The 135,588-nt window shown below is 43.0% G+C and overlaps 2 protein-coding genes across 6 annotated transcripts; one reads left to right on the top strand and one right to left on the bottom strand.

Annotated features, from left to right (window-relative positions):
* Positions 1–14,420: 14,420 nt before the first annotated feature.
* On the bottom strand, positions 14,421–44,822 carry PROSER1 (proline and serine rich 1). The gene is made up of 13 exons (XM_045014999.1): positions 43,598–44,822; positions 37,067–37,132; positions 36,006–36,074; positions 35,451–35,545; positions 31,416–31,509; positions 30,737–30,847; positions 29,926–30,009; positions 28,860–28,938; positions 25,640–25,735; positions 25,477–25,524; positions 19,690–21,445; positions 18,895–19,042; positions 14,421–16,111 (listed from the first exon to the last, which is right to left on the bottom strand). Exons 1-13 carry the CDS (start codon positions 43,640–43,642, stop codon positions 15,989–15,991), a joined length of 2,814 nt encoding a protein of 937 aa, XP_044870934.1. The 5' UTR covers positions 43,643–44,822; the 3' UTR covers positions 14,421–15,988.
* Positions 44,338–77,773, top strand: NHLRC3 (NHL repeat containing 3). 5 transcript variants are annotated; one of them, XM_045015020.1, is made up of 7 exons: positions 44,338–44,451; positions 58,380–58,532; positions 63,939–64,086; positions 65,829–66,029; positions 68,394–68,485; positions 73,068–73,180; positions 73,923–77,773. In XM_045015020.1, the coding sequence occupies exons 1-7, from the start codon at positions 44,365–44,367 to the stop codon at positions 74,149–74,151; spliced, it is 1,023 nt and encodes a 340-aa protein (XP_044870955.1). In that variant the 5' UTR covers positions 44,338–44,364; the 3' UTR covers positions 74,152–77,773. The 5 variants fall into 5 exon arrangements, with proteins under 5 accessions (XP_044870955.1, XP_044870947.1, XP_044870975.1 ...); XM_045015012.1 differs by lacking the exon at positions 44,338–44,451 and adding an exon at positions 44,863–45,012; XM_045015040.1 differs by lacking the exon at positions 44,338–44,451 and adding an exon at positions 56,569–56,690.
* Positions 77,774–135,588: the final 57,815 nt, after the last annotated feature.

Raw genomic sequence — 135,588 nt, 5'->3', positions numbered from 1 at the left:
CCTGGTGGCCTTTCAAATGGGAAGTCATCCAGTCACATGCACAGCTGCATCAAATCTGCCTCCCACCCCAGCCCGCAGAAGCCATGCAGCACCTGCTTGGGGTGGAAGGGGGGTGGTGGTGGAAAAGTAGGTTCATGCTTCCTGCGTTGCATGTTCCTGGAGCAGACACCGCACAAGTAACAGTGTCCCAGAAAATGTTATTTTTTTCTGATTTTACCGAAAATAATGCTGTTAATTAGAAACAATATCTGCACAGTCTTTTACATGGTTGATAGTTATGTAAACCTATTAAAACATAACAGTAATAATAATTGCTCCCTGCTGCCTATTGAGAAACCCTGATGGGGATCATAAATCTGTCCCTTGGAAGATGACTAAGCAGCTGGTATTTTTCTTTTCCCTGAAAGAGTGTTGCTGTATTTCCCTTTGGGCAGTCAGAGATTGAGTTTGTTTTACCGTTTCCTGCCCAGTTTCTTTGGGAGAAAGCATCTGAAATCATTACATATTTTTAAAGGTGCTAATAGTGGGAACCCCCAAAAAGCGTGAAATACATAAACTATGAACATCATTTTGCTTGGGTGGGTATTGGAGTGGAGCAGCAGTTATGAGCGTCACTTGCTGTTTAAGAGATGATTATTCTAAATGTGCTAAAACCCACATTGGCTCACATAGTCTTAACCTTTACTATGCCTCATGGGTAGAGCTAGTGGTCAAATTAGGGGTAATCAGGATGGAGGTGTTTATTAGTGGGGGAGCTAGGAAGTGCTGAGAGAGCAGAGCTATGATAGGGGAAATTGGGCACCTTCCCCACCAGTGAGGTACTTTGTGGAGGAAAGGATATGGAGCCATCTATGCCCTCCTCCACAAACTCTTCAACAGTTTTTCATCTTGGCTACACCTTACGAGGCCCCGGGAGGTGGCTCAGAGGCTTCCCTCCCGTCCACTGCTCCCTGATTAGGGGAAGGGACCCAGAACTCTCCTCCTGCCCCATGTTGCCTCCTGCAGTGGGGAAGAGTCCCTTTCCCCCAATGCTGCTCCATCTAGGGCAGTGATCCCCAACGCGGTGCCCGCGGGCACCATGGTGCCCACCGGGGCATTTATGTGCGCCCGCCTAGTGCCCAGCAGGAGAGAGAAGCCGCGCGCCTGACAGGGACAGAGAACTGCGGGGGCCGGTGTTCTTGGTCCTGGCAGGCGCGGGACTGCGGCTTAAGCCGGAGAGAAGCTGCAGACCTGCGCCTGCTGGGGACAGAGAACGCCGGGGCTGCGGGCGCCAGCATTCTCTGTCCCTGGCAGGCGTGGGGCCTGCCTAGTGCCCAGCAGGGGAGAGAAGCCGGGACCCCACGCCTGCTGGGGACAGAGTACTCCGGGGCTGCGGGCTTCTCTCCGGCTTCTCCGGGCGCTGGTGTTCTTTGTCCCCGGCAGGTGAGGGGTCCGCCTAGTGTCCAGCAGGGGAGAGAAGCCGGGGCTCCGCGCCTACTGGGGACAGAACTCCAGGGTTGCAGGCTACGGGCACTGGCATTCTCTGTCCCTGACAGGCACGGGGCTGCGGCTTCTCTCTGGCTTCTCTGGGGTTGCAGGCACCGGTGTTCTCGGTCCCCGGCAGGCGCAGGGCTGCAGCTTAAGTCGAAGAGGAACCGCGGCCCCGCGCCTGCCGGGGACAGAACTCCGGGGCTTCAGGCTTCATTCTATGTTAAAGAAAGAATAATAAATATATTTGAACCAGCAGTTCAACAATGTTTTACTTTTTAAAAATACATAAGATGAAAACTGTTTATGATATTTATTTTGTCAAAACTCCTTAATTTTTATTACAGGTAGATAAAAAAGAGCAAATTCACATGCTAAGGTGAAAGAGTAATTGCTGAATAAAAGACGGTTACTCACCGTAGTAACTGTTGTTCTTCGAGATGTGTTGCTCCTATCCATTCCAGTCAGGTGTGCGCGCCGCGCGTGCACAGCATCTCGGAACTTTTTTACCCTAGCAACTCCGGCGGGCCGGCTGGGCGCCCCCTGGAGTGGCGCCACTATGGCGCTGAATATATACCCCAGCCGGCCCGTCCGCTCCTCAGTTCCTTCTTGCCGGCTACTCCGACAGTGGGGAAGGAGGGCGGGTCTGGAATGGATAGGAGCAACACATCTCGAAGAACAACAGTTACTACGGTGAGTAACCGTCTTTTCTTCTTCGAGTGATTGCTCCTATGCATTCCAGTCAGGTGATTCCCAAGCCTTACCTAGGCGGTGGGGTCGGAGTGAGACGTGGCGGAGTGTAATACCGCGGAGCCGAAGGCTGCGTCGTCTCGAGACTGTTGCACCAACGCGTAGTGGGAGGTGAAGGTATGGACCGAAGACCAGGTGGCCGCTCGACAGATGTCCTGGATCGGAACGTGGGCCAGGAAGGCCGCCGACGAGGCGTGCGCCCTCGTCGAGTGTGCGGTGAGGCGGCATGGCGGCAGGCGAGCAAGCTCGTAGCAGGTCCGGATACACGCGGTGACCCAAGAGGAAATCCGCTGGGAGGATATCGGCTCACCCTTCATGCAGTCAGCAACCGCTACGAACAGCTGGGGCGAACGTTGGAAGGGTTTAGTCCGCTCGATGTAGAAAGCGAGCGCCCTGCGGACGTCGAGGGTGTGCAGCTGTTGCTCCCGACGCGAGGCATGCGGCTTCGGGAAGAACACCGGGAGGAAGATCTCCTGGTTGAGGTGGAAGGCTGACACTACCTTTGGGAGGAAGGCCGGATGTGGTCGAAGCTGCACCTTGTCCCCGTGGAAGACGGTGTATGGCGGACCAACCATCAGAGCGCGGAGCTCAGAAACTCGTCTCGCTGATGTAATGGCGACAAGGAAGGCCGTCTTCCAGGATAGGTAGAGCAGGGAGCACGTGGCCAAGGGCTCGAAGGGGGGACCCATCAGCCTGGCCAGCACGAGGTTCAAATCCCAGGTCGGAGCAGGACGCCGGACCGGCGGGTATAAGTGGTCCAGGCCTTTAAGGAAGCGGGAAACCATCTGGTTGGAGAAGATGGACCGACCTTCCACAGATGGACGAAAGGCGGACACTGCTGCCAGGTGAACTCTCAAGGAGGAGACCGCAAGACCTTGCTCCTTAAGGTACCAGAGGTAGTCCAGGATAGTAGGGACCGGGACTACGAAGGGATTGAGGCCTCGTTGGTCACACCAGAGTGCGAACCGCTTCCATTTCGCCAGATAGGTGGAGCGAGTGGAAGGCTTTCTGCTCTCTAGCAGGACTTGCTGTACTGCCGCCGAGCAGTCCCTCTCTGCGTAGGTCAACCACTCAGGTACCAAGCTGTAAGATGAAGGGACTGCAGGCTCAGATGGCGGAGCCTGCCGAAGTCCTGGATGATGAGGTCCGGCCACAACGGAAGGGGGATGGGATCCCGAACGGAGAGCTCGAGCAGCAGGGAGTACCAATGCTGCCTCGGCCAGGCCGGAGCTACGAGAATGACGGTGGCTCTGTCCCTCCGCAGCTTCTGAAGCACTCGGTGAACGAGCGGGAACGGAGGGAAGGCGTAGAGCAGGCAATCCTTCCAGGAATACAGGAAGGCGTCCGACAGGGAGCCCGGCGAGTGACCCCGGAACGAGCAAAACAGGTGACACTTCCTGTTCTCCTTGGACGCGAATAGGTCCATTTGGGGAAACCTCCACCTCTGGAAGATCGTGTGTACGACGTCGGGGCGGAGAGACCACTCGTGGGAGAGGAACGACCTGCTGAGATGGTCGGCCAGCATGTTCTGCACTCCCGGAAGAAAGGACGCTTCCAGGTGAATGGAGTGGGTCACGCAGAAGTCCCACAGGAGCATCGCTTCCTTGCAGAGGAGGGAGGAGCGGGCTCCGCCCTGCTTGTTCACGTAGAACATTGCTGTTGTATTGTCCGTGAACACTGTCACACAGCGGCCTTGCAGGTGGGTACAGAAGGTGCGACAGGCCAGACGGATCGCTCGCAGCTCGCGTACATTGATGTGGAGAGCGAGCTCCTGCGGCGACCACAGACCCTGGGTGTGAAGGTCGCCCAGGTGAGCCCCCCAACCGAGCGCTGAGGCATCCGTGGTCAGTGTGGCGGACGGGCGAGGCGGATGGAACGGGACTCCCGCACAGACGACCTGCGGGTCTAGCCACCAGTTGAGGGAGTCGAGGGTCTGCCTGGAGACTGTGACCACCATATCGATGGGATCGCGATTCGGTCGGTACACCGACACGAGCCAAGACTGGAACGGGCGGAGGTGGAGCCGCGCGTACGCGGTGACATACGTGCATGATGCCATGTGGCCTAGGAGGCGGAGGCAGGAGCGCACTGTCGTGGTCGGGAAGTAGACGAGGTCCCGGATGATGGAGACCATGGTCTGATGTCGAGATTGCGGCAGGCAGGCTCGGGCTATCACGGAGTCGAGGACCGCTCCAATGAACTCCACCCGCTGTGACGGAACCAAAGTGGACTTCTCGGCGTTGATGAGAAGCCTGAGCCGTCGGAAGAGGGACAGAATGTCTGTCAACTGGCCCATCACCAGCTGTTGAGACTGACCGTGAACCAGCCAGTCGTCGAGATACGGGTAGACATGTATCCGACGACGGCGGAGGGCTGCGGCAACCACCGCCATGCATTTGGTGAACACCTTCGGTGCGGTGGAGAGCCCGAACGGCAACACGGCGAACTGGTAGTGGGCGTTGTTGACCACAAACCGGAGGTAACGTCGGTGAGGAGGATAAATCGCGACATGGAAGTAGGCGTCCTTCATGTCGAGGGCAGCAAACCAGTCTCCCGGATCCAGAGATCCAGAGTCCCCAAGGTAACCATGCGAAACTTGGGCTTGAGCAGGAACTTGTTCAGCTCGCGAAGGTCCAGGATAGGACGTAGCCCCCCTTTCGCTTTGGGGATGAGAAAATAACAGGAATAGAATCCCCTGCCCCGCCTGTCTTGAGGCACTGCTTCTATGGCACCCACGCTCAACAGAGTCTGAACCTCTTGTAAGAGGACTTGCTCGTGAGAGGGGTCCCTGAAGAGGGACAGGGAGGGTGGGTGGGAAGGCGGGGGCGAAACAAATTGAAGGCGGTATCCCGACTGGACTGTTTGAAGCACCCAGCTGTCTGTTGTTAATTGGGACCACGCCGAAAAGAAATGGGAAAGGCGGTTGTAAAATAAAGGGGAAGGATCCGGTAGGGAGAGTGATGGGCCGTCCTCGAGCGTCCCATCAAAAGGCCTGCTTGGCCCCCTGAGGGGCCTTGGACGAGGCCTGGCCCTGGCTACGCCGATTGCCGGAAGGACGACGGCGATTTTGAGCCGGTCGCCGGCTATTGTACGGCCGATAGCGTTGCTGGTAGAAGGGCCGGGAGGGTTGCTGCCGGAAGGACCTGCGTTGTGTCGCCGGCGTGTGCATCCCTAGGGTGCGGATGGCAACACGACCGTCCTTTAGGGTCTGGATCCGGGAATCCGTCTTTTCGGAAAAAAGACCCTGCGTGTCGAAGGGCAGGTCCTGCAGTGTATATTGCACCTCCGGTGGCAGGGTGGAGGACTGCAGCCAGGCGATGCGCCGCATCGACACGCCGGAGGCTAAGGTCTGAGCTCCGGAGTCCGCAGCGTCGAGGGCGGCCATGATGGAGGACCTAGATGATCTCTTTCCCTCCTCTAACATCGCCGTGAACTCCTGGCGGGAGGCTGACGGCAGGAGCTCCGTGAACTTCGCCAGGGACGTTAGGATATCAAAGACGTATCTGGCTAGGAGGACCATCTGGTTAGCAATACGCATCTGTAGGCCACCCGCCGAGTAGACCTTGCGGCCTAGCAGGTCCATGCGCCGGGCGTCCTTGGAGTCCGGGGTCGGGTGGGTATAAAGGTACTCATAGCCCGTAGGGGGAACTTAGTATTTACGCTCAACCCCGCGGACCGTGGGAGGGATGGAAGCGGGTGTTTGCCAAAGCGTGGTGGCGTTCTTTTGGATTGTTTTCACAAAGGGCAACGCCACCCGCACGGGAGCGTCCGCACCAACCACGTTGGTAATGAGGTCCTCATCCTCCTGGACCTCCGCTACAGGGAGATCCATGGCCGTCGCCACCCGGCGAAGCAGGTCCTGGTGGGCCTTCAGGTCAATGGGCGGCGGCTCCATGGACGAAGCACCGGCCACCGCCTCATCCGGGGAGGACGATGAGGACAAGCCCTGCACGACGGCCTCCTCCGCAGGGGCTTCCGACTGCGCCTCGGCTGGGTCGTGCTGCATGGAGGACCGGCGGTCCGGCGGGACGGAGGGCTCACGTTGAGGTGAAGGGGCCGCCTGGCTAACCGTTGCCTCGGGGACCCTGCGCTCGGAGGCCGAGTCTCTCGGGGGAAACGGTACCCCCTGCGCTTCATACTGGGCCCAGGGAACCCAGAAGCCCCACTTTTGAGCCCCTTGAGGATCACCGTGAGGGGTCGGTGGTAAGTGCGCGTTGCTGTCAGCGCCGGAGGCCACCGATGCTGGGCGGGATGGCCAAGGAGGTGCTGAGGCGCTGACGGATTGTACCGCCAAAGGCGGTAGTCTGTCCGCAGACGGTGCCGAGAAACGGTGTCCGTCCATTCGGTACCGGGACGGTGACCGAGACCGTCGGCCACTGCGGTGCCAGGAGCTCGACCGGTGCCGGGAGCTCGACCGGGAGCGGCTGCGGGAGTCGCGGTGCCGGGAACGGTGCCGAGACTGAGACCTCCGACGGTGCCGACGCGACGACGATCGGGACCTGGATTGGTGCCGAGAGTGCGACCGGTACCGGGATGACGAACGGTACCGGGACTCCGATCGGCGTCGGGATGGCGACCGGTACCGGGACGGCGAGCAGTGCCGAGATCGAGATCGGCGGGATGGCGACCTTCTTCAGGACCGGGAGCGTGACCGGGACCGGGAGCGTCGTCTGTGCCAGCGGTCCGTGGAGGGCGGCTGGATCATCATTGCCGGTTTTCCGGCAGACGCGACAGCCCGCACCGGCGGTGCCGGGGGCCGGAGGCTCGGTGCCTCTACGAGCTGTATCAGCTCACGCGCCGCGGAGAATGTCTCCGGCGTCGACGGCAGTCGTGGCTCAACCGCGGACGGTGCCGGGGAGCGTGGCGGTGCCGGACTCGACGGCCCTTGCGGCGCCGGAGTCAAGGGCCCGGTGCCTGCCTGGTGCACGGCCACCGCAGGAGTGGAAGGTGGTGCAACAGTCTTGGCTGAGTCCTCAGCGCGGGACTTAGCGATCGCCTTCGCCAGCCTGTGCTTCCTAGCAGGCGAAAGGGAGCGGTGCCGGGTCTTCGCGGTCGCCGGCTGAGGCTGCGGCGCCGCGGTGCCGGAACGGCTCGGAGCAGCCAGTGCGCTCTGCACAGATGAGGCTCTCGGTGCCGGCGCGGTCGGTGCCGGGGGCTGTAACGACGCCTCCATGAGGAGCTGCTTAAGTCTATAGTCCCGCTCCTTACGTGTTCTCGGCTTGAAGGCAGAACAGATCTGACACTTGTCTGTCCGATGACCCTCGCCGAGGCAACGAAGACAGGCATCGTGCGGGTCTCCGATGGGCATAGGCCTCTGGCAGATTGCGCAGGGCTTAAAGCCCGGTGCCTTGGGCATGAGCCCGCACCGGGAGAGGAAAGGGAGGGGAAAACCCCCCTAACCTTAACACTAAACCTAACTAACTAACTATAACAACTATCTATACGAACTATGAACTAACTATATACAAAAAACCTTTAGCGAGAGCTAGGGTAGTGGAGGACAGAGAGCACTCCACAGTTCCAACTGGCCGTCACGGGCGGTAAGAAGGAACTGAGGAGCGGACGGGCCGGCTGGGGTATATATTCAGCGCCATAGCGGCGCCACTCCAGGGGGCGCCCAGCCGGCCCGCCGGAGTTGCTAGGGTAAAAAAGTTCCGAGATGCCGTGCACGCGCGGCGCGCACACCTGACTGGAATGCATAGGAGCAATCACTCGAAGAATTTAATTAATACCTTTTACATGTAAAATTACCCTTTTTATCTTATGGATTCATATATTATGTAATATTAAATATGATGTTTTTCATATTATTTAATGTACAAATACAAAATAAGCCTTGAAAAATTGCTGGCGCCCGCCACACTCTTCTGAAAACATGAATGTGCTACTGGCCACAAAAAGGTTGGGGACCACTGATCTAGGGAAAAAGGGAGGTCAGCCCAGTGCAGAAAAGTATGGGGAGGGAAGGAGGCAGTCAGAGCTGAGCGGTTGTGGATGTAGATGGGAGACATAGCAATGACACAGGGACACTGAAGAGCCTAACATGCTTCCAGTGCCTTCTATGGCTGGTTTAATCCTTGTCAAGGAGAGAGAGGTAGTGAAGGGGGGAGATCAGGAGTGTGGAACATGCAGGTGTTGAGAAATTATTTTTAAAAGAACCAGGAAATTAATTGCCCAAAACCTTTGTTAATGCAACTATAAGATTGCTTAATGGGGCTTTGTGCCTTTCCAGAATATCAGCTTTAGTTACGTGTAAGCATCTGAAAACCAGGAAATACAAAGGTAAAGGTACACACCGCTCCTGCAAGGCAATCTTAACTATGCCCTCTCTGAGTGATGCCCCAACATGCCAACAACATACATGCTAGTATTCTTCCCTTATAAGTATTACAGAACATCGAGAACAAAGCATAGAGGCACTGTAGGACAAAGTCTACAGGGATCGGCAACCTTTGGCACATGGGCCACCAGGGAAAGCCCCTGGCAGGCCAGGCCAGTTTGTTTACCTACTGAGTCCGCAGATTCGGACGATCGCAGCTCCCACTGGCTGTGGTTCGCCATCCCAGGCCAGTGGGGGCTGCGGGAAGGGCGGTCAGCACATCCCTTGGCCTGCACCGCTACCCCAGTGGCATCAGGGCTCCGGAAGCGATTTAAAGGGCCTGGGGCTCCCCGCTGTGGCAGGAACACTGGGCCCTTTAAATCCACGCACGAGCCCTGCCACTCCGGGGTAGCGGCAGCAGGGCTCCCACGGTGATTTAAAGGGCCCGGAGCTCCGCAGCAGCCAGAGCCCCAGGCTCTTTAATTCACCCCGAGCCACAGCCGGAGCCCCAGGGCCTTTAAATCTTGAAAGGCCCTGCTGCTTCTGGTTGAGGCCACACCCCCACTTACCGGTAAATCCTTTAAGTTACTTTCACCCCTGGGCAGGGAAAGGCTCCGGCAGCTGGCAGAGCCCTTTCCCCGCTGCAGTGACAGACTCCTACAGTCGGGAAAGGCTCAGCAGTGGGGAGCCTTTCCCTGCTGCCTCCCCACTGCTAGAGCCTTTCCCTGGCACGTGTAGCTACACACCAGAGTGTAGTGTGGAAGTAGAGAAAAAACTGACAGGGATTTGTAGGGTATCTTAATGCATGACAGTCTCTGTTAGCAAGAGTTAGGCTAACTGTAACCCTAATAACGCAAAATTTGTAAAAGCAAAAATTGTGTAAGGCAAGTAAAAAAGAACTGTATAAAAAGTTGTTTCGACCTTGTGTAAATAATGTGTAAATAATATGAAATGTAGATTTAAGTCTCTTAAATAAAAAAAAATCAAAATCGCCTATGTATAAACAAAATGCAGCTGTTGCTTATTATTGTCTGTAACAAAAATATAAATGCTTGCTATAATTATTTACCTGTTAAAAAACCTGTCTAAAAAACCCACAAACCCTATGTCCTAGTGCACTCTCTCCCTGCTGTAGCTGCTAAACAAAATAAAATATCTAACTTTGCTGTACCCAACCAAAAAGTAAAAACGCTGTTATTCTCCAACAGTGGGCAGAGTCTCCGTGGTTCACTGAGGCGGCTGCCCAAGAACATGTTGTTCCTTGATGCCAACATGTTCTTGTGAAACACAGTGCAGGAGCGTTAAGCAAATTGAAATATTGAATATTGAAACTTTAAGTTGAAATATATTTAGTGTTCTGCCTTTTCAGTTTTTACTGATTTTCACTGATAAATTACCAGATTTTTAACAAAAGTTCAGTTTTTACTGATTTACACCCATTTATCAATCCAGTCAGTATTTTGGGGGAGGGGGTACTTTTTGTTAAACACGAATGCTTTACGTGACTGTTGTGTCCTGCAGCTCTGAGACTGCAGCAGTTCTATAGAGTAAAGCACAGAACACATACAGGGGAGGCTGGGGAAAAAAAAAATCAAACAACGTTAATATTGCGCAGTGATTGGCTCGCAAGGAGATGCTGCCCACCTATTTCTGTGTGTCCATTTAGTGTAGTGCTGAATTTAAACAATGAAGCCTCCACAGATAATGATATGTAATGCCCCCTATCCACTCGGATACCTCCTTTAGTGTCAATCTCCTTACGGGTTTGGCTGGACTGGGCTGGGTTCTTCTGGATCCCCACACACCCAGTCCTGCCCTTTCTGTGGCTGGCTCCAGACTACCCCCAAAATGGCTACTCCCCCTTCCAGGGATCCCAGGGGAAGGCATCTCACTCTCAATTGGTCAGGCTAGCTCTTCTTCCTGGGCTTTCCCTTGCCAATCATTTCACTCTGCCCCATCCTCTGAGCAGGACCACCGGCAATCCTTCTCCAAACCAACAGGCACCCCTGTTCTATATAGTGCCTCTATTCTCTCTATCTTGGCTATCTAGCAGAGTCTGAGTTTGACCTTGGCTCTTCCTTCCTATCAGGAACAGTGTGTCTCTCAATGAATTACAGGTGAGTCTCATCTTACGCACATTTAACATGCGCAAATTCAGCTTTGCGTGCTCAGCAAAAACAAAAAAACAAAAAACAAAAAAAAAGAGAAAAATAATTTCAATATAGTACCTATAGTGCGGGCGATTCCACCCGCCATTAAACTCAATGTAATTTTGACTATACGCGATTTTCACTTTACGCACTGACAGTGGAACGTAACCCCAGCGTAAGATGAGACACGCCTGTACCAGCACACAGAGCCCCAGGAACCTAGGTAAACTTCTTGGTGGTTACAGATAGATAAGCTAAAAAGGTAAATATGGGGTGAAAATGTAAATCTATGCCAGAATACCAACAAGAAAATCAGTGCTTAGAAATTTTCAAGAGAAGTAAAGATGAGCATGAAGAAGACTCATTGTGCTGCAAGTACTGCAGCACTGAGGTCAGTGCTGGTGCTGGCCTAATAAAGGAGCATGTCAAAAGCAAGCGACACAAGCGGCTTAAAAAAGAGAAGTATCAGAGGGGTAGCCGTGTTAGTCTGGTTCTGTAGAAGCAGCAAAGAATCCTGTGGCACCTTATAGACTAACAGACGTTTTGCAGCATGAGCTTTCGTGGGTGAATACCCACTTCTTCGGATGCAAGCAGTGGTTTCCACTGCTTGCATCCGACGAAGTGGGTATTCACCCACGAAAGCTCATGCTGCAAAACGTCTGTTAGTCTATAAGGTGCCACAGGATTCTTTGCTGCTTAAAAAAGAGAGCGAGTGTCAGGATAAACAGTCAATATCAGGATCTTACACCAAGGCTTTCATGAAGAACACAGCACAATTCTGTCAATGAATTTGTGTGCGCTCTTTGTTTTGCCAGACAACCGCTGTTAATTGCAGCTTATTGGCGACTTTGTACTACAATACTGTCCAGCAGCAAAATCCCTTCCTAATGCAGGCAATCTCACTTGTAAGTATCTAAAAGAAAATGACGCTTTAGTATCTAAATCGATGGAACGAATTGATGGAAATGTGGTGTCTAGTCTGATTTTTTACAGGTCTCCTAATGCTTTGGACTGTCTGATTCTTGGCCTTGTTTTCATTTTTTTATTTCAAAGCAAATAAACCCACATTGTTTTGTGCTGATGTGACATTCATCCCCTCTGCTGACAGCCATTTTGTCAATGCAGCAATCACGGATATGTTTGAGATGTACCAACTAACTTGGGAAAATGTGGCCACAACTAACAGATTTTGCTTCCTACACAGCTACATTTGCACAGGAGATTAAAGTCAATCAGAAACCAGAGCTGCTACGAATTACCTGTCCTGCTCATCTGATTAACGTTGTGCTGTCAGCAGCTACTGTTACAGAAGAAATGAAGGAAATGACATTTTGCAATAACTGGATTTGGGGACGTTTTCAAGCATGCGAATAACTTGAAGGCTTTGTTTTACACAATGCGAGACAAGTGCAGAGCTACCTACTCTTCTTGTGCCACATCAGTGGATGAGCTTGTATTTCACTGCCTATCATGTAAATAAATCATGGGCTGTGCTATTGTGTCTCCTAGATCATCCTGAGTTTGTTGGTTCTAAAGCAGAAACTCTGAAGAGACTGGCAAATAAAGCAAAATGACCGCCAGATTCAGCACACAAAGGTAATGTTCATTTTTGAAACACTAGAGTTTTCTCTGACTACTGCCAACATGTTTGCCATTACCGACATTTACCAGATCCTGACAAGCAAAATCTCAGCTGAATTGAGCACAAAAGTTGCAAGAGAAACACTGCAAGAAAAAACAGCTGTTTTTGGAAATCCTTCCAACCCCGGAACATGAGTAAGCCAAAAAAGCATTCAAAACCTTCAACACAACGCTCAGCGAGAAATGGGAGGGGACCATGGTCCCTACGTTTGGTGACAAAGACTGTTTTTGGAATGTTGCACCCCCTCCTCAGGATGAATTTTGCAGCAGAGCGTTTCAACCATTTGCCTCTAAAGATGAAATTTCAAATCTGAAAAGGGAATTTACTACTTACATGCCTAACCCTGACAATGTGAAATTGGATGTGCTAGTTTTTTTGGAACAGTCATTAAGACAGTTCCCACTTCAGCAATGTGGCACAGCAAGCTTTGAGTGCATCCTCTGGATCTATTGACACAGAGTGCATATTTTCAAAGTTGGACTACCTCCAAGACAGTGAGAGACTCAACATGAGTGAGGCCACTTTGAAAAAAATTATGTGAGCATACGCAAACCACAATTTAGAGAAAAACTACTATCTCTGAGAGAGACAAAAAATACTTTTGTACAAAAAAAAGAAGTTCCAATTATTCTGTAGTAAAATGTGTAAATTATGAACGTTTTTGGGGGTTTCTTTTTCCCCAATGTTTCTAATTTTTTTTAAACTCGATTTCATCCCAGTTTTAATGTTTGGAAAATAAACACAGAAATATTCCCAGAATTTTTTTTTTTTAAACAAATAAAAACTGAAAACATGGAACTAAATATACTGTACTGGTGATCATTGTTGCTTGCATTAACAAAATCAAGGTTACTTAAGTTCTTTATCTAATACTGATTACAGTACTCTATGGTAAAATATTCACAAATCAGTAATTGATGTGGGAAAGAGTATGGGAAGCAAATTGACATTGACTCTTCTGGATAATTTTTAAATAGGCTTTTCCTTGTATTAACTCCCAAAGGAAAGCCTGTACATCTAGTGTGAACTGCTACTTTGCCTAAAAGACAATATTTGACCTTCACTTGGATGCCTGAACCAAGACATTCTAGTGCTTTATAGAATTCATCTCCAGAGAGTTTAATTATCTGCTGTATCTTTGGAAAACAGAACTAACTGAGGTGGTTCAACATTTGAATACAGCTGGGTCAGAAAGAGTCTCCCTACATGGGGAGTGAAGTGGGTAGCCAGAATCACATATTTTGTAGCCAAACCACAGCCAAATTTTCAAATTTTCTTTGTATGCAAGTATCAGATCTGATGCCGAATATTTGTTGTAAAGCACTACAAGATTAGAGATTTTACAGGCAAACTCAATGACATAATATACCATGGCCAAATTTGGATTTGATGGAAACAGGTACAGCAACTGCACTGTCTTCAATGGAGTCGCACCCACTTACACTAGATCCACATTTGGCCAATTGCATTAATGTTTCTGGACATGTACTACATATCCTAAGCCCCAAAATGGTGCAGGCTCTATGTTTGACAGTATCTATCCTCACGAGCACACAATGCTTACCTTCTAAGATATGAATTAAAACAAAACAAGAAACCTTATCTTCCTCCTCCTGAAAACTAACCAAGTGCTAGACAGTAATAGTTGTGCAATGAATTACAGTTTTGGAAAAAGACAGCTGAACCCACAAGATGACCTCAAAGAAAAATGACGCTGCTCAGGACACTCTAGAATTGGGCCCAAGCTGAAGAAAACATTGGAGACATCTCCTCTCCCAGCTTCAGTATCAAAGTGTGTATGCAGCAACTGTTCTGTCTTGCTTTGAAAGATTTTCATAAACTGATACGTTATATTTCAGACATTTGAAAACAGCTGTGTCACTCTTATTGCTGTTGACAGTGACATGCAGTTTAAAGTATTATAGAATCAAATAATGTATTTAAATACTGGTCTGATTCAGACATATTCAGCAGGATATTTGTTGTATTATCGCACTGTTTGTTTTTAAGTAACTAAATTATGTTCAGCACAAAATTCTACATTATACCATAGGATCTCTCATTTCGATTAATCTAAGATAAAACTTCAGGATTTTTTTTTGTAAAAAATTGTTTATTCAAGTGTTTTATAAACTACTAGGCAAATAGTCACTAAAGCCTTAGTGCCATGAGTGTAAACTTATTTTAAAAAATTGTGTTAAAAACTAATACAGGAATTCCCATTAATGTTTTAAAAAAGTTCGTTCACACATTGAAAGAAAATACATTACCAATGTCTTCCAGCAGAATCCATCTTTAAAAAAGTAAAACTCTAGGTGCAGAACTGTTCTACAGTATATCTTCTACAGTTTATTTTAAAATCACATGATTGCATATCATCATCTCTATTGTCTTTTAGAACTTGATCAAGAGTTTTTCTTAAACAGATGATATTCAATGATGTGTTACACACTGCCACAGGTACTACAATTATTATGAGTGCACATACTGCATTTTACTTACAAAGCAAGACCTTTCCATATGCCGTGTCATGCCATTCCTAGCCAATGCAGTTAATTACCTTTAAAATCATGTACGTTTTCCAAGGAAAAATGCTAAAAATCCATAGCCCAAATTCTGCACTCACTTATACACTTGCTACTCCATGGAATATAACCAAGTTTTGGTTACATAAGTGTGAGAGCAGAATTTGGTCCATGACTGTAAACATTCACAAAAGCCTGCAGCAAACAGTGATGGATAGGTAGTCTATGTGCAATACAATTACTTCCACTAACATAGGGGGATATTAAAGAGCATATCCTGGAGGCAAAATGAAACGTTTGTTTGCATTTCTGTAAAGAAGTGTTCCTAACTAGCTAAACTTTACTCAATGAAAAGTAACTAGTTCCTATCCCAGAATACCGTACAGCATCACTGTCTGGCTTTTTTCTGTTCTGACTCAGATAGAGGAGTATTCAGTTCAGCAGCAGGTCCACAACAATGTTTCATATGGCATTTTAAGAACCTGATCTAGTCTCCCCTCGACATACTACTGATACTAATAAAGAGTTACTCATGCATATGAAGGAGAGAATAAATCCCAAGAGCCATACATGGACCTTGATCTGTGCACACAACTCTTACTGATGGTAATGAGAGATGTGCATCTACACTAAGGATTGTCTACAGCTTTAAGTGTCTAATTTCAATCTAGATGTTCTTTCTACATTACCACACATACCATACAAATTTGAAAAGAATGATGGGTGAAAAATACCACATACTATTTAGAATACCGTTTTCCACATACTGTTTGGCGGCCAATTGTTCTAATTATACAGGAAGTCTGTGTTTAAAGGGCCTGGTCCTATGAGGAACCAAACACCCAGCTCCCCAGCTACAGAGGAAGTTGAGGATGTTCAGCACATCACAGGATCACATCCCAAATTGTTTAAAAGCGAGAGTAATCATGGATTTGTTTGTAATATGACACAAGAACAGTTTCCCAGAAGCTCTTCACTCTCGTCTTGCTTCTCTGTCCCAATTTCTGGGCCAGATCATGTCCCCATTGAAGTCAATGTGTATTTTGCCATCGACTTAATGGCAACAGGATCAGGCTCTGTCAAGCCACCACTTCAGTCTTCAAATATGTCTTGCTTGTCAAGAAAAAGATGATATTTATTGCCATCCACTCTGGGGTAGACTTGTCTGCAGTGAAAATGGTGTTCCGGGTGCAGAGGGATAGCTAGTAAAACCATCAGGCTGAGCTGGATAGTTCTCTAGAGCTGAAGCTGAATGTGCCTTCAAGACAGAGAAAACAAGCAGGTTAGGAGGGAACTTTTAAAAAAGCAAAAAGCCATGCAGAGAACTCTTCCTGTTCGTGATATACAGAACTTTTAACAAGAGACATTTCAGAAAAATGGGTGTGCTGCAGAGGAGGGAGACGGGAAGGAAGTATATCTAAGTGTAGGCGGTTCTTTAGCAAGCCCTCAAGGATTGAACTCACAACGCTGGGTTTAGGGGACCAATGCTCAAGCCACTGAGCTATCCCTCCCCCAAAATCTAAATCTCAATCTTCCTTGCTGCAGATTAAGCCATTATTTGTTCTACCTTCAGTAGACACAGAGAACAATTGAGCCCCATCCTCTTTATGACAGCCCTTAACATAATTTGAAGACTTTTCGGGTCCCGCTCCTGGTCTTCTTTTAATATACAGAGTTTGTTGGGGGGGGGGGGGGGGGGGGGGGTTAGCCTTTCCTCAGAGATCAGGTCCTTTTACCATTTCTGTTGCTCTCTTCTAGACTCTCTTCAGTTTGTCCCTATCTCTCCTGAAGCGTGATACCCAGAACTGGACACAGTAGTCCAGCTAAAGCCTCATCAGTGCCAAATACAGCGCGACAATTGCCTCCTGTGTCTGACATAAGATATTCCTGGTAATACACCCTAGAATTATATTAGCCCTTTTTGCAACTGAATCACATTGTTGATTCATATTCAATTTGGGATCCACTGTAATCCCCAGATCCTTTTCTGCAGCACTACTGCTTAGCCAGTTATTTCCCATTTTGTAGTTGTGCATTTGATTTTTTCATTCTAAGTGTCATATTTTGCACTTGTTTTTATTGTCTTGTTGATTTCAAGACAATATGTCACGTTTAGTTTGAATTCTAATGCTGTCTTCCGAAGTGCTTGCCATCTCTACTACATTTTTATAAGCACACTCTCCACTCCATTACCCAAGTCATTAATGAAAATATTGAATAGTGCCCTAGCCAGGACAGACCCCTATGCTCCCCCCCCCCATACATCTTCCAAGTTTGACAGCAAACCATTGATAACTACTTCGAGTACAGTCTTTCACCCAGTTTTGCACACACCTTACAGTAATTTCATCTAGACTGCATTTCCCTAGTTTGAATCTGAGAATGTCATGTGAGACTGTATGAAAAGCTTTAGTAAAATTAAGATATCATGTGTACAGCTTCCCCGCACCCTGTCAAAGAAGGAAATTAGGTTGGTTTGGAATAATACCTTCTTGACAAATCCATGCTGACTATTCCTTACAACCTATTATCCTCTACCTGCTTATAAAAACCCAATTGTTTAATAATTTGTTCCAGTATCTTTCCACGTATCCAAGTTCAGCTGACTGGTCTATAATTTCCCCAGGTCCTCTTTGCTCCCCATTTTAAAGACAGGTACTAGATTTGCGCTTCTCTAGTCCTCTGAGATCTTAACCATCCTTCATGTGTTCTCAAAGATAATCATTAATGGTTCTGAGATTGTTTCAGCTAATTCCTTAAGTACTTTAGGGTAAATTTCATCAGGCCCTGTCAATTTAAATACATCCCACGTATCAAAATATTCTTTAACCTGCTCTTTCCCTATTTTGGCTTGCATTCCTTACCCCTCGTTGCAAATATTAATTTTGTTATGTATCTGGCCACAATTTATGTTTTTAGTGAAGAATGAAGCACAATAGGCATTAAACATCTAAACTTTCTTGATGTTGTCCATTATTAGCTCTCCTTGCCTGCTAAGTAGAGGACCTACACTTTCCTTTGTCTTTCTCTTGCTCCTGATGTATTCATAAACCCTCTTCTTATTGCCTTTTATGTTCCTTTCTAGGTGTAACTCAGGGTTACGCTACAGCCACTACAGAACACTAGGAAAGCAGTCTGATTCACAGAGATGGTAAAGAGGGGTGGTTTTCCAGATGGCTTCATTTGAGACTGAGATTTTAAGAAGAGTTTCACTAATTTTCTAATCTTAAGTCTTCCTTCACAACCTTATTGTATTTTTAACTATGATCTACATTTAAGTTATACACCTCTACCTCGATATAACGCTGTCCTCGGGAGCCAAAAAATCTTACCATGTTATAAGTGAAACTGCGTTATAGCAAACTTGCTTTGATCCACCGGAGTGCGCAGCCCCGTGCCCCCCGGAGCACTGCTTTACCGCGCTATAGTCGAATTCATGTTATATCAGGTCACGTTATATTGAGGTAGAGGTGTAATTTCAGTGATCAAAGCATGCAAACAAGAACAATGTCTTCTATTAGTACAATATATATGGGCATAATTTTAAAATCCTGTAGGTAATTCTTTGTTCCCTTATCATTTTCCATCTGTAGATCTTAAAGACTTTACAAAGCAAACGGTTTCTCCGTCTGTAAAAACCAATGAAGCACAGATTACGTGATTTGCCTAAAATCACAACATTAGTGTTAGGAACAGAACCCAGGTCAGTGCACTAAATCAAGATACTACACATTTTACATGTCAGATCTGTCCCCTTCTTTCCTCCTCCCCATTTTTACAATGCCACCCATAAGAAAGGATTTGACACATCCATAGCCTTTAGAGAAAGTCAGCTGAAGTGCCATTGATGATAGTCCTGTCCCCAAGAGCAACAGCTATCTTCAGAGAACTGGATGTTGGATTATCAGAGTGTACTGCATCAGCCTTGTAGCCAATTCTTTAAAGTAAGCTGTGCTTTCTAAAAGCAGAGATTTGATATTGAACAATTAATGCTCCAGTGGGGCCTTAAGGCAGTGAAATATCAAGACATATGCAGCTTACCTGTAGTAGCGCTGATTGCGCTGCTGCACTATGCTGCAATTCCTGCAGGGAAGACTGTGCGGCACTTTGGGTAAATCCAGGGATACCAGGCAGAGACAAGAGTCCAGGGAAAACTGTATTTCCTGGGGTTTGCAGCCCAGAAGTCAAGCTGAAATAATCAAGACATGGCAGTCATTAGGAACACTTTCAACAATATTTTATCCTAGATTTCTTATCTTGCTAAGAGGACCAGGGTTTCTAAACCTCAGTTAACTAAGTTTCCCAAACAGCACACCTAAGCTGCCACCCACACAATGTTTGCATGTACAAGCCAGGACACTGGTACACACATGCAACTTGAGCATGCAAGCCAGTATCTTGTGTGCAGTTACCTGCTTGTGCATGAATATTTTGTAGGTGAAAATGTAGTGCTGGATGTTTTTCTTAACACAGAAAAGGCTAGGATATTGTCTGCTATTACCTAAGTATGTCAATTGATACATATTTTAGACCCATTCTTGCAAAAACCTAGCATGTGGTAGGAGATGCCAAGTACCTTCAATAGGGAGCTGAGGACACTCATCACATTGCAGGATTGGACCTTATAGAAACTGGAATCCTGTACGCTAGCTGCAAAATACAGACTTGCTTCCTCATTTAAATTCTAAAGACAGATGAAAATCTGCTGCTGAAGTAACCATTTAAAATATTAAAGTACTTTATAACTGTGCCTGGAAATACCATCTATGTCTACAGTAAATAAATGTTTTGCTGAGAAAGAAATGATTTTAACCTCCTTCAGAAACAGAAACATACCCAGCCTGTGCAACAAGTGCAGAGTTGAAGTTTGAGCTAAAGGCCGAGGCAAACCCTGGCAGGACCGGAGCCGGAGATGGGGCTGTGGCAGCTGCCGGCAGCGGTGCAACTGCTGCTACTGTAGAAGATGCCTGGAGGCCAGGGAAAGAAGGGAGCGCTGGAGTGACAGTGGGTGTGTTAGAGACAGGGAAACCAGGGAAGGATGGGTTTGATGATCCCAGAGGCCCCTGGGTGACAGAAAATAGGGAGGGGACGGCACTGGACAAGTTAAGCGGAAAGGGTGGAGCAGAGACTGTTGCTGAAGCAGTGAGTCCTGAGAGAACAGCTGCTGTAGAATTCACATGAGAAGCAGACACAGATGAAGCAGTTGTAGATGGAGTGGCTAACAAAGACCCTGGGACAGTGACCGGTGGTGTAAGTGCTGGGTTACCAGTAAAAGCAAAGTTACTGGTCAGAGACGTGAAGGGAGGAAGTCCATTAAATACTGGGGCAACTGGAGCAGAGGAAGCATGTGCGGCAAGGGAAATGGAGGCAAGAGAAGTGGAGCTATTTAAGGGAGCACTCAAAGAGGAGAGACCTGATAATGCTGGATTAAGGGAACTAGGTAAACTGACTGGCACTGAAGTTGCAGAGGTATATGCACGCCCAAGTGCTGACAATCCTAGCGTGCTATGAGACGGGCCAGCCGAATGAGAAGGGCCTTTGAAGGCTGAGAGAGTAGGGCTCATGGGTTCAGTTTTGACCAGAACTGGAATACCTGTGGCAGCTGGGGCTGATGAAATCTGATGCTCGGGATTAGTAGGGCTCGCACCATGCAAAAGCGCAACAGAGGCACCACAGCTGACTGGTATAACAGACTGTGAAGTGGTTAATGGTGACTGAGTTGGCAATGCTGGGGGAGTGGAACTAGGATTGGCTACAGAGGGAGACGGAAGACCCGGGAAAATGGCCAGCCCTGGCGTGGAAGAACGTTGAGGTGTAGGTGTGGCAGATGGAGTATAACATTTGTTTACAGAGGAGGCAGGAGGCTCAGAGCTTTGATTAGCAAGAGCAGATAAAGAGGCAAGCTCACTTGTCACAGCAGAAGGTAAAGCACTGATTAATGAGGTATCATTTGATGTCAGAAATCCCTTTAAGACCGACAGAATTGGATTAGGCAAGCTAAGTGGGCCAGAGATGCTAGTGGCAGGAGAGTTAGCAATTGCAGAGGGAATGGGACTAGATATCCCTTGAGGAGTGGGGGTCAAGGACAAAGGGAGGCCAGCAAAAACTGATGACAATGGAGCAGGATTATTAACTGAAGCAATTGAAGAGGTTGCAGAAAAAGGGAGGCCAGCAAATGGTGCAGAAGCAGATGCAAAAGCTTCATTAGAGGCAGGTGTGGCACATGGTGTGGAAGAAGCTTGTGGAGCTGGCGTAGCAGCAGGGATAGAAGCCAGTCCAGAGAAAACTGCAGGAATAGGGATGGAGGTTGCACTATGAACAGATGTGACAGGAATACCAGGCAATGAAAGGGATTTGATGACAGATGGGGTTGGGGTTGAGGGCTGAGATGTATGGATGGAAGAGGAGACCTGCCCTGGGAAAACAGGAAGCACAGGGGTAGACATGCTCATCCCAGGGATGACTGCAGTGGCAGGTGCTAATGGATGGCTTATCGCCTTGACAGGGGATGGGGTAGGGACTGGAGTAGCAGCAGGTGTTGAAGGATTAGAACCATGAGGAGTAAAGAGCTGATTCGCTTGTGCAGAAAAAGCTGCAAAGAAACAAAACTGGTAAGAATACTTGAAACCGACACAAATGTTTCCATTAAACACAAATGCATCTTATATAATTATAAAATATGATACACAAGCAGTAACTAACATATGTTTGTATGTACACAATCTACATGGAAGGCTATGAAGATAAAATATAGAGATATCTACATATAGGTGATACATGCCCAGCAGTATACAGTAAGTAGACTACATGTTTCTATGTGTCTCCCTTCAACGGTTATCTATTACACGCACTAGCAATTATGTCTAAACACTCAATAGCATTTACAACTTCTTAATGGGCTAGTGCAAGAGGGAGTTTAGATCTTCAAACATGCTCCCAGAGATCTCTCTATGTAAGACAGGTAAACAGCTAATTCCTGCCCCTAACAGCTAGCAGCACTCATAATAGGATGAGCATTCTGCACTGGTACCGTTTTGCTCTCCACATGAGCTCTATATGAAGGTTTACACTAATTCTAGAACAGGCAGAATGCCAGGAATTTACAGAGGTTTGTTGGAATCCAGTCCACAACTGCAGAGTACATAATTTTAGGAGAAGATTAGTTTTTATTTTATTGGTCGGTAGATTTAATTCTTTCACTGGTTTTGATTCTGTATATCACAATCTGGACAGTAGAGGAAGTGCACTACGAGATTCACGTGTGCTACAGGTGTACTACCTAACAATGAAACCTGCCCATAAAAACAAAGTCCCTAAGAAACAGTTTGTTCCAACTGAGGATCAAACGTCCCATCTGCAACTACCAATGCACTACAGCTAACACCAAGAATTTCAGTTTCTATCAACCCTACAAAGTAAAATAAAGAGGGATGCTTTCTGGAGGAAAGCAGGAAGGCACACTACCAGATTAAATGGGAGAGAGGACACTAAATCTATGCCTGAAAGCTGGTGTCTCAGAGCTCATTATGGGTCTTGAAACTCTTACTAAATGTGAGTAGCTCCATCACCTTCAATGTGGGCATTTTCATGAGTAAGAACTATTTGACCTCAACACCCCAAAATTTGTGCTAAACTGTGTTTTAACCAATTTGGAGTGCTATGTAAATACGACGTAGGGATTGAGCCCTTTAATTCTAGTCACTTCTACAGCATTTTTATAACACCTTGCTCTCCCTATAAATGCTATCGTGTTTTGTTCCCATTACTTTTAATACAATTTCCTTGCTCCATTGTGGATTAGAAATAAGGCATGTTATAATCACTGGTCGTTTCCCTTAAAAACCAACATTTATATTTTGTTTAGAAATTAACATTTTCTGTTTAACCATCAACAGAACACTGACCCAGGAGGCAAAACTCACTGCTTCTTTAACTACATGTTATATCCTAAATTTACCTCTCCCCAATGTAAAACCTTAAGTTTTCCACCACTGAAAACTCAGCCTTAAGATCTTCGGATACTGTTTAAATTGATACAGGCAAATACTCTTAATAGTCTGAAACTTAAACATCTTAGATATTTGCAAACAAAATGAAAAAGGTTCACTTCCGTCCTTTTCTACAAAACCAAGATCTGTGCCCCATGTCCTGGACTCTCTTTCCACAACCTCATCCTGAACTCCAAGTTGAAGAATTAACTAGGGCTGTCAAGCAATTAAAAAAATTAATCGTGATTAATTGCACTGTTAAACAATAATAGAACACCACTTATTTTAATTTTTTTGGATGTTTTCTACATTTTCAAATATATTGATTTCAATTACAACACAGAATACAAAGTGTACAGTGGTCACTTTATATTTGTTTTTGATTAGACATATTTGCACTGTAAAAACAAAAATAGTATTTTTCAATTTACCTAATACAAGTACTGTAGTGCAATCTCTTTATCATGAAAGTTGAACTTACAAATGTAGAATTATGTACAAAAACACTGCATTCAAAAATAAAACAATGTAAAAGTTTAGAGACTGCAAGTCCACTCAGTCCTACTTCTTGTTCAGGCAATCGCTCTAACAAACAAGTTTGTTTACATTTGCAGGAGATAATGCTGCCCACTTCTTGTTTACAATGTCACATGAAAGTGAGAACAGGCGTTCTCATGGCACTGTTGTAGCTGGTGTCGCAAGATATTTACATGCCAGATGCACTAAAGATTCATATGTCCCTTAATGCTTGAACCACCATTCCAGGAGATGTGTCTCCATGCTGATGACGGGTTCTGCTCAATAACAATCCAAAGCAGTGCGCAGAAGGTTGGTTTTCTTTTTTGGTGGTTCAGGTTCTGTAGTTTTCACATTGGAGTGTTGGTCTTTTAAAACTTCTGAAACCATGCTCCACACCTCGTCCATCTCAGATTTTGGATGGTTCTTCAGATTCTTAAACCTTGGGTCGAGTGCTGTAGCTATCTTTAGAAATATCACATTGGTACCTTCTTCGCATTTTGTCAAATTTGCAGTGAAAATGTTCTTAAAATGAACAGCGTGTGTTGGGTCATCATCCGAAACGGCTATAATATGAAATATATGGCAGAATGCAGGTAAAACAGAGAAGAGGACATATAATTCTCCCCCAAGGAGTTCAGTCACAAATTTAATTAACACATTATTTGTTTAACGAGCGTCATCAGCATGGAAGCATGTCCTCCGGAATGGTGGTCGAAGCATGAAGGGGCATACGAACGTTTAGCATATCTGGCAAGGAAATAAATTGCAGTGCTGACTACAAAAGTGTCATGCAAATGCCTGTTCTCACTTTCTGGTGACATTGTAAATAAGAAGATGGCAGCATTATCTCCTGTAAATGTAAACAAACTTGTTTGTCTTAGCGATTGGCTGAACAAGAAGTAGGACTAAGTGGACTTGTAGGCTCTGAAGTTTTACATTGTTTTGTTTTTGAATGCAGTTATATAACCAAAAACAAATAAAAATGTACATTTGTAAGTTGCACTTTCAAGACAAAGAGACTGCACTATGGTATGTGTATGAAGTGAATTGAAAAATACTATTTATTTTGTCATTTTTACAGTGCAAATATTTGTAATAAAAAATAATATATACTTTGATTTCAATTACAATACAGAATACAGTATATGAAAATGTAGAATAACATCCAAAATATTTAATAAATTTCAATTGGTATTCTATTGTTTAATAATGAGATTAATCACAATTAATTTTTTTAATTGTGATTATTATTGTTATTATTTTAGTTAATTACGTGAGTTAACTGCAATTAATCGACAACCCTAGAATTAACTAATGATCACACTTCTTGGCTCTGACCCATTAAAGTTGGTATCAGAGAAATTTAGGTTCAAGATAGCCAAGGATTGTTGTTGGTATTCTGGTTTTCAATGAGGATGTTGTCCTTTTAATTGTATTGATTTACCTGTGTATCTGTCATAAGCGTATAACTAAGTGTGTCTTTAAGTAGCAAAATTCCTGAGCAACTACGCCTGGGCACAGAGGATGGAGACAAAACGGACAGAGAACATTTTCCTGGAATTTTTAATGTTAGCTCCTTTAACATGACCATTTTACTTTGTTTTGGTTACTTGCTTGTGTGCATAACAGAAGACAAATTCAGCTTGAAAAAAGTTCAAGTTATTTTGTTTTTAGTTTCTGCCACATAATAGGAATGGCACAAGTAGCAGCAATAAAACCTTCCCCACACACTGGATTTAAACAAGTTCCAAACTGTGAACATATTGTGCGATCAGCAAAATGGGAGATTTGAATGCACAACCACCACACTGTTACTTACATACACAAAAATCCTACTTGATCACGCCCCAGATTAGGCAAAAAGCAATTTTTTCAGCAACTGAAAAACAGTTGCTAATAATGAATTTCCGTGCACTGCATTTCTAAGAGTATTTTGCCTTAGTTGTTTGCTATATTATCTGGACAAATAGGCACACAATTAAAAATACAAAATATGAATGTTCATTCAGATTAAATTAAAAATCTTGAGGTTTAAAAATAATTTACAACTTTCTGAAAGGAATGCATTAAATTGCATCAAAATACAGCAGATTTTCCCTGAAGAGCTGCACTTTACCTTGATGATTTTGGGAAGGTTTTGCCTGATTGGAAAGGTCTTCGTTTTCTATGTAGAGAACAACAGTTATTTAAGGGCAGAACAAGTTCAGAAATAAGTTATCCATACTTACATTTAAAAACATTTGTTTATGCCAACATTTATACAGACACACATGTTTTACCTGATCCCATTTGATTAGGGGTATATGGTGGAGGAGCTGGTAAGCTTGGTGCTAGGACACTGGCCATTGGAACTAGACCGGCATTGTTGTAAGCACCTAAAAAAACCCCAAACACCACACATATGCATCAAACAAAAGTCAATAAATACAAACAGATGATTTAAGAGTGGACTAGTCAGTATTATTCTGTTAAAAGGATACTTTCAAGGCTCTAAAATGTTCCCTTATTAGTTAAAGCAAAGACACTTAACCCTCCAGGCTGCATAGGATGAGAGGCATGTGTTCCAATGTAAGTTTTAGTTAGGGCAGCTCTCTGATGGCTCATAAGACAGTGACAACGGAAGACTGAGATAAATGGATTTCTTGCTCTCTAAAGCAATCTGGGAGAGCAAAATTCTTGCCCCTTTCAATTCCATGCTGTCTTACAAGAAAAGAGATGGGAGAAAGGAAGTGATACGAAATGCATATGTGGGTCACAGTATTTATTGTTGTTGTTCCCACCCTAACAACTCCCACCCCAAGGCTGTGACAAACCTTGTTTTTGGAGGGTTGATAATAAAAAACCCACCAACACTGGCAAGGAGATTTACATGACAGAGTCCTTTCTAGGTAAATGTCATACTTTGGAACCGTCGTCCTTCAACACCTCTTTAAATGATAAGGTACTAAACTGGAATAGCAGGTGATTTTGATAGATTAGGTATAGTAAATGTTTCCTATCATTAAAATAGCTTCCTTATTTTCCTATAATGTATAGTAACTGACACACGCTGTTGTACTGTTTTAGTGCTTAGTTACTGCAGTGAAGAGGGACAGAGCTTATATAAAAATATGTATCCAGACCCCCACAAAGGGTGTGAAAAACATATACGCAAATTCACATATATAAGATACAGACAGCACTATCAACACCACTCAAAACAGGGAAAGGAGCTTTTGCACATCAAGTAACTTCTGATACGCACACTTTTCATTCATGCTACAGGTATTAAAACTCCTTGCATGACTGTTTATGGCAAAAATCTAAGGAGCAGTTTACATTCACTGAGGGTGTAGGGATATTAAAGAAGGTACTAACAGTGATTCCCCCAAGTGACAGGGACCCCCCAGTTTCACCAAGTACAAAAATCTTTTAGTTCTTCTGTTAAAACTTGTAAGCTCCTGTCTGCAGAAAATATTGATTGTATCTGTCCTGTGAAAGATACTCTATTACTATGTAAAACTTACAAACAAGTTAATTGACTTTGTTCTTGATGTAAACACTATGCTAGCCTTAAGCTGTAATTGATACAATGTAAACAAACAGACCACCCGACCCTCTGTGATTACAGGGCCGGGAGTCTCATATGAATTAACACACACCCCAAAAGTGGTGGAGACAGTAAATTAAAATATGGTTAAGATATGGAATGTATGTTGATGAATGCTTGAGGTGCATGAATGGTTAGGGAGGTGCCAGCCTAGAAAGGGAGTATCCATCGGCGGAAGAATGTGTCAAGTGGACCACCAGACAACCCCTGGAGGGTAAACTGGGATCCACCCCATCACCTGAAAGGATGAAAACCACAAACTTTGGACAGTGTAAAGCAGAGGTCGCCAATGCGGTGCCCGCAGGTACCATGGCGCCTGTGGGGGCATCTTAACGCGCCCGCGTCCTGGCCCCCGGGAGAGCACCCACCAAAATGCCGCAGCGGCATTTTGGCGAGGACGCCTCTCGATGACGACGCTTGTCGCCGACAAGCAACGTCATCGAGAGGCGTCGCTGCCAAAATGCCGCCGAAATTCAGCGGCATTTCGGCGGGTGCTCCACCGCCGCAGTGGTCCTTCGGCTGGTGCCCGCCAGCCAAAAAGGTTGGGGACCACTGGTGTAAAGCCACCAGGAATGTGCCATCTGCTGATTGAGTCAGCAACAGCAGGATGAAACAGTTCCCATAGACTAACATAGGAATTAATTCCTATAAGAATGAACTCCAAAGACTGACGACTTTGAGTCTCTGGGTCCGCTGCCAGCCTCCAGGAGCATCAGGTGCATCTGACACAGACTCGGCTCCATCCTCATGACCAAGATACCTGGCCAGTAACTTGGCATGAGCAACTTCTAGGCTGGTAACTATAACACCTATCCAGAACTTGACTGAATGATCGTGTAAATGAATATGTGTGTGTGTGTAAGGAATAAGTAGTAATAGGAATTAGTCAAACAACGTTGTTTACTTTTGCCTTTTGCTTTATTATTATATTTACAATAAATGTGGCATCTTTGCCTTATCCCTCTTAATAAAATCCTGCTGGTTTTTATTATATTGGTATAACAAGGGGACAAACACTCCCCACTGATATATACCAAAACACCTTACACACAAGTTTTGCTCATGGCTTAAAAACAGTCACGTGAAGCAAGGCTCAGTTCACTTTATTTACTAACTAATTACAATGCAGTTTCTTAATGCAGTGTAGCATTTGATGAAAGGAGCTTAAAGCAACTGAAATAAACTCACTTCTGCTTGACAATGTGGTCTTTGCCTTTAAGGATACGTCTACACAGCCTGGGGCAGCGAGCCTCTGAACGCAGGGTGACAGACTCAGACTCACAGGGCTCGTGCTACCACACTACAAATAGCTTGTCAATGTTGTGGCTCAGGCTGGAGCTCATTCTCTGAAGCCCAGAGAAGGAAGCGGGCTTCAGAGCCCAAGTTCTAGCCCAATTTGCAATTTAAAAGCAGTCTACACAGCTATATTGAGTGGGGTAGCATGAGCCCAAGTCTGCTGGCTTTGCAAAGGTTCCCTAAAGGGGACAGCATATCTTTTTCATGGCCAGATTCAAAGAACACGGCCAGCTTCCCAATAACAAACTCTGTATTGGCTTTTATGATACAGAAGTCGAATATTTATATTCAATTGAATTCTAAGAACCCCATAGTTCTCATCCTCATCTTTTCTGAAATGCATGCCGTCTCCAGTAATAAGAGATTCTATGATCAGAACGGCATTGACAGTTCTCTGAATGATGCACAAGCCGGAAAAGAAGCCAATACACTTATCATATTGGCTCTACAGTGATAACAGGAGAAGTTAGAGCTAGGACCCAGATTACACATAGGGAGCACAGTCAACTAAAAAGGTAAGTATGGTCGGAAACGTATCACCACACTAGAACCTTTTTAAAAGAAAACAAATAGATCAAATAATAGGATCAAGCTAAAGCATAAAGAAGCCTTACTTGGTGCAATAGTTGCATGTGGCCGGCATGGTGGGATGGGGTATGGAACAGGTTTGTGTGGGTTGTACGTTGCTGGGGCCTACATTAAAAAAAGTGAAAAAGCATTAAGTAATATGTTTCTCCACCAAAAAATATAGCATTTAGATGCTTAGATACTGTACAGGTCATTGTTATTTATCTTGGGAAAGAGAATTTGCTGTATCAAATCACATTGTTGACTCATTATGTTTGCTACCCTGTCTCTAAAGCTTCCAATACTTGAATGCTTCTAAAGAAGGTGAAATACTGTGTTGTAACAACATACTTGTGTAACATAGCAATAGGAGAGGGAAAAAAGGAAAGTCTTTCCTAATCCATGCAGCTTTCATGCCCTGAAGCATTGGATTCTGTTTCCCTTCTCTTAATTTGCACAACCACAAATGTAAACTATGACCATAAAATTATCCAGTCCTTAAAATAAATAAAATTAAAAATACAGCCACTAGATTGGGAAACACGTGGAAGCAGAAGTTCTAGTCATACATTTCTGCAATACTTCTCAACTCACACTGAAAACGTCAGATTCAGTACTTTGCTGTCTATTTGTTTAAAAAAAAAGTTTTATTTTTAAATCAGAAATTCAGATGTGTTGCCACCGAATAAATTTCCTCATAAAGCACCTTATTTCAGGAGTTGTGTATTAGATTTTGATGTGGAAAAGCCTCACAGCTCATGAAGCAAAGCCAGAATGGCTGGTAAAACTTCTAGACCAGGTCATGATGGAACTACGGAAACCAGCTTGGCTTTCCTTACTAGCCTAGTTGATATTGTGTCCTAGAATGCATGCATATTGTAGTGAATGGAAGCCCCTGCAGAATTTATTTCTTTATAGTTAATAAAATTATAGAAATACTGGAACACTGCATAGCATTCTTATTACAGTTAAGAAGCTTAAGTAAAGCCATCAATACTTAATGACAAGAAAGTAGAGATGCAGCTTCCTCATACTCTCTTCCAGTCTTTTTATTTTCTAGTGATATGACAACATTTCATAAGGGAAAAAAAAATCATAAGGCTTAAGACGTACTGGTTTGGATGGTCCAAGTATACGGGCTGCAATTCCCTTCCCTTCATTAGTACATTCTTCAGTCTCCTTTTTGATAGGCGTTCCCTAAGACATAAAACCCAGTTATTAAGCATTTTATTTAGAAATAAATAGGAGAAAGCAGAGATAAAGATTTTCACCTTAGTCTTATTCTGAATAATATTCAAATTCACAGCTATTCTGATAGTCTCAATTAATCACACATTCCAAAATACAGAACTGTGTTCTGGATTTGTTGCATCACAATTAAGAAAGTTCGAATTAGGCTGCATTATAACACTAGGCTTTTGTATGCAGAAGTATATTAAATAGTCACAGTTTTTGCTACACCTGGAATTCTGCATTCAATTCTGGGGTCCTCCCCACCAGAAAGACAAGCTATAAGGATTTCACAGACAACATTTAGCATAGGACATTTAAAACTGAACTAAGACTAGTAAATATATTGCAGAGACCAATCCCATATTATGTCAGAAAGTTCATCACTCTACTAATAAGCCTTTTACACCTTTAGTTTCCATGATTCTGTATAGCATGTTTGTGGTACAAGTTTTCCTATCTATTTCTTGTATAAAAGGATGTCGTACATAGAACTCTGAAGGAAAGAAATCTGAGTTCTTTTTAATTGTTCACTATGAATGGTTACTGGGCAATATATGACAAAAAATTATTGCTTTTAATTCCACTCATGCCAAGTTGTCCTCCTTTCATTTGAATGAACAGCAGTTCAGGTATACTACAGTACATCCTAAATCAAAAGCACTTTTGAAGAACGTAAGTAGACTTCACATACTGGGAAAATTCCATTTATCCGGCTTGGTTTCCCCTTGGGATAAGGGTTTCCAGGAATCATGCCACAGGAAGATATCATAGCATGAGGGGCTTTACAACCTCCTTTGGAAGCCTGCAACATAACCAAAGAAAATAGCATTAAAACTCTACAAATTCAGATAGTATTGCATTATTTCGTGTCTGAAATTCAGCACTTTTAAAAGGATACGAATTGTGATATTGAGCCTTCTTTAATAATGAATATACCTACATGGAAATCCAGATTCAAAGCTCTCCATAGCTTTGCTTACCCTGTATGTTAGTTCTTCCTTCCATCTACTCCTCCCCTATTCACTGCATGCTATATGCTCTATCCAGTCTCACCTTGTTTTGATGGCTCCTTTGGGCCCAATTCTGCTCCTAGTGAAGTCAATGGCAGGACTCAGAATGACTTTAAAGAAAGTAGGACTGTGACCCTAGTCATCTCTATCATTATCATGGCTTTTTTCCTACACAACCCTTGTGTGAAAAAGTCTTCCTCTTCTCGTACAACCACCAATTATTTGCTCTCCTCCTTCACAGACTCACTTCCTTCAGATGGTCAACCAACAGTTTCCATTAGCTATTAATTATATGGGCCCTGATCCTGCAGTGACCATATGGATGGAAATAACACAATATCAGCGAACATCTTCTAATACCTGCTCAAGAATTCTCCTGCATCTTTTCTTCTCTGACATGTTAATCCTGAACAGGTCCTCAATAAGGCGGTAATTCTGAGCATCAACAATGTTGCTACAAAGGAAACGGTTGAACAGTTACTGTCATTTCTTATACCTATCACACACACACACTATCAGGAACTAGCAGCTGAAAGCCCATGCAACTGCACAGGCATAGGGGAGCGTGTGTGTAAAAAGGAGAAAATGGCTGAGAAGTTAAAAATTGGATGGTAACAGATCATAAAACCCAGTGATGGATCAACCTGGTGATATTCTGAACCAAAAGAGCTCTCGACCGTGCTTTTAGCTGCTTCCACGACTTTACATTATCTAACCAGACATTTTAGGCTTCACAGTGATGCACAGAGTGACATTCCTAGAATATTATATACTAATCATTTTTGAATTGTGCATTATTTTGTTCAAACAGTTCTCAGTAATATATTAGTCTGTGCACAAACTATTATTAAACCTTTGCAGTGCTTGATTTCTCCCTCTTACAAGTCAAGAAATGAATTCAGTCTTACATATGCCACCAATGCTTATGTCTTGAAATAGGGTCTCAATTATTTGTAAATTAATACAATACACAGGAAAAGACAAACTTGAGTTTCTGAGTGGCCAAAACAGCCACGTTGAAAGGATGAGTAAAACCTAAGTTTATTGTCATAGTTCACATTAGCAGCTCTCACTCCGACTGATGCACAATTCTTATCACAGCAGCAAGGCTGCAGCTACCAGGCTTGGCACAGGCTCCTGCTCTCCACCATCTGGTGGCCTGGTGACAGATTCCTACAGGATCAAAGAGAACAGGCTCTTGGCAGTTACCTCCATGCTGTGGAGTGGTGATGAAACACTCCAAATGTCGCATCAAAATTTAAATAAAGAAATATACCAAACAACTATCATTTCGAAGTGCAGCATGCATTCCAATACCTGGTGTCACCGTTTTGCCTAATGATCTTGGTAGCAGCAGCCACACTGCTGTCACAGATGTTCCAGACTAGCAGCAGGGAGCGCTAATAGCAAAGAACAACTATGATTATAGTTACTTTCCATTAAAATAGATTTCTTGATAGAGGAAAATGTGGTGTAAAAGGGATCATCAGGGTACTGATCAAAGCTGTTAGCCACACATAAGCACAATGGTGTAAAATAAAAGCGGATCAACTTTAACTTTTCTTCTGTTTTGTTAGTTTGTACCACAGCCATAACATGAACTTAGTTTATTTTTTTATGGTGTTAGTATTCTGTTTTAACAGATGCTCATGTCAAGAATTTACAGACTAAGAAGTCCTCAAATAGGTTTTAACACTGTAAACCACAGTACGAGAGTCCCCAAATATAGATTTATGTTATAGACAGATCCTGGAGCAGTTGTGTTCCATCAATAATCCCAAATGTATGTTTACATAGAAAGCTTTTAAAAACTGTTCTGACCTAGCAACTGAACATGCCTATTTAAATAGGTATTTAAATACTTTTAAAAATGTGAATTATTTGCCCAAGTGTAAATAAATACTTAGGAAGCTTTTAAAATGCAGAAGGCGTTGGGTATTGAATAGATGACAGTGAGCCAATACCCTGTGTAGGAATGGCCTGATATGAGTTGTTGGACATGGGTGAGACCTCATCCCTTGGGAGAGAGGATTAGAATCTGCTGACTGGAAACAGAATATCTATACTAGATAAGATAAGGGGGAGAATACCCAGGGAACCATTTACAATGGACAAGACAACAATGGATAATATAATGCCAGAACATAAAATGAGGTAAAGAGTAGTCCTACATGTACAGTGAATGATGTACAGGGATTGGTTCCTACAATGAGACTAAGCCAATCCCAAAATGTGTGATACAATTGATAGTATATGCAATGTAATGTGTAAATGCATATAAAGGAAGAGGTTTTCTGTGTAACTTTGGATGTGTCGTATGCCCTATACCAGGGGTTCTCAAACTGAGGGTCGGGACCCCTCAGGGGATCGTGAGGTTATTACATGGGGGGGGGGGTCGCAAGCTAGGGCCCACCCCAAACCGCGCTTTACCTCCAGCATTTAAAATGGTGCTAAATATATTTAAAAAGTGTTTTTAATTTATTGGGGGGGGGTCACACTCAGAGGCTTACTATGTGAAAAGGGTCACCAATACAAAAGTTTGAGAACCACTGCCCTATACCAACCCCCATGCTTAAGTCCGATCAACTCAGCATAGCTTTGCCATGTGCCAAATAAAGGTATCTGAGTCAGACTGAATTCTTGGAGAACCAAATGGAAGAGGTGTCAGGGCAACCCAAATATACAGTTTTGACCCACCTGAACTCAATTTTTGGCATAGTTCAGTAAGTGGAAATGAGTTTGATAGGCTCTGCCAAATTCCTAAGTGTACATTTACACTACACACTCCTTATGGAGATAAGCTACATCCCCCCCCCAGTAGCATGGGTATAAACAGTAGTGTAGTCATCTAAGCAGGGCTTCAGTGTCTAGAGTAAAGACACATCTGAATCCACAGGCTCTGTACCCTACATGACTCTCTACACATCCAAGGTCTCCTGCTTCTCCTTTCTTGAGCGGGTCCTGCCCGAGGGTGCTCTTGGCCCACCTCTCACCCTGGCCCTCTAGAAGTTATTATCAGGCCCCTGCCCATGCCCCTCTGGCCATCTCAACAAGACACTTTAATAGGCTGAATGACATCCAGCTGGTCTGTCTCTGAACTGCACCCAGAAAACATCTGTACACATGCTTCATACCATCCACTTCCTTGCCTTGTCTCCTGCCCCGACACCAAGTTCCGGGACCTGCTGACACCAGAGGCAGGTGAGGAACCTCGGTGGGCCAGCCTGTACTTCACTGTGATATCACAGCATACTGGGGATATTAGTTGGCGGCTCCTCCATGGAGCCATACGTACAGGCATGTATTTGGCATTATTTACAAACTCCCGACACATTTAACGTAGAGTGCATCAGGCTGCAGTCCCTCTTCCAGTTCCTCCAGAACCTCTTACTGAGGCACTAGCTGCACTTTCCCCCTCACTTGTTTATCCTAGCACATCCGAGCTGCAGCCCCACAACTTCATGAGACCTCCTCATCAACCTCGTTTGGGTGCTGGCCAAGATGACCAACCATCACACCAGGAGGAGGAAGCTGGACCGCAGGTGCTCTGCTACTGTGGGACCTCTATCTGGTTCCTTGTCCAACACTGGGCAGAGTTCCTCTGGGTGGTATCCACTGACTCCTCAGACACCTTTGAGGAGCAGTGGGCATTGCTGGGGATTCTCTGCTCAGGATCCTCCTCTGGATCCTTGATCTTTAACCTTTAAGCTTCACTCCTGTCTCTTTTTTCCACCATTTGTTGTCCTCAGTATTTAATTGTGGCCTGGGTTCAATGGCCCCTTTCCTCTGGTTGAGGGAGCAAGCCTTTGGCCTTGAGTGGGCTTAGGCCTGCCATCTCCCAGCAACCACAACAGGTACACGCCCGAGAAATGCCTCCCCCCTCTACAGTGCTAGTTTTAGGGGTGCAGTGTCCGGCTGCCAGAGTCTTTCCCGCAGCAGGAAACGCTCAGGCAGTGGGAAAAGGCTTTGGCAGCGGGAGCTGCTGGGGCATTTCCCTGCTGCTGCCCCACCTGCCAGAGCCTTTCACTGAAGCCTGTAGCTACACACCGCCCTACATGCTGCTGCCAGCGACATGCAGTGTAGACATAGCCTAAAAGGCTTTTGAATACATCATTAACTTTGGCACAAGAGTCAGTTTTTAATCGGGTAGCAGAGGTATTGCAGTTCAGGACAGATGAACTTAGGAAGTTTGGCAACGCCTATCTCCATTATTACAAGCTACAGCTATTACTTTTTCCAATCATGAGCACCAAATCATTTTAAAGCAAGTAGGTGTTTTGCCTTAATTGTCCAAAGTGGTTCCTCTGAAACTTTCCTTTGTTTGACATATTCAGACATGAGTAAAAACAGTAACATCTCAATAAAGTAAATACAACACATAAAAGAGATACTTACGAAGCTAAGAGTTCTAGAGCAACAAGCTTGTCTTTACTAAAGGTGAAGCAGTTAAGGATATTAACCACTTTTGATGCTGGAACAGCTACCATTTTCTGACAACACAAGTAGGGAAAATAAAAAATAAGACAGGATTCTTATTTTTAGTACAGTATGTAACTTTAAAATCTTCATTATCAGGAATTTTAATAAACAATCATCTTACGCTCTCTGGGGAACAGTATTCTTATGTGCTAAGTGCTGAATACATAATAGAGTCCCAATTCTGGTAAACTGTATGCTACTGCAAAACGTTTAAATTAGTCATAATTACCAAGAACTAGATTATTCCCTGAGATATATGGTGCAGAAAGGGTACAATCAAGATACTCCCGACAGAAGCAAAGAGTAAGAGAAGCAACACAGCATAATGCCATCATAAGAGAAAGCGGTGAAGAGGAAAGCACACAGATTATAAACTATGCCCATGCGATGAGAATACAGATGTGGTTATGGAAATTAAAACCAGAGGAAACAGGCGGAGACACTTCTAAGGATTGCTCCATGAAAACATACATGTTGTAAAGCCTTCATTGCCTTTAGTTGTGGTTCAGCCCAAGAAAAGTATCTCAGTAATTCAACAATCTGAAACAGAAAAACCTACAGTTCACCTCTTATATATACACGTGTTCTGCTAACAACGTTAAATATCTATGCTGCCACTCTACTCATTGAATGTGGTGGGATTTTGCTAAGCACTGTGTGCATATACAGGCAATATTTGATCAGGTGTTATTACACAACAGTATCAGCCATTAGCCAAGAAGGGCAGAGATGGTGTCCCTAGCCTCTGTTTGCCAGAAGCTGGGAATGGACAACAGGGAATGGATCATTTGATGATCACCTGTTCTGTTCATTCCCTCTGGGGCACCTGGCATTGGCCACTGCCGGAAGACAGGATACCAGGCTAGATGGACCTTTGGTCTGACCCAGTAAGTTCGTTCTTATATTCTTGTCCAGTGTGTTTTTTTCCTTTCATCTAACCCTTTAAAATCCCACTGGGTAGCAAGGTAGATTTTTAGGTAATTATTTTAAACAAACACATTATATATTCTTGTTTTATATACATAAATACCTGATCAAATATCCAATATGGTAAAGTATTATAGACTTTTAAAAAAGACGCGTTAGAGAAGATTATAATCATTTAATTTCAAAGCATAGCATCCAAATTTATAAACATATACAAAAAAATCCCATAACATTATCTTACTTGGCACCAAAGTAACAATCTTTACTTATAAGCTTAGAAGATAAAGACAGGTTCAAAATATCCCATCATCATCAAGGTTCTGAATTCGATGATAATTAACTACAGATATTTCCCTCCCACATGCTAAGAGCCAAAATCTGATCTCTATTAATTGGTACAATCCGGACCCCATTATTATGTTACTCCAAATTAAAATTGGTGCAACAAAGAATTTGTCACAAATCTCCTAAATTAGTAGAAAGGCAACTAGTGAAATCTGATCTGGCTTTGCATAGTAGGAGGAATTATCTATGTACATGAGTGTATAGATCAAATCCTGAATTTTACATTTTCCACAAATACATAGCAGTATGTAGAATATTACCTGTTCACTAGAGAAGTATCCATGCACATATTCTATAGCTTTTAATTTGTATTCAGTCAACACAGCCTAAAAGACAAAGAAAGACATTTAGCTGATAAAAGAACAATTAAAACACTATCTGCAAGACAAATGTATTCAGGAGAAAAACATATCTAATCTCACAAAAATTTGCATCAATTATACTGAAAGATTTCTATACCACAGAATAGTCCTTGAACAATTTTGTGAATATTTTCAAGCAGAAGGAGACTTAATATCTCTTTTACTTTGTTATTTTCTCTTTTAAGAAGTTCGCCATATCTCTGTTTAGGTTCAGACTGGAAGAATACCATAGTGGTCCTCCTTTCAAGCTTTAGATACACTGGCTTTAATATTAACTCGCTAATGGCTCTTGAAACCGAGAGATGGCAGTTAATTACTTCAAACTGCAGATTATATATATTCCTATTTAAGGCATTTTAGTTGTATATCTTGCTTTAGTTACTTTTATGAAGAATCTAGAGCAGGGATCAGCAACCTTTGGCATGCGGCCCGCCAGGGTAAGCACCCTGACAGGCTGGGCCGGTTTATTTACCTGCTGTGTCCACAGGTTCGGCGGATCGCAGCTCTCACTGGCCGCAGTTCGCCACTCCAGGCCAATGGGGGCTGCGGGAAGCGGTGCGGGCCAAGGGAACTGCTGGCCAACGCTTCCCGCTGCCCCCATTGGCCTGGAGCGGTGAACTGTGGCCAGTGGGAGCCGCAATCGGCCGAACCTGCAGATGCAGCAGGTAAACAAACCGGCCTGGCCCGGCCCGCTAGGGTGCTTACCCTGGCAGACCATGTGCCAAAGGCTGCCGATCCCTGATCTGAGCCACTCACTCTGGGCATTTCTTGGGGACAGGCTGCTAGAAATATAAAGGTGGTAACTAAAATTATGGTCATGAAAGTTAGCTCTAGAGAATGCTGTGATCTTGTCAGTATTCTCCTGTTACACGTTTAATACACACTTATACAAAACATAGGGAAGCAGGGTGGCACAGTGGTTAGGGAACTGGACTGGTACTTAGGAGATTGGTTCTATTCCCCTTTCTGCCACTGACCTGCTGTAAGACCTTGGACAAATCACTTCACCCTTCTGTGCCTGTTTGCCCATCTATAAAATGGGGATGATAATTACCTCCTTTATAAGATACTTTGAGATTTGCAGGTGAAAAAATCACTACACAAGAGCAGTTATAATAATTAGGCCAGGTCTTGGGGTCATGTATGAGCAAAGGGTGTTCTAACTACTCCAACAGTCCAAAACTAAAAACATATTCAGTGATCATCATTGCATGAGGGTGTAGCAACCTGGGGTAGACAATCCTGTGGCAAGTTATGCTATCTTTAGGCCTCGCACAAAGAAACTGCACTCATTTTTATATCAGATGTTTTTTGATACCATGGTATCTGTTAGATGTCTAAGCTTATGGCCCATGGCAAGATCTTCAAAACTAGAGGCAATATTATTTCAGTGCATTGCTACCTAGCAAACATAACTATTCTGTTGTGAAACTCAACAATCAAGTTGTTAAACCCAGCTTAACCATAACAAAAGTAATCACGCTGGCTTTATCCCCTCTAGAAGTTAAAAGAAAAGGTAGAAAGGAAAGGAACTATCTCTTTGTGTACAGTGCATAGCCTCCTCCCCTGACCTCCACTTCAGGCCTCCAGGGACTACAACAATAAATGCAAATGAACAAGTGCTCTCTCTCTCTCTGCACCACACCACTCTAGTATGATCAAGCTATTTACAAACAAAATTCATCTCTACACAAAGTTGAGGATAAATAACCTCATTCTTACTGAACTCCTGCATTCCTATTCCTCTGCTTCCATTTAAAAAGTTATTTCCAGAAATCAAGACATCATCATAACATGTGGTATGTTTGAAGGAAGTGAAATGGGTTGCAGGCCTTAGAATGATACCAGTATCTCTTTTTTTTGTTGTTAAGACTCTAGGAGATTTTTATTTACTTATACTATGTCCAAATATCTAGGAAGATCACATAAAATTTCAAAATATTACACATCCACACATCTGAAAAATCTTGTTTCATATTTTTATTCAAATATAGTTCTGAACTTGCTCCCAGAACTTTGTTTTTATTTACAGTAGAACCCACTATGTCCTAGGTGCTTTACAACCAGTAAAAAAAGGTCTGTGCTTGAAGGACTTTAGTCTCAGGACAGAAACAGACTGACGAGGAAAGAGAGGTCAGCAGTCACCGTAAGTAGCACAGCAGAAGTGGTTCATATGGATAGGGGGCTGTGTGGAAGAAGGCAGGGTAATGGTTGTGTAATAAGACAAATGGGTCAACAAGGCTGAGAGCACTATCAGAGCGGAGATGGGCAACATGAAACTTGACAGAGGAGCAAAGTTACGCAGAGATTTACAGGAGGTGGCAAGACGCCTAAGTTTAATGCAATAGCAGACAGGGGACCAGTGGAAGGATTCAAAGGTAAGAGTTATCGGATCAAATACGTGTGTTCCAGAGATCAGTGATGGGGTTCTGAACAAAAAGGTTTGGCTGCAGGGATGGAAAAGAATAGAATGGAACTTTAAGGTTCTGAAAAGGCAGCAGCAGGAGGATTCAGATATGGCCTTAATATGCGAGGGAGCAGAAGTCAAACAGTCACAAGATTATAGGCCTGAGAAATGGTGAGCATGTTGCTGACAGTGATGAGGAACTTCTGTTTTGGGCATATTCAACTGGAGATGACAAGGCATCCAAGGAGAGAGATATGATTGGAGGGAAGGTGATAGTGGCGAAGCTATATCTACAGGTCATCAGCATAAAGATGATGCCTGGTGTCATGGGAACCAATGACTAGGATCGCTTCTTTAAAAAGACTGAACAGTTTCATAAGGAACAATACATCAGTTTGTGTTTTCACAGATTGAAGGTAGAGGTTCAGGTTATGTCTGTACGACAAATTACTTCAGTATAATTTACATCGCTCAGCAGTGAGAATAATCCACACCCCTGCCCGATATAAGTTATACTGACCTTAGCACTGGTATGGACAGTGCTATGCTGGCAGGAGAACTTCTCCTGCCTACATAGCTACTGCCTTTCATGGAGGCTGGTGTTAAGATGACCAGCTTAGAGCATCTTCACCAGAAGTGCTACAACAGCGCAGCTGCACCACTGTAGCTGCTGTAGTGTAGACTGAGGGCTTGGCTACACTCGAAACTCCCAGTGCTGGGGCACTGTTTACACTGGCGCTTTACAGCGCTGTAACTTGCTGCGCTCAGGGGGGTGTTTTTTCACACCCCTGAGCGAGAAAGTTGCAGCGCTGTAAAGCGCCAGTGTAGCCAAGGCCACAGCCTCAGACACATCGCACAGTTGCTCAAGTTCTTTTCCAGTTAGGTATAAGTTGCTAAAGATACAGCTCAAGCATTAGACTGTTTCCTTAATTACACCCCAGCACTTGGAAGCCAGCATAATTATGTATGGTCTCAAGTAGCATTCTAAAGCCACAACTCTTTGGGAAAAAGAAAAAAATATCAGTGATATTGTTACAGCTTTAGACTAGCAGTAAATGCTGCACATTGGTAACTCCCCTTGAAAACAAAAGAAATTGAAAGGATATATTCAGGAGAAGAATGAAGTGATATTTGTGCCAAAATAGGTTGCTGTTCAATTACAGATCACATTTTAAATTATTTATTTGCAGTTTCATAATAAAAGGATACAAGAATTATTTGTCATTGTGGTACAGAGAGAGCTGTTCTTAAAATTTTTACACAAGTGGTTCTAGTCAGTCAATGGGCCTACTCATCAATAATCTACTAGAAAGGGACTTGGATTGTAGGTACAGTACTTACAAGAGACAGGGGTAACCTTTCCTTCATTCACATGTTCAGAGCTAAATTGCTAACAGTTTGAGTAACAATAGCATGATAAAACTTGTATTTAAAGGTATTTTAAGTTAAACCAAAAAGCAGTTGGTATCTCTAAAATATAACTCAGAAAACTGAATTTTATTTAATGTGAAAAATTAATACTGACCAAAAAAAATTACTATTGTTACAAGTAGCATAAGACACCTAAAACACTACAGGAACCTGAGGTTTCCTTTCATTGGCATGAACCTTTCACATAATGAAAAGCAGAGAGAATATATTTTTAAAATAATAAAATAAAATTGCAAAAATTTACATGTGAATTCAGGGAGACACACACTGTCTGATACTTTCAATACATTTTTAAAAGTTGACTAGATTTCAAGTTCACCCTGAATACTTACTCTCTCATATACATATATACCACTTCACTACTTCTACCGTGCCTTCAGTACTAGGATCTGAAATCACTTACAAATAATTAGTTGACTCACAACATAGCTAATGTTGGTACATGTTAATCCCATTTGACAGATTAGGAAATGGAGGCAAAGTTAAGCAACTAGATCATCAGCAGTTAGCTCAGCAGAAAATTCCAGTAGAACATTTCAGGCTAGCGGTTTGTCAGACAAGTGAATGTTTAACCTACTTTTAAAGATTAAAGACCCACATTTAACTTAATCAACTAGCAAGCTATTTTTAAAATTGGACTTTTTATGAATTTCTTCTACTACCATTGATCAAAAATATTTGCTGGGGAAGATTTAGCCTCATACCCATAATATGTCACTAGCTCTAGGTAAAATTTTATTTTTCAAAGCATTATATCCTCTAAAAGAATTGTCGTATCAAGATTAACAAAAAAAATAATAAAAATACCAGTTTAGGCAGGGCCTTTCACTAATGGGATAACAAATTAATTCAATGTATGATTAACTTTTAGGGGTGCTCTTTTAAGATACTGAATTAATTTTACTTGCAATCAAAAACTGTATTTAAACATGAAACTGGATGTTGCTGCCACTTTAAAAACAACTCAATTCTAAACTAAACACCTATGAGGTACAAATGTATATTTAAAAGATAAAATGTGGGAAATAGATAAAAATAAGATGTATTACGTATAAAGACAAATACATGTCAGTGTTAAGTTAAATTCCACATATAATAGTAGCAGTATTTAACTTTCCAACTATCTTCTATTCCATGAATTTTTAGCTTAATATAAAACTTTATAAACATATTCCTTAAATCTGGTCAAGGAAGAAAGTGATGCAAATGTAAAATATACCTAAAATAAATGGGTCATTTTGGTGTTCCTTAAATCTTCATCACATCTGGGATGAGAATGCAATGAGAACAGGCTAGTCCACTTAAACAATTTAAAGTTCACCAGTATTAAACATAAATGTTTTGATAGAGCATGATCCAGTTTAATATTAAAATGCCTGTCATTTAGTCTCTGTTTTCTGAGTGAATGAAAAGCATTCGAAAACTTGTTCATATGTGACCAAGAGTCAGGGAGAGATTACATATGCTTTAAAAAAAAAAACACACCACAAAATGCACAATATCGCATTAATATTGAAACCTTTATAATATGTTGAACTTCCATAAAACCTTTCATCTAAGAATCTCACAGCACTTTATAGACATGAATGAACTAAGCCCCATAGCATGCCTCGTTCTATGTAAAGACTGAGGGCTTGTCTACACTTTCCGGGGGATCCACATGTGGCAATCGATCCATCGGTGGTCGATTTAGCGGGTCTAGTGAAGCCCCACTAAATCGCTCTCCCATCGACTCCTGTACTCCACCTAAACGAGAAGCGCAAGAGGAGTCGACGGGACAGCGTCTTCCATCGACATAGCGTAGTGTGGACCCCACGGTAAGTAGATCTAAGTACATCAACTTCATCTACGTTAGTCACATAGCTGAAGTTTCATAACTTAGATCGATTTCCCCCCCACAGTGTAGACAAGGCCTAAGTAACTAGATAGACACTGCACAGGAACTCTAGAACAGCAAGAAATATAATGCAGCTCTGCTGTCTTTCACCCTCATGCTTTAACTATACAATATAATATATACTACTTACAAGTCCAGAACAAAGTAACTTAAAACAGTGATTTTCAACCTGTGGCACTGAGCTCAGGGGTCTGCTGACTATATCTGAGAGGTCCACAAAAGGCTGTCAACATACAACAGTGGTTTTCAACATGTAGTCCACAGACCCCTAGAGATCTGCAGACTAAGATTTCCACCTCCATTTGAAATTTTTTAGGAGTCTGCAAATGAAGAAAGGTTGAACCCACTTTTTAAAAAAAAAACTATGATACAGTTATATTTTTAACCTTTTAAGAATTAGTCAAATTTCAACACAATCTCATGAGATATAATCTCTCTGCCATGAGGCATGCAGATGGAAACAAACATGCCACACAAGATGAGTCTCAACTAGACTAAATGTGGTTTACATTCCGCAAAAACTAGTAAGTCTTATCAGCATATCACTCTGCTCTTTGAAGAGCGGGCAATAATTTGATTTTTACCGCCTTCCAGAAGGAACAACAACAAAGGCAAACAGTGTTTAACCAACGTTACTCCAGCAAGGAGTTTTGCATTTACACAATTAAACCAAACATGTAAAAAGATAAGTTACCTTTCTAATTTCATCAAGCACAGTCTCAAATGATTTCTTATCCATCTTTACTTGTTCATCCAATGTAGATTTTTATTTAAAGAAAAAATACATCCAGGCAAGACTCTTTACTGCAGAAGCGTCTTTTTTATTGTAGAAGAAAAGCACCGAAAAGAGACACTTTACAGAGATGGGAAAAAATCCTTTAAAACGCTCAATAAGAAAAAGGGGTCAGGGCAGAGGGATGCGCCTCTTTTGGGACAGCGGTGCGGATTTCACTCACGATATAGATGCTTGGCCCGATGCCCAGCTCAGCAGGAGACGGGGCTTAACGCTCCTTGCCGCCGAACTGGCGCATTAAGCGCGGGGGGGGGGGTTACATGGTTTTGTGAGGACGCGGGGGGAGAAAGGGGACGAGGAAGAAACAGAGCAGCCGAGGAGCAGGGAGAGAGGGACCCCGGCTGGGCGGGGGCGGGGGGGGGGGGAGAAGCGGGGCAGCGCCTGGCTCAGGTGCCGCCGGGCACACGGGGCTGTGCAGCAGCCGCAGCCTCTTGCCGCTCCCGTCAGCGCGCGGCCCTCAGGCCCGGCAGCCCCCGCGCTCCCCCGCTGCCCATCGCCTGCAAAGCTCCCGGCTCCTTGTTACCAGCAGCAACAGAAGCCGCCGCGCTGCCGCACCTGGCAGAGCCAAGAGCCAACCCCCAGCCCGCGCCGCCGCCGCCGCCGCAAGCGAGCCCAGCACGAGCAATAACCATCGGCGACGAGGTTCCTCCTCGCCACTGGGGTCCACAATGCCCATGAATCGCACCCCAGTGACATCATCAACCAACGTCCATTGTCTCTCTCGGAGGACCCCTCACGCGCCAGAAACCCCAACAGTAAGTTGACTGAGTAGAATGCCTGAATCCGGGAGGAACGGTCCCTCTGTTGCAGCGATCATCACCCTGGCTTCTGTGCTCCCAGCCTCCTGCCGAAAGGCCTGGTCTCGAGTGTTGAAAAATTCTTAGCTACCGGAGATTGTTCTCCTGCGCTCAGGCACTCAGGTGGACAACCCCGAAGGAGAGCAACAAGCTTAGCTCATAGAGCCGATAAATTGGGCGGAAGGCCTGACCTCGCCGTCTCCGCGTCCGAAGTCACGTGACTGACACGCGCCTCCTGTTGTCATGTGACAAAGCTGCAGTCTCCCAGGCAGGAAGCCGTCGGAGGCGTGGCTCTGCCTGGAGCCTCCCATAGCAGGCCCGGCTCGCGCACGCTAAGGGGCGGGGCCTCCTGCTGACGTGAGCCACCAGCGGCTCCGGGATGGGGGCGGGGAGACCGAGCTCCGGCGCTGACGCTGTCCGGGCTCCATGAAGCGGCGCGGCAGGCCCGGCCTGGCGGTTGCCATGGGCAGCGCGGTAGCAGCGCTGCTGGTTTTCTATTGCGCGCTCTCGGGATCCCAGGTGGGTCTGGGCGGAGGGTCCTGCTGCTGCAGGTGGGTGGGGTGAGCTTGGGCCCCCTGTGTCTGCTGGCTCCGTACCCCCCGCCCGTCTTCCGCCTCCTGCATCCATCCCACCTGGGCCACAGGTGCGGGACGGGGGCTGGGCCACGGGCGTGGGCAGAGATGGCCGCTGGAGCAAGGGGGGGAGCCCGCTCCTTCCTCTCTGTCTCTTCCCAAGCCAAACCCCCTCCCTCTCCCACCTTGTCTGTCTCGCCCTCCCAACGAGCTGCACTTGGTTCTCTGTTCCCAGCTCCTGGTTCGTGGTTCCTAGTTAACTTAGTCAAAAGGCAACATTATTTTAAAACGTGTCAGTGTAAGAGTCAGTTTTTAGAAATGTCATCTAATGAATGTGAATAATGTAAATTACTCATTACTAATCAAGTGAGAAGCTGGGTGTTGACTGGCTGTGTGCGACAGTATAAGCCTCAGGTCACCTAACAGGTGTGTCCCTGCCAGGGCCGGCTCCAGGCCCCAGCACGTCAAGCGCGTGCTTGGGGCAGCATGCCGCGGGGGGCGCTCTGCCTGTCGCCGGGAGGGTGGCAGGCGGCTCTGGTGGACCTCCCGCAGGCGTGCCTGCGGATGCTCCACCGGAGCCACGGGACCAGCGGACCCTCCGCAGGCACGTCTGCAGGAGGTCCACCGGAGCCGCGGGACCGGTGACCGCCAGAGCGCCCCCCGCGGCGTGCCGCTGTGCTTGGGGCGGCGAAATTGCTAGAGCCGCCCCTGGTCCCTGCAACAGTTAGCCTGTTCTGAAGGAGCTGGGGCACCTCGCTCACTGACCCCAAAGCTTTGTTCCTGTGCAGTGTGCTGTTGCATAGCACCCCATCTCGCTTCCATAGTGTAAGTGGTGATGGAATAAGGAAGTGGGTTTGACTGTCTGTGCATGACAAACTGTTTCCCAGGTCACCCAAAGTGACACATCGCCACAATCATCTGAATGTTCGGAAGGAGCTGGGCCATGCTGCCACTCACCGACCTGAAGCGTTGTTCTTGAGCAGCATGTTGCTACTTGTTATGCCCTCACCTCATTTCCATATTGTAAACAGTGCTTGAATAGGGAACTGGATTTTGGCTGTATGTGATTAAAATAAGTCTTTGGTCACCCTAAGTGATATGTCCCCATAACCATTAAGCTGTTCTAATGTAGCTGAGACATGGAACTGTCTTACTTGAAACTTTTATGGTGCAAAAAATTCTGGCCTATTACCCCTTCCCCCCACCCCCACACAATCTCTCGTGAAATAGGCTGCAGTTTTTGCAAAGAGTTTCAAGTAAGGTAGGTCCATGGGTCAGCTACATCAGAACAACTTCATGGTTGTGGGGACATGTCACTTAATGTGACCAAAACCTTATTTTGAAACATACAGCCAGTCAAAATCCAATTCCCTAAGCAAGCACCGTTTACAATATGAAGTAGGATGAGCACATAAGAGATGGCAGTAGTTAGGGTTTGCTGTCAAACGGGGTGGGGGGGGGGCATCTGGTGGGGTCCTGCAGGGGTCTGGCACTAGTTAATATTTTCAGTAATGAAATAGCTAATGGAGTGAAGAGTATGCGTATAAAATTTGCAGATGAGACAAAGTGGGAGAGGTTACAAGGTATTGGAGGAAAGGAATAGAATTCAAAATGACCTTGACAAAGTCAAGAATTGGTTGGAAATCAACAGTGTTAAATAAAGACAAGTTAAAGTGTCACAGTTCATGGCAACTGCATTTGTATTCCTCCTCCATGGTCCCACGAGGGAACCCACTCTAGGCTCCTGGCTCCTCAGCTGTCACTTCTCTTGAGTAGAGACCCATATTTCTCTCCCTCCTAACCAGGAGTGCACAGTGAGATTTCCAGCAAGTCAAACTGCCTAATGAGGCCAGCATCTGCACTTTGTTTTCTCTTTGGAGGCTATGAACAGCATAATTGCGTTCAGTTGCAAGTTACCATATAGCCCTTTATAAGCAAGCACATTTATTCTTAAGGTGAAAGCATCATAGAGAAAACATATTAAAACAACAATAGAACCTACATGCATACCAATGAGCATACTACTGATCACCCTCAACTCCAACAAGGACTCTGGTAGGAGACAGTCCTTCAAACCCCACAAAAGGGTTTTTCTGTGGTTACAAGTTCATAACAACCTCAGCTCAGAACCAGAATTGCTAGGAAAGTTCACTCTTTCATTGCTCTTCAGATTCCAGGAACAGGTAATAAGTAGATAGTGAGCTCCTCTGAAGAGCATAGCTTCAAAAGTCTGATTTTTTTTTGCATAATTAGAGGTGGGGAAATTTGCATTCACCTCCCCCTAGCGATCCTCAGGAAAATCACTTGATGCTACCCCAATTGTCCATTCTTGTCTGGCCCATTGTTCAGTATACTCCTCTGAAGTTATTAACACTTCCCGGGGTTTACATCCTATCTCTCCCCTAGAGAAGTACAGACAATCCTAGTCCACAATAATACATAACCATTGCATTTAATGCAATGGACTCAAAATGTATTTAACCTTAATTCAGGAAGGTTTCCCAAGGATATTGCAGGAAATTGCCATATATGTCACACAAAATACTATACATAGAAGGAAAAATCAAATGGATAACTACAAAATGAGGAATAACTGGCTAGGTGGTAGTACTGCTGAAAATGATCTGGGGGTTTTATCGGGTCACAGATTGAATATGAGTAAGACTACATTTTAGTCACGGGTATTTTTAGTAAAAGTCACTGGTGTGACGAGTTAGATCATAGAAACCCCCTTGGGAGCTGCCATCTGATGTGCCATGACTACCTCTGCTGAAAGATGTTTCACTACGTTTCTTTCACAGACTGGATGCCTTCCTAGTCTGGGCACCATCCTTTCCCCTGGTACAGCCCTTGTTCCAGCTCAGGTGGTAGCTAAGGGATTCCTCATGATGGCTCCTTCTTTGTTCTGTTCCACCCATTTATATAGCTTTTGCATAAGGTGGGAATCCTTTGTCCCTCTCTGGGTTCCCACCCCCTCCTTCTCAATGGAAAGACACCAGGTTAAAGATGAATTCTAGTTCAGGTGACATGATCACATGTCACTGTAAGACTTCATTACCCACTTGCCAGCACACAGGTATACAGGAAGACTTAGGGCTTGCCTACACTTGCAAGTTGCAGCGCTGGTGGAGGCTTTCCAGCGCTGCAATTATTCTCCGTCCACACTTGCAAGGCACATCCAGCGCTGCAACTCCCTGGCTGCAGCGCTGGCTGTGCACCCGTTCGGGTTGGGGTATAAGGAATGCAGCGCTGGTGATCCAGCGCTGCTCATCAGGTGTGGACACACACCAGCGCTTTAATTGGCCTCCAGGGAATAAGGAGATATCCCAGAATTCCTGTTCAGCCACTCTGCTCATCAGTTTGCACTCTACTGCTCTGGCCTCAGGTGACCCGCCCTTTAAGTGCCCCGGGAATTTTAAAAATGCCCTTCCTGTTTGCTGCAGCCAGGTGTGGAGTGCAATCAGTTTATCTTTCCAGGTGACCATGCCTCCATGTGGCAAACGAGCCCCAGCATGGAGCAATGGCGAGTTGCTGGACCTCATTAGTGTTTGGGGGGAGGAAGCTGTGCAGTCCCAGCTGCGCTCCAGCCGTAGGAATTATGATATCTTTGAGCAGGTATCAAGGTCCATGCTGCATAGGGGCCATGATCGGGACGTGCTGCAGTGCAGGGTTAAAGTAAAGGAGCTGCGGAGTGCCTATTACAAAGCCTGCGAGGGGAACCGCCGCTCCGGCGCCGCCCCCACGACCTGCCGTTTTTACAGGGAGATGGACGCGATACTTGGGGGTGACCCCACTGCCAATCCGAGGACCACGATGGACACTTCTGAGCAGGGTGGGGGACAGGAGGAGGAGGAGGCGGGGGGGGTGGAAACCGCGAGTGAAGCTACTGGGATGGGGGAAGACACCCCAGAGTCCCAGGAGGCATGCAGACAGGAGCTCTTCTCAAGCCAGGAGGAAGGAAGCCAATCGCAGCAGCCAGCAGTTGCTGAAGGACAAACAGAGGAGCGAGTTACCGGTAAGCGGCTTTTATTTTCAGGGTGGAAATGTTTCGGGAGAGGAGGGGGGGTTAGGGCTGCATACATGCATGCCTAGATGTGGAATAGCCCATTGATGTGGTCTATCACGTCACGGTAATCGGCTGCAGTAATCTCCTCAAAAGTTTCAGCCAGAGCGTGGGCAATGTGCCTGCGCAGATTTATAGGGAGAGCCACTGTGGTCCTTGTCCCAGTCAGGCTAACGCGTCCGTGCAACTGTGCTGCGAGGGGTGGGGGGACCATTGCTGCATACAGGCAAGCTGCATAGGGGCCAGGGCGGAATCCGCATTGCTGTAGAAGACCTTCCCGCTCTTCCCTGGTGACCCGCAGCAGGGAGATATCTTCCAGAAGTAACTCCTGTGGAAAATGTTGGGAGACTGTTTAGTGCAGATCCCCCCTGTAGCTGTTAGCTGTTACCTGTTAGCTGTTTGCTGTCCCCAACGCACAGAAACCCCTGCACAGCCCTGAAGCAATCTCAGTACCCCTTACTCACCATTTCGTGTCTCCTGTTGTGTTATGTGTGGTCTTATTTGGTATGGGAAAAGAATGCTAAAGTGAACACTGAAAACTCCTTCAGTGTGTGGGAATTACTGTTTGGATGAGATAATTAACAACGCTACCCTGTTAAATGTTGCTATTTTTGCCTTCAAGAAGTGACCTTGACTGCTGGACTGCCCAGATCTACCACAGCACAGAGACTACAGAATCTGAGGAAAAAGCCGCGAAAAACCAAGGAAGACATGCTGAAAACAGTTATTGATCACTCTGCTCGAGAGAGTAAACAGCTGCAGGAGTGGAGAGAAAGGGAAAGCAGGATCCGCCAGAGGGAAAGCAGGATCCGCCAGAGACATTGGCGGAGAAACGCTGTGACAAAGAGGAAAAGCACAGACCAGCTGCTAGGCATCCTGGCGCGCCAAGCGGACTCTCTCCAGGCACTTGTAGCCATGCAGGCAGAGCAGTCCCGTGCTGCCCCACAGCCCCCCCCATCCCAAATTTTATTCTCTTCTGCCCCAATGTTAGCTCCAAACCCCCTTCCCCAGCATCCAGGTTCTTACCACCACCAGCTGCCTCCAACACCTGTACGTTCACCAACCAGCCCTGAGAACTACGACCCTTACCCTCTGCACTCAACCCCCATCACCATGCAGTATATGCACCCTGAAGTGCAGCAGCCATTGCACAGCACTGCAGACAGGACATATGCAAACTTGTGACTGTACAGTTCACCAACCCACCCCCCTGCCCTAGGTTCCTGAAATGTTGTGTGTCTGTCAATGAAGTATTTTTCTTTTCAATAAAATAAAGACTGTTTTCAAAGCCAAGATTTATTATTGCAGATAGTGAAAGATACCTTATCCCAGTAAAGAAACAGTCACTGGAAATCATGTTAGGGATAATAGAATCCTAACAGTGTAACCACTGCACTTCACTCCCATGCAAGGCAGCAAACATTACTGTTGGCTTTCAGCCTCAGATTCTTCCCTCAAGGCATCCCTAATCCTTGTAGCCCTGTGCTGGGCCTCTCTATTAGCCCTGCTCTCTGGCTGTGCAAATTCAGCCTCCAGGCGTTGAACCTCGGAGGTCCATGCCTGACTGAATGTTTCACCCTTCCCTTCACAAATATTATGGAGGGTACAGCATGCGGATATAACCGCGGGGATGCTGCTTTCCCCCAAGTCTAGCTTCCCATACAGGGACCGCCAGCGGGCTTTTAAACGCCCAAAAGCACACTCCACAGTCATTCGGCACCGGCTCAGCCTGTAGTTGAACTGGTCCTTGCTCCTGTCAAGCTTCCCTGTATAGGGTTTCATGAGCCAAGGCAGTAACGGGTAAGCGGGGTCTCCAAGGATCACAATGGGCATTTCGACGTCCCCTACTGTGATCTTCCTGTCTGGGAAATAAGACCCTGCCTGCATCTTCCTGAACAGGCCACTGTTCCGAAAGATGCGTGCATCATGCACCTTTCCAGGCCAGCCTGTGTGAATGTCAATGAAACGCCCATGGTGATCCACAAGCGCCTGGAGAACCATAGAGAAATACCCCTTCCGATTAACATCCTCTGATGCTAGGTGGGGGGGTGCCAGAATAGGAATATGCGTCCCATCTATCGCCCCTCCACAGTTAGGGAAACCCATTTGTGCAAAGTCATCCACAATGTCCTGCACGTTCCCCAGAGTCACGGTCCTTCTTAGCAGGATGCGATTAATCGCCCTGCAAACTTGCATCAACACGATTCCAACGGTCGACTTTCCCACTCCAAACTGGTTCCCGACCAACCGGTAGCTGTCTGGAGTTGCCAGCTTCCAGATTGCAATAGCCACCCGCTTTTCCACCGTCAGGGCAGCTCTCAATCTTGTGTCCTTGCGCCGCAGGGTGGGGGCGAGCTCAGCACACAGTCCGATGAAAGTGGCTTTTCTCATACGAAAGTTCTGCAGCCACTGCTCGTCATCCCAGACTTCCATGACGATGTGATCCCACCACTCAGTGCTTGTTTCCCGAGCCCAAAAGCGGCGTTCAACAGTGCTGAGCATTTCCGTGAATGCCACAAGCACTGTAGTGTCACGCGGCAGGCGACTCGATATCATCGATATCATCGTCGGACTCCTCACTGTCACTTTGGAGCTGAAGGAATAGCTCAACTGCCAAACGTGTTGTGCTGACGACACTCATCATCACAGTCCTCAGCAGCTCGGGCTCCATTTCCCACAGAAATCACGATTCACAGACAGAGAGTAAAAAACAGCAAGCGACTCACAATGGCGCCAAACGTGGCCGGAAAAACTGTGAATGCTGGGATGTGAAGTGATGCACCACGAGGCGTTGGGACAGGAAGAAGAATGGCCCGCACCCTTCCGTCCCCTTCCCACAACCCACAGCGCAAAAATGGGATGAGGTGCTCTGTGGGATAGCTGCCCACAATGCACCTCTCAATACAGCGCTGCAAATGCTGCAAGTGTGGCCACACTGCAGCGCTGGTAGCTGTCAGTGTGGCCACACTCCAGTGCTGGCCCTGCACAGCTGGACGACCAGCGCTGCAACTTGCAAGTGTAGCCAAGCCCTTACAGAGCCATCTGCAGTCAGTTGTCCTGTTTAATGGGAGTCATCAAGATTCCAAACCACCATTAATGTCCCACACTTTGCATAATTACAATAGGCCCTCAGAGTTATATTTCATATTTCTAGGTTCAGATACAAGAGTGGTACATTTATACAGATAGGATGATCACACTTAGTAGATTATAAGCTTTGTAATAATACCTTACAAGAGACCTTTTCCATGAAGCATATTTCAGTTATATTAGCATATTTTCGTAAAATTATATAGAGTGCAACGTCACAACGGTCAGTAAACAAAAATTCACAGCCCTTGACCTGCCTATGACTTTTATTATATACCCCGACTAAAATGTGGGAGGGTGCTTTGGGGGGGGTGGCTGGGGGTGGGCATTGCGAGTGCTGGGAGAGGTGACGGGGAGGAGTTGTCAGGGCCGGGGTAGGCTCCCTATCTAGCTCCTGAGCGCCACATGCTGCCTTGCCTCCACTCTGCCCAAGCCCCAGTTCTGCAGCGCCCATTGGCTGGGAACCATGGCTAATGGGAGCTGCGGGGACGGCGCTGCTGATAGAGGCAGCATATGGAGCTAGGAGCTGAGGGAGGGGAGCCCCCCTCTCTAGGTAAGCACCACTCACCCCAGCCCTGAGCCCTGCCACACCCAAACTCCTGCTGCTGGGGGGCTGAGGTGGGGAGACGGCCCCAGCAGCAGTCGCTGCACCTGGCCCGGGGGGTTACCTGAGCTGCTCAGGCAGCCCCCGAGCCAGGCACACCAGCTGCTGCAGAAATCACAGAGGTCAGGGAGAGTCACAGAATGCATGACCTCCGTGACAAACACAGAGCCTTAAGTATGAGCCAACAATGTGATTCAGTGGTAAAAAAGGCTAATACTATTTGGGGGTGTATTCGCAGGAGTGTCACATATAACACACTTAGGAAAATGTCCTGTTCTACTCAGCAGTGGTGAGGCCTCAACCAAAGTAGTGTGCCCAGCTCTGGATGACACACTTTAAGAAAGATATGGAAAAATTAGAGCAAATCCAGAGGAGAAAAGCAAAAATGATAAAAGGTTTAGAAAACTTGACTTAAAAGGAAAGGTGAGTAAGTTTGGTCTTGAGAAAAGAAGATTGAAGGGGCATGACAACAGTTTTGAAATACATTAAGGGTTATAAAGAGAACAGTGATCAATTGTTCTGCATGTCCACTTACATTAGGACAAGAAGTCATTGGCTTAATCTGCTACAAGCGAGATTTAGGTTAGGCATTAGGAAAAACTTTCTAACTATCAAGATAGTTAAGCACTGGATTAGGCTTCCAGGAGAGATTGCTGAATCCCCATCATTGGATGTTTTTAAGAACAGATTCGATAAACACCTGGCAGGGATGGTCTAGGTTTACTTGAGAATCTATGAAGCCCTGTTACTGGCCCTTCTGCACACACATTATCGAAGTTTCTGCCTCCATGTGGATGTTTGGTGCAATAGGTGGTTGTGTCAGGATTACAGACCATAAAGTGACAGACAGCACCAGATTATGCAGCAATTCTTTGCAGAAATTTATGAAGAAACTTCCTTTCTGTGCAAAACAGGGTCTGACCGTACAGATCCTTAGGAATGATTAAATACAAGTGTCACCAATAATCAGCACTAACAGCAACCATTGCTCAATTAATTAAAATATTATAATAAATAGCAACATCTATACTTATTTTACAATTTCAGAGTAAACATGAACATATGCAATGGATTATGCCAATTGTGTACACATCATTTCATTAATGGTGACCCATGCATCTTATTCGTTATTGTTAAGTCTGATCACAGAAAGATTCAAAAATTTTACCCTGGGTTATTTACAGCAAAGATTTCTGTGTATGAGAGCAAGTAAGTTGAAAGACAACAGATGCATTTTGGTGGATGTGTTTCAGAGTAATGACTTGTCTTTTTTCAAATACCATTCATTGAATATTCAAACAAAAATGCAGTTCCCCTACCACAGAAAAATACACCAACTGCCCTCCCTGTAGTACCTTTTATGTAACTTGAATATAGTATTAATATTTACAGTGTTTCAAATATTGATTAGTTCAATAGAAGTCATCAATATTATTTGTATAAACAGTAAAACTTACCAAAACAAAAGGTCATGTCATCATATGTACAAAGTTGTTGGAATGACATACAACACTGGGAACCATTTTGTTTGTTTCCACAAATTTGGTCAAATTGAGGGCTGGCATTTCTATGATGGAATTTTGGAATTAAAAAGGAAAGGAGGTAGAGATAGTCTAACTACAGATAGATTCTTCAAATTCCATTACAGTGTACCTGTCTACACTGCTTCTGTCTGAGTCTCACAGCAATGCAAGACACAAACTGGTTCACCCAACACAGCTACAACTACATTACATAGTCGTTTAAGTAGAATGTGAGCACGCTAGTGGTGTTCACTGTTGTCTGTGTGTTAGAAGCCATCAGAAACCACTCAAAGCAGCAATATGCATTGATAGGCCTTTTATGTTTGCATATAGCTCATAAACATGATTATTGGAAGGTAGCTGTGCCCATGCAGTGTCTTTTCTTTATTTTTTCTTGTGTAATGAGCAAAACACACAACTCTAATAAGCACAACTGCTTTTATGTGAACAGAATTTTTAAAAAAATTATACATTTTTCATCTAAAAACAAACCAAAGTTCCAATGGACTTCTTCATTTGTAACTATCATATAATTTCTATGAAAACATTACAGCCTGATTTGCAGCAAATTCATTGAATACTGATTCTGTTGATTTTTACATGCAATATTGCATATTGTATGTTAACTAACAGAGAAAACACACACAAAAATTGGGGCAATATATCTGTCAGATCAGAAATAAAAATTTGCCTGTGGAAGGGGCATAACCTCATCTCTTCATAATGAAATAACTGTTTCAGGGACTTGTCTCTTGGGGTAACTCAATACGTATTTTGTCCCATACAGCCAGTCAAAAGCCAGCACCTTATTCACACACTATGTACAATACGGAACTGGGGTGGGTATGTGACGAGTGGCAGTATATTGCTGAAGAACAACTCCTTGGTTTGGCAAGTGGCATAGAATCGTAGAACCACTGGGTTAAAAGAGACCACAAGGGTCATCTAGTCTAACTCCTGGCATGTCTCAGCTACTTCAGAACAGTCTGACAGTTGAGATATGTCACTTGAGGTGACCCAAATTGAATTATCTCACGTATAGTCTGTCAAAACCCAGCTCCTTATTTAAGCCCTATGTACAGTATGGAACAGGGGTGGGGAAGCATAAAGGCCAAGAACAAACCTTGTGGTCGGCAAGGGGCATATCCCAGCTCCTTCAGAACATCCTGACAGTCGCTGGGCCATGTCACCTGAAGTGACCTGAGACACATTTTGTCATATACAGGCATTCAAATCCCTGCTCCTTATTCAAGCAGTGTGGAATAGGAGTAACATGGCAGCATATTGTTTAACAACAAAGCTTCAGGTTGGCAAGTGGGATGTCCCAGCTTCTTCAGGGGACATGTCACTTGGGATAACCCGAGACACATTATACAGCCAATCAAAATCCGATTCCCTATTCAATCTTCATATACAAAATGGAAGTGGGTTGGGGGTGTGACATGTGGCAGCACGTTACGCATGACCAAATCCTCAGATCGGCGAGTGGCATGGCCCAGGTCCTTCAGAACAGCCGATAGTCATGGGGAGGTGTGTCACGGATCACCCTAAATGACATTTTGTCATGTACATTAGTCAAATCCTAGTTTCCTTATTCAATCACCATTTATAAAATGGAAGTGGAGTGGAGGTATGACATTTTGCAGCATACCATGCAACAACAAAGCTTTGGGTCAGCGAGTGGGATTCCCAGCTCCTTAAGAGCAGTCTGATGGTCACGGGGATGTGTCACTTTGGGTGTCCCAAGACTCATTTATTCACATACAGTCTGTCAAAACCCACCCCCTTATTCAAACTCTATGATATGGAAGTGTGGTAGGGGTGTGACATGTGACAGTATATTGCACAGGAACAAAACTTGGGGTTGGGGAGTCACATGCAGGCAGTGAAAACCCAGCTCTCTGATTATTTACTTAATAAATAATTAAGGAATTAGTAATTAAAATTATCACATTGCCACATTAATCTGATGATTTTTCTAAATATTTAATCTTATATTGATATATTTTTAAATAATGTTGGCCTTTGAATAAGGAACTGGGAACCATGAATGTGGAGCTGGTACCACAAATAAGGAACTGGGAGTAAGGAATCAACTTCAGCCTTGTGTCTCTCTCTGACCCTCTTCCCTTAATTAAGAAAAAGAATACCAGCTACATTACAGTAAAGGGTGATGTTAGAAAATATTTTCTCTCTCTTTGTTCCCTTTACTATATTTTTTATCAGGTGTCTGCAAGTCTGACTTTTATTAGGAGAATGCCAAATTAAGCAGCCATAGAATTGCAGAGTCCTGAGGGCCCTGATTGAAATGGATGGGACAAGTCACCCCATCCCTCCAGATGCTGGTAGATGATGCAGAGAGTTTATGCTTGGCTCACATTTGAGTTTTTCTCTGTGACTGTAAGGGCTAGAACATACATTTTATATATATAGTATACATATAAAGGTCAGATTCTGGAGCACAGTTCTATGGTAAGGAGATAAATTATGTAGCAGATCCCATTGTCATGGAATCATGGAGTGTCTAGGGCCCTGCATATTCCTTTTTCTTGTCTTTATGCTTTGCCTTCCTGATCTGTCTATATTCACAGGATTTTGGCTTTTATCCTCTTTTTTCACTTCCCTGCTCATTCCTTCTCTCCCTGTGTTTCAACCTATTCCTCTCTTTCCGCTTTCTCTTTGCCACACTCATTCTCTCTGTACTTTGTTTTCCCTCTTCTGGCCCCTCCTTAAACTAAGTCCCCTCCCCCCCTTTGCTCACTTGCCCTGCACAATCCAGCATTTTACTTTTGGAGAGAGGTAAAATAGATGCCTTCCCAGCTCTGCCAGGATCAGAAGCCAGCGGCATATTGTGGCCAGGAGGCTGAGTTGCTTGCAGGGCTACTAATCAAGTGTTTCCTTAAGAGTTTTGGCTCTCCTTGTGTGTAAGGAAAGGCTGAAGGTCTCTATGGGAGGCTTCTGGGAGGGTGGCAAAATGTGTTAGACCTGGCTGGATGTGGTCTTTGCAATGCACATGTGCTCATCCTGTCTACTGTCACCCACTTCATCTCCAAAGACCCATCTCTGATGCTTTCGTCTATTGTAACATTCTGGTTTTATGTGTACAAGAGAGTGAGCATGATGTTATCCTTCAGCAAAGCCCTCCAAGAGCATAAGGAGCCTACTACTAGAATAAGCCACTAGAGATCTTCTTTAGCTTAAGTTGTAGAGAGCTGTAGGGAGCTGAAGAATTAGGATTCCAGTCTGTCTATAGCATATTGGAGTCACGTTGAACTCTGTGGTTGTGGCAGCAAGAGTCTTGAGATCCATTGGATGCTCTGTGATGGAGCTGTCAACTACCTATTAACACACACAGATGTTATACAGTGAAGGTCCCTTGATAATGGAAACCGCTTTAGGAAGTTAAATTTAGCCGCCACCCGTTCACACAACCTCTTTAAACACAGGTGGTATGACTTGTTTCCATATTACCCAATTCAAAACTGTGTCACTGCTCAGGGTGCTTGGGGTGAATTGTGTTGAACATGATTCTGATCAACATGGTTTAGCCAGTACATCAGGTACAGCTACTGGAAGGCTATTGTGGACACACCATCCAGAATTGTTACAAGAGCTTAGCAGATTTTAAAAGTTTTAAAAAAAGAGCTTAGCACATTTTGAGTGCCAAGAACTACATAACTGGGAAACAATTGTGTAATTTTGCCTCAGTAATTCTACAGCATCCCTGCGCTCCATTTAGATACAATCCCATGTCAGAATAATATTTGTTATTAAGTAATTGGTGGATGTACACTTGATTTAATGTTTCAAGTGTGCTGATTCACTTGGCTCTAACAAGGAAGATTTATAAAGGCCCAAAAAACAGCTAGATGCGTAACATCCATTGACTTTCAATGGAAATTAGACACCCAACCATCAAATTTGTGTCTTTGAAAATCTCACCCTAATAATAACTAATAAAAAGCAGAAGGATTATAGAAAGCGGAATCTCGTTGAATTTAACTGTTAATGGTTTTTTACTTTTACATTTTAAGGTATTAAGAGCAATTGCTTTTTACTCCCCGTGGAGAATAGAACAACAGCTTTACAAGCTGGATGTAGGCTGGCCTAAACATCCAGAATATTTCACTGGGCAAACATTTTGTGTTGCTGTTGACCCTCTCCATGATCTGGTCTATGTTGCACAAGTAAGTAATAGCACTGGATTTTTGTCCTTATTAGCATTATATTGTTTTTCCCGTGTGGCGTTACCATTTGCATTTATATTAAGATAATTATAACAGTTTATTGTATTAAATTCTTAATGTAAATTTGACTAAGGTTATTAATAATATACATTTCTTTAAAGTAGTCCTGGATATGAAGGTTCTTTCTGTGCATATTGGACTTGTTGGTTTTATGTTTTTTAAAGTCTTCAAATTTAAAAAAAAAAGTTTTGAAATGGTAAGTGCCACAAGGAAAGATACAAATCAGATAGCCTACAACATGGAAGCCTGCTAGGAGAACCGAGGCAACTCTATATGTCACTTCTGCTACTGTTCTTCACATCCCTGCCTCAACTCAGTAAACGGCAAAAGAAGGATAACCCCAGTGGGCTGTGGGAGACCCGCGTTTAATTCCTGCACTGCCACAACCATCCTGTGTGAATTTGGGCAAGATACTTATAGGGATGTAAAAAGTTAACTGGTAAGCATAGTCTTACCGGTTAACCTTGGCTGTCCCCAGCAGCCCTGCACCAGCCAGCCCAATGGGCCCAGCTGCGCCGCCTGGAGCAGCCTGAGCAGCACCGCCCACTTGGAGCAGCGCCACGAGCCCAGCTGCAGCACCCAGATGGAGCGGGCCCAGCCGTGCTGGCCAGAGGGGCCCCAGCCACTTAAACAGTTAACCATTTAAATGACATCTTTTTAATTGTTTAAACGATTCACTTTTTTAACAGTATTTACATCCCTAGATACTTAGTCTCTCTCTGCCTCTCTTCCCCATCTGTAAAATGAGGATAATAATACTCACAGGAGTAAATCTAAAACCGTGAGGTGCTCAGATACTCCAGTGTTGGGGGCTGTCACAATTCAGGGTAACTGCACCTGCATTCACCTCCATGGTCCATTAAGGGCACCCCTTCTAGGATCCCAGCTCCTCAGCCATTAATTCTCTTGGGGAGAGACCTTATCTCTCCCTCCTGACCAAGGGTTTTTCCAGGTTGCACAGTTCCGTGGCTACACTGTGATATTCCTTGGAAGCCAGACTGCCTAAACAGGACAGGGTCTGCATTTTGCTTTCTCTCAAGGCAGTTATGCACAACATAGTTGCCAGCAGTTGAAAGTTACCACACAGCCCTTTATAAGCAAGCACATTTAATCTTAAGGTGAAAGCGCTACAGAGAAAACATATTAAAACAACGAAAGCACCTACATACAAACTAATAAGCTTACCAGAGATCACCTTCCAGCTCCAGCCAGGGCTCTGGTAGGAGTCAGTCCTTCAAACCCCATTTCAGAAGCATTTAGAAATACATCCATGTCATCCCCCTCCTTAAAACGAGGAAGAAATTTGGAGTCGATGCCACTCACCAGGACAGGTAGCTAGTGACTGGCTCCACTTACCAGACTATGGTTCTGCTGGTGCAGTTTCTCTTTTCTGAGCTGATGTTATTGAACCTGGTCCTACTGGCACAGTCTCTCCAGCTTGACAATACTTCTTCTCTGTGTGTTTGTGCTGACACTGGCACTTTTCATGCTGGTGCTGTTGCTCCTGGTCTGCAAACAGCTGGGTTTCCAGATGCAGTCAGTCCTTCTACAGCTGTGTCCTGTCTTGGTCAGCCTGTGGATCTGCCCATGATCCCAGTTGCAGTGATGGATTCAGTCTGGACAGAACATAGTTACTGCCTCTTGTCAGCCTCTTCCATGCTGCCCTGCAAAGTGTTGGCTCCAAGATTTCTCCTGCCTTCTGGACCCTGCGCCAGTGAGTTGAATGTTCCCTACCAACCTGGACTTCATACCTCTTCTCATCATCAAAATACAGCAAACCTACTAGCTGTGTCTTTAGTCCTCTGTGTTGAGCTGCCTTTCTTTGCATAGCTCAGCCAACTGACCTTTCTTCAGCTGTTGATAATTCATTTTTGCCAGGCTCTCTTTTCACTGTTCCTTTCCACAAAAGACTATGACTTCACTCAGTGGTTTTCCCTTCTATGGTACTTTCTTTCACTGCTGTTAGCACTTATGGCAATTCACACTGACATAGACCCCACATATGCTGCCACCATATATGTCATAGTCCAGTGCCGTTGCACCCATGTTCCCCCTTCATGGTCCTTCAAGGGCACTATTCTAGGTTTATGGCTCCTCAGCCAACAACTCTCTTGATCTGAGACCCACATCTCTCGCCCTCCTGACGGGGGTGGAGGGGTTTCCTAGGCTGCACGGTTCCCTGGGTACACTGTGATGTTCCCAGCAAGCCAGACTGCCTAAACAGGCCAGCATCTGTGATTTGCTTTTGTCTTCACAGGCTATGAATAGCTGTAATTGCTTGCCATTATAAGTTACCACAAATCTTTTTCTAACCAAGCACATTTATATTTAAGGTGAAAATTTTACAGACAAAACATATTAAAAACAATAAAGGAACCTACACACATACTAAAAAGCTTAATAAAGATCCCACCCAACTCCAACAAAGGCTCTAGTCTTTCCAACTCTTCTGCAAGGATTGGGCCACCCCAGGTGAGTTGATTTAAATCAGCATGTGGAAAGCCTCAATCTAAATCAGGGGTGGGGAACCTTTCTTCAATCAGGGGCCACTGACCCACAGAAAAAATCAGTCAGGAGCCACATACAGCCCTGTGGGGGATGCGGAGGCTCGGGGTGTCCCACCACAGCAAGGCGGACCAGTGCTCACAGCTCCAGCCCCACCGGATGTGGGCGGGGGGGCAGAGGCTCAGGGCTTCCCCCAGGCTCCGGGGTGGGGCCAGAAATGAGGCGTTCAGGGTGTCGGAGGGGGCTCTGGGCTGGGGCAGGGGGTTGGGGTGCAGGAGGGGGGTGAGGGCTCTGGGATAGGGCTGGGGATGAGGCATTTGGGGTGCTGGAGGGGGCTCCAGGCTGGGGCAGGGGATTGGGAGGCGGTTCGGGGTGTGGGCTTTGGGAGGGAGTTTGGGTGTGGGAGGGGGCTCAGGGCAGGGGTGTGGGAGGAGGTTCAGGGTGTGGGCTCCAGGAGGGAGTTTGGGTGCAGGAGGGGACTCAAGGTTGGGGCAGGGGGTTGGGGTGCAGGTGTGGGCATGGGTTCTGGGAGGGATTTAGGGTGTGGGAGGGGATTCCAGCCTGGAGCAGGGGGTTGGGGTGTGAGATCTGGGAGGGAGTTAGGGTGTGGGTTCTGATCTGAGGCAGGGGGTTCAGGGTGCGGGCTCCAGATGGCTGGTGCTTATCCCAGGTGGCTCCCAGTCAGCAGGGCTGAGGCAGGCTCCCTGCCTGCCTTGGCTCCACACTGCTCCCAGAAGCGGGCAGCATATCCCTGCAGCTCCTAGGCAGAGGCATGGCCGGGCGGATCTGCGCAGTGCACACTGACCACCCCTGCAGTTCCCATTGGCTATGGTTCCCTGCCAATGGGGGCGGGGGGGGCAGCTCACAGAGCTTCCCTGATCACCCCTGCGCCTAGGGGCATGCCATCTGCTTCCGAGAGCTGCACGGAGCCAACTGGACTTCTAATAACCTGGCAACCCTAGCTCCCCCCCCCTCACGCGCAGCGGGGTGAGCTGGCGCTTGCGGCTCCAGCGTCACAGGGGGTTGCGGGGGGTGCTGAGGCTCAGGGCTTTCGGCCCACAGCATGCAGACTTGCCACAGGCCAGATGAAATGAAGCACCGGGCCAGATCCAGCTGGCGGGCTGTAGGTTCCCTACCCCTCATGTAAATGATTGATTTTAATCTACTTTTTCATTTTTACTTCAGTTATTTTCTAGAGAAAGGTGCATTCTCATTGGTTGATATAACCATTACAACGTGTTTATTTACAACTAAATAGAGCCTTTACACTAGATTTAGTACATCTTTTTACTACCTAGGAGGTTACACTATGACTATATACATTTATTTAAGCAATTATATAGCTTAATATTTTCAAATTCTTATTGTACATTTTTAGTATGTTAAAAGATGGTGAATGATATATTGCTTATTCACTAGATAATTAACTTTTTTCTCATGATTTGTGTCAAGCTGCATTAGGATGGTAACTAGAATTTAATTAAACATACAGAACAGCATATCGAAATTATTTTCATTTAACAAAACAAGCCCTTAATATAGTACATGACCTATTGTGCTCTATCTATAAAGCTTGATGTCAAAAATTAGCTGTTTTCCCCCTGCTTCTTTCTTTATATAGAAATGCAGCCTTTAACTCAGTTTTTGATAGGGGCTTATGGATTCAGCATATTTATTTTTTAAATGTTTTAAGAGATTATAAGTTTATGCTGTAACAAATTTTGTATTAAATTCATATTTCATTTTAAACAGGTTTATTTTTATAAAGAAAACATTAAAATTTAAATAAAATAAAAAAATCCAATTTAAATGAAAAATTTCTTGATTTTTTTTAACAAAATCATTGATTTTTTTAGCTCCTCACTCCCACCCCTCCAGATAGAAGGTTCTGTACATTGTGTAAATCAGAAAGAAGGCCCTAATCAGTTTAAACTCAGGCTGTTTATCGCAAAGTCATTTCTTTGTCGGTTGGGCTGTGAAAAATCTAGTTTGAGCTAGTATACGCAAGCATCCCCAGGAGGTGGTACCTCTTTTGGGGATTACAACCTGGCTGACTTGCCTTAATCACCATCCACTGTTTTTAGTTCCTGTAGGAGCTGTGGTAGCCTTCCCCCCTGGAGTGGAACACAATAAAACATTAATTTAAACAGCGGACCCCAAAGATACACATGGGGTTGCAATATTTGTCTCATCTCTCTCATAAAGAAATTACATACAGTCCCGGCCCACAATAACAGATACATAAGACTTCAAGGATATTGCAGGAAATCACCATATCTGTCACAGTGGCCATATCAGTATCTAGGATGGATAGACAGAAAATCAGCCATCCCAAGCAACTGTTATCATAGAATTTTACTAACTGTACTAGTCATGCCTACATGTTGGTTTCTAGATTCTGGTCGAGACCCTCGCTCTTCAGCAATGCAAACAAAAGTGATGAGACTTTGATTTATAAAACACAGTCATGGCACCTGCAATCCTGGACAATTAACTACAATTAAAAATGTTGTGTGCCCATCTTGAGAGACCTAGAGCATGATGGTTTTTACAGAGGTGGTGTGCAATCACAATTCAAAATGAAGACAATGAGAGCAGCAATGGCTCAGCACCTCTGAAAATCAGGCTGTAAGTGTCCCAAAATTAATGAACACAGTTGCAACCTTAACCTTTCTGTGTCTTTCACCAGCTGTAAAATGGGGTTTGAAGTACTTGCCCATGTCACAAAGGTTGTGAAAATTATTAATTAATGAGTGTAAAGGTTTTTTACATGAAAATTACTAACATTTAAACAGAATTGTCAAAGGTGAGATTTGCTTGATAAGATCCTTTTTTCTTCAGAGAGGGACTAATGTACCTAAGGTACTAGTGTTTTCAGATGAAGGAAATTTCCTGCATGCGTGGAATTCCACAGTTGAAATGCCTCATGGTATCTTTGCAGTCAGCACCTCTACAGATACCTCAATATGGATCACAGATGTTGGAAGCGGTATGTATAATGGGAACATGTTAAAAATATTATGCCACAGAGAAAATATTTTTTTTGCAGGTATCCCTTAAGAACATAACATAAGAACGGCCGTACCGGGTCAGACCAAAGGTCCATCTAGCCCAGTATCTGTCTACCGACAGTGGCCAATGCCAGGTGCCCCAGAGGGAGTGAACCTAACAGGCAATGATCAAGTGATCTCTCTCCTGCCATCCATCTCCATCCTCTGACGAACAGAGGCTAGGGACACCATTCTTACCCATCCTAGCTTATAGCCATTTATGGACTTAGCCACCATAAATTTATCCAGTCCCTTTTTAAACATTGTTATAGTCCTAGCCTTCACAAACTCCTCAGGTAAAGAGTTCCACAAGTTGACTGTGCGCTGCGTGAAGAAGAACTTCCTTTTATTTGTTTTAAACCTGCTGCCTATTAATTTCATTTGGTGACCCCTAGTTCTTGTATTATGGGAATAAGTAAATAACTTTTCCTTATCCACTTTCTCAACATCACTCATGATTTTATATACCTCTATCATATCCCCCCTTAGTCTTCTCTTTTCCAAGCTGAAGAGTCCTAGCCTCTTTAATCTTTCCTCGTATGGGACCCTCTTCAAACCCCTAATCATTTTAGTTGCCCTTTCCTGAACCTTTTCTAGTGCTAGAATATCTTTTTTGAGGTGAGGAGACCACATCTGTACACAGTATTCGAGATGTGGGCGTACCATGGATTTATATAAGGGCAATAATATATTGCCCTTTGAACAGTAATTTTAATTACTTGAATAAGGTATCTGTCAGGGTTCCCTCCCCACTCTGAACTCCGGGGTACAGATGTGGGGACCTGCATGAAAGACCCCCAAGCTTATAAGTACCTGCTTAGGTTAAAAACTTCCCCAAGGCACAAATCCTTTCCTTGTCCTTGAACAGTATTGCTACCATCACCGAGTGATTCAGACTAAGATTCAGGAAAAAGATCATTCAAAGTCTCTATTTCCCCAAAATATCCTTCCCCCCCCCAAGCCCCTTCACCCCCTTTCCTGGGGAGTCTTGAGAATAATATACTAATCAATAGGTTAACAAAATGAGCACAGACCAAATCCTTTGGTTTTTAGTACACCAATTCTAAAAAGAAGAACTTTATTATAAAGAAAAAAGTAAAAGAATCACACCTGCAAAATCAGGATGGAAGGTAACTTTACAGGGAATAAAAAATTTAAAACACAGAGGACTCCCCTCTGGACTCAATTTCACAGTTACAAAAAAACAGGAATAAAACTACCTCTTAGCATAAGGAAAATTCACAAGCTAAAACAAAAGATTATCTAACACATTTCCTTGCCTTTACTTACAATTTCTGTAATTTTAGATGTATCATTTCAGGTATCTTTTAAGGAACTGGTTTACCTGCTTGGTCTCGCTCTCTGTCCCAAGAGGGAACAAACAAAGAGAGCACAAACAAAACCTTCCTCTTCCCGCCCCCCTGATTTGAAAGTATCTTCTTTCCCTATTGGTCCTTCTGGTCAGGTGCCAATTAGTAATTAAACTGATTAACCCCTTACAGGTAAGTGATTCTGTACCTCTGGCCAGGAGGGATTTAATCTGAAATCATTCTCTTACTTCAGAGTTTTCTTAGTTCAGTTTCATTCTTAAAGTGACAATGGATTTTTATCTTGTTATACTGTGTTGATGTCGAAGAGCCATGGTTTTGCTGAGAAATTTCTGTGCCTTTCTTTAATACAGGAGAGTATGGGCACACAGTTAAACAGTACAGTCCTTCTGGGAAACTTATTCAGATCCTGGGTACTCAAGGTAAAGCTGGATCAGGTTTAAATCCGCTGCAGTTCGATCAGCCAGCAGAAATATTTGTGGAACAAACAGGGGAGATCTACATTGTGGATGGAGATGGAGGGATGAACAACAGATTATTCAAACTGTCCACAGGTATGTGAAAAGGGAACGTACACAAGAGTTGACATTTGAAAATTTAGAGGTCTAGTAGTTTTAAACATTAACATTGCTAACTGTGGGCCTGATCTTATGGCCATTAGAATTAGTTGACAGACTCCCCATTGATTTTGATGCACTTTGGATCAGAGCCTATTTCACTACTGATCATTTTAACAAAAACACCCAGCTAATCAGCTAACTCCTTGATTGTCATGTTTTTAATACCTGTCACTGCTATTTTAACCCTTGCCTATTTTCTCATTGTTTTGTTAAAGATTAAGGCCCTAACATGTGAATAGTCGCAGTGACTTTTTTGTGAATATTCACATGCTTGAAATTAAGCATGTGTAAGTGTTTTCAGAATTGGGGCTGTGATGAATGGGGCTATACCAGTACAATTTATGAATTCTGATTGATATTGTGAAGTTGTTTTTTGAAAAACTGCTATATCTTGAGTGTCTATATATATTGGATTCACCATTGCTGACAGGGCCTGTAGCAGGTACATACCTGATAGATGCAGTAGGTAGTGCTTAGGACACAATGACCCTATTCAGGTGCAAACATCTGGGAACACCGGGTGAGCTGGGAACACTGGGTGAGCTGCATCCTTAGAAAATCGGCTAACTGGCTCCTCTGAAGGGATGGGAAAAAGGTAGGAGCAGTGGACACAGGAACAAAACAATGGCAGTCACAGTTTTTAAATAAGAGAACCCACAGGAATATAGGGGTGAGAGGAAGAGGAAGTGTGGAACAGGAGACAGCAAGGTCACAAAAGCTGGGTAAGACGCTTCAGAAGGGAGAGATCACCCAGCAGGTAGCAGCCTGCATGAGGTAGGGGACACCCTGCCCGCCTAGATACCAGTGGTCCATAAGGACTCCCAAGGGAAGGATGAGATGGTAAAGGGCATGCGTTGTAAGTTTTATTGTTTTGAATAATCTGTACTATCCAGTGCTTGCTTTACATGATTAAGTATAAAGGAGCATTAATGTGTTAGACTCTGTGCAAAGCGTCTGAGTGTGTGTTGACTGCTTCACAACTGTTGCATGTCCAGTTAAACTGTGCACCAGAAGCTTCACACTTTGGGGTGAAGTTCTGGGAGAGGGATGTGTTTGAGTAACTGGTGTATCTTGGAGGTCAGCCCTGGTCCTGGGCAGGTGTGCTGAGAAGGATAGCAGACAGAGTCTCAGTGCCCAGGAAATGTGCCAGAGAAGCTAATGGAGGAAACACCCCCGCCCCCGAGCAACAGAGGCTTGGATTCCCCCTCAGAGCAGTCCAACTGGTGGCCAGGAAGGGGTGCTTGCTAGGACCTGTGTCAGAGGCCTACAATGAGCTTTGACCCTGTAGTTTCTCATGTAGGTCATACATCTGTTATTCATGCATCTTGAAAATGTCTTTCTATTGAAGAAACAAATCTTTAAAGAAACCAATATATTGTCATGAGCATGAACTTTTATTTTTTGGCAAAATTAGACCTTTCTATATTGCCAGTTATACTCTTCCATTTTGTATTATTGTGAGCAGTAGACACAGAAATATAAGCAATATATTTTATTATAGTTACTTTGGGTGAAAAATTTCTTTACCTTTCTAGCGTGACCAGGAGAGAGATTTTTCCCTTTTCTGTCTGTGCTTGATACTGTAGCTTTCTTTTTAACACACACAGACACCAAATGGATAAATAAAATGAAAAACAAATATATCCTGCATGGAAAAAATAATGAGCCACAAATGTAAATATGATTTTCTCCTTATGAATTGTAAAGTTTGAAATTAGGAATAAGAGGATAATCCTGGTCCCATTGAAGTCATTGGAACTATCCCCTGGACTACAAAAAGAGGGAGATTGTGTTTTAAATCCCTTTAAAGTCCTGTCTTATAAAAAAAATGACTTGTATTTCTATTGTTAAGAATAATTTAAAAGGAATTAAGGCCAAACATATTTCACTCATTCATACTACACCAGGGATCGGCAATCTTTGGCACACGGCTCACCAGGGTAAGCACCCTGCTGTGCCGGGCCAGTTTGTTTTCCTGCCACATCCGCAGGTTCGGCTGATCGCAGCTCCCACTGGCCGCGGTTCGCCATCCCAGGCCAATGGGGGCTACGGGAAGTGGCATCTAGCACATCCCTCGGCCCTTGCTGCTTCCCGTAGCCCCCATTGGCCTGGGACAGCAAACCGCGGCCAGTGGGAGCCAGGATCGGCCGAACCTGCGGACGTGGCAGGTAAACAAACCGGCCCAGCCCGCCAGGGTGCTTAGCCTGGTGAGCCATGTGCCAGAGGTTGCCAATCCCTGTACTATATAATAAAAGTGAAAACGGCTTTTTCATTATTTATCCTGGTTTCTACTGTTAGATTTCCAGGAGATATGGCTGCGTGGGGAAAATGGTACAGGTGCTGGTCAGTTCAAGATTCCTCACAGTGTCACAGTGGATTCTGTTGGACGGGTAAGGAATTAAAACTCTATTTTTCAGTGTTTTAGAGACAACTTTTATGCCTTCTCCCGTATATGTCTACATGTATTTTTGGTACTTAATGTCCTTGGGAGGGTTGGAGGGGAGACAGCCTAAGAAGTGCCATTCTTGCATCTTTGATTATTGAGATCTGGCCCAGTGCATACAATTTTAATCATGTGAGCAGTCATGCTTAACTTTTTCACATTGAAAATTTTTTCTTGACATGGCTGGGAGGGTAAGATGACAAGCTGCCATAATCTCTTCACGTACATATATACACGGACTTCCTACAGACCCCAGAAAGAGGCTGCTACTCCTACAGACCTTTAAAGGGTTTGCACTGCAAGGGGGCAAGAAGAAGGAAGTCCCCCTAACATGCTGCCACCCCCACCCTGTTCCTGTGCATCTTATGGGATCTACAAGGTGGGAGCATTGACTCTGAGGACCTTTGGTGTTGTGGCTCCAAAGCTCCTTCAGAGAATCTTAGGACAATTTAAAAAACTAAGAAAATTCCCTGACATACAACTCTGATGGGTTCTAACTTAGATAGAACCTTAACTGAGTGCCTCAGAGGTTGAGTACACATTGGCCTGGTCTACACTAAGCGTTTAAACCGGTTTTAGGAGCGTAAAACCGATTTAACGCCACACCCGTCCACACTTTATATCGATATAAAGGGCTCTTTAAACTGGTTTCTGTACTCCTCCCTAACGAGAGGAGTAGCGCTAGTATCGGAATTACCATATCGGATTAGGGTTAGTGTGGCTGCAGATCGACAGTATTGGCCTCCGGGTGGTATTCCACAGTGCACCACTGACCGCTCTGGACAGCAATCTGAACTCGGATGCAGTGGCCAGGTAGACAGGAAAAGCCCCGCGAACTTTTGAATATTTCCTGTTTGCCCAGCGTGGAGCTCCGATCAGCACGTGTGGCGATGCAGTCCGAAATCAAAATAAAAAAAGAGCTCCAGCATGGACCATGCGGATGTGATTGCTGTAAGGGCAGGCAAATCTGTTCTATCAGCGCTCCGTTACAGAAGACGAAATTCAAAATCATTTTTAAAAAATCTCCAGACAGACGTCATAGCAGAGACTCAGCGCACTGGTGCGTGACAAGCGTAACGGAAAGCCAAAGAATCAAATGGATGCTCATGGACTGGAGGACTCAAGCTATCCCACAGTTCCTGCAGTCTCCGAAAAGCATTTGCATTCTTGGCTGAGCTCCAAATGCTTCTAGGGTCAAACACAGTGTCCGCGGTGGGTCAGGGCATAGCTCGGCAATTTACGCACCCCCCCCACCCACCCCCAGAAGCGAAAGGGAAAACAATCCTCTCTTGACTCTTTTACATGTCACCCTATCTTTACTGAATGCTGCAGATAGACGCGATGCTGCAGCACTCAACACCAACATCCTCACTCCCCCCCCACCATGGGTGGCTGATGGTGCAATATGGCTGGTAACCGTCCTCATCATCAGCCTTATGGTGCAGTGCAAAAGGACTGGTAACCATGCCGACTTGCATCAGTGAGGTCGATCAAGGGCGCCTGCCCCTAATTTTTCCTGGTAGATGGTGCAGTATGGCTGGTAACCGTCTTCATCATAGCAACAGGGGGCTGAGCTCCATCAGCCCCCGCCCTTCATGTGTAAAGAAAAGATTCAATTGCCCCTAGACTAGCAGCGGGATGCTGGGCTCCTCTCCTACACACTGCTTAATGTCCTGTCTGGACTATCATAGCAGCTGGAGGCTGCCTTCCACTCATTTCTCACTAACAAGTCACTGTGTCATCACACAAGTGGGGGGACAATGCTACGGTAGCCCAGGAAGGCTGGGGGAAGAACGGAATCAACAGGTGGGGTTGTTGCAGGAGCAACTCCCTGTGAATAGCATACAGCTCATAATTTCTGCAGGATCTGACACAGAGCAGCTGTGCTCTCTGGTTCTATGATACAGTGGTTCTCTAGTACACTTGCCCATATTCTAGACAGGACTGATTCTATTTTTAGAGACCAAAAAGGAGGGATTGACTCAGGGAGTCATTCCCAATTTTGGCTTTTGCGCCCCTGGCTGATCTCAGCCAGGGGCACTTATGACAGCAGCAAATAGTGCAGTGCAAAAGGACTGGTAGCCATGATCATCTTATTACCAATTTATGGTATGGTAGATGGTGCAATATGGCTGGTAACCATCTCTGCTGTCATGCAAAAGCAAAAGCATGCTGCTGTGTAGCGCTGCTGAATCGCCTCTGTCAGCGGCATCTAGTACACATACGGTGACAGTGACAAAAGGCAAAACAGGCTCCATGATTGCCATGCTATGGCATCTGCCAGGGCAATCCAGGGAAAAAAGGCGCGAAATGCTTGTCTGCCGTTGCTTTCCCAGAGGAAGGAGTGACTGACGACATTTAACCAGAACCACCCGCGACAATGATTTTTGCCCCATCAGGCACTGGGATCTCAACCCGGAAATTCCAAGGGGCGGGGGAGGCTGCGGGAACTATGGGATAGCTACAGAATAGCTACCCACAGTGCAACGCTCCAGAAATCGACGCTAGCCTCGGACCGTGGATGCACACCACCGCTTTAATGTGTTTAGTGTGGCCGCGTGCACTCGATTTTATACAATCTGTTTTGCTAAACCGGTTTATGTAAATTCGGAATAATCCCATAGTGTAGACGTACCCATTGTGACATTTCCCAGGTAAACACAGGGTTATGTGGCACCTCACTACCACCTACCCTTAGTGTGAGGAAGCCTTGTCTGGGACTGCTGTGGGTCAGCTCTCCAACCTTACTGGACACAGGCAACACAAGTACTCCCCTCTAGGCCTTGCAGGCTCTGCTGTCACTCTACAGGTTAACAATAGGCACACTGGAACTTTTGAGCTCTCCCAGTGTCTCCCTGGAGTGTCCAGACTTTTGTCCATGGGACACTTGCAGTATTCACCAATCCGCTACTTCCAAAGAAACTACAACCCACCTTACCAATTTAACTTCAGATCACCACTTCGCTTAACTCGCAGCACTTAAATTTGTTTATAGGTATATATAGGTATACATTTATTTAACAAATCATAGAGATTCAAGTAATAGCAAGTGGAAATATTTGAAACAAATGATTGTATGTAAAATAAACGCATAATATGCATTCTGGAGCCTAGACTTAATTGACAAGATACCCTCATATCTGGTAGGATAGGATACCGCTCGCCCAAACTCCTTGCAGCACTTTAGAGCTAGGGTGGCTGTGACCTTTCTTTCATGAGACATGCACGCTGTAAGTTTGCCTCCGAGATGAAGGATTCAGTGTGTCTCTTAGCACTCCAAGATATACCAGACCAATTCTTTGGCTTTATTCATAAACAGGACACTCCCCTATTCTTTGTTTCTTCCTGTAAATTTCCTCTCTTGTATATTTTTCAATCTCTCAATTTGTACCTGGCTCAGTATGCAAATAGGCATACAGTGTGTGACATACAACACACTAATGGCCAGACTGGGAAACAGATATCAGTTACCTCCTCTGTGAAGGGAATACCTTTGAGGTATGCCACCCCTGGTGACCTGCCTTAACTCCAAGACCGTAAGAACATAATTTTCAGTATATATTGGGGAATCCTTGTAAAAAACATGCGTGCCCCCTGTGCCCTCTGCCAGTTGGCATCAGGCAGGGAGTTCCTGGGTCACACACAGTCTTACAGAAATGCTTTAATTTCTCAAATAAACAAATACATAAATAACTTTAAAATATAAACTTTTAAAAAAAATTCAAAGTATGGAAATTCATAGGTAAGGTACCCAAACTGTCACTTACTTCTGCCCCTAAGCAATAATCTGACCTCAGCAATAATCTGAGAAAGCTAAAATGTTTGATGGACATGATTGTCTATAACAAAACAGTTTCATCTTGTCAGCAATTGCAATAAATGGGATGCCTTAATCTTAATAGTACAGTGTTATTACAACCCATTCACAGTCTACAGAAAAAAGCCAACTCTACACATTTCTGTTTAGCCCAAGGGCATACTGAAGATAACCAATCCCCAGAATTCCCTGTGCCAGCCAGTTTTCAAAATGTCATTGCACACATATGTATTTACATATGCAAACTTCCTAGACCCTGCTCATGAAATTAGATCACATAGCTGAAAATAAAGAGCAATTATTAGTTTGGTAACATCATACTTAGTATTGGATATGTGTATGTATATGAGCACTGAAAAACCTGTGTTTTGTGGTAAACATTTCGGACTTGCACCCACAAAAGAGGGGAGCATAAGACACTGGAATCTCTGTTGGGGCAGAGGAAAGTAGTTTGTGTATCTTATCTGTGATTTTCGATATTTAGTTTAACTTCATTGTAAGGATTTTTTTTTTTGAGGGGGAATCTGAGAATTAATACCTGGTTAGTTAACTTTGTAAAATAAAAGCAGAGCCAAATTCATTCCTGATGTAGCCCTCTTTTCTTCACTATATTTGGCCCATTATGTGTAAGGAAGTGATGCTTTTGATGTAGCTATTTATAGCTGTATATACTGTATTGATGTATTATAGCTATATTTACTGTGTCCAATAGGTGTGGGTTGCTGACCGAGGAAACAAACGAATCCAGGTTTTTGATAAAGTCACAGGGGAATGGCTGGGGTCCTGGAGTAGTTGTTTCCTAGAAGATGGTCCCTCTTCTGTCAGGTAGTGTAACTATGTATTTCCAGAAAAACATTTCAAAGGAAACAGAATGCTACTTTTTCTCCAGTAAGATTGCACATTACTTTAAGTTGATAGCAAATGCTTGATATCAGGCTCTGGAATTAGCAAGTAGAGTTGCTGTGGAATTAGGTCCTGACTCCTATCCTGCAATAGGATCTGTAAAGGTGAATCCTTGCAATCACATGACTTCATAAGATCTGCCCATGTGGATCCAACTGGTGGATTGGGACTTTCATTTTAATTTAAAGCTGTGAGTTTCATAGACATTGGGGAACATGATTAGGAGTTTGATATTGCCCCCCTTACTCAGATGTGTAAAGGCTACAGGCACAGGCCCTACCTTCCTTTGTGTAAATTCCTATTAATTTGCTGTTACACCAATATCTGTGGCTCCTAAGTGCAGCAGCAGCAGCACGTAGAGCAAGTCCCGCATGCTTTCTCTGTATACAGCGCTGTAAGGCTGAGAATGTTAGAATCATTTTCAGTTGATTTGAAAACTTCAGCAGCTGGATGTTAAGTGACTGACACATGGGTTATACATAAGGGGACCCTAAAACTCAGATTTGAAGTCCAAATCAGAAAGTTAGAAAACTGATTGCCTCCTCTGCACATGAACGCTGTTTGCTCACCTAGTTATGGATAATAATTTTTAAAGCACATAGCAGTGTTAACAGAAAGTGTCCTAAGAATATGTTAATTCTGATTTTTTTTTATTTATTTTTAGATTAACTACCAATGAGAAATATCTAATTGTAGCTCAGCTGAACATTAACAGAGTGTCTGTCTTGGCAGCACCACCAATAGGATCCATTGGAGATTGCCATGTGGTAAACACAATCCAGCTAGCTGATGAGGTTAAACCACACCTTGTGGATGTAAATGTGAAGACTGGAGCAATTTATGTTGCAGAAATTGGTGCACAACAAGTACAAAAATATGTACCCTTAAACTAATGGTTTTCTTTGGTTCATTTAGCACAAGCCATTTCTTCTGGATTACAAGACCGGTGCTGGATTTCCTTACGTTCATTGCAGACTGTGCTTCCACACATAAGCACAGCATGTTGCAGCACTAGAATGCATAAAATAACTGTTTTGTGACCTGCTCTCACTCTTATTTTCTTTGTCAAACTCAGGGAGCTATTTTCTCTTAACCTGTCATTATTTGTCTTTACTGGCATGTTTTGTTTCATTTTTGTTAGTTGTTGGAATTTGGAGAATGCATTTGATATGCATATTAGTTCCACTTAACCATGTTTTACCCTGCTTTTAACTTCAAGGTAGTTTTTCCCCTTGTCTCTTGATAAATCATAAGACATTAGGTTTGTCATTATTCTGCTAGTCTAGACATAATTTCCACTGTTAATCAATGTACACTCTACCTCCAGTGTCCGAGGTGAATCTTGTGACTTCTTTGCCTAGCCAGTGCACTCTGCTACCTCCTAACGTCCTAGCTGGCAGAGAGAAATGTCTACATATTTAATTTTCCAGAAGCCTTGTCCACTTGAGGCTCTGGACTCTAGCTTAACATTGCTTCAGGTTTCCTTGACTCTTTATGCTAACATTGTCCAACTCAGAACATAAAGATGCAGCATGTCATAGTCTCCTGGGCTTCAATGAGACCTTTGATACTTACGGCCAGTGCTGAGGTATTAGCATCTCTGGCATCTACTTTAGGTAATCATTGATACCGCTGTTGACAACAAAGGCATCAGTTCTTTACTGATTTAAGCTAACTCCATATAAAGCACTTTAAATGAAATTAAGAGTATCTTCACAATGAGGTGACACTGATTTTTAACTAACTGAATTTCTAAATTGATTTAGTTAAAAGGGTACAAGTTTTATGTGTAAGCAAGGCCTCAAAGTAGAATGTGGTGAAGTTTAGCACATCTGAGAATCCTGAGGCACATACTGGGGATTTACTAGGAGACTTTTAATCAGCCTTAGGCCTGGAGACCTATAACATGCTTTTGTCCTCTTAATCTTGTTGAAACTCAGACACATTGGCTACAGCAATATTTGGCCTTTGGATTCTTGTTTTTAGAGACCAGTCTGATCTTTTATTCTGCCTTCAGATTTTCAAGGACATTCTTTCAATACTAAGCTGTGACTTTCCATTTCTTTTTGAGGGACTTCTGCCAATACATCAGCAGCTGATTTCTCTTTAGCACAGAACTTGCAAACTTCTTTGTGACTGTTCCAGAGTCATTGTCTTCATACTTGCTCCCCTGAATCTAGTTTTGGTTTTGAGTTGCATAAATTAGCTTCATTATCTTCTCCAAAAAACATACACCAGCATCTTTCTGTCCATCCCTTCCCTAGTCCACAGTAATTCCAAAGCCTTTTAGGTGTTGCTGTACAGCCTTTCAGAGTATCCTCTCTTCAGTGTAGAAGGGGTGAAAAAAGAGCACCAGTTCTTTGATACATTTCTAGTGGTAAAGAATAACTCTCCTGGTGAAAGATTGTGGGCCCATCCTCCTTGTTCAGTCAGGAGCTATGAATGCGTTGCAGAATGATCTGGGGGATTTTTTCCTTTTCTTTTCACATAACTATCCTGATTCCTTGGCTATTTTGGGTGCTAGTAGTAGGTCAAGAGAGGCTAAGCTGTTCCACCTCCCCAGGTAAGGAGTATGGGAAGTGGAACCATGGTTCACCATCATGGATGTCCCAGCAGTTGAATGTTGTATTGCTTAGTTCAATACCAGGTTCACTAAAATTGAGGTTTGTTCAGTTTACCTTGAAGATTTTTTTTGCCATGGTGTCCAGATCCTTATGTAACATATTACAGAAACAGTCTACGTGAATCATCAAGGAAGAGTCAGATTTGGTTGCCATGTCTGGACATTATTGCTGCTTTGGAACCAGGCAATCCTGAACAAAGAGGACTTTGTATAGATGGTTGTGATATTGAAAAAGACACTGTACTGGCAGATACCTTCAGACTGGCAGCTCAAGAAGCCTTCCAAGTGATGCAGATCATGAAGTTCTGCGTGTGCCTTAGAGATTTGTCTTTGAGACTTGTCACTCAGACATCAATTTTTTAAAACTATTTTTGTCTGACTTTTGTTCCCTCACTCATCCTTGGAATCAGTGGGAGCTAGGTGCCTAAATGCCTTTGAGAATCTGGGCCAAAGTGTGTTTGTTCAGTTTATAGGAATTTGCGGTATGAACAGATGTCACCTGGTGAATAGTAGGAGGCTATCAAACTCCTTTTCAATGCTATACTTGTGACCTAGTTCAAGAGGTGACTGATAAGTGCTTGAAATTGATTTATTAAAAATAATTGAGAAAAATTACATTTTAGCATAATTTGACAAAAAATGAATAAGGCTTTCACAATGGGGGACCTTATGGCTTAATTTGAAAGTGCTCCTCATTTCTGTAGCTTGGTGTGATGACTTTGGCTGCATGGGATTTTTTGATCTGGGGGGAAATGGGGGAAAAATCAGACTGGTAAACTTGAACTGTTCATCTAAATTACAATGTTTTGTATAAAAAATGTTTTTAAACACATTTTGCCTGATTTGCACACAGCTTAGTAAAATTTCTTACTTGGAAGCTAAAATTGTGTGTCCCTTTTCCCTTCCTACCTCACTCTTGTGACTCTCACTCTGTAGGACATCAATAGTAAATTGAAAATGGATGCATACATCTTAATTATTACAGTTTATCATATGTTTCCCTCAGAGTAATTACTAATATGTGATGACTGAGTTACATAAGCCTTGATATGAAAACAACAATATAATCATTTCCAGCTTCATTGAGTCTTTTGTAGAGGATTAGACTAATTCTTTAAAAAAATCCAGATATTAAATTAAGATTGAAATCAATGAGGGATTTAAAGAGCTCAAATCGTTCAGCTTGTCAAAAAGAAGATCAAGTGGTGACTTGATTATAATGTATAAAGTACCTTCACGGGGAGAAAATACCAGGTACTAAAGGGCTCTAATTTAGAAGAAAAGAGCATTACAAGAACTAATGGCTGGAAGTTAAAGCCAGACAAATGCAAATTAGAAACAAGGCACACATTTTTAATAGGGGATGAACCATTGAAACAAACTACCAAGGGAAATTGTGGATTCTCTGTCTCTTGATGTCTTCAAACCAAGATTGGATGATTTCTGGAACACAAGTTATTGGGTTCAATACAGGATTAACTGGGTGAAATCAAAGACCTATGTTTATACAGAAGGTCATAGTAGATCTAATGGTCCTTACTGGCCTTAAAATCTAGTGACTGAATTTGACTACAACAACCTTCTTTAAAACTCTCTCAAGGTGAGCAACACTGTGTTTGTTTCTGGTTGGGTGAGTAATACATCAGAAGGGTATTTTTACTTGATTATTCTCAATATAAGTGTGAGCGAGCAGGTAAATTTTAATAACAGTTTTGTGAAGCTGGACTTCCCACACTATAAGGAGGATGGATGGGTGGATGTTTGTTCTGAGTTAATGTAACCTATCTTACTTTTCTTGTATGTACCAATAGTACCGATCTTTCAAATAAACAATTTCTGTAGTGCCAGAGGTGGTAGTTCTTCCTCAAAATAAGGTTTATTTATGTAATTTATTTTCTGAATTGTGTGCCAGCAATTTGTTACCAGTATCTTTAAATACCATTATTGATATCTTTTCAGCCATGCAAGCCATTTTGGGTGAAGGCAAGGCTGTTCAGATTAATCTGGTGGTTTTTTTCATTAAGGAGAATGGGAAACTATATCTTGAAGTTGCAGAAAACAGCAGTGTGGTACTGATGCATTTCTTCCTCCATGCCTTAAAAAAATTGACCACATTCTGTCAAAGACAAAGGATTTGCTTGGTGACATTTTCCATTGTTCAATGTAACCAGGCTATACAAAAAAAGTTAATTTCGTTGCTGGTAGAAAGATGCAGAAAAGTTTTCATGATTTTTTTTTTTTGGAAACTTCAGGCTTTGGCCAGCTGACTTCAGTTTTCCTTAGTGTATGCACCTTCCTCTAACATTAATGGAAAGTACAGGCACATTCATCCACATGTGTTTTCATCCTGTGGGAAATCTGCTGTGTAGTCAGCAGTTACACATTGTAGAGGGACCATGGTAATGACCCCAGGGGAAGAGCAATCTCTTGGATGACTACATGAACGTGGTGGGAATTATTATTTATTATTTGTATTATAATAGAGCTACCTTCTGTATGCAAAATCAGTAACCACATTGTGCTAACTACTTATAGACACCTATGCTAGAAAGCCTTGCTAGACACTTGGAAACACGTTACTGTCTAGGCTGCTAAAAAGCACTGTCAAATCCCAGTTTCCAAACAAATTAACAGCATTTAAATATGTTACGATACTGAGACATGACATTGGTTAATAGCATTGTATAGCAATTGTACCAGTTTATCCTGTTAATAATCCCTGAGCCAGGGACGACTCTGAAGATTTTTTGTTTTTTGTTTTGTTAAAGTTGATTTAGAAATAAAAAAAAGTTGAACTATTTCAGTCTGAAAAATAGCTACTAAACTGTTCATTGGTTTGTCCAAATCAGATATTATCAGTGGAAAATGCCCTTGCAGCAAAGTGAATGGAGGTTCCGTGGCACATATAAAAAAGTGATTGTTGTCCTCTCTGATACATTATCAAGGAATTAAGTAACCTGAGCAAACAGGTTAACCCATAGAAGTTTACATCTGAAACAAATGTGCAAATATGGGTTTGAGAGACAAGGTGGGTAAGGTAATATCTTTTATTGGACAAACTTCTGTTGGTGAAAGAGTCAAGCTTTCAGGCTTACATAGAGCTCGAAAAAGAGATTTAAAAATGTTATTAAACCTAATGTTAAAATTATATGAGTGTCTGTACATCTGGGTGTAGTGCTTAGATTATCCACAAATACAAAGTTTGATTAAAAAGTCATAAGATACATATAGTACATAATCTGAAATAACTCAAATTTAGGTGACTAAATTTAACAATTCAGTTAGATATTAGCATCCAAGAATTTGGGTACGTCACTCATGAAAAGTTATACAGAGAATTGGTTGTAGAAAGCAAATATGGGAATGAATGTAGATTGTCTCTCAGTGATTGAGAATTTAGGATAGGATTTCCCTTTGAAAATACAATCCATTAGGGAAGTATGTGTGTTATTACTTCAACACCCTGTCCCTCTAATATTCTGGGACCAACACGGCTACAGCAACACTGCAAACAGGTACATTTTGGCAGTTGCTGAAATTGCTTATTTGAAACACAAGAGGGCACCAAACCTCTGTTATTGATGGCTGACATCTTCAATGTACAAGGCAAGCACAAACAACAAATCACGTCTGAGGGTCAACAGTAATCAATTGCTCTTTATTTTCTCTTTTCAAACGAGATAATTCTGTTACAAATGATTGTGTATTGTTACAGAATTTATGGTCATTTTATTTTTCTCCATTACTTTTTCTAGTTGAACAAAATCCTTTCAGTAATCTAATGTCCAGAGGCTACCAGATATCTGAACTGATTCTTCTTTTCCTTACACCAAAGATTTCAATGGAGTTTGTTGCGTTAGAAGTGACATATGTACAACCAAAAAAGATCACTGTTATTCCAAAAACTGTCCACATGAATTACTGGCGTAACTGTAGCAGTATAATAATGCTGGAATAATGCTAGCAAATTTTCCCGTAAAGACAAGCTTTAAGTGAAGTCAGAATTAAGCTTGTTGATTCTGATTCATCAGTCCTCATTCTACCACCTGTAATCTGCAGCTGAGTAATAACTCACTCCATGAGAATTCCCAGTGTGATCAATGGGGTTACTTCTGGAGGAAGGTTGTCAGAATCAGGCCTTACCTCAGCATCATCATATTATCCACAATAACACACTGCATAAAGAGGTTGCATAACTGGGTTGTCTATGATAAGTGGTTGAAAGAACCTGAGACTTGCAGTGTTCAGCATAAAACACCTTGTAATGTGCTGCTGCTTATAGGAAATGTGAAATGGTGATAATTGTAATGTATTAATTCACACATACAGCAGTTTGTCACAATGCTGAAGACTAAGTAACACCCATGCAACTAGGTATAAATGATAAAGATAGTCATAGAAGAGCTAGGCAGGTTTTTTTCCAGCAAATAGGAAATTTGATGAAAAATGCATTGTTTAGGGCACCAAAACTATTCACAAATTCAGGTTAAATTCCGCAAATAGTTTAAGTGCAAAAAAAACCCCAAAAAACAATTTTTGGAAGTGTCTAAATGAACCATTTTGACACTTTGTTTCAAACTGACATTTTCAAAATTAAATGTTCAATTTGAACTGACTTTCTAAATGTTTTGGCCGAAATGAATGTTTTTGATTTTTCATTTCATCAGGAAAAACTGAAAGAAAAAAAACCAGTTCAGTCCAAATTGTACCAGTTATTTTTGTTGTTGTTTTGTGCCTCTGAATTGAAGCTATAAATCATAGAATCTAAGTCATAGATTTATAGATTCTAAGGCCAGAAGGAATCATCATGACTATCTAGGTCTGACCTGCATAACACAGCCCACAGAACCTGACCCCGCAGTTTCTGCATCAAGCCCATAACTTCTGTTTGAGCTATTGCTCAGTTTTTTAGAAATACATCCAATCTTTGTTTAAGAACTTCAAGTGACGTCACCCACCACTTCCTTAGATAAACTGTTCCCATGGTTAAGTACCCTCACTGTTAAAAATTTTCACTTTATTTCTGACTAAATTTGTCTACTTTCAGATTCCAGCCACAGTTTTGCCTTTTTCTGCTAGATTGAGCTATTTATCAGGAATCTCTGATACAGGAATCCCTGCATTTGCAGACTATGATCAAGTCACTTCTTAATCTTTTCTGGATAAACTAAATAGACTGAGAATAAGGCAGGTTTTCCAGACAGTGAATCATTCTTGTAGCTCCTTTCTGAACCCTTTTCAGTTTTTGAGCATCCGTTTGGAAGTGTGGATACTAGAACAGGACACAGTATTCTGGTAATGGCCTCTGTGAAAGAGTGGACTCACCATTAGAGCACCTCCTCGTGGCTGGGCATGGCAGATCTCTCCCCATCTGGCATCCCCTGCCACAGGTGCTCTGCTCCTCTGGTGGTACACCTCTTCCTGTCATTTGGCCCTCTGGTCTCCAGCTGACAGTGCTCTGGCAACTATCCAGTTCCTCCAGGGTTATGCTGTAAAAAACACTTTTCTTTTTGCATGTGGGCAACCCAAAATTGCTGAGCAGAATCATGCCATATTTTCCACAACCCAGAGTCACAATTGGGCTGAAACATGAGGAACTCCAGCCACAGGCTAAGTTCTGTGGATATTTAGAAGCATTTGAAAAAATCTAGGATTTAAAAGGAAAGTGCCTCCTTCACACATATTCAGGAACCCTAGGTAGCAACTGCTGCTACTGGCCCTACTGACTTATCTTCACCTGGCTGGGGTGTGTCCATAGTAGCCATATGTGTGCTACTAGATACATATATACGTGTGTCTATGGGCAGCTGACACGTGGATCAATTTCAATATTCATGTTAGTGTGCTTGGCTTATAAGCAAGTATAGATAGTAACCATGTACATCTGTCCTGTAATAAAATGAGAGAGACACACAATAGGAATATTTCACCAAAATATAATTCTCATAAAAGGAATATTTCTTTAATAAGTATTTTTAAAGGGATAGGTGAGAGGTGTGGTTCTACTCTACATATTTTGCAATGACATTTCTGCTGTAAGGTCTGCAGTGTCTAATTCCCAGTATTATTTGATATCCTGTCAAAACTGAGACACAGGGAACTGCTGTGTGAGCAGGGATTGTGCTGCAGCTCTTATTGCATACAACTCTACAATAAAAAACCTGCAGCACTGAGTTTCAGAGGCCAGGTCAATTGACTCAGGCTCACAGGGCTAAAAATTGCAGTGTAGATGTTCAGGCTTGGGCTGGAGCCCAGGCTTTGAGACCCACCCCCTTCACAGGGTCTTGTAGCCCAGGCTCCAGAATGAGCCCAAATTTTTTGCCCTGCAGTCAGAGTTAGCTAAGCCGGCCAGAGTTAGCTAAGCCGGCCAGACATGGCTGTGCCACAGGTCTTTTATTGCAGTGTAGACGTACTTTCAGTGGGGCTTGTGACAGATGATGCTATCAGATTAAAGTAGCTTTGGGTCATCAATAAAACAGGTAAGAAGCTGGAGGAATGTAAACAGTTGGAGATAATTTTTAAGAAGCCACATTTTAATTAATTTGAAAAACACCACATAGTATACTTCAGGGATCAGCAACCTTTGGTATGTGGTATGTCAGGGAAGTCCGCTGGCAAGCTGGGATGGTTTGTTTACCTGCAGTGTCTGCAGGTTCGACCAATCGCAGCTCCCACTGGCCGCGGTTCGCCATTCCTGGCCAATGGGGGCTGCGGGAAGCGGCGTGGGCTGAGGGATGTGCTGATATATTATTATAGATATATCATAATTTCTTGGTTTTTTGATTATTTTAATGTTGCATTAGGATAGTGTGGATTCCTATTAGTTTGGGAGAGAATGAAGTAGTAGTAAATATTATACTATGGTATTGCCCCAAGGTCCTAGTAGAGATTGAGGTTACCCACTGTACTGGGTGCTGTACAATCATAGAAAACAAGCAATGGTTTCCCTGAAAGATTTACATTCTAAAGACAGAACAGCGTGGGTACCCAAGAACTCCCATTACACCAGGCTAACAGACATCATTACTTGCTATATTAAGATTTTAGCCGACTTTATGGAGTCTTCATCTCTCCTCTTTTGGTTATGGGATGTGCTGCTTGAGATAGGGAAGGGGCAGTACTTGCATGGTGGAAAAGCTGTATCAAAGGAGCAAAACTTGCAGCCTGACCAAAAGTTCAAAAGACTTCAGATTATTATTATTTCCTTATTAATTATTTGTTGAGCTTCAAACATGTGCTTGGCACTGTGTAATACCCACACAAAAATGCTCGATCCAAAGAGTTTGCCATCTAAAATATAGGCACAGAGAAGATGGGAAACACTGAAATAAATCAAGAGATGGGGAACCCTGAGCAATATTTAAAATGGTTTATTTTTTATGAATTCACTTGTGGGCCTTGTGGAATGGATTTTTCTTTTTTTTTTCCTTGTGTGTTTATATATGCACTCAAGGAAAAAGCATTCAAAATATAATTAGACCTACAGTGCGATTTAATGGAGGCACGTGTCCATAATACAGACTGGAAACATACCCTTTCACTAGGTCATGCTTCATATAAGCTGAGTCAAATTAAATGTGGCCAACAATGCATGCATTCAGAGCTTTAGATGGGTGCTCTTCCTAAATTAGCAGTTTCAAATCTGAAGCACAGATTAGATTCCAAATCAACTGTGGCAATTGGTGATACGTAACTAAGTACAAATACACAGACTGACTTGGCGTTTGATCAATTTTCTGTTTCTATATCTCGTTTCCTCTGTAAGAAAGATGGGAAAAGGCAAAACAGGATACATTTCATGAAGCATAATAATTAAAATGGGCTAAATTCTGAATGGTTGAGTGTTCAAAAATGCTGCTGCTGCTTTAAGCCTAGCTAAGAATTTATTAGCCTTTAATATAGATAATCAAACACACTGAAGGATAAAATTAAAGGGACATTGTCTACTTAAAAACCATAGACAAGTTAGATCGTCTTGGTTCATTGTTGTTATGGGGTAAGTATAGTTTGGCTGCTGGATTTGGTTGAGTTCCATGACATGTATTCTAAGTAAGTGGAAGGGTTTCTGGTGCCTGGGGTAAGTGCTCTGTTCCCTCTTTTTATGCAGTGAAAGAAAAATTAAAACCTGGCCTTGCTCCCCTGCAGCTGGGGACTCCAGCCTGGCTCCATGACCTGGTTGAGTTTTGCAGTTGCAGAGCAATGGGCATCCCCATTCTGCAGCAACCACACTGAAGCACAGAGGCTGCCAGCCCCATCACCTCCCTCTGGAGCTGAAGTTTGTTAAGTATCTCACATATACACACATTGCCAAATGAAACAGCGGGGTTGAAGATCTTCCCCCTATCAACTTCCCCAACCAAAAAAAAAAAATGCTGGGAACAATACAGATCCTCGGAAGCCACTGGTTCCAGTTCCATTCAGGTATCTGTTGTTTTAGGTTATAGAGTGAGCCCCCCCGCCCCAGTCCTCCCATTTCTCTCCTTCTTGTAGGCAGGTCCATTGGAGGTACTGCCAACCCAGGGCAGTGGTAGCCTCCAGGGTCCTTAGGAAAGGAAAACAGAGGAATTAGGACTCGTGGGGAACCTGTTGTCTGATTTCCACATTCTGTTGTGTGGCTTTGTAGAGCATTGTCATCAAGTGATCGAGCCTTCTGCCCTCGTAGCCTGACCATCCTCCCAGGACTGAATGGGCCAGTATGGCCTTCCCTCGATGGCTTCAGTATTTCGCCCCATGTTGAATCATGTTTATATTTGGTTTTGTTTGTAACACCACCTCCAAAAAGCACTTCATCCCAGTGTTCTCTATTTGCAACTGCCCCCCTTGCTCTCCTCACTCACATTTGTAAAATGGAAGCACATTTCTGTACATCCTGCTAGTTGCATAGCAACCTTCATTCTGGCATTGCCTAATCTTTGAGTGCTCAACTTTTCAACCTTATTACTGTTCTTTTAACGTGGTTTTGTGTGTGTAATTGTATATGTAATCTGACAATGCCCTGCTAATCATCTCATTCAGTTTGCAGCACACAGTAGCTTTGGTGCTCAAGTCCCGTTTCTCCATGAAAGTAATTGTATCACAACGGTGTAGCTGAGAGGTGTAGAAAAGTACAAAGCAAAGAGGGCTTTAGGTAAAGTTTCTCCTTTTTATTTAGGCTTTCTTTGTAATTGTTCTCAAACCAAATTGCAACTATATTTTGTATTGTTTGCAATCTACATGTTTCAACAGAAAGAGTATTTGTTCAAGGACTCAGGAATCTATGATTACTTTGTACATATTTCAGCAAATACCTTCATGGTATTTAAAGTACACTCAATTACTCAATTTAATGGCTTTTGTAATCCGCTGAATGTTTTGACCCACCACATATGCTGGTTTGAAATTAGTTGATTTTATACAAAATCATGACTTTGCCTTCCCAGTTCTTTCTGCCCCCCCCCCCCCTATGCAGAGCATGTTGGAGTATATCTGGCAGTTTTCTGGAAATGTATATATGAAAGATGCTTAATAAGTACAGTGAAGTGAATAATGGAGGGGGGGCGGGTGGAACTTCCACAAATATTCCGATTTTAAAATGAATTCACTGTGATAGTGTCCATGTCCCTTTTGTGTTCACTTTCCTCATGTATTTTGCAAATGAGTTTACTGGCAGGAACATTAGTTGAAACAGAAAACATTAAGCAAATAATTCCCTTTGCCCAGCTATGACAAGAGTCTTCCCCGTTCCCATGCGGCTGCTGCTTCTCTACTAGTATGTTATTACTAGTTTGTATTAAGATAACACTTAAGTTGCTTTCATCCTCATGAACTTCTGCATATTTAAGAACGTTTCTTCTGCGCTCAGGTGAGCAGAACTGGGTTCTGGTTTGTATCACTATCTTCTTAGCATTTGATTTCCCCCTACACATTCGGTTTTATGAGTGATGTTACTTCCTTGAAAGTTGCAAATCAAATTCCATCTAATTTAGAAGAGAATGATCTAGTAGTTGGTTCATTGCATTGTGGTAGAATAAATCAGTAGACCCCCCCCGCCTAATTGGGATTGCATTGAAGGCGCAAAGGCAATCACATTTTGAATCTGGGAGGCGGGGAGGGTGGAGGTGATGATTATACTGCTAAAGAAAATGAAAAACAGATGGCACTTGCCAGAGACAGACATAGCGCAATTATGCACTCTACAAGCATTACCACATAGCATCTATGCAAATTGAAGCTGCCTGCAACACCTCTGTTATTCAAATCATGGATCCCTCTGAGTAGACTGTAGTGAAGTTTGAATTTCATTAAAGCGTGTGATTATGATGTTTTTTGTATGAATAAGATGAAGTTGTGACTTGGGCCAAATAAGCCCAGCTGTTACACACACCAGACCCCGCAGAGTCTCTCTTCATGGGGTGGAGATAGCATGCCCAAGCCTTGCTGTTTCTGCTGGAGGTTCAGGATTTCATATGCACTAATCCTGGAAAAGCTGTAGAAGAGAATAGCTAGGATCTAGGGAGGCTAAAGTAGGGATTTTTTAACTCCATTGAAATATATGGTGTGATGCTGTGTATATTTATATCATTGTTGTTACCACTGTTACACAATTTCCATAAGTCTTGTACAAAGTATATCATGTAAGGTATGAATGGAAAAGTTCTGATTTGCTAAGCTTGATTATCCTGTTTATGCATATATCATCTTTGTATCTGATGTTATGAATCACCTTTGTTTCTGATGTAATGTTTAAGATACAAGTACATAGCCAATATTCATGTGTTGTATTCCTGGGTGACACCCCCCAGATAGATTTACATCAAGGCTAGACAGCAATGTGTTGATGGCCCAGTAAGGACACTCAGCTCTCACAAAGGTGAAGAAACTCATCCTGCACAGTAGGCTTTCCTGCAGATGCCTCAGACAGCATGGAACCAATGGCCACCCCTGTGATTCAGCAAAGCATGTAAAGACATGTGATGAGGACATGTGATCCAAGACTCTGTAAATTACCAGTTGCTTTCTATGCTTATGTGACCCTAGATTCCATGTTAGGCCAGTAACTTTCTGTATACAGGGGCTGTGGGCTTTGGGACAGTAAATTTCCATGCACATGGCAGAGGTTATTAAAGACCCCTGAGATATCTCCATTTAGCTTTTTTATGCTCCTAATTTTCTGGACTGTGGATTTACAACTAAAAGGAGTATCTTGAACCATGGACAGAGGACCTTCCAATCTTTTTGAAGTTACCAGACTTTTGAAAGCCATCTATCTATTCCATCACTGGTACAAAACTGATATATGGTCTTTGCAATCATTTGTATGTATATGATCGATTAACTATTTATAACTCGCTTCTTTTATTAATAAAGCTTTAGTTAGTTTACTAAGGATTGGCTGACAGCATGATATTTGGGTAAGATCTGAGATACTTATTGACATGGGGGTAAGTGTCTGATCCTTTTGGATTAGTAGAACCCCACATATGGTGAATTGGATTTTCAGTAACCTCTCACTTTGTTAGACCTTTTTGTTTGGATGGGAGCCTAGGACTGGACTGTCTAAAGGGGACTGTGTTTGGCTTCTGATTAACCAGTGTAGTATTTGCCGAAGCTCTTTTGATACTGGCTTGGTGAATCTAATTATAGAATAAACCACCAATTTGGGGGGATTGTCTGCCCTGATTCTTACAGTCTGCCCTGTGTGTGGCATTATCAATGTGGCCCATCCCAGATGCCTAGTCACACATGGGACACAGAGAACTTTGTGGAGGAACAAAGTAAGAAAATGGCAAATATATTGCTAAAAACGGATGGACTGTGTCCCAAAAACATAGCATATATGGATTCTACAAAACCAAAGCATCATGAACCCCTTTCCCTCACTGGCATACCCTGACCAAGGGTTTGGTCACACATACTGTGAAACTTAGGGTGAGAAGAGCCCCCACAAGAAGGTATAATTATGCTAGTAGAAATTTTGCCCAGATCACTCTTCGTGTGCAGTACCTGAGTAGTGTAAGGTGCTTGACTATGATGCTGAAGGTTGTGGCTTTGTGTCTTGCTTCATCTCACCCTGGAAGACCACCTTCAGCTCACCCTGCTGCAAAATGGGTACCTGATCTGTCAGGTTAGGGCAATCAAAGGCATCAGACGTGAAGATGGCCACATTGCTCCCTTGTGTACCACTAGCTATGAAACTGGTGCACCTTAGCAGCTTCAGCCCGATGAGCCACTGGCTTGGGGGGAATTTTTTAGCAGGGAGCAGTGTGGCCTCGCTGCTCCTGATTCTTTACAAGGAGGGAAAGGGGAGAGAGATGGCAGAATGGCCCAGGCACCACTAGTTATTTTTGAGACTAAATTGTTGAAGTGAGGTATGGGGTGTTCCCTGAACCACCATTCCTTTAAAAGGGGAGAGGAGCAGAGTGGTCCAGGAGAAGGAGGAGGAGGAGCTGGAAGACTGAAGTAGCAACTGAGGAACTGTGCAAAGATGGGGGAAAGATGGAGAGGAAGAACTGACTGATTTATTTGGGAAAGGGAAGCAAAATTGATTGCAGGGGATGACTGTTTTTTGGCAGGAACAGAGTTATCCGATTCATTTGGAGGAATAGATATAATGAGAAATAGGCAGAGAGATATTTTATTTGTGGTGGACCAGACCTGATTTATTCAGAGGAGACATGGACAATTTCTTCATTAGATCTGGGTGGTTTCTCTTGGTTCCTGAACCCAATGGGATTCAGCTTCCTGCTCCTCTGAAGAGACCTGAAGGGGGAAATGGCTGTTTCTGATGCCTCACTCCTTCTAACCCCCTAGAGGAATGGCCATCTAACACAACCAGGAGACCTGGGGAATGTGGCTATTTTAAGAATTAGTAGGGGAAGCAAAAGAGGATGGGAACCTGGGAGGCAGTGACCATGAGATGGTAGAGTTCAGGACCCTGATACAAGGAAGTAAGGAGAGCAGCAGAATACAGACCCTGGACTACAGAAAAGCAGACTTTGACTCCCTCTGGGAACTGATGGGCAGGATCCCCTGGGAGAGTAGCATGAGGGGGAAAGGAGTCCAGGAGAGCTGGTTGTATTTTAAAGAATCCTTATTGAGGTTGCAAGAAAAAAACATCCCGATGTGTAGAAAGAATAGTAAATATGGCAGGTGACCAGCTTGGCTTAACAGTGAAATCCTTGCTGATCTTAAATGCAAAAAAGAAGCTTACAAGAAGTGGAAGATTGGACAAATGCCCCGGGAGGAGTATAAAAATATTGCTCAGGCATGCAGGAGTGAAATCAGGAAGGCCAAATCACACTTGGAGTTGGATTTCTTCAGGTATGTTAGCAACAAGAAGAAAGTCAAGGAAAGTGTGGGCCCTTTAGTGAATGAGGAATGAGGAAGGCAACCTAGTGACAGAGGATGTGGAAAAAGCTAATGTACGCAATGCTTTTTTTGCCTCTGTCTTCACGAACAAAGTCAGCTCTCAGACTGCTGCACTGGGCAGCACAGTATGGGGAGAAGGTGACCAGCCCTCTGTGCAGAAAGAAGTGGTTCAGGACTATTTAGAAAAACTGGACGAGCACAAGTCCATGGGGCCGGATGCACTGCATCCAAGAGTGCTAAAGGAATTAGCAGATGTGGTTGCAGAGCCATTGGCCATTATCTTTGAAAACTCATGGTGATCGGGGGACGTCCCGGATGACTGGAAAAAGGTTAATGTAGTGCCCATCTTTAAAAAAGGGAAGAAGGAGGATCCGGGGAACTACAGGCCAGTCAGCATCACCTCAGTCCCTGGAAAAATCATGGAGCAGGTCCTCAAGGAATCAATTCTGAAGCACTTAGAGGAGAGGAAAGTGATCAGGAACAGTCAGTATGGATGCACCAAGGGCAAGTCATGCCTGACTAACCTAATTGCCTTCTATGATGAGATAGCTGGGTTTGTGGATGAGGGCAAAGCAGTGGATGTGTTATGCCTTGACTTTAGCAAAGCTTTTGATACGGTCTCCCACAGTATTCTTGCCAGCAAGTTAAAGAAGTATGGGCTGGATCAATGGACTATAAGGTGGATAGAAAGCTGGCTAGATCGTCGGGCTCAACAGGTAGTGATCAATGGCTCCATGTCTAGTTGGCAGCCAGTATCAAGCGGAGTGCCCCAAGGATTGGTCCTGGGGCCGGTTTTGTTCAATATCTTCATTAATGATCTGGAGGATGGCATGGACTGTACTCTCAGCAAGTTTGCAGATGACACTAAACTGGGAGGAGTGGTAGATACGCTGAAGGGTAGGGATAGGATACAGAGGGACCTAGACAAATTAGAGGATTGGGCCAAAAGAAACCTGATGAGGTTCAACAAGGACAAGTGCAGAGTCCTGCACTTAGGATGGAAGAATCCCATTCACTGTTACAGACTGGAGACCGAATGGCTAGGAAGAAGTTCTGCAGAAAAGGACCTAGGGGTTAGAGTGGACGAGAAGCTGGATATGAGTTAATAGTGTGCCCTTGTTGCCAAGAAGGCTAACGGCATTTTGGACAGTATAAGTAGGGGCATTGCCAGCAGATTGAGGGACGTGATCATTCCCCTCTACTCAGCACTGGTGAGGCCTCATTTGGAGTACTGTGTCCAGTTTTGGGCCCCACACTACAAGAAGGATGTGGAAAAATTGGAAAGAGTACAGTGGAGGGCAATAAAAATGATTAGGGGGCTGGAGCACATGACTTATGAGGAGAGGCTGAGGGAACTGGGATTGTTTAGTCTGAGGAAGAGAAGAATGAGGGGGGATTTGATAGCTGCTTTCAACTACCTGAAAGGGGGTTCCAAAGAGGATGGATCTAGACTGTTCTCCATGGTACCTGATGACAGAACAAGGAGTAATGGTCTCAAGTTGCAGTGGGGGAGGTTTAGGTTGGCTATTAAGAAAAACTTTTTCACTAGGAGGGTGGTGAAGCACTGGAATGGGTTATCTAGGGAGGTGGTGGAATCTCCTTCCTTAGAGGTTTTTAAGGTCAGGCTTGACAAAGCCTTGGCTGGGATGATTTAGTTGGGAATTGGTCCTGCTTTGAGCAGGGGTTGGACTAGATGACCTCCTGAGGTCCCTTCCAACCCTGATATTCTATGATTCTATGATTCTAACACTTAGAGTGAGTTTCTGCTGCTGCAGAATGTCTGCAGTTTGCAACTGCAGAGCTGAACTGTAAGTGAACAGAGCCTTTTACATATAAAGTTAGTGCTATCATTCAAGTTTCCTTCTGACATTAAAGCAGATTCTCCAAACAGAAGGTGAGCCATTCCCCTAATCCTTTTTATTTTGTTAACAGAAAAGTAAAAGGACTTGCTGATGTACAGACTTGCATATTGCCATATTATCATTACACAAAGATTCCAGAGGACTGGAAAAGGGCAAATATAGTGCCAATCTATAAAAAGGGGAATGAGGACAACCCAGGGAATTGCAGACCAGTCAGCTTAACTTCTGTACCTGGAGAGATAATGGAGCAAATAATTAAGCAATCAATTTGCAAACACCTAGAAGATAAGAAGGTGATAAATAGCGGTCAGCATGGATTTGTCAAGAACAAATCATGTCAAAGCAACCTGATAGCTTTCTTTAACATAGTAACAAGCCTTGTGCATGTGGGGGTGGTAGACGGGGTAGATCTTGACTTTAGTAAAGCTTTTGATACTGTCTCGCATGACCGTCTCATAAACAAACTAGGGAAATACAATCTAGATGGAACTACTGTAACATGGGTGCATAACTGGTTAGAAAACCCTTTCCAGAGAATAGTTATCAGTGGTTCACAGTCATGCTGGAAGGGCATAACGAGTGGAGTCCTGCAGAGATCGGTTCTGGGTCCAGTTCTGTTCAATATCTTCATCAATGATTTAGATAATGGTATAGAGAGTACACTTATAAGGTTTGCAGATGATACCAAGCTGGGAGGGGTTGCAAGTGCTTTGGCGGATAGGATTAAAATTCAAAATGATCTGGACAAACTGGAGCAATGGTCTGAAGTAAATAGGATGAAATTCAATAAGGACAAATGCAAAGTACTTCACTTAGGAAGGAACAATCAATTACACACATACAAAATGGGAAATGACTGCCTAGGAAGGAGTACTGCAGGAAGGGATCTGGGGGTCATAGTGGATTACAAGCTAAATATGAGTCAATAGTGTAACACTGTTGCAAAAAAAGCAAACATCATTCTGGGATGTATTAACAGGAGTGTTGTAACCAAGACACAAGAAGTAATTCTTCTGCTTTACTCCGTGCTGATTTAGCCTCAACTGGAGTATTGTGTCCAGTTCTGGGCACCCCATTTCAGGAAAGATGTGGACAAATTGGAGAAAGTCCAGAGAAGAGCAACAAAAATTATTAAAGGTCTAGAAAATATGACCTATGAGGGAAGATTGAAAAAATCGGGTTTGTTTAGTCTGTAAAAGAGAAGACTGAGAGGGGACATGACAATAGTTTTCAAGTACTGTGATGTTATTGACATAAACTGTGACTGTATAGATCATTGTTGCAACCACTGTTATATATTTGCAGCAAATATAGGCAAGCAATGGCTGCCATCTGAAAACTGAGTCATGCATGGACATGTGACTTGCCCAGGTGGCTACAAACTCCCTCTTGTTGCTGTGATTTTGCACAGGAGAACAAAGGAGTTTCCATCTACAAGAGAAAGAATATAAAAGGTCCTAGAAACCCCTCCATTTTTAATTCAATCCTGCTTCTTACCTCTGGAGGGACTTTGCTACACTGAAGCTCTGAACAAAGGACTGAATGACCCATCCAAGCTGTGGATGTACTCCAGAGACTTGATCTGAACCTGCAGTTTATTCCACTGCTACAAGCCTGAACCAAGAACTTTGCCATTACTGTATGTAATTGATTCCATTTAACCAATTTTAGCTCTCATATATATTTCTTTCTTTTTATGAATAAACCTTTAGATTTTAGATTCTAAAGGATTGGCAACAGCATGATTTGTGGGTAAGGTATGACTTGTATATTGACATGGTTCTGGGGCTTGGTCCTTTAGGATCGGAAGAACCTTTTTTCTTTTACTGGGGTATTGGTTTTCATAACCATTCATCCCCATAATGAGTGGCACTGGCGGTGATACTGGGAAACTGGTGTGTCTAAGGGAATTGCTTGTATGACTTATGGTTAACTAGTGGGGTAAGACCGAAGTCCTCTCTGTTTGGCTGGTTTGGTGTACCTTAATAATAAAGGAAAGCCAGCCTTGGGTTGTAACTGCCCTGCTCAAAGCAATTTGTCCTGAATTGATACTCTTAGTTGCGTCCCACCAGAGGCAGCATTGTTACAAGTATATAAAAGGAGGAGGTAGAAAAATTGTTCTCTTTAACCTCTGAGGATAGGACAAGAAGTAATGGGCTTAAATTGCAGCATGGGTGGTTTAGGTTGGACATTAGGAAAAGCTTCTTAAATGTCAGGGTGGTTAAGCACTGGAATAAATTGCCCAGGGAGGTTGTGGAATCTCCATCATTGAAGATTTTTAAGAGCAGTTTAGACAAACACCTGTCAGGGATGATCTAGATAATACTTAGTCCTGCCTTGAGCGCAGGGGACTGGACTATTTGACCTTCCAGCCCAATGATTCTATGATTTACCATAATAATTGTTTTTTGTTCCATTTTGTTTCAGTGAAATTGATGGAGTATTGTAACAGCTATTGTATATACTGTATTCCTCTTTTATTCAATAGAGCCAGAAATCTCCCTAGATCAGTTTTGCTGTAAACAAACAATAATGGGTGGCATGTCTCTTTTCATTTAGAGACACATCGTTTAATCTTTAAAATCAGCATATGCCTGTTGGCAGCATTAAGAAGACAAAATCATTTCAAGGAAAGTGTTCATGAGAAGTTGACTACAGGATAACAGGTCGTAGTGCAGCAGAGTTCAAGTTTGGTCCTCTCTACACTATAATTCGTACTGTTAGGCGAACCTGAGAACTTTGGTAAGTTAATAAAACACCTTGGTCTTGTAGTGAAAATGGGACTGAAAAATGTATTAATGATGTTCCCAGTTGTAAATATTCCCACACACAACAGCTCTGCAAAAGCCCAAGGTTAAAACAGTTTGGTCCATTACATTGCAAAACTGAAGTCCGTTTCAGCTATTTTGTGGGATGACCATGTTGCAGTACAGAAGGAATTACAGTGGAGATGAGATCTTTGGGCCTAGATGGCTTATCTAAAATCTTATGAGTGCTGCCTCCTGATTGATCGATCAGTTATTGTCTTAATAAACTTGTAAATAAATGGTAAAGCTCCTGAAAGTGATGGATTCTAAGACTGGTTTCAGTCAGACATGGTACAGGTTGTCATTTTATTCTGCCATTGCACATTTACTCTGCCCTGTAACACTTGCTGTTTTAGTTACCTGGGTCTTTTGAACACATAGTGAAAATCATGGCAACTTATATGGTTTTCAGTTTCTTTATATTCTCCCATGGAGACGAGGGTAACCTCTTTTTATTTGCAAAAACAACGAAGAGTCCTTGTGGCACCTTAGAGACTAACAAATTTATTTGGGCATAAGCTTTTGTGGGCTAGAACCCACTTCATCAGATGCATGGAGTGGAAAATACAGTAGCAGGTTATAAATACACAGCACATGAAAAGATGGGAGTTGCCTTACCAAGTGGGAGGTCAGTCTAATGAGACAATTCAATTAACAGTAGGATACCAAGGGAGGAAAAATCACTTTTGTAGTGGTAATGAGTGGCCCATTTCAAACAGTTGACAAGAAGGTCTGAGTAACAGTAGGGGGAAATTAGTATGGGGGAAAATAGGTTTTGTAATGACCCAATCACTCCTAGTCTTTATTCAGGCCTAATTTGATGGTGTCTAGTTTGCAAATTAATTCCAGTTCTGCAGTTTCATGTCGGAGTCTGTTTTTGAAGGTTTTTTGTTGAAGAATTGTGACTTTTAGTTCTGTAATTGAGTGACATGGGAGATTGACATGTTCTCTGACTGGTTTTTGAATGTTATAATTCCTGAAGTCAGATTTGTGTCCATTTATTCTTTTGCATAGAGACTGTCTGGTTTGGCCAATGTACATGGCAGAGGGGCATTGCTGGCACATGATGGCATATATCACATTGGTAGATGTGCAGGTGAATGAGCCCCTGATGATGCGGCTGATGTGGTTAGGTCCTATGATGGTGTCCCTTGAATAGATATGTGGACAGAGTTGGCACCAACAAACCCCGGTGCCAACTCTGTCCACATATCTATTCAAGGGACACCATCATAGGTCCTTTGTCACTAATATATGCTTGTACTAGGACAGGTAGCACAGAAACTGCAGGCAGTATGATGCAACTATCAATAGTTTATTAAGGCTGAAACTAGAGCTGGTCAGGAAATAATTTTCCTATCCTGGGAATATTTTCAAGAGTTCAACATTTTTCCCACTCTGAAATGGGGGGCAGGGGGTGAGAGTTGAAATCTGAAAAATATTTGTGAACCAAAAAACCAATTTGTTTTTGTTTGGGTCAATCAAAATGTTTCATTTAGATAATTTCAAAACTTTCATTTTGATTTGACTTTTCTTTTTTTAACCTTTATTTGGGCTAATTAACTTACATTTTGAAACAAAATTATTTTGAATTGGAAAGTAAAAATTTGTTATTTTAAATGTTTCAAAAGCAGACACTTCAACAATTTGAAATTTCTCAAAGAAATTTTCAGGTTGGGAAATTCATCAAAACGGGCCCTGTTTCAAAGACAGTTTTGGTTTCAGCAGATCAGCATTTTTCAACAAAAAAAAGTTGTCAACAAATTCCCGACCGTGTTGAAACTACCATTGGCTTCAACAGGATTTGGCCCCTAATCAGCTCTAATCTGTCTGTTTATGGATCCTATTAATATTATAATTCATGTAAAATTAATAGGTCTGAAGTTACAGATAAAAACAGTCTTCTAAGATGTTTCTCAAACTCAATCTTGGGTGAATTTGGTGTCTTTCCCTTCCTGGAGACACAGAAACTCACACCTATAGAAGTTGTGTTGAAAAGTGCATGCTCTGATGCAGTATCAAGCTGCCTGACCCTGTTAGCAGCAGATACTAGTAATTTTTGAAATTTTGGCCATAAAGGTTTCACCCTGGCCCCAAATTTGGGCCTGCAATTTTGCAAGCACTAGTTTATGAGATTACAGCTTGTGGCACACAAACGTTTGCTCCCACAAAAATGAAGTAGTACAGCTGCAAATGGCATTTTTTCAAGGAAATCAGGCAGCTAGACATCTAATTACCTGATTTGCATGCAAAAGAGCTGCTTGCATTCACAGCTCTGAGATTTGGCACACACAAAGCTGTGCACCCAAAATCTTGCAGGTGTGAATGTATGAAAATTTGTCCTTTTGCTTTTATTCTGGGATACAAAAATAATGGTCTCATGGAATGTTTCATCACTTCCTCCTTCTGCCTCAGAAAATGTAATTTTGTGGGGGGAAATACTCCTGAGGTTAGAGGCAAGCAAAGTGAATAGTAGAGGCCAGCATGATGTCTTAGAAGCACCTCAGGGAACTGAAATCCCCTAATATGCAAACTTCATGTCTAAACTCAGCTGAAATTTCTGTTTCATGGAGGATAATTTGCAGACTTCATTCACTTTTCAGAAAGGAGGCATTAAAAGAAAAAGAGACAGTTGATGCTAGTACGTCAGTGCTAGTCTGCTGCTGCCGACATGTCTCATCAAAGTACCCAGATTGATTGATGCTTTGCAGTACAGAGAGAGAGATTCAGGCAGGACACGTGTGGAGTACAAAGAGCTGATGAGTTTTGTGCAGCTTCCCGACTTCATTTTTAGCTAATATTTTAATAGGCTAATTTGTGTAATAATTTGCCAGGTTATGGTCTGTACACCCTTTCTCAAACAGTGGTGGGATAGGACCTGGTCGAAGTATCCAAACTTGACAGGTGGGAGGGTGACAGGATGGAAGGCTGGTGACTGGGAGATAGCTGGGAGGGTGAAGGCAGTTGGGAAGGAAAGCTGGGAGTGGTTGAGGGATAGGACACCTGGGGTAGCCAGGTAGCTTGAGGTGCTGGATGGGTGGTACTATCGTAACTAAGAGTGGTGGGGTGCCTGTAATTGTTGAAGTATCTGGGGTGTTCTTGCTTGATGCCTGAGGCTGCAAGGGTTTTTTTGGGCCTAGGTGGCTGCTGGGCTAGACAGGAGTATGCTGGGGTGCCTGGGGACCAGTGAGGGGGTGATGGTTGGCTGCTAGGATCCAGCAGGGGAAGCAGCGAGAGGGGAGAGAGAGATGCCAACTTGCTGTTTATTCACAAGAAACCATGTGGCTGCAAGGCGCAACTACAGGCAAATGCCTGGTGCCCTCACACAGCTCAGCAGGAGGCATGAGAATCTAGTTGGACTCCAGGAATGTGTGATAGGGCAGCCAGATGAGTCCAAGACTCAGGCTAACTTGTGATTTAGTCTACGTGCCCATGCAGGGAATGTGGCAGTCACCACTTTTACAAGACTATGATAATGTTTGCACAAAGTATGCCTTGTGAGGTATCATCTGAAAAGTCATAATCTGCTGAACATTATTATCCCATTGAAATATGTGTAACAACACTATACATGAAGTTATAAGACTGTATGATTGTTACTGAATATGTTGTAATTCTGGGTAACACCCACAAACCATTTTTTCAGAAATGAAGACACACTGGTCCCAGCCAGGTGTTAAAGGGCTATCAGCTGCTTACATGGCCATTCTCCAGCAGGGGAAAGAGGTAAACAAGAAATTTACATTTCATCACAGGGATGGTTCAAACCTCAGGTCCACAAGAGACTGTGTGTCACCTGCACCCCAGCTGCTGGTAATCCTCAAAGAAGGGAGAGTGGTATAAGAATGAGAGACAGTAGCCGCCATCTCACTCCTCCTCCTCCCACCTCTCTGCTCATGACAACAATGAAGTCCAGGAGGACACTGAATTAAGGGGGATTGGTCCCAGGCTGAAAGAGGATCCAGCCTGTGAAATTTACTGTAGTGTATGGTGAGAGAAACCTTCGCTTTGAATTCTGTTAGTTTGTTAAGTTAGCCATTAGCTTGCATTTTATTCTTTTCTTTTGTAACCAATCCCGCCTTTTATGTATCACCACTTATAATCACTTAAAATCTCTCTTTCTGTAGTTAATAACCTTATCTTATTGTGTTATCTATACCAGTGTGTGCTTATATTAAAGTGCATGGGAAGCTCCATATGGGATAACAAGGCTGGTGCATTATCATTTTCCCTTGATGAAATGATGGACTTTCCATGAACTTGTACAGAGCGGTACTGAGGAGTAAAAGCCACATCTCTGAGGAACAAGGCTAGACTAGGGATTTGCTGGTGTTGCCTTGTATGTAATTCATGAGTGGCTAGCCATGGATCCATGTATTGAGCTGGGAGTGATTTTACACGCTGGGGGCTGTGTATGAACTGGCCAGAAGTGGCTGTTTATACAGCAAAGCAGTGTAAAAGTCACCCCAGCTAGAGAATTCAAGGGACACAGGGATGTTACAGGGAGTGAGAGGAACTAAACCTCCCTATGGGCTACTTGGACCTTCAGTCCAGGTGTGTAGGAGTAAGAAGATGCTGCCTGTGTGGGAGCAGGCAGTGCTTCCGCTCCACACACACCCCTATGTCCCCAGGCAATGCAGCTGAGCAGCCCATGAGGTGTCATAATTTGCTGCTGGTGTACTCCAGAGCAAGGAAGAAGCAGGGCAGGAATTTTATATCTCTGAGTTAAAATGCCTTTTAAAGCTACTCCTGGGGAGCACAGTTTATGCCCCACCTCTTGTTCAGGGCTTTGTCTAAAATCACAATCTCACCATTAGTTAGGAAATACTACCAGGAAACTCTGAGTTGACATTGCAATACCATCATTAATGTTATTATGTTTTTTATGGGATTTGCACACTACATAATAAAAAAACCCTTTTCTTTTGGATGAAGGCTGCTCCTTCCTCTGCTCTTCAGCAGAACGGCAGGGAAATTGTCCAGCAAGAAGAGAGGGAGGTGCCAGGGATGCCTCACTTCACATGACAGTGATCAGTGCTGTTAGTTGACATGTAATAGCAATGACATTACTTACTTATCAACCTGCCATCATTAATCTCTATTCTGGCACTATCTTCTCCCTCCCTCCTATGGCTTAAAAAAAAGATATTATTTTTACTTTAAACATTTAATTTTGAAAAGCAAGTTTATTTACAAGAAAGCCGATCACACAAAATAAGCAAACAGATTATCTGATTTCTTTCCCAATAACGTTTTCCCTTGGAGCCATTTTCTCTTTCCGCTTTTACTCCTGTCAACTCCCTTCCCCCAGGCCCATAGTTTATCTGTCTTATTTAGGGCCAGATTCTGCCAGCCTTAATAGTATGGAATAAATTGCTTAGGGAGGTTTGGAATCTCCATCATTGGAGATTTTTAAGAGCAGGTTAGACAAACACCTGTCAGGGATGGTCTAGATAATACTTAGTCCTGCCAGGAGTGCAGGGGACTGGACTAGATGACTTCTCAAGGTCCCTTGCAGTCCTATGATTCTATATAAGAGGCTGGCTGGCTGGATAGACAGATAACTGTCAATAAAAGTAACAGAATGTGGCACAAACTCCTCAGGCCAAGGACTTTGTCTTTTCATTTACGTGTAAAGTGCCATGCACACCAATGGGGCTACTGAATGTAGATGATAATTTTACCACTGGTACTCAACTAGCCCCAGTTTATTATGAAATTCAGTGTGTACTGTTTTGATTTTTTGCTTGTGTAAAGAGATTAATACTAAATGCCAGACTGCAAATCCACAGCGGAACATGTTGTGACATCACAGAATCTTTGTGGTCTAAGATAATTATATAGTGGATATTCTTGTAAAATTACAGTTGATTCTGCCACTGCAAGCCTCCATTTGAACTGTGTGTTGTGTCTGAAGTTTGTCAGCTGAAATATAGTGTTAATTAATACAATGATCCATCATTTATTTAGATTCAAAATAACAAAGATGCTCTAGGAGGTCCTGGCATAATTAATTATACACTTCAATTAAATCTTGGCAGCATTAAAATCATCAGATCCACTTGCCTCTTTCATCACCTAGGAAGCATCCCTCAGCGTCCTCCAAAAACCTTCTCAAAAGATGTCTTTTGCAGAAAGTCATCAAATTCAGGCTATTTTGGATCAATATGGGGAGTTCCAGAGTCCTGGAGCCCCTGCCTGCTGTCCCCTCTCTTTCATCCACTTGGATCTGCCAACCGTAGCTGTGGTAGCATGGCACAGGGAGGTAGGCCAGTAGCAGGCCATTTAGGACTTTATAGGTCACAACTAACACCTTTAAAGTCTACTCAGAGACCAGTGGGCTGCCCGAGCAGATTCCAGAGCACTGGTGTCATGTGCTCCCCATGTGATGCTCTGCTCAGGTCAGCTATTATGCTCTTCACCAGCTTCCATCTCCAAATGGGTTTAAGGTGTAGCCCCATGTAGAGCATATTGCAGAATCTTTAGGTAACAAGTGGGATGGAAGGAAAGGACACAGCCTCCTAACTGGAAGCAGTTGATAAAGCGCTGACTGGGTTCATGAAGGGAGGTTGTGGAATCTCCATCTCTGGAGATATTTAAGAGTAGGTTAGATAAATGTCCATCAGGGATGGTCTAGACAGTATTTGGTCCTGCCATGAGGGCAGAGGACTGGACTCGATGACCTCTCAAGGTCCCTTCCAGTCCTAGAGTCTATGAATCTATGAATGAAGTTATAATCTGGATAGGCTTTTAAAAAACTAAAATAAATGGCTGTATATGATTTGAAATAGGAAGTGTTGAAAATATTTTATTTCTTCCTCTAGAACAGCTCTGTACTCCCTCCTTTCCTCTTCATTCCTGTGGCCAGAACCCTGGCCCTTGGAATTTCCTTCTGTGTGACCACCCTTCATCTCACCTCTTTTCCCTCCAGACTAAAAAAAAGTGCCACTGCTAAGATCATCTCCTATTGTACAATATTCCATCCACCTAACCTAGGAGCCCTTCACTGCCTTCTTTTCTTCAGCTTGAATGCAGAGGCTCAGCACTCCAGCAGCTTGCAGAATCAGTGCCCGTGTCATTCATCCCTTCAAGATTGCTCTACTCCACCTTGCCTGCTCCTTTCATTTCTGGCCACATCTCTTCCTATTCCTCACACAGCTCCTTTTCCTTTCACTCCTCTGCAGGTAAAACTCGCTTCTAGCTATGTGTCGTCTCCCATGAGCTCCCCAGCCTCCAGCTCCTGACGTGCCAAGAATTCTTCCGTGGAGTCATTTTTCAAAACCCATTTTATCCCTGAAGCTTTCTAGCTGCAAAGACCACACATGAGTCTGACAAATTTATTTAAGCATAAGCTTTCATGGGCTACAGCCCCTTCATTGGATGCATAAAATGGAACATATAGTAAGGAGATACATATACACATACAGAGAACATGAAAAGGTGGGAGTTGCCCTACCAGCTCTAAGAGGCTAATTAATTAAGATGAGCAATTATCAGCAGAAGAAAATAAACTTTTGTAGTGATAATGACAAGGTGGGAGGATACTCAACATGGGGAAATAGATTCAATGTGTGTAATGGCTCAGCCATTCCCAGTCTCTATTCAAGCCTAAATTGATGGTATCTAGTTTGCATATTAATTCAAGTTCAGCAGTTTCTAGTTGGAGTCTGTTTTGGAAGCTTTTCTGTTGCAAAATTGCTACCTTTAAGTCTGTTACTGAGTGACCAGGGAGATTGAAGTGTTCTCCTCCTAGTTTTTTAATGTTATGATTCCTGATGTCAGATTTGTGTCCATTTATTCTTTTGCGTAGAGACTGTCCGGCTGCTACACTGAAACACATGAGTCTGTATTTGTCTATCTGGTGCCTGTCCATATTGTTTTCTACAGTAGTGGACTTGTCACGTGATTGGCATGCTGCCTATAGAACGTGGTGCATACATTAATCATTTTACTGTGTTAACTGGAGATAACACTGGTCATTATTTGTTTGTATTATAGTAATGTATACAGGCCCTATTTGAGACCAGGTCCATTTTATTATGTGCTGTACAAACCGAGTAATACAATCCCTGCCCTAGAGAGCTTTTTAGTCTAAGTAGACAAGATGGAGCAAGGAAGTATTATTATCCCCATTTTACAGATGGGGAACTGAAACACAGAGATTAAGGATACAAATTTCAAATGGGCCTAAGTCCCATTTTCAAAAGTGAGTTAGGTACATAAGGACAGATTTTTAGAATGAAGATAGGAGCATGAGTAAAGGTGGCAGAATCCCAGCCCACTGGTTACAAATATCTATAGATGTTAAGGCTAGAAGGGACAATCTGACCATCTAGTCTGACTTTCTGTCTATCACAGGCCATATCTTGGTGTTCCAATAAGGTTATGTTGGAAATAGCCCAATAAACGTTAAACTGTAGAGCAACTAGGCTGTTAAAGCTGGCATGTATGGTGAAAGATTCAATCGGGTATCAGGCACCACTATCCAAGGGAGAGAAGTTAAATAGCTTGTAGTGGATTTGATTAAATTATTGATGTGTATAATTAAATCATGTACATATGTATTTGTACGTTTCAGCAAGCTCTGTAGTAAGTTGCTTGCCCCTTGAAAGACAGATAGCTACATTCTTTTCACAGGTAAATGAGATTTAGATATCTTAGTAGGTAGAGCAGACATGGCAGCTGCAGGTTTAATTAAACGTTTGCCTAACCACGTAAAAAGACAGTGATAGATCTTCATAGCATCTGGCAGTTTAACCATCTTCTTGTCATCCTTTAATTAGCATGCTGGCGAACTTAATAGAAGACTGGTCTAATGTAGTACCAGATGGTCCTTTCCAACTGACAAGAGGAGTGAGAATTTCTGTCATGTTTACTTCAAAGGTAATGCCAGAGTCAAAAAGATCCCTCCTAGAACATGAAAGGCCGTGTTTAGTGTCCTCAGAAAGCAGCCAGTTTTGAATCTTGTTAAGTGGCAGAAGTCTGATTCATGAACTTCCCACTGACTTGCATCCGACGAAGTGGGTATTCACCCACGAAAGCTCATGCTCCAAAACGTCTGTTAGTCTATAAGGTGCCACAGGATTCTTTGCTGCTTTCCCACTGACCGTTTTCTATAGCTTTCCTTGTTTACGCCTCATATTTTATAAAGATATCAGCTCTCCTGCTAGGTTTGCAGGAAAGCTTCATGTAAATGAACATAGCATCCTGCAGTTCTGGGGGGAGGGAGGGAAAGGTGGAAGAGAGAAGCCAGTTGTACTGTACGCAGAGTCTGCAGAGTCAAACCCTGGCACATTCACTATTGTTTTAAGATAATCCAAACCCTACAGAGATGATTCTTAGCTATTGCAAGCTTCATTCTTTAGAGAAATAAACGTTGTGACTAGGGAACGAGTGAAATGACAAGGGCATTAAACTGGGGGATATCCAGAGAGTAGAAAATTGAAAGATAGTGGATTTAATTGTTGACGGTTGATAAATGAAGATGACTTATGTAGCCGGTGGAGAATTTCAATGAACTTTAATATCATTCTGGAGTTTATAATGGTCTTTAATAGAATTAGTAGTCATACAGCACCAGCCTTATTATCAATGGAAGCTTTACAACAAAGGACCCTTGGGAGAAGGTATCACTGTATGCTGGATAAAATTCTAAGAACTGATATAGCCTGGCAGACCAAAGAAATTTGCCTATCAGGCACCAATCATCTCCAAGTTGGGCTCTAGCTAACGTTTCTGCCAAACATTATTGAGCATTAAGTCACCAGTAACCGGTATTCTTTCTTATTGTTTTCTTACACTTGTTTTTTCTTAAATAACCATTGACTGACCCATGTTTCAATTAACCTGTTTTATAAAAATGACTATATAAACTTGTAGTAGATTGTTACCTCGAGTTATTGGCGTGACTAATTCTGTACTGATGTCTATAACTTTTCCTCTACAAACACAATTGTTCTTAATGTGACGCTCACTCAAAGAAAGTGTATGCAAACGGATGGAGACCCCCACCAGACTCTATCCCCATACAATTAATCTTTCCCAAGAGATGGAAAGAGAGCGTCCTCTTTTTTTTTTAAACTCTCCTTTCTAAGCTTTAGTGTTTCTGGTGTGTGTGTGTGTGTGTGTTTTCCCCCTACTATTCTTCTCACAAGGGTGTTGAACTTAACTAAACTGTGGTCACTGTTACTAATTGGTTCAACCATGATTACTTCGTGTCACCATGCCTCCTTGGGTCACAACTCAGAATACCAAATTCAGGACAAACTGCTGAGAAATAGGGAAGACACTTCCCAAAACTTGTGGTTATTCTCCCATAAGATATACCAAACCAGCAACAAAAGTAAACTTCAGTTTAATCACACTGGCTAACAAGGAGTCAGAAAAGCAGTTTCCTTAGGTATTCCAGTCCTTGTATTTCCATCAAAAACACTAGACTTAAAGATGAGTGGTTCTTTAAAACCAATTTCATCAAATAAAATGTTCTTCTGATCCAAAAAGGACCAGCCACAAACCCAGGTCAATATAAAACTCAGATCTTACTCAATAATCATGCTGTTGCCAATCCTTTAGTATCTAAAAATCTAAAGAAGAAAAAGAAAAAGAAAGAAAGGTGAGAGTTAAAATTGGTTAAAGGAATCAAATACATACAATAAATGCAAAGTTCTTGGATCAGGCTTGTAGCAGTGGTGGAATAAACTGCTGGCTTGTTAAGTCTCTGGTTGCTTCCAAATCATTGGAAGGTCCTTGGTTAGAATGCTCCCATTAGTATAAGTTCATAGTCCAGAAAGTTCATAGTCCATAGAGCAGGAAAGAGCCCAAATGGAGGTGTTTCCAGGGCCTTGTATAGCTTCTGCCATGTGGAGGGAAATCCATTGTTTCAAACAAAGCCCTCAGCACAGCTTGTGGAAAATTACAGGTAGCAAGATGATGTTTGGAGTCACATGAGCAAATCACATGTCCATGCATGATTTCACTTAGTCACTGCAGGAAAGTCCATTAAGTGTCGATGGGTGTCTTCCATTGTGAGTTAAGCGTTATTTAATGGGCCACTCAACTTGGATAGTTCCTTCACAATGTGCTTCTTACTTGGGAAATTTACGAGAGACTTCGTCTTCATATGTGACATCCACAAGATCAGTTTTGCTTTGAATGATTTTACAGAACCTATCATTTGAGCCACATGTTTGTCTTTTCCCTGGAGCTCAAGATTTAAAATGTTCAATGTTTCAGTCATGTTGGCAAGAAAAGCCAAGTCCATTAACCAGCTGGAGACTTCTAGTTGCTGGAAGTTCTGATTTGTGGACTTCAGAAATTCTTTGATCTCTTCAATTAGGCTTAAAAAACATGCAAGAACTTTACCTTTACAGCCATCGTACTTCTGTGTGCAAGATAAGATCAGATTGTTTATCATCAACATCTTCCAACAGGGCCTTAAAAAGTCGGTGTTGCAAAGGTTTTGCTCAAATAGAGTTAATTATTTTAATAACGACATTCATGACGTGTTGAAAAGAAAGAACTTTGATGCACAAAGCTTCTTGGTGGATAATGCAATGATAAGACATAAAGTTCGGAAAGGATTCATTCTTCTTACAGAGTGCAATGAATCCATTGGAGCTGCCCATCATTGCTGGTGCCCCTTCAGTAGTGATTGCAGACAGCTTGTGTAGTGGCATACTAATTGATGTTGCGTATGATCTGAATAAATTATAGATGTCCTCACCCTTTGTTCGCCCTTTCATAGCCAATACTTTTAGTAACTCTTCTTTTACGGTGAAGTCACTAAATACCATCCTCACCATAACTGCCAACTGCGCTGTATCCGATATATCTGTTGACTCATCAAATTGCAGTGAAAACCAGTCACATATTTCCAAGTCACCCTTTAGCTGAGTTTGCATGTCGCTTGAAATTGCATGTATCCTCCTTGTAACTGTGTTGTCTGATAACTGCAAGTCTTGTATTGCTGACAAAATCTCACCCTTGTTAGGAAATCCTTGAAACAGGCAATCAGCACCAGACAAAAATGCTTCCTTCAACAATTCACCATCTTGAAAGGGCTTTTTTCTTCTTTGTGAGCAGATGAGCAATTTTAAAGGAAGCATTAGTAGCACTTTTAGACTTTACCACTTGTCTAGTGAAAACAGATTGCACTTCAGGAGTCAGCTTGGTCAGGGAAAAATAAAAAGGAGTCATTGTGGTTAACCGAAAAAGCACTATTAGAGCATCTCAAGCCCCCCACTTCACCCCACCCCTCCCCATACACATGCCACTAAGGAAAACAAGGGGTATAGATTGTAGTTATAATTTCACATATCACCTCCATGCAGGCATCTCTGGTGTGGAATGTGGTATGCGTGGCAGCTGTTTACCAGCGCATAAACCCCTATACGCAGTTCAAGAAGAAAGTGATGAAGACAGGACAATGGGAGTCTAAGTAGGCAGACTGGGCTAAATCATCCCCTCCCTCTCTGTGGCCAGCAGGGAAAAAAAAGAATGTGCTCCCATTTGGCTTATGTGGACGTGGATTGTGGTATGTATGGAGAACAGGAGGGAGCCCACTCAGCCATCTCTGTGTGTGTCTTTACAAATTCTTTTTCACTCAACAGGACAAGAAATCCAAACTGAAACCCTTTTGGGGCAGGTAGGGTTATTTAAGGGTGGGATGATGTGGTTTAACTCTAGATAGGGCCTTGATCTTGTACCACTGAAGTCTATGGGAATTATTCCACTGATTTCATTGGAAGCTGTATTAGGCCCTAGGTGGTTACTGGCAACATCATGCTGCACTTTCAGGAGTCTGAACAGCTGGAGATTGGGGACGCCTTAGGGAAATGCACTGCAGTGGTCAAAGGGAGAGGCGGTAAAGGCCTAGAGAGGATTTTCAGCAGAGGGGGAGTCAAGGCAGTGTGCAGAACACTGACAATGTGGCAGAAGTTGTGACCAGCTGTTTTATAGACAGGAGAGGTGTGAGGAGACGGAAAGTTCAGGGTTAAAGATGTTAACACTGAGAGCTGTGAAGGCAAATGGAAGATCTGAATGAAACTATAATTTGCCAAAACTTTCTCGGGGAAAAAATTGTTAGTTCAAAAATGTGTAATAGGAAATAGGTACCAGTTCCCAGCCAGCTCTACTCTTCTGCATGTTGGCAGACTTCAACACACAGCCTCATAATGGAGCTGCTCTTGGTTGACTGAGAGCAGGCATGGACAGTGTAAGCTGAAGGAAGATGTCCCGATTTTATAGGGACAGTCCTGATATTTGGGTCTTTTTCCTATATAGGCTCCTATTACCCTCCCCCCCCCCCCCCGCCTGTCCCAATTTTTCACACTTGCTGTCTGGTCACCTTAAAGCTCGGAGACGGGGTAGGGCCAAGAATCAGCTGTACAATCATGGTCCTGTCTCCCTGTCCTGCCAACCCACGCTCATATTTCCCTGTTTCTGTAGTGGACCACAGCATTCTGGTCATGGTGCTCTCTACTGAGTCCTTGGATCCAAACTTTGTGGGTCTAAGGACCCGCTCCCAGCCTGGGACTTGGATCTGTGGATCAATAGATCCTGCATTAATCTTCTCCTGGTGGGCATCCCATAGATTATTCTAAGGTCCTAATCAGGCATCTACTTCCAAGCACATTATTGATACTTTACAAATAATCAGTAATTATTAGTAATAATAATGAATGATATCCCACACCATTACACAGAGTACATTAAAATGATCAGAAATACCGAGTTAGCATTTGGAATATCTCCCATGATCCAGGGCAAAAAAAACCACTCAGAGATTCTGGGCCAACACAGCTGCTCTACTTCATTGCCTTAAGCTGATTATTTCTGTGGTTGGTAATAGGATTTCCCATATTTAGTTTAAATTTGCAAAAGCATCTAGGATCCTTGGGATGGAAGTAAGTTATTAAAGCATTGGTGGGGCATGCAGGATTTCAGTCTCTGTGTTATTGTAGTTAAGGGTTCGGTTTTTTCAGAGAGATTTGAAGAATTTCAATTACTGTTTTTGAACATCTGTGTCTCAGTCCAATTTAATTAATAATTCCATAAACTCTCTTGTAGAAAACATTAATAAAATAGATTGGTTTTATTTCTCCTCTGTGTAGTTGTAAAAGACAATACAATTCTGATGCTTCATGGGAATACTCTGAATGTAATACTTACATAACTCATTTCCTATTGATGTAAAAATTCCATTCCTTTCCACTTCATCTCATCTGCGCTATGACAATATAGAATGGCACACATTTCCCTGGTAGTGAATAGCTCAATTGTATAGTGCACTGAAATACATACAAGCAATTAATCCACTGTAAAGTTTTTATTATCCAGTCTTCACACTCATTGTTTGCTAGACAAATTTTCAAACTGATTTGGAAAAATAAAACCAACAGGCAGTTGGATTTATTCTCCAGGCTTCAGATATTTGATTTCTGATTTAGTTATTAACTTAGAATAATAAAAAGATGCTGTGGTGCTGTGCTAGTCACACAAGGCATTTCCACTTGGGGGTGTGCTCCCTCAGGAAGTCGCAAAAAGAAACCACTGTATCGGCTGTAATATAGCTCAGCTATGTGAACCAAAATGAGACATATCAAACTACTTTGATCATTTTATTAGCTGTCAAGCTCCCTCCAAAGCTAGCACTATATGCTATAATAAACTGTATTACTTTCAAATGTCGTATTTAATGTGTGCTCCTTCAGATCCCTGATAGCATCCGAGGCACTGATTGTATAGTTTAACTCTGATAGTCTTGCAGGTGAGTTTATTAGTATATGTGCACTCTCATTTCTCTAAAGGTTTGATCCTATGATTTAATTGCATCACCGGTATCTGCAAAGCAAAGGCATCACAAGAATTCATCTGCCTTTTCCTGAACGTGCCTACTCCAGAAGTCATGCTGCAGTGTAGATTTGAATGAGTAATGCATGCCCATAAAAAACATACTGTAATTCACAAGGCTATCAACTTTTTGTTGTGAAACAAAAACATCTGCCAAGAGAGTTTTATTTTTACTTGTAATAACACCACAAATAGACAAGAGTGGGACAAATCCATCATTTAAAGGGACGTTTTTATGCAACATGCACCCTATTGGAGTACTAAAGCATCGAAGACTATGTCTAGTTACTAATTAGAAAGAGATGCCATAAATCAGCTAATAATCTGGGAACTGTCTCCTTCTTTAGACAGGGAGCTTTATACCCATTAGTAAAGTAGTTACCACTAGGGTGACCAGACAGCAAATGTGAAAAATCAGGACAGGGGGTGAGGGGTAATAGGTGCCTGTATAAGAAAAAGACCCAAAAATCAGGACTGTCCCTATAAAATTGGGACATCTGGTCACCCTAGCTCACCACAGTGTTTGACTACGTTGCCTAAAGGCTCCAGATATAGACTATTATTCATACACGTAACTTCTTGTTGTTATCAGGTGATAAAATGGTTTATTAGACCGTAGGCCAATCCTGAAGTTGTATATTTGGTCAAAAATCCCACTGAAGAAAACGATGTATTGCCACCCCAAAACATTTTAAAAAATGAGTCAGGCTCCCAAAAATTAGGGAATTTTAATAAAAGAATATATTTTGGGTTCTTTTTATTTGCCTTCTGTTTTTTGAGCCTTTAGGATACATTCAGGTCATGTTTTCTTACTTTTCTTGACAGCCAACAGGGCTGGATACTTCTGTTTTCATATATAAAAACTGAAAATCTCAGCTATTCACATAACTGCAGGAGATGGGGCTTTAAGAAAAAACAAACACTATCATGAGAATCTTGATAAAATAGCTAAAGTTGGCACTGCTGAAAATCAGACTTTTGTTTAGTAAAATCTGAATAAGGACATAGAACGTTTGCCCTGTATTTGCAATTGTATGAAAGTTAGATCTGGTCAGAAAATGTTTGTTTTCTCTACAGAAAATTTTGAACTTTCAGCAAGAAATCAAAACCTGAAATACTTTGACCAAAATCCAAATTATGTTGATTCCTAAATGCCACTGTGATATTTCAAGGGACTTGTAATTCAGGTGCCTTATGATCCCATTCTTCTCTATAGGTCAGGCTTCCTTGTCAGACTACAGTTCCCATGATGCACCACAGTCTCCTCTCTTGGTGAGAAGTGGTTCATCATGAGCCCACTGCCACCATGCATTATGGGAAATGAAGTCTGGCTGGGGAGCACAGCCCCTAGAGAATAGGAACAAGCTGCAACTGAATTACAAATCCCACAAGGCATGGGCATGGCATAACCAAATGGCAATTTGTGTATTTTAACTGAAAAAAAATCAAAAACATTTCAGTTTTTAGGCATTTGGCTTTTCAACAAAAAAATCAAAGTTTTCTTCAGGAAGCAGACACTTCTTGTGAAAAGAGTCATTTAGTCAAAATCCCAATTTTCTACCCAAAAACAGTTTTAACAGACAATTTTCAAATACTCCCAATAAAAGTGCATAATATCCATAGGCCAAATCCTGATCTCTGTACTCACTTTTTCCTGAGTTCTCTACTTAGGCAAATTTCTGTTGATTTCAATTTTTATTATTCAGTGACTTCAATGGTAGTTTGTCTGAATAAGGATAGAGTAATATTGGGTAATGACTTGAGGATTTGTCCCTATGTTAATGGCTGTGGGAAGTGGTTGCCAACTGATTCAAGGTAAACAATCATATTTTGGGACAAGATGTGCAACCAAGATTCTGACAAATGGTGTTCATTACAAATCTCAGACTTTCTGATTAGGCATGTGAGTCCTAGTCAAATTCCAGTTTAGTTAACTATAGTCTGCCTAAATTCTCCCTGGAGTTTCAAATGGATCTAGTATTCTCCCTTATTTCCTAGTGCATAGTGTCGTTGTGTGCTACAATGCTGTGTTTTGCTTCATAGGTGACACTTTGGGATTTTTTTAGATGAAAGGTGCTATATAAATGTAAGATATATTAATATAAATAAATACATTTCATTGTCATCTGATAATCACAAAGTACTTTATGTGTAAGTAATTTCTGAGCATGTGCCATTCCGTTAGTTTTTTAAAAGGTATTTAGAGGTACATTTTCCCCTCGGCTACATACATGCAGCTCTCATTGAAGTCAATGGGAATTGCATGTGCATCTGCATCTGCATGGGCAGAAGACAGCTAAATACATGTACTAACTTTCCAGTTAGAATCACTGCACCATAATCATATGTTGTCCATCTTTGGCTAATGAAGGGGCAGTGGACATTTTGGCCTGGGACCGGCCAATCTGACCAATTACCACTCTCCCCGGACCATACTGCCATGGCTGCAGTCAGCAGAAGGGTTCAGATTGGATACCCCTTGTTGTAATAGCCAGAATTTTGATGACTTTCTGGGCATGCTACAAAAGCCACTTGTTTGATAGGATTTGAGGGGAAGGATGAGAGCATGTTCCTGGCTATAGTTTGGGAGTGAGAGGACTTTTTGGAGTTTAATTTTTAGTGTCTGCAGTGCTGGCTAAAGCAAATCATTACCTCCATTTGATTATTGTTGGCTGGTGGGGTTGAATTGTAGTTGATGCTGCTGAGTGATTATCGCAAGTTAAATTAATGTGAGGATACTCAGAGGCTTGTATGGTTTTAATGTCATATATACAGAAATAAAATGCATACATACCATTTTAGTTCTGTTGGACACTGCCAGCCATGGCAAGTACCATTCTGAGGTAGTGCACTGTTAAATTAACCTTCCAGTGGATGACTAAAATTAAAATAAAATAAATCAGTTCATTCATAGTTACTCTTTGTATGACATGTCTTTTCAAAGTTAACTCCCATTATAATCAAATCCATGTAACAGTGTGACATGCAGCATCTGTCTATTCAATATGAGAGTGCTCTAAAGAGAGGTAACAGGGCTATTCATCTTTAGAGTTGAGTGGATATTTCTTTGTGAATAATTTATTATACAGATTTCACCTATTTCTGTTCACAAGCTGACCACTAGCTGATTGCAATTTTCATGACTTCATTGTCTTTTCAAAAGTATTCAGGGAATAGGGGCTTGTCTACAAGAGAAAGATGCACAGGTTTCAGTGGTGTGATTTTAAAGCAATTTAATTAAACTGTCAGAAAAGTCTGTGTAGACATTTATTTTGATTTAAATCAAGCTTATTATGAACATAGGAACTGCCATGCTGGATCAGACCCCAGTCCATCTAGTCCAGTATCCTGTAGCTGACAGGGGCCAGCGCCAGATTCTTTGGAGGAAAGAATGCCAAAGTAGGAAGATGTGGGATTATCTGCTCCTTCCACATACCCCACATTTTATCCTGATCTATAGTAATTAGAGATTGGTTTAAACCCTGAAGAACTTTGGTTTAGCTTAAATTGATTATAAACTGGTTTAAACAAAACTGAAATAAGCCACCCGTAGACTGAAATGAGTGTCTACATGGGTTTTTTTTCTCTCAATTAACTATATCAGTTTAAAATTAGAGTTCAAATTAATCTGCTGCAATTTTCCCTAATTCTTGGTTTGTGGATTGATGTGACCAGTTTGTTGAAAGTATTTAATGTTTGAAGTTTGAGATGTGTTGGTTAGTTTTGATTGGACACCTAGGGCCAAAGACATTGTTTCAGAGACTCAAGCTTTTGGTTTATAATTTTGTTTACATGTCAGAAATTCACTTCCATAAGAATCTCATAGACATTAAAAACACATTGAATCCATGAACATTCCTTCTCCTAACCTCATTTACTGGAACATTCACTGAAAGCAAATCCTAAAGAGGCACAAAAAGAATCAAACTGAATTTGCTATTTTGTTGGTATGAATATGCACAGAACACTGTTTGAGGTCGCTCAACTCTTATTTTTCCCTTGACGTTGTCTCCTTTGGTTTTCATCAGCAGCAGTTCAGTTTCCTACTGAGTATCAGATGTACAGAGTTCTTGTTCACAAGAAAATTTAGAAAACAGGATTGTTCAGTCACATAAAAGGAAGTTTGACATGCTGAGTGGGGTGCACTTTGGTTCGTACTGCCAAATTCTGGGTATTATACCACTGACAAAATAAATACTTTACATCAGTTAGAAGAGAAAATAGCAGTTGTGATTCAGTACTGTTATTTGCTTCATTTACGCCCAACTAAGAACAATGGTGTAGTTGCAGTGTTGGATGGAGAGACCTTTCATCACACTTTCCTCTCTTGAAGACTCTCTCAATGTGTTTAGACATACGTCTATGAATTTATAAAAAGGAATTTTTTACCTATTTCCCTCACAAAAACATTTGCTAGCTGCTAATATTAGTCTGTATTCCTGGGAATTTTAGAAAGATGCACTGGAAATGTTTCTGAACACAAGAGAGGAAAGCACTTCTTGTAATTCTTGAACTTGATCAGAAATAATATTAAAACAAAGGTCTGTTCCCTGTGCGTACATACAGCTGGCACTATTCTATTTCTGTTGGGGCAAAGAGGAGAGCAATCAGCCATACAAGGGCCCAGAATGTACTGTTGTTTTTTTATGGATCTAAAACAGTCACTATGAAAAGAATGCATTTAAATAATGAGTAACTCCAAAAATGAGACTCGAGAGAATTCCTGAATCTTCCCAGAGTGGCCATAAGGAAAGGATTCTTGCTCTAAGAACTCAGGAATAGCTTTCATAGCAGGTTTAATAGACTGCCAGTAATTGTTAGAATGGTTTTAGCAGTTTATTATTACATGTGTTATGGTAGTGACTAGGGGCCCGAATCAAAGACCAGGGCCACCACTGTGCTAGGTGCTGGAACACTTCAACGGATGGTCACTGCCCAAAGTGCTTATGGTCTAATTATGATGCTGGCTTTATTCTCCACTGCCCTGCACCTTGTGTAGTCATTTATGCCATTATCCTTGATCAGAGAGGGAACATTTTACACCCACTTTTTACAGGCATAAATGACTACACAAGATGAAGAAGCGCAATGGAGAATTGGGCCCATCAAAACTGGTGGTGTCCAGGATTCTTCCTGCAAGGTCTGAGTAGATGTGTGCCCTGGAGTGGGTACCTGACAGTAACTGTGCACAGCTGTTTGCACAGTTCAGACCAGGCTCAGCTTAGCATGCCAAGTTCTTCAAGATGTATTGTGTGGTACAGATATGGACATGCAGTATATTGATCTTTAGGCCCAGTGATGGGCTACCTGTTAATGTGAATCAATGTAAAACTAGACTGTAGAGGGCATTCTCCGCTACAGAGTACAGGAGCAATACCATTCTAACAGAGAGACGGATGTGTAGCCTTTTATTCTATTTAATGTTAATTATACTCCAGTGGGTTCAGCTCTGGCGGCTACAATCTCTGTTTGTTCTGGATCTAGAGCCCATAGGAACACATGAAACCATAAACAAATAACACACACAATTACAAGCGCATCTATCTTTTAGCAATTTTATTAAAGTTACCAACAAAGTTATAAACAAAGTTACAGCATATACAATTCCTAAAGATAAGTACAATGTACCAGTTACACCTACAGATAGACTCACATCCTCCTAGGTGGTGGTAGACTCTGTTGGCCCTCTCATGGATTGATCATCAATACAGGAGTGGTTCCTGCTGGGGTTTCCCATAGGAAGCTCAATTTTCCTTCTCTGGGCACCTTTTCTTATACTGTGATTCTGTCTATACCTACATTCTGTGCATGTATATGAAAGTGTCAACCCTCTCTTTCTTATTAGCCTGTGTCCCCTAGAAACACAAGGGACCCTGAATTCTATAGGCTGTGTAGGTTCTCATTAATATTGATGTACCACCTTTATCTTAGGGTTAAGGTATGTGTTGGAGACAACAAATATTGTCTCTAACATGTGCCTTAACCGCAAGGTAGAGGTGGTACATCAATTTGTTATTACAGCATTTTATCTTTTAAATTTAATCTTCCCAGCTATACTTTCACAATATTACCAGTTGGTAGCTCTTTTCCCATAATCTTTTGGGTTATTTCTTGGTTATTGACTTACACCATCATTTCTTGTCTCCAAGGCCTAAAATAGCTAAGCTTGCAAGCCTCAGCCCACAATTTCTTGTGTTTCCGCTTGTCTTACTTATGTCTACTACATAGTTCCTCTAAATATTGATCAATCTTACACTTTTATAATCCTACAAATCACCTCTAGTTAACATACAATGAATATATATGGTATAACCTATTGATTAATCAGAACATCACACAGTAAATGGATACTAAACTAAAATCATTAGCTACAGATGTGATCTAAATACAGTGCTGTACGTCAAAGGATTCTTGGGGGCTTCCAGGAACCTGCAGTTAAATTTCTGCTATCACTGTTATATAGCAGTTGCAACAATAGGTAAACATTACAAAATGCTTTCCATTGTAAACCTCTGATATATTCAGTGTAGTTTTCAGAAACAAAATCTGAACAAACACTCCCAGCAAATGTGCTATTCATCCCCTGGGATGGTAGATTATTGAATAGCAAACTCTCTGATCAAATGACTAAAGGAAGTAAGTGCCATCAGTCTCTTATCTAGTCCTCCTCAGCCAGAAGGAGAGTCATCATGACAGCCGGATCTTTCAAAGAGTGAGTTAAAGAAGAGTGAGAAGACTCCTGAGGCTCCAGTTGAGGCCTCGTCTCTACTGAAAAGTCAAAAAGAGTTGTACAGCTAATGGCCACCTGCTGCATCTCTAAATTTAGTTTCACAAAGAAGTATAGGTGTGTCTCCTGGTGCTTGTGTTCATATTTATTTTCCTCAAACAGAATCAGTCTTGGTAATGTCTAATGTGTTCTTTGTAATCACTTTAAGACATACCAGAAAAGGCCCTTTATCCATAGCCTCTGAGCTCCTATGCAATGTAATTGACTTTTTATATTGCACTGTCCGTGCAAACAGTGCAGCACTAGAGGTAAAACATGCCCATTAAATAATAAGTGTCTGCCCACAAAAGGGCAGGATTTGTAGGATTATAAAAGGTTTGCACTCAAGGGTCAGTGTGTGAATGTGTAACCCAAATCATGCAATGAGTACAAAGCAAATCGCTTGTCAAGACTTGACTTCTGTTGTAATAATTGCCCCAACAAATATACCCTAATTGTGAGCTCAACTGCAAAAAAGTGAGTGAAAGTTCATCAAATGACAAAATAACCTATCATAATAAATATTGATGAGAAAAGGTGCCAAAAGGAGACAGAAAAATTGAATTAGTCCAGACCAAGAGGCCCACTGATATAATTCATGCCTGGTAAACAAGAGATGTGTGGACCCAGAAATCAGTGAATCAGAATTAGTGTGTTGGAAATCATGCCTAACTGGTGAACAAAATAATGTAGGGATGGGCTCTTCCACCCATTACTCCCTTTTGGGGTCCTTAAAAGAAAAGGCTTTCAAGGAAAATTAGAGGAGGACAGATGCAGGTGCTGGCTAACTAAAAGATGGGAGAAACGGAAGGTGCAAGCTTCACCATTATGGCTGCCACCCCATTACTTCCTGGGACCCCGAGGATCTACTGTAACACTGTTGGGTCTTTGTTGTCCTGATCCTAAGAGATGTCCTGAGCAGATTGGGCCAGAGAGAGGGACCAGGATGACATAGCCTCCTTCACCAGCTTCAGCTAAATTCTGACCACCACCTTGGGTCCCTGCTGTTCCTCCCTCTACCCCTCCGCCTCCACCCCGGTGTGTCCTTTTCCTTCCCCACCTTATTTCTTCTCTTTCTTTTCCCTTCTGTCTAATCAGAGTCTGGCTTAGCCAGCCAAGAGAGACAACTAAAAGCAATGTTCTACACATCCCAATGCTGCTACAAGTTTGCCAGATCTTGGAGTGGCTGACACAACTCTGTACAGTGCCTGTGTTCTTCCAGCAGCGAGGTTGCAAGTGAGTGTCAATATCAGAGACAGAAGCTGCATTTTCCTATATTTCCTGTTCTTTTCTCTCCTCTCTTGTGTGCGTTTGTCTTGTTTTGTCTTCTAAGAGATGGAATTGGACTTTAACAATAACAGCAATAACAACAGCTCCAGCTCATCTCAGCTAACTTCTCTCTTCCCCCCAAGGACAGGTACCACCATCTTTAGTACCATCTAACAGATTGTCAAATAGAGGGGGTGGGAGTTCTCTAAAAACTCTCCACAGCTGAAAGGAAAGGGAACAAGGGATGTTGTTAAACGTAATCTTTTCTGTATCTTTAATACAAGGTTAAAAGAATTTTTTTATGGTGCTTGCCATGATATGAAGCTGAAGTCTCGGTATAGCAAGCCCCAAAGGTTGTTTAACACTGTTTAATTTGGGACAATGACAGGGTCATGTTAAAACCTTTCACTCTTTGGGCCCATTTAGTCCATCAAAATTAAGGCAACAGTTAAGGCAAGGGAGGGGTTTGGTGCACATCAGTTAAGAGGTGGTTCCAAATGTGTTGGGTGATGGGGGAAGAAGGCACAGAGCCTGAAGGGGCAAAGGAGACAGGGAACTTTTAGAGGGGCATGGGCACTGCATAGGAAGGAGGAAAATGCTGGAGGAAATGAGGGTAGATATGTAGGGATGGATGGAGATGGGAAAAGTTTTGAAGGTGAATAATTTGTGCTTAATACAGATGAGGGAAATGAATGCTGAGATTCAAGAAAGGGGGAGAACTAGTCAGATGGGATGGGAAGATATGCTCTTACCCTGCATTATTTTACCATTATGAATTTAAAAGAACAATGTATAACACTGGGTTTGAAAAGTCTTTTAGTGATTAACTTAACCCAGGGACTCAGCTGCAAGTGACCAATTTCTGAACCTCATTTATCAGATGCTCAGCTCACATAGGGATGGGGTCAGATATGCTGCAGAGAGAACTATATGCCAGTCAGGCACAGGATGTGGAGGGGAGAGAGAAATGAATGGCTCATGGGTGTTATAATGGGATACAGAACCTTTCACTTCTAGGCAACTGATCAGGAATAGTCAAAAGTTATTACCATGTGATGGCTGGTTAGTGGCCCAGGTGAAATGAGCTGGGGGAGGTGGGTCTCAGTCCAGTTCTTAGAGGACTTGTGTCTGTATCATAAAAACTACATCTTACCTGGCATCAACTGACAACACTGTAGCTGGGCTTAGCAGAGGTGTCAAGGACTATATGGCCACAGAAGAGGCTGAATTATCTTCTTGCCCATAGCATGCTCTTTCCAGTTTAAGGACAAGGCATGTTGGTGGAGTGGTTGGAGAATCTTGCACTCCCTGGGCTGCACTTGTTGTTTATTTAAACAAAAAGGGCTCTGTTCTCCAGTGTCCACGCTCCAGGCTATGGCTTGGGTATGGCCTCTTGACTCTGTGGCAACCCAGCCCTGTTGTGAGTTAGCACTAACTAAGGGGCTCCTTCCTCACTTCAGCACACCTCCTCCCTCTCCTGATGTGGCTTTTAGGCCAGGGACAAGCAGCTGCTGGGACAGCGCCAGTTCCCCCAGGGGTGCTGGTATAGTTTATATAGTGGGGGAACTGAGAGACATTGAACCAAACTGTAAACCCTGGATATGATGGAAACCACTTCAACCCCAGCACCAGCAACTGTGAGTTCTCCTTCACTAGGGGAATCCTCTGCTGTCTGTTCACGGCCAGAACTGGCCCAGATCCTTCAGTCCCTGACACTGGCAATCCAGCTCTGTTCACAAGTATTCATCACCACCCTTTTTTTAAAAAAGTGTTTGTTAGAGACCAAAAGCATAGCTGGCAGGGAAAAATCTGGCAAAAAAGGAGAATAAATAAATGTAGCCTGCCACAGGCTGGGCTTAGTTATGCACACAGCTGTGAGCAATTACTGTCACATCTACTCTATAACACACATCTCATCATGCCCTGTAAGAACAACCCACAACAACCACAATATACGCTCATTCTCAGTTTCTAAAACCATTCTAATTTTTATTAAATCTTTTAGCCCTGTCATGCAGGATACTGAATCACTTTTCCAAAGCATTACCTGATACCCTAAAACAGTCACTAGTAGGTAATTTAGCATAGCAGTGGTTAGCTCAGCAAAGATGAGTTGCAGGTTGATGCTAATTGTGGGGATTCCCTTTGAGATCTTTTCCACTTGGCTTATCCATAACGCCTCATCCAGTTCTCTGGGTCAAAAAACTCCATTGAACTCTGGCTCATCACTCAGGTTACCTAATTAGCCACAGCTAATTAACAGCTCTATGCCTGCACTGACCAGGTCAAGACATGGTGTTTAGCTACAGGGTGATACCACAATTCCAAATTATATCATGCACTACACAGTTTATGCACATTTTTTCATAGCTACTAACATCTCTACCTCTTGAATCTAATTGGTTTGGACATTGTACAGATTCATGTAAGGACCAATCACTTTGCAGATTGTATAAGGACCAATTAGTTAAGTTCTCACCTTATCTACATTTCAAGCTTATCAGTTCAGGATGTTCCTACTTATTTCAACTAGCTCCAAACCACTGTCTCTAGCACACAGCCAGTCAGACCCTTGTTTACAATTTAAACTTGCACTGAAATCAAGCTATGTGCAAGTTTACTCATGCCCAGCAAGATCTATGCCTGTAGTAATGAATAGGAAAGTACATTATACAGCATTACCTCTAAGGCTTTTATGCTGCTGCTCATCACTATAGTATCTGGGTACCTTCCACAGCAATAGCGAAGTCCCCAAGTGCACTTGCTGTTTTGGGATATACTGGCTGCTCAAGGTAGGGTTTGTGTTTGATTTTTAGTTTTTATTCTTTTATTTTAATGTTTGTTTGGGGGTTGATTTGTTTGAGGTTTATTTTATTTTTAAGGGTTTTCTTCAGGTAGAAGGGGGTATCAGTTTTGGGAGTGCTATTCTTATAATGGAAAGTCTACACAAGAAATTGTTGCATAAACTGTATTATAGCGCTAAGCAAGTCTTGTGTCACACTAATATTTGTACTGTACTTTTACTTGGTGCAATATCCAGGGGCGGCTCTAGGTTTTTGGCCGCCCCAAGCAGTCATGCCCGGGAGGCGCCCCCGAGCCGCGGGAGCAGCGGACCTCCCGCGGGCATGACTGCAGAGGGTCCGCTGGTCGCGCGGCTCGGCTGGACCTCCCGCGGCTGCGGGCGGTTCGCAGGTCCGGCGGCTCCGCTTGAGCTGCCGCAGGCATGCCTGCGGGAGGTCCAGCCGAGCCGCGGGACCAGCGAACCGTCCGCAGTCATGCCTGCGGGAGGTCCACTGGAGCCGCCGGCCGAGCGTCCCCTCCGCAGTCATGACTGCGGCAGGTCCGCCGGCCCAGCCTGCCGCCCCCCCGGGAAAGGGCCGCCCCAGGCAGGCGCTTGCCCCGCTGGGCTCTGGAGCCGGCCCTGGCAATATCCTCCTAGAAACTCAGGGAGGAAGGATGGTCCAGTGGTTAAGTAGCTAGCCTGGGACTTTGGAGTATGTCTACATTACATTGTAAACCTGGGCTCAGACTCATGTTTGAAGACAACAAGAAAGACCACATTAGAGACAGATAAGTGATTAAGTAGGTGAGATAATATCTTCTATTGGACTATCTTCTTGTTGGTGGAAGGTACAATCTTTTGAGCTACACAGAGCTCTTCTTCAGATAGTGACTGGCATTTTAGACAAGGGACTGTCAGACAAACTGCAAATAAGAATGTGTTAACCCTTTACACACCAATAGAAAGGGTAAGACAACCTGAGAGGATTATAAATCGAAATAGAGACCAGTGGCCACAAGAAAGAAACTGGGAAGAAATGATTTACAAAGTTGTGATGGAGATCTAGCACAGATGCAAAAAGCAATTGTAATAAGCACTCAAAACCAATGTGGGTTAAGTGCCAGGCAAAACATATCACTCTCCAGACTAGATGCACAAGATGTAGAAAAGTTCATAGTCCAATAGGTGATTGTCCAGCTAAAGGAGCCAGATGTGCTAAATACACAACGATTGGACATTTGTCACTGTCTGCCACACAAGGGCAGCATGAAAAGTGACCTCTGCAAATGAGGAGCCATTTTTTCTGGGATCAATCAGATGTAATGACAAAGAGCCAGCCTGGAGAGTGGAACTGAATTTTTGTGGAAAGACTGTTTATTTTAAAATAGATTCAGGTGCAAATATAACAGTTGTATCAGAAGGGATACAATCACTTTCATCCCTTTCCAGAGCTGAAACCAGCAGATACTTTCCTAAATAGCCTTGGAAGTATTTTGAATTGCATTGGACAATTTTCCACAGAGACAAAAAGCTTTAATTTTAATGTGTATTGTGATTAGAGGATCAAAGGCTGACAATCTCCTCAGTCACAGTGTGGTTCCCATGACAGGTCTAGCGAGACAGGTGGAAGAAGTTGATGGAATATTTAGTGATATTGGATTTTTAAAAGGAGATCCAGTGGAAATAATTCTAAAAGACAATGCTAACGCATCTAGTGCACATACCTCCCACAAAATTCCTATAAATACTTCTTACAGTAGAAGCTGAGTTAAAGACTGGAAAAGAATGGTGTAATTGAGAGTCTGAGCCAACTGCATGGTGAACACCAATGGTACCAGTTATAAAGAAAAATGGGAAAATACATATCGGTGTGGATTTTGAGAGACTTAATGAAGCTGTAGTGAGAGAAAAATATATTCCCCAACACTAGAAAACTTTCTCCATGCAGTGGTAGTCCCTACTGTATTTCCCAAGCTAGATGACTCAAGTGGTTTCTGGAAAATTCCTTTAGCCAAAGAGAGTGCTAAACTGGCTACATTCATTATGCTGTTTGGGAGATTTTGCTTTCAAAAACTACCTTTCAGGATTACCAGCACTCCAGACATTTTCCAAAGAACGATAGCAGAGAAATTCTAGACCTCATCTATGAAGGACAGCAAGGACTAAATACTGTGAATAGGCCAGTCAGTGTAGTGGCCTGGGATCAGCAAGGACATGAAGAATAACATATCTTCATGTGAACATTGCAGAACTATCAGATCAAACACAATGCAAAGAGCCTCTAAGAATACCTGGAAGAGGCAAGCAGAGTTATCTAATTCAGAGGACACCATTACCTCGCTGTGGTTATTCTTCTAGATATATTGAAATAATATGTTTGGAAGATACAACATGCTGCAGTGTTGTCAAGAAATTAAAGAGCACTTTTGCCAGTTTTGATATTCCAAAACAACTACTGACAGGCAACAGCCCACAATTCACCCCAGCTGAATTTATGTCATTCCAAACAAAATATGATTTTGAACACACCATTAGCAGTCCACATTACCCACAAATGGACAGCGAGGCTGAGTGGACTGTACAGAAGCCAAGAAAATACTAAAGCAGGAAGATCCATTCCTTGCTGTTCTGAGCTACAGTTTAACACTGTTAGTAGATACCAGCTATAACCCAACTCAACTCCTGATAAGAAGGCAAATCAGGACTTCTGTTCCAACCCTGGAAAAGAATCTTGCCCCAGAATGACCAGCCATGAGGAGAGTGGCCAAATCAGATCAAAAAGCAAAAAGAGCTTATGAACTCTTCTATAACTGACGTCACTCAGAATTTCCTGATCTGGCACTTGGTGACCATGTCTGTGTCAAACTGGATGGAGGAAAGGGTTTCAGAACTTCAGGTGTTGTAAAGACAAAGATTGCATTGCCCAGATTATATTATTGAAGAAGACTGTGGAGAGTTCAACAGAAATCATCATCTTTCATTCATTCCAGAGACTGATCAATCAGCTGAGCAACTCTGCAGATGCAGACCCAGGAGAAGAAGGTTCACCTGTTCCAAACTCACCAGAGAAAGCCATAGCAAATAAAAGGCAGCCTAGTCACCAACATGTTACTCATTCTGGCCATATCGTTAAAAAAAGAACAATATGATTTAGGGATGAGTAACAAGTTAGTTGGGGGAAAAAGTTTTTTTAAAATTGTTAAAATGCAGAAAAAGAAAGATTAAAAAGGGGGAGGAGATGTATGGAAAGCTTAAATTGCATTATAACATTTAGGCCAGGTCCACGCTACAGACCTATATCAGTATAACTAGGTTGCTCAAGAGTATGAAAAATCCACATACTTCCCTCCTCTGAGTGATGTAGTTATGCCAACCTGAGAGCGCTATGTGAATGGGAAAGCTTCTCCCGCCAACATAGCTATTGCCTCTTGGGGAGGTGGATTAACTACGCTGACGGGAGAAGAAATCCCATTGGTGTGGTAGTGTCCTCACTAAAGCTGTACAGCGCAGCTGTGCTGCAGTACATGAAGACAAGCCCTGGATCACTAGCTGGCATTGGGAGAAGCATAACCCAGCACATCTTTACCAAGTGCTGGAGACAGTCTACACTCTCTTCCCTTTTTTTAACAATAAAGTTGTTGATGTTGCTAGCATCCATTTTGTCCCTGTCTCTGTATGACTAGGTCAAAGAATTTCACCAGAATGCCCACCAGTGTCTCACAGACACTTTACCTCTTTTCCTGAAACCAGAGCAAAAGCAGCAGTCTGGACAAATGCTTCCAACAGTGCTTCTTCTGTGTTGTTGGTTCTGGTTACTGGGAGTGTGGTTATGGCTTGGCTGGATGTGTTGATGGGCTGTGACAACATCCGGTCAAATGTCATGGGGTGGACAGACAAGTTTTTCCACAATACACCATGAACCAAGACCTAGAGCAGTACAGCTGGGGAGGGTGCCAGGAAGCCTGGGATATGATGAGATAGGAATCAGAAGGTTTGACTCAGGTCTTACTGCAGTATGGACAAGTCAGCATGGTTGTGAGACCTAGGATCAGAAACTGTAAACCCAGGTTCACTATGTAGTGTAGATGCAATAGCATGGGCTTGGAAACACTGAGTCTGCAGACCCGGTTTCCCCAGACCTCGTTTTTTCAATGCCATGTAGACATACCATTGGAGACCTGGTATTACTGTGGCTTAGTGACTCACAGCTGAGAATACCAAATTCAGGACAGACTGCTAAGAAAAAGATTGGACTCATCCCAAACTGGTGGTTATTCTATCACTAAATTATACCAAGCCAGTAGCAAAAGTAAACTTCTGTCTCATCACACTGGTTAACAAGAAGTCAAAAATGCAGTTTGCTTAGGCATTCCAGCCCTTGGCTTACCACCCAGACACTAGACTTTATGATGAGTGGTTATTGAAAATCTCAACAGATCAGCCATTTAGCAAGGTCAATGTATAATTCAGATCTTACCAGTAATCATGTTGATGCCTACCCTTTACTAACTAAAAACTAAAGGTTTAATAATAAAAGAAGAGAGTTATAAATGGTTAATAGATCATATACATATGAGTGATTACAAAGTTCTTAGATTTGTAGCAGTCATGGAATAAAAGTCTTTCTGGAATCACCCAAACAGATTGGTAGTCATCAGTCCTTGTTTAGAGCTTCCTTGTTAGAAATCCAGTGCAGAGAAATGAAGCAGGAAATGAAGACAAATTGAGATGTCTTAGTAGCCTTTTTATATCCTCTGCCATGCGCATGTAAATTTACTTCCCCAAACAAAGCCCACAGTCCATGTTTGTGGACAGTTACTGGCCCAAGATGGAGTCCAGGGTCACATGAGCATATCACATGCCCTTACATGGCTTGCTACCTGGAGGAGCTCAGGCCAGTCTGGGCGGCTGCCCTGGGTCACAGGAGTTTCCCAGTTTCAAGCTCCCTAAGGGACGTCTGCTCTCTCCGGCTGCTGGGGCCTGACTGAGCTCTGAGGGCTGGCTTTTATAGTTCCGGGTCGCCGCCTGACCCTTTGAGGGGCGGGCTCAAAGCTCTGTAGCTCTGCCCACTCTGGCCTCCGGTGGGGCTCTCCCTCCTCTGGGCTGGAGGGGAGCCACGCCGGCCCACTACACTGGGTACGAATGGAAAAAAAAATAAGTTTAACATTTCTAGACCAATAGGGCTATGAATTCTGTACAAAGCTAACTCACAGTACAAGTGGGATACTTTTTTCCAAAGTTGATATCACAGCAAAAGTTTCCAAAATCTCAAATTATATATAGTCATATAAAAAGATAACTAATAGTGACTGACTAGGTATCAATAGCAGCAGCCAGCTTCCACAGTTATCTGAACAAAATTATACACAGACTTTCAGCTTACTCTTCCTACCAGAAAGGGGGTCAAATTCTGTTTCCAACGTGGTACCTGGTGCCTTTTATTAGCTTCTCAATCATTGTCTGGAAGAAAACATTATTAGAAACAGCTCTGCTAATAAGCCACTCAGGCTGTGGGAGGGCTAATGCAGCTGAGCTGCAGAGTCCCACATCCCAAATAAGGATGACAGACTTGTGGCCTGCCCTGGGAGTGTGCCTTAAAGACCCCGAGCTAGGAAGTGACCAGGCTGTGCCCAGACCTGATTGACGGAGGAGCATAGGAGAGCTGCTCCCACCAACATAGCTACGCCTCTCGGGAGGTGGTTTTATTATGCTGACGGGAGAGCTCTCTCCTGTTGGCATAAAGAGTCTTCCCTAGACGCACTACAGTGGTGGTACCACTGTAGTGCGTCTAGTGTAGACTAGACCTTACTCTCACTCTGCTTTCACCTGGATTTGGAATGATGTACTTGGAATGACTGTATCTGAGAACCTGACATCTCTGTGGAGTCCAAAGGAGAAAGCTGAGGCATAAGACCAAAAAGAAATTAGATGATTAGCCAGGGCTGGCAGTGTCAGCCATGACTGCATATTGGATTTCCAATACTAATGCCAATGTTTAGTGAAACTGAGACTGCCATACTATTTAAAGTGAAATAAACAGAGCTGGTGCTTTCAAATTTGATCAAACTAGGGTGAACAGAGAGTATTTGGCATTTTCCATTATAGCAGATGGCAGTAACTTCCTCTCCATCCCGCCCAGGGTCTCAAATCTTTTATGTGCCAATACGTCTGTTAGTCTATAAGGTGCCACTGGACTCTTTGTCATTTTTTACAGATCCAGACTAACATGGCTATCCCTCTGATACTCAAAGAAGCTGGAATCTGGCTGCATTTGCCAAGCTAAGAAGTCCTCTGACAAATGTTATTCTCAGCTGGCTCCTTATTCATAGATGCTAGGACTGGAAGGGACCTCGAAAGGCTTATAAGTAGGGTCCATTCAACTTTGTAAATAGTCTGTATTTTGATTGGTTAGCCACCTGAGCCTTTCTTCTCTGGTTGTTTTAGGCTATAAATGGGCAGGAGGGGATGCGGGTGGGGGAGAAAGAATGGTATGGCCAATGAATCAAATTATAAAACATTGAGAAGGTCAAAGCAGGAGAGTTTACTGCCATCATCATCTTTCAGAGAATATATGAGGCATAAAAATTCTGATTCTATACCATATTCTTGTGACAAAGATTATAATGAGAACAAGATATGGCACAAAATGAATCTCTTCTAATGACACTGATGATAATGAGAACAACAACAAGGTGCAAACATAACCCCTTTGGGTAATAATATTAAAATAAGTATTTTACAGTTCTATTCAGAGAAGGGGGCAGAGGCATCACATGAGAGACAGCAGTGTGATCAGGCTCATTATTGATTTCATTCGGGGAAGATAATCACACAATAAAATGTCTGTTGCTAATCACTGTTGCTAGATGTTAAATGGATTTGTAACCTGGGCTGTAATTTGTCCCATCGTGGTGGTAAAACTTCTATTGACAGATGGTTAAGGCTCCTGTATAAAATCCAAGAAAAGCAGAGTATAAAGTTCACCTGTGAATCCACAATACTGAGGGGTTCCCACTTACTATCACTTCAGAATCACTGATTATGGCATGCAAGCTGCTGGGTTTATAGCTTGTATCCATTAGCTCCTGCTTCAATGCTGTAATAATTTTCAGGGGGCACAGGGTCAGAATTCGGAGATCTCTAGGCACTAAAATTTGCTACACGGCCTGCTCTGGATTGGCTGGAAAATTAAACAACTGCTTGCCTCTCTAGCAAAGATAACAATCTTTGAATTTATCAGAGAACTAGGTAACAGACAACACATTCAAAGGGAGGATCAGCAATGCACCCCCTTCTGGCCCCAACCTTTTCTCCCACAGCATTATTTGTGTGGCTGATGTTGACTGGGCTCATTTCTTCTCTTCTGACTGACAGCTCAGTTCTGTCCTTCCATTCAGCCTCTACTTCTAGTTCCACCTACTCTGGGGCAACTCAGTTCCCTTTTGTCCACTCAGGCAGGACCACCCTCCTCTGTGGCACACAGCCTGCCCCTACACCCTGTTGTCCATGTCTGATGAGCAGGAAACCAGACACTCTCACTTGGCTAGATATCACTTTCATTTGTCCAGCGCTTCTGGGCCACTGGATTTTTCCCAGTTGCCTGGGCCTGTCACTTTCCTGGAGTCTGATATTAATTGTCTCTGTGTATGGCTCCAAGATTATCTAGAATATTTGTTGCTGTATCACATTGCCCACTATCATCCCTAACTCTTTTATGGCATTCTGTTTTTCAGGTTTGCCCTCCAGTCAGTATATGTGTCAGATTAGTTCTGCTGGGGTGTACAAGACTGGTTTTTTCCATTTATTTTCTGCCTATATTTCTAGCCATTCATTATAGTTCTCTTCGTATTATGATGCATGTAGGCACATGTAATTTATACAGTATTCCTAGGCCAATCTTTTTTTTTTTTTTGGTCAGGCAAGGTTTACTTGTATGAGCACAGTACTGGGAGCCAGGCTTTCTTAAATTATGTCCTAGCTTTGATAATTACACCTCTACTCTGATATAACGCGACCCGATATAACACGAATTCGGATATAACGCAATAAAGCAGCACTCCGGGGGGGCGGGGCTGCACGCTCCGGTGGATCAAAGCAAGTTCGATATAATGCGGTTTCACCTATAATGAGGTAAGATTTTTTGGCTCCTGAGGACAGCGTTATATCGAGGTAGAGGTGTATATACAATGATTAAGTTATTGGATCTGCAGCCTACTATTTTCTCTTGATTCATTAGAAAAATTAAAACCTTTAGATGGAGGGTGGGCAAAAAGGGACAATATACAATAGCTCTGCTTTTATTATTGTGGCAGCCATCTTCCTGCTTTTCTTCCATCTGTGGCAGCCTCCATGCTGGCGTGTCTGCTCATAATGACCTTGTACCTTCTCCTGTTGTGTTCTGTAGACACAGAACACCCTGCCAGAATCCATCTGCAAGGCCACCACTCTGACCTTCAAATTTCCATCTCAAAATCGCCCGATACCCATGGTTGACTGCCTAATGATCATGACTAAGCAGGTGGTTTCTGACAGATCCATTAACATCTCCTGTTCACTTATTTGTACATTTAAAAAAAACAGAAGGCTGTAAATTATGCACACGGTTAATCTATGCAGCCCTGGGTTCCTGGTGTTCTTATTACTGTCCCCCTTGTCATTCCCTTCTCCCCACCCTCTCTCCTTCTGTTCTTCATCCACTTGGCAGATCTTATCCTTAGTCAGATTGTAAGCTCTATGGGCCAGGGACCATATTTTATATACACCTCTACCTCGATATAACGTGACCCAATATAACACAAATTCAGATATAACGCAGTAAAGCACTGCACGGGGGGGGGCAACTCCGGTGGATCAAAGCAAGTTCAATATAACGCTGTTTCACCTATAACGTGGTAAGATTTTTTGGCTCCCAAGGACAGCGTTATATCAAGGTAGAGGTGTATATGTATATATATTTGTACATGCCCAGCACAACAGGACCCTGATCAAGACCTCTGGGTGCTACTATAATAAACATAATATATAATAATAACTAGAGGTGGTTGGAAAATGGTCATGCTATTGTGCAAAAAATAATCATAATTTTTGTTCCTTGGGTTCTGAAAATGAAGGAGTTTTCATTTATTCAACATAGTCCTTGAAATTTTTTTAATGAAAATTTTCAATTTTAAAACTGTTCAGGTCTACTGTTTGGGGTGGAGGGAAGTTATTTTCCCCTCCATTACTTTCTCTTTGTTCTTCCCCATTTTTTTTCTCTTTTCTCTTTTTCCACTTTGCCACTACAAAGAGCTGTGGGTGAGGAGGGGAGAAGGAAGGGAAATTGCAATCCCAACATTTTGTTGGTTTCAGGTTTTGTCTAAAGAAATGGAAAATACTGAAAAATGCAAACATTTTTATTTTCAAAAAAGAGCTTTTCAATTAAAAACATCTACTCAGGGCTGGATTAACTCCTCTGTGGGCCTGGGGCTATTAGATTTTGTGGGGCCCCTGGAGGTTTGGAGTGGGCTCAGGGCTGGAGCAGGGGGCTGGGGTGTGGGAGGGGGTGCAGCTCCAGTTGGGGAGCGTGCTCTGGAGTGGGGCCAGGGATGGGACAGGGGTAGGTGCAGGGTCTGGAAGGGAGTTTGGGTACAGGAGGGGACTCCAAGCTGGAGTAGGGGGTTGGAGTGCAGGGAGGTGTGAGGGGTGCAGGCTCTGGTCAGGAAGCGCTTACCTCAGGTGGCTCCTGGTTGGCGGTGCAGCAGGGCTACAGCAGGATCCCTCCCTGCCCAAGTTACGCATTGCTCTGCTCCTCGAAGTAACCAGCATGTCCAGCCCCTGGAGAGGGGCCAGGCCGTGGTGCACGCTGCCTGTGCCCGCAGGCACTGCCCCCGCAGCTCCCATTGGCTGCAGTGCCTGGCCAATGGGAGCTGCGGAGCTGGCGCTGGGGGGGCGGGCAGTGTGCAGAGATTCCCTGAACGCCCCTCACCTAGGGGCTGCAGGGGCACATCAGTGAGCCGGCGCTCGCAGCTCCAGCCCCAGGTGGGGTGCCAAGGCTCAGGGACTGGTATCTAGTCCATGGCGCGGAGACTTGCTGTGGGCTGGATGAAAAGAAGCAGTGGACCGCATCTGGCCTGCAGGGCCCCCCTTAGCCCAAGGCCCTGGGCTGCAGCCCCTAAAGCTCCTGCATTAATCCAGCCTGTGCTGCACTTGCCCTCCCTTACACACACACACACACACACACACACACACACACACACACACACACACACACACACACACACACACACACACACACCTGATTAATGCCTCCTTTCTGTGCACAGCATCGATGCCAATACAGAGCCAGGATTTTACATAATCACTGTTAGCACATACACTTCATGACATTGTCCTGCCTCAGAAATTCTCACAACTACACAAAGGCCCATGGGAATGTACACATCCTTTCCTCGTTTCATTGCAGCCTTCTCCAACAAACAAACCCAATCTTTTCTTTTTCCAGTTCCTTAGAAGTGACAAAGAGGCCCTTATCTTCAATTCCAACTTGGCAAGTTCCAGAGTGAGACAAAAATCCTTATCTAAAAGCACACTTGTGTTTTGGTTATAATACTTTTATTGTTATGAATTTGTTATATTGTGTGTCGTGCCTGGAGAACCCAGTCAGGGGTTGGGGCTCCATTGTGCTAGGCACTGTACACACACATAACAAAGAGCTTGTTCCCTTTTAAACCTTTCTAATGTTGACTGGATGCTCATGAAAGGGGACAAGAGAGAGCAATGGAGAATGAAGTCTTCTGTTCATCTATAGACAAGGTACTGTACAAGCATCAGCAGTGCAAGATTTCCCCTTCTTGCTCCACCACTAAGTCTCAGTCCTCAAAGTAGGGGCCTATTCTAGGTTTCTGGATCCCTGTGTGAAGTCAGATGTGCAGATCTCAAGGTAGACTTCCATAATGCATGCACGTAGGGGGATGATTGGATAGTTAAGTTAGAGGCATTGATATTAGGGCTGTTGATAAATCACAGTTAACTTACACGATTAACTCAAAAAATGAATCATGATTCATTGCAGTTTTAGCTGCACTGTTAAACAATAGAATACCAATTGAAATTTATTAAATATTTTTGGATTTTTTTCTACATTTTCAAATATATTTATTTCAGTTACAACACAGAATATGAAGTGTGCACTGCTCACTTTATATTATTATTTTTGATTATCACTTTTACTGTGCAAATATTTGTAATAAAAATAAATAGTATTTTTAAATTCACCTCATACAAGTACCATAGTGCAATCTCTTTATCATGAAAGTGCAACTTACAAAGGTAGATTTTTTTTGTTACATAACTGCACTCAAACACAAAACATTGCAAAACTTTAGAGCCTACAAGTCCACTCAGTCCTACTTCTCGTTCAGCTAATCACTAAGACAAACAAGTTTGTTTACATTTAAGGGAGATAATGCTGCCCGCTTCTTATTTACATCACCAGAAAGTGAGAACAGGAGTTCGTATCGGTCTTTTGTAGCCGGAATTGCAAGGTATTTATTTGCCAGATATGCTAAATATTCATATGCCCCTTCATGCTTTGACTACCATTCCAGAGGACATGCTTCCATGCTGATGATGCTCGTTACAAAAATAATGCATTAATTAAATTTTTGACTGAACTCCTTGGGGGGAAATTGTATGTCTCCAGCTCTATTTTACCTGCATTCTGCCAAATATTTCATGTTATAGTAGTCTCAGATGATGATCAAGCACGTTGTTCATTTTAAGAACACTTTTGCTGCGGATTTGACAAAACGCAAAGATGGTACCAATGTACGATTTCTAAAGACAGCTACAGCAAGACCCAAGATTTAAGAATCTGAAGTGTCATCCAAAATCTGAGAGGGATGAGGTGTGCTTTCAGAAATCTTAAAAGAGAGCAACATTCTTATGTGGAAACTATAGAACCCAAACCACCAAAAAAGAAAATCAACCTTCTGCTGGTGGCATTTGACTCAGATGATGAAAATGAACATGGATCAGACTGCACTGCTTTGGATCATTATTGAGCAGAACTTGTCATCAGTATGGACACATGTCCTCTGGAATGGGGGGTTGAAGCATGAAGGGACATATGAATCTTTAGCGCATCTGGCATGTAAATATCTTGCAACGCCGGCTAAACAATGCCATGTGAACACCTGTTCTCACTTTCAGGTGACATTGTGAACAAGAAGCAGAGAGCATTCTCTTTTAAATGTAAACAAACTTGTTTGTCTGAGCAATTGGCTGAACAAGAAATAGGATTGAGTGCACTTGTAGGCTCTAAAGGTTTATATTGTTTTATTTTTGAATGCAGTTATTTTTTGTACATAATTCTACATTTGTAAGTTCAACTATCATGATAAAGAGATTGCACTACAGTGCTTGTATGAGGTGAATTGAAAAATGCTATTTCTTTTGTTTTTACAGTGCAAATATTTGTAATAAAAATAAATATAAAGTGAGCACTGTACACTTTGTATTCTGTGTTATAATTGAAATCAATATATTGGAAAATATAGAAAACATCAAAAAATATTTAAATAAATGGTATTCTATTATTAACAGTGTGATTAATCACACGATTAATCACAATTTTTTTAAAATCGTGATTATTTTTTTAATCACTCGACAGCCCTAATTGATACCAAGGTTTTGTTTTCTCATGAAAAATGAAAGGCACTTAATCCCCCATGTAATGTATGCCAGTGCCTGAGGCAGAGACACTACTATTTCTAGAATACAAATGTAAGTAGTGTGTGTGTGTGTGTGTGTGTGTGTTGAGTGAAATCCAGGCCCCAGCGTAGTCAATGGGAAAATTCCCATTGACACCAATTTACCATTGACTTCAATGGAGACAGGATTTCATCCCCTGTGCATCTATTCACATGCGTGTGTCTCTCTCAGAATACTTTAAAATGTAATTTTACATACTCTAAACTCTCTCGCCTCTTTTCAGGACCCTGTGCATTCTGAGCCTTCCCTTCCCTGGCATTTCCCTTCAGAGTGCACTTCCTAGTTACTAACTAATCACTTTGTAGACATTTGTTAAGTGTCATTCTGTTTTCCTCCTGCTCTCTGTTAAAGAGAGTACCTGGGAACATCGTCTCCATGACAAAGGACAGGCTTGGGTTCTCTTCTTGGCTTCTGCTCCTCACTCTTTCTTTTAGTCTGTGCTGTGCTGCTGCTTCCAACTCTCACAATCCTTCCCTCCCTCCCCGCCCATGTTGGAAGGAGCCTGTGGCTGCCCTGTTCCCCACTCCATGTTATCAGGAGACTTTTGGGAACACAGACAGGCTAACAAAATAGACTTCTGGCCAAACTCTCTGCCATTTGAAATCGATGGAACTGAAGCAATTTACATTGGAAGAGAATATGGCCCTGTTGGCCTTCGGGACTCAAAAAGCCAGGACCCAATTGGCTGAAAGGATGGGGGACAATGACACCTCCTCCCACCTGCTACTGAAAAAGATCAGAGAAGTAGCTTTGTAATGCTCAGTCTGTCTCTTGTGACCAGTTCTCCATGGAGTGGGGGGCAGGGTCACAGTTCTTCCTTTAGCGATCCCTACTCAGAATGATCGAGTGGTGAGTGCTCCTGCTTGCGATAGGATTTGCATAGCTTCCCTTCTGCATCAAACTCCTAACATTGGTGCAATATTGTGATGTGGTAAACAACAAAGGATTCTGCAAAGAAATTAAAAACCCAATCATACCAGTCAATTCTCTCCAGTCGTCTTTATCACTTTCTCTTCATTTTCCAGTCCCTGAGATTTCTCTTGTTTACATTCTTCTTTTCTTAATCTTCTAGCCAATTTAGCTCCCAGTTATACTAAGTAGCTTTTAAGTGAAAAATGAAAACTTTGATCTAGCCCCAATTTACTGCTTTCAAAGAAATGCAACATGATTTATTTATATTTACTATATGCATGATATTTAGTTCTCATGACCTCCTTTGGGAAATGAAAGGGTTAAATAAATCAGACAGCCCAGTGAATCTATTCTAGCCCAGTGTGTTGCTGGGAATTTGGACCGGGGCCATGACATGTCTTTGAAGCTGTCAGTGCTTTTATATTTTATTTTCTCTAATAACCTAGTTAACACAAAGCACACTTCCTTCAGAGCCTCTAGTCAACTCTGCATTTCACTTGGCTTCTGTTTGATTCCCAGACTGTTTCTAATTGATTTCCATTAATAAGGTGCAAGTGTGTTTTTTCAGATGTAAAAAGAAACAAGTGATATGAAACATGTAAAGTTTCTTTGGATTCCAGTCCAAATGTTTAATTCCTTTTAGCATATTCCCTACAGGGATTCCTGGGGGGATTGCACCATCATTTGGTCTGAAGTTTTTCTTCTGAGTCTGCGTTTCTTCAATTAAAACTCTGGCAGCAAAGTGAACTTTGTTGCCTTTCACATAGCAGTCAGTTTACTTTGAAAATACTCAACTGTTACACTGTGAACTGAAATTATACCATAACTATGTTCTCCCCTTTCTGTAAATCTTTTTCCGAGCTTAGGCCGTGCTGTTTTCCTGATATTTGCAGTTGCTGAATCTTAATTTTATTTTTGATCGTTCAAATTTTCTTGTAATTGCCCAGAGGGGAGAAATCATAAAGGTGACAGGATTAAAAATGCAGAGCCTCTACAGGATCCATCCAAACTATGAAAGATGATGCTGTAAAGAGACCAGTTTAAGTATTGTACCATATTACTGGCTAATTACAGATTTTAAGCTCCTATAACTTCTACGCTTTAAAAATGATCTGAGGCATAAATTCTCATGGCTTGATTCTTCAATGCCTTGCACCTTGAGTTGTCATTTCCAGCGTTCTGACTTGGCAGCACATTGCATCCACTCTGCTCAAGTGTAAATGATGACATACGGTACATGGCACAGTTGAATCAGGATCAGCTTGGGGAAATACATTTTGATAAAATTGTTTTTGTTTGTTTGGTTTTAGTTTCATGAAATCCTAATGCTACATTTGCTAGGGCTGGCTTCAGCAGTGTAAGGTTGTATGAGTCCTTTGATAACCATGACAGGATTGTCCCTATCTTAATCTGCCCTACCATGTTCTGCAAGCCTAGTTTACAGAAGAATTGAAAAGTCTCAATTTATTCCCAGCAGTGCAACAGTGTGTATTTGTATTTTAATGTTGCATCAATTCCCCATAGTCTCATGGTGCACTAATGAAATATCATATGAAGATGCAAACATCATGGATTATAGATTTGTTTTGGGGGGTTGGACAAATCCAGAGACTGACCCTGAATACTGCACAGTGTCTCCAAATCTCACCAAGCCCTTCTAGGGGGCCAGATCAATTAGGGCTTGATCATATATGCATAACGATTGCCTTTAACACCCACTGATGCTAACAGGCATTGAAAGCGCTGAGCAGCACACAGGAAGTCCTCAGCACTGCCAGCATCAGGCAATAAATGCAGATAGTCTAAGAGAGAGGCAATGCCACAACTCCTACTGAGGACTAATCTAAGCTTATCTCCAACATATTTTTTAGTTAATAGGAAGTGGGCTATCGATAAGAGGTGGCGTCTCTGTCTATTGAAGGGGTTCAGCTGGAGTGAACGAGCCAGACTAGGAATCTAACACTGTGAGCTGTGTCCTTTCCATGGCAAGTCATGAGCTGGATGAGATACAGAGGATTTTTCATCCCTCCCTCCTCCCCCCAATATGTTCCACCTGTCTTTTTGTTTATCCTGCAATGACCTTGTACCAACAATAGACACTCTCAGGATCATGGGGCTTGGTTATTGTAACTCCCACTCAATAGGGCTTCAAGCCATTCTTCTCTGTTCATGCAGCAGAATGTTTGCTCACTGGGGCAGACTGGTTATCATAGAATCATAGAATATCAGGGTTGGAAGGGACCTCAGGAGGTCATCTAGTCCAACCCCCTGCTCAAAGCAGGACCAATCCCAGCTAAATCATCCCAGCCAGGGCTTTCTCAAGCCTGACCTTAAAAACCTCTAAGGAAGGAGATTCCACCAC

Source organism: Mauremys mutica, chromosome 1, assembly GCF_020497125.1.
Source record: "Mauremys mutica isolate MM-2020 ecotype Southern chromosome 1, ASM2049712v1, whole genome shotgun sequence".
In the NCBI taxonomy this organism is placed as follows: Eukaryota; Metazoa; Chordata; order Testudines; family Geoemydidae; genus Mauremys; species Mauremys mutica.
The sequence above is the reverse complement of the archived record's forward strand: the minus strand, read 5'-3'. Positions and strand labels throughout refer to the sequence as shown.

Bases quoted from the DNA above. Each gene is read 5' to 3' on its own strand.
- NHLRC3 (XM_045015012.1), top strand. From the start codon at position 44,920: ATGAAGCGGCGCGGCAGGCCCGGCCTGGCGGTTGCCATGGGCAGCGCG. The intron at 66,030-68,393 runs GTATGTGAAAAG...TTCTACTGTTAG, and splicing joins ATTATTCAAACTGTCCACAG to ATTTCCAGGAGATATGGCTG. The intron at 68,486-73,067 runs GTAAGGAATTAA...TGTGTCCAATAG, and splicing joins CAGTGGATTCTGTTGGACGG to GTGTGGGTTGCTGACCGAGG.
- PROSER1 (XM_045014999.1), bottom strand. From the start codon at position 43,642: ATGGATAAGAAATCATTTGAGACTGTGCTTGATGAAATTAGAAAG. The intron at 30,848-31,415 runs GTATTAGAAGAT...GTTATGTTGCAG, and splicing joins GCAGGAGAATTCTTGAGCAG to GCTTCCAAAGGAGGTTGTAA. The intron at 19,043-19,689 runs GTATGTTTCTGT...TGATTATTTCAG, and splicing joins GCACTTGTTGCACAGGCTGG to CTTGACTTCTGGGCTGCAAA.